This window comes from Varanus komodoensis, unplaced genomic scaffold (assembly GCF_004798865.1).
Source record: "Varanus komodoensis strain SLA01 unplaced genomic scaffold, ASM479886v1 scaffold75, whole genome shotgun sequence".
Lineage (NCBI taxonomy): Eukaryota > Metazoa > Chordata > Lepidosauria > Squamata > Varanidae > Varanus > Varanus komodoensis.
The window spans coordinates 2591125-2733670 of record NW_025336416.1 but is presented as its reverse complement, the minus strand read 5'-3'; the positions used below and the strand labels follow the sequence as shown (position 1 = coordinate 2733670).

At 44.5% G+C, this 142546-nt stretch overlaps 1 protein-coding gene across 3 annotated transcripts; it reads left to right on the top strand.

Annotated features, from left to right (window-relative positions):
- The first annotated feature begins 21438 nt into the window (after positions 1-21438).
- Positions 21439-129298, top strand: KHDRBS3 (KH RNA binding domain containing, signal transduction associated 3). Of its 3 annotated transcripts, XR_006416878.1 has the most exons (12): positions 21439-21844; positions 64795-64913; positions 75635-75751; positions 84966-85112; positions 91030-91169; positions 94998-95190; positions 102914-102996; positions 118909-118967; positions 123038-123187; positions 124104-124248; positions 124696-124755; positions 129064-129298. XR_006416878.1 is itself a non-coding variant. In XM_044452817.1 (9 exons), the coding sequence occupies exons 1-9, from the start codon at positions 21757-21759 to the stop codon at positions 123127-123129; spliced, it is 1038 nt and encodes a 345-aa protein (XP_044308752.1). In that variant the 5' UTR covers positions 21439-21756; the 3' UTR covers positions 123130-123243. The 3 variants fall into 3 exon arrangements, 1 of the variants encoding a protein (XP_044308752.1); XR_006416877.1 differs by lacking the exon at positions 124104-124248; XM_044452817.1 differs by lacking the exons at positions 124104-124248; positions 124696-124755; positions 129064-129298 and having other exon boundaries at positions 123038-123243.
- Positions 129299-142546: the final 13248 nt, after the last annotated feature.

Genomic DNA, 142546 nt, shown 5'->3' with positions numbered 1-142546 from the left:
TCTCTCTCTCTCTCTCTCTCTCTCTCTCTCTCTCTCTCTCCTTGCAGTAATCTAATGGTGTTGCAATGGCCCATTCCCGCAGCACGATTGTGCTGGGGTGAATCCCAGAATCTACTTATAAAGTCAGAACTTATGGCACATTTATGTGCATAATTTGGCTCCGTGTATAAGTATAGGAGGTGTTTTTGACTTGTCTAGTCTAATAACGCAGAAGTGCCTAGCTATGACCATGTGAGTGGGACTGGGTGAGCCCATGTGGTTTCTACCGTATTGAAAACTACTGATTGCATAGGAAAGATCCACCTCATTTGGCACACTTTGTATGTGTGAAAGGGGACTCACACAAATGGGGCTCGGTCACCCATTGAGGGTTGTGTGCCTGAAGGATGCCTATATCACAGAGGCATGGATACTGTAATTCCAAGTAAAGTTTACATATTCGGTGATACTGCACAGATTAAGCAACGCAAGGGTTGTACACCACCCCTACACACACACACACACACACACACACACACACACACACACACACACACATATGAGCAAGATGTTAATTATGAGAGAGGAATAGCCGCCGAAGAGTGGATCCACAGGGGCGGAGAGCTTTGAGGCATGTGCAGCTATTTCTCTTTAGCTTTTGGCTAGCCATTTTGGTAAGGAAGGCTAGCAAACTGAGCAGGGTGCAGGTCCCATTGGCCATTTGAATGGCTAGCTTGCTATCATGCAGATGGGAGGAGCGGTGATATTGTTCTGCTCTTTTCCATGTCTGCAAAAAACGGGGGAGAGAATCTTGAAGAAGCAAACGTTCTGAGCTGGCTGAAATGCAGTTGCTGCCGTGCAGATACAGGCAGGGGGCTATTTGTGAGTTCAGAGGATGGCATCCAGGATGCCAAGATTGTTCTCGATGTCTTTTTAGCAGCTGCTTGTTTTTGTACCTTCTCAATACATGCTGAACTGTATATAATGAAGTGCCTTTTGGGGGAGCAAAAGACTCCCCCAAAGTTAAGCTTACGGAGACCTCCTTTAATCCAGAAGGAGATGCCCTGCAATGACTTCTCTACACAAGATATTTATTGTACGGTCATGATCCCTCACTCACAGAAGTTTCTGGGATATTTGCATGATATCAACCTTCTCCAGGGTTTCTCCCAGCCATTTGTGTCCCAGACATTTTTGCAGAATTCTTTCAGTGAGGAAAGTCAGGTATTAGAGTTCAACCGGGAAGAAAAGCCTTGTGCATTGCAGCAATTCTGTTAAATGGCAGCTGTACCAAAGCTCCACCTTGTGGGTGGCCAGAGAAAGGTAGACACTCGTATCTTCAGCTTCACCAGCATCTTCTGCTGAGAGATGAGCTCTAGTACCATTTCACACACCCTCTTGTTTTGTTTGTTTTAGAAAGAGGCTTTTAATTCTTTGGGGCCTGTGGACAAATGCAATTTCTCATCTTTGTCTCCTATAATGCAGTGCACAGAGGTATCATTAACTTCCCTTCACAATAGGCTCTTACATTTTTTAAAAATGTAACAATATTTGGCTGGCCATCCAACTGATTTAGCTTTTCCAAACGGCCGTTAATTCTTCTGTTAGCTTTTCCCACAGTGCCTTGGTTTGGCTTTGACATTTATCAGAATTAAGAGTATTGTGGAACAATATGGCAATAGTCAACCTTAAGTAAAAAGTTGGCCGTCCACCTCTGCTTCCTGCTGACCGGAGCCGGTTTGATTAGATGATGCCAATCGTCCATAACATTATGTAGATGTTGAGTGCCATATTCTCAGTCCTTTATGAAACACAGCAGCAAACAAACAAGCAAGCTGTGGGCAGAAGCATTTTGTATTACAAAGGGAAAAGGGTTTTCTTTTGTATGATTTCATTTGCTTTTAATTTTGTGTCATTTTGTATGAGTGTTTTGGTGTATACACTGACGTTTCTTCATTTGCCCTTTATCCATCTGGAAGCACTGTTACCTGGAGAGCATCTGGGAGACAATGCAGGGAGAAAAAGGACTGATCTCATATCGGACGGCAGCTAACAATCCTAGAGACACATCCCAGGAGTGTGAGATCTTCCCACAAAGGTGTAGTTTCCACAGAGTTCGCGGCTTGTGTGAACAGAAGCCCTGCGTTGCCCTAGACCAAATTCTGCTCCAGGCCTGATCCTTCCTATACATCTGTCTGGCCCTAATCTTACATATGCCACTCATGAGATACAATAATCCATCCTCGACATTTTTATCCCGACTCCGCTTTTAAGCACATAGGTTATTTTTATCTTGTCTGATCCATAGTCACCCTCACCTGCCTACATGAGTGATAAGGATTAGCCAGTGCTTGTAAAGTGCTCCACATGCAAAGCACTGCAGAAGCACTTAAGTGTTTCGGATTTTTTTGAAACAAAAACTAAGCACATTGTTCAACACATTTACTGCTTTGGCAGGCCTCTCCTCTAATCAAATAATGACACATCTGTTAACTTTACAAGGTATGAAAGCCATTTATTGTCCAACCTGATCACAAAGCCAAACTGTGTGGAGAAAAATTAAATCAGCATGACTTGTTCCCAAGTAAGCATGCAGAGAATTGTGCTTGGAGGGTGCAGTCCCCACACTCCACTGATGGCAAAGCCTCATTAAAGGCCATTTCCAGTAGCACCATTCATAAGGAGAGCTTGCTGAAGGATATTTGGAAGAGTGGCTATCTGCAAATCAGAGGCACAAAGGAAGCAGGAAAAAACCCAGTGTCCTCCAAACCTAATCTGTTCACATACTTCGGCAATGAAACGATTTTTTAAAAATCATCATCGTGCTCTCTCTCTCTCTCTCTCTCTAAAAAAAAAAAAAAAAATCACATTATTGGATGCTACTCAAATGGAAAAGAAGAATGCCAATCCCATTAGGAAAGGAGCTGTAGACCAATATTTGGACAAGCTTCTAGCTGTGCATAAGTACTGAAATGCATTCAATGCAGAAGAGACACCACATTGTGTTTAATCCGTATCAGGTCGCACAACTTGTGACTGACGGAGCTGAGCACAGCCCCGCAGGGGACTGGGAAAACCCTGGTCCTGTGTTTGCAGCTTGTCTGGGGCTGCAGAGATGGAAAGGCTGTGGGGCTGCCTTGGCCCCGCCTTGCTGGAGCATACGTCGTGTGCGGGCTGCATTCCTATTCAATTTTTTGAAGAGGCATCGGAAGCCCAGCCGTAGGACATGTGTCGGAGAAAGCTGGCCCGTTCCATTTTCCGGCACACATGCATGCTGAGGCTGAGAGATGCTCACACACGTGGGCGTGCTGTCCACTTCCCGCATCTTGGCTGTGGAAACCTCAGAGCTGCCACAACAGCCAGTGCAAACAGGCCAGCGGTCTTCCCAGATCCCTTCTAGCACTGTTGCCACGGGCCCTAAACCCAGCAGTATGGCAGGCTGAAGCTAAGCGCCAGCAGTTCCTTCCGGGAAGGAACAAAGAACAATTACTGGGGGAATGGAATCGTCCCAGGTGGAGTCCTAAAACTCTCCTTTGTTATTCTTCAGCCTACAAATGCAGGGAGAAACCAGCTCCCTTTAACACAGCAGACTCAAAGCAGGTGGCAATGTTTCTGTTTTTCAGGAATCCTACCTATTCAGAATGCAAGCTGTGGGGAGCTGGCTTACTTGGTTCTCCACTGGCAAAATTTCCTGGGCAAGCAGGTCAGAAAGAAAGTTCAGAACCCAGCCAACCTCCTGACCTGCTAGTTTTCTAAATGCTGGGTGATGCTTCTTTTAAATGTGGGACATTTTCATTTATGGAATTCCCAATTTATATTCCATGTGGGTAGAGTCTCAAGAAAGCATAACACTAAGAAGAGCGACAGCAGAATATGAGTTATTCCAAGACCTTTCCAGGCAAAGCCCTTCCTAGCACAAAGAATGAATCAGCATTGTGTAGCTATTTCATCTTTTCTTTCATAACAGACCTTATTTTATTTTTCTGGTAAGGCAGAAGACAGAAGCAGTGGGGAAAAAACATGGGAGCACTAAAAATGAAAGGAGATGATGTCTGGAGCCCAGGAAAATCTTGCGATGATTTACTGTGTATCAGTGCACACTAAAAGCACCCCCAGAGTCCACAGGGGATTGATCAAACTTTTATCGTGTTTTTGCTGCTTGTCTGGGGCTGCAAAAACAGAGGGTTGTTGCAGGACTGTGCGCCTGTCTTTGGTCTAGTGGATCACACAGTTTGTGCAGGCCAGAATTTTATTATTATACATGCTTAAGTTTTAAAAGGGGCGTGGGGACTCCAGCAGATAGGAGTGAGGGAAGCTGTACTTCCAATTTTTCCAGAAAACACTACAGCAAACGGGTCTCGTGTGAAAGGTCTGGTCACTACGGGGCACTGGGACAATACACTGATTGTTCTCCTCCTCTCTGCTGGAACTTCTGCTGCATCAGACAGCCACAGCATTTTCTTGGGTGCCGAACTTGATGTATTCTCGGTGCACCCACTTTTGCAAAGGGAATGAGGAAGGTGGGGCAGCGGGGTCCTCCGGGGTAAGAGGGACAGAAAGGGAGGAATCCTTGCAGAGAAGGGTGCCAACCCTACCCAAGTGTTCCTCTGCCTCCGAAAGAGGGTTTTTTTTAAATGCCCCATTGTCACCTTCTATGGTTCTAGTGCATTTGATTAGTTTGTATGCTGTTCAGCTTTGAGTTGCGGCTATAAAATTATATTTGTGCTGTTTGGGTAATACAAAACAGCTAAATAAATAGCGCCAAAATGGTATTTTTAGGCATTTGCTAGGAATTGTTTCATAATCCACTGCGGAAATCGCTCTTCTAATACAGAGCATTAGAAAAGTGAATTGAATGACTATAAAATTATGATTCTCACTTCATTTCCAAGGGACTTTCTCAAGTAATAAGAGCAGAAAACTACCATTAAAACAGCGTAATGGGACATGTCATTTATGGAGTCCTTATTGGTTTTACAGTATTGTTGGATCAGGCTGGATCAGTGTGACACTGATGAGGGGCAGGAGGGGAGATGCGTGTGGGGAAATGTTAAGTGTAGCGTTTTATCATGTGAGCAGAGCGTTTATGGCAAAACACCAGACAGGAGTCCTTGTAATGAATGCAAAAAGGAGCTGCGAGAAAGCTGGCAGCCTGGGACCCATTTCTTTTCTTGGGATTGTTATGCTAATTTTGGAGACTTGCAGCAACAGCAAAATCGAGATTTAGGGGGAATGCATCAACTACTAACTACTGATGCTATAAAGATATCCTTAGCTCCTTCAGCTAATTTAAAAGGCTCATTTATATCCTATTTTTCAAGCGCTGCACTTCTACCAGGCATTATGTAAAAGGTAAACTGCACGAAAGTCAATGCAACTGACCAGTTCGGCAAGGAAGCCTGCAGTGTTTCCTTTGGAAAGTTGCATTTTCTCATTCCTACTAACCCTGCGAACGGGTGACTAACGGTTTATTGACCCAAAGATTTAGGGCATTAACTTATTTCCTTAGCATCAAGGTGAGAAACGATCACTTGGCCAGACTTCATAAAGCAAAATGCTTAGAATTTCATGGCCATTATTTTGTTATTTCCTTTATTACATTTCTTTACTAGCCAATACCTAAAACTGTATATGAAGTGCTGGTGGCAGGTTGATTCCCCACACTAGATTGGGATTTCAGAACCTCTGGTCTAAAGTTTGCTAGTCTGCGATTTATACCAGACTGCAGGGCAAGGACGCGAGGAAGGAACGCTGAAATATAGTACTCCTCTCCTAAGTTTTTTGTGAAATCAGATTCTTTCTTTCAAAGATTCCTAGGCACAAAAACATTATTATTAATACATTGCATCTATATTCCAACTTTTTTTCCTCTTGAGAGGAACCCAAGCCAGGATGCATATTCCTCTGCTCCATTTTATCCTCATAACAACAACCCTGTGAGGTAGGATAGGCTGAGAGTAAGTGACTGGCTGGCTCCAAGTGAGCCAATGAGACAATAAACTTCCTAGTTCAATTGGGACTAGATCAAATTCAAGCAGCAGGCAGAGCCCATCCCATGCCATTAAACCCCTGGGAACAGAGGACGGTTTTGACCTGACACCAAAAAGATGACAATGTTGGCACCATGCAAGCCTCAATGAGGAGATAGTTTCACAATTGGGGGCCACCACTGAAAAGGCCCTCCTCCTCCTTCCCTCTGTTTGGGAGGCCCCAGATGCAGAACTTAAGGTCCAGGTAGATCGAGGCTGGGAGAGGCATTCCACCAGGTATTGAGGTCCCAAGCTGTGCAGGGCTTTACAGGTTAAAACCAGCACTTAAATTGTGCTTGGAAGTGTCTAGGCTGCCAGTGTGAGCAGGCCAGAGCTGGTGCTACATTCCTGTGCCACCTAATGATCCCAGGGACCAATGTAGCATCCCTCGGCGTGCAAAACACGTGCTCTGACAGTGGGCCATGGCCACTCCAAATATTGCCTGATCCCGGTGGAAGGCTGATCAGGCAGTATTGATCCAGTCAGATGGGTTGGCATGCTCTAAGGAAGTTTCCAGGGTGGCTGGTCACATAAGCAGACACCTATGGGTGACTGAGTTGAAGGAAGATAGGTATGCAGTGCTCCTTCACTCCCAAAGATCTACAGAGACTGGGTTTTTATCCCATACTGGCATTTTCTTAATCTCCCCCCTGCCTGCTTGTGTTTAGTGCTGGTGGGAAGGAATATGAAGACACCACCAGCTGGGTGTCCTGGTACAGAAACAGCGAATCCTTCTAGAATTTGCAGATAGGAAACTGAAAGGAACTCAGACCAGAAATAGACAACTTCCATAATGGCCTGCATCCTGAATATCATTTGTTGTTGTCACTGTTAGTCGTGAAGCCGTGTCTGACCCATCACGACCCCATGGACAACATTCCTCCAGGCCTTCCTGTCCTCCACCATCCCCCGGAGTCCACCCACGCTCACACCAACTGCTTCAGTGACTCCATCCAGCCACCTCATCCTCTGCCATCCCCTTCTTCTTTTGCCATCTATTGTTCCCAGCATCAGGGTCTTCTCCAGGGAGTCCTTCCTTCTCATTAGGTGGCCAAAGTACTTGAGTTTCGTCTTCAGGATCTGGCCTTCTAAAGAGCAGTCCGGGTTGATCTCCTCTAGGACTGACGGGTTTGATCGCCTTGCAGTCCAGGGGACTCGCAAGAGTCTCCTCCAGCACCACAATTCAAAGGCCTCAATTCTTCGGCGCTCAGCCTTCCTTGTGGTCCAGTAAGCAGAAAAGAAAGGTGACCTTTTTGTATCATTAGAACAGAATGAAGCTTCACCTGCTCCAGAATCGCTTTACCCAAATTGGCCAGCCAGGCTGGCCTAAGAAATTCACAGGTAGGACATGAGGGTCCTACTTGGGTCCATGATGTTTCTACAAGAAGATTCTCCTTTAGTTCCCAGCATCTGACATACAGAGACACGCTGCCCATGGACTCAGAGGTCCCAATTAATTGGCAACTGATTAATAGATTTATCCTGAACGTGAGTTTGCGTAACCCTTTTTAAAGGCATCTAAGCTGCTGGTGGCAGGGAGTTGTATGCATTAATTGTACACAGCATAAGAGAGTGCTTCCTTTTATCTGTACTGCACCTACCACCAATCAATTTCACTGGTATGGACCGCTTCAAAGGCTAAGTAGTATACATTATTTATGACTGAAAACATCTTTTCAGATGCTCTCCGTTAGCATCCAAGTATGGAGACCCCAACTGTTTCGGCAGATCCCCCAAGAGCCCACATCAGAACCAAGGAAGCGGAGTTGCAAAAGCAGAGCCGAGAGAAGCTGCTCGGAAGCAGTTTATTAACAAAATCTGGATCCAAGCTGAGAAGCACATCCAAAAGAGACAAGAACCAAGATGCAGCCAAGCAGACAGGCACTTCTAGGTAGACAAGGACGTTGAAAGACTGTGAGGAAATGAGGCGGAGACTGAGCCTACAGTGTAGGCAGGTGGTCCGTCAAGCAGGAATTAAGAAGCCTGGCAGGTCTAGCTCTTTTTACCAATGTGGTAACCATGTGTCTGGACAGCAGCAGTTCCTGCTGCAGGTTGGCGCTCATGTAGCTTGGATGCTCTTTTATAGAAAAATAAAATGCACCTGCCCAGAAAAACAGCTATTGGGGGAAAGTTCCAGCCTTGACTTGGAGCTGGCATTGATACTTTTAAGATGCAGCGGGTGGGTTTTTGTGTGCACATCCGACCCGTCACTCGCAATGTGAAGGGGTGCAAGCCAGATTCGGGTTTTTGAGCTGCAGAGAGCAGGAGGCCAAAATGCAAAGCTCAAATCAGATTGCTGCCAGGCAAAGACCTACGCGTGTAGTGTTCTACCTGACTTCACCTGGACCCGTGCAGGTGCTTGGATGGATGATTCTCTCTGCTCGTCATCTGTTCTGTAGGTTCATCGTGTGGGGCATACAGTTGCAAACCAGTGGACCCCAATGCCAATCCTTGTATCTGCCTTTGCACCAACACATTTCGCTGGTTTTTTTTAATTTTTTTTATTTATTAAAACATTTTTATGCCGCCCCATTCGCCGAAGTTTTGTGCATAGCCTGACGAGGCTCAATGGGCTTCTAACTTGGCTAGCCCCACACAAAGTGCAGAGGGAAAAAAATCTGGGGCAGAAAGCTAGAGGATTTTCAAAAATTATTTTTTTTTAAAGTGTAGCAGTCATTGTGGAATTCAAAATGGGAAGGTGAAGATTAAAAGCCAAAGAAGGTCAGGGGAAGGCAATGCGTACTTCAATGCCCAGAAGGGAGCCAGAAGAAAGAAAAGTCAGGTCCTCATATGAAAAGTAAGCAGTAGAGATAAGATGCTTCCTTTGTGTAGTCCTGACCTGATTTAAGTTTTAAATTTAGAGCCCTGGGATTCAGGGCTTGCAATATTCATTTCCCAGGTCTTCCTGTATCGTCAAAAATAAAACTATTTCTTGTCTGTGAAATCTCTCCATGGGATCAGCATGAGTTTTAAAAAAAGGAACTGTTAAATCATGGAACAGAAGCAGCAGGAATCTGTATGTCTAGAGGAACTGAAGGAAGGACAGCGCTAGGTTGTCAGCTGACAAGAGGGCAATGCAGATTTCGCTCTTCTAAGTCTGACCTTTTTAAGCTGCACATTTCAAATTAAGGCACCTCTTGCACTGGGATCCCTCAAGTACAGCCCTGGACTTGTCCAGATTGGTTTAACCTGCCTAGCTCCACTCTTAGCTCCACCAGAACTTTAGGTCCTCTTTTCTAGAAATGGCAACCCTAGACACAGCTTCCCTTGTCTTTTGATCTTCGGGGCACATTCTCCTCCCGAAGAGATAGACCATTAAATAAGACATGCATCCTTCACTGAAAATGAGTGCCACTAATACTGCTATTATTTATTACTGAAATAGCGAATGAAGCCCCAGGGACAGAACGTGGGCTCGTGTGGTTCTGACAAAGAGATCAGAGAGCCGAAACCTAGGCACAGTCCAAGTCATGTGGTTAACATGCACTGGAACCTCTGATCAAGAACTGAATGTGGGAGATCTCCAGCTGTTTTCCTTATCTTCATACTTTCAAACAGCCAAACTCGTATTCATCCTGGGCAATTTGATCCTTTCTTCTGCATTATTCCCCTGGTTTTCACACAGACAAAGGATCCGCCCCCTTACAGGAAGCAATTAGCTTTTCAGGGAGAAATGTAAGCATGCTACAGGTGCCTGCATTTTCTTTTTCATCAAAGGGCTGATGCCCGCTTTGGACAGATTATGTGGATTGGACTGGGAAATGGCACAGGGATAATTAAAAAAAAATATGTACAACTCCTAGTGTTCCGATTCTCCTCTCTCTCTGTGTGTGTGTGTTTAAACAGCATGGAAAACCAATCAAGGATTTTCCACAGTCAGCTCTGTTTCTGCCCTGAGCTGGCCCCTTTTGTGCCAAATTGCTCCACTTTGCTCTCCATCCAGAAAGTCAGGATCCTTCCAGATGCTCAGCTGCTAGATCTACCAAGCGACACTGTGCTGCTCTTTCATCTTAATGCGCCCCCATGCATTTTCTGGGGTACGAATATGAAGGAAGACATGGTCATAACACATGGATGAGTTTGCACAACACTACAAGCCACAGTGGTTTCTTGAGCAGGATGATCTGTTGTGTAGTCCAAACCTGTGAGAGTATTCCAGTGAGGTACACTTGGTTTTTAGAAACCACAGAAAGAAACAACAGTCTGTTCTATGGTTTCCGTGCTTCATAATGGTTTTTCTCTAGTCATCTGAATCCAGCATGCTGGTTCCCATGAAGTCGGGTTCCTGGCATGCTGGGTTCTGGGTAGGCAACTACCACAGAGCCCGCCCCCCCCCCCGAAAAGAGCAACAGCTGCAGGGGCTGCTCTGGTCATCTAGTGTGGGTTTGAATGTCAGGTGCAATGGCTGATGGGATACATGCCAACAGCAGGAGGACTGAGTGAGGAGAGTGGAAACCACACCAGTGTAGAAACTGTTTGGTTGTCTGTCAGGCACATCAAGGCAAAAAACCCCCTGTGCACTTTGGAAACCATGCAGAGTTGTTTGCCATGTCATGTGAAGCCAGCCCATGTGTAGGTTCCAAATGGAATAGATCTCTGGGGATACAGGCACAGCCTGTGAAATCCTATGGCTGAGGCAGGACAGATGAAAAATAAAAGCACCATCATGCAAGTCAGAGGGCAAAAGTACTACCTCTAATTTCCATGCAGATAGAGATGTTGAAAAAAAAAAGTAGAAACAACTTGCAAGAACATTTGTTGCAGTTACTTCTTTCTTACCTCACTGTAAAGTGCTTTAAGGAATTGCCTCATGTGATCGGCAACATGAAGCAGAACTGCTACCCACCTGGGCAAGAAACTAACTGGAATTTCTGCTCTTTGTTCCTTTACAGCAACAAGACATAAATTAGAGGCAATGTTTCCTGACCAACTGCCGCAAGTTTCCTACTGTTTGTTTTATTTCAAAATACCTGCCTGCTTTTCTTTGTTCTCTTATTACATTCTGCAATAAATACTTATCTTTCAAGTGGGACCTGGGGTTTTCATGACTGAGCGAGCAGCAAGGAACTCTAAACATTATTTGGGAGTTGTGTATGAAATAAGAACAACTGATAAAGTGACACTTTCGAAATGTGCTGGGAACCATTAACATAAACACTGGAGCAGCTGTCTTTTTTCTCCTGTTAGCTATGGAACAGGCCGTTCTCGGGAAGAATTTGCAAATTCTTCCCACATCACAGAAGCCCAAACCAGCCTTTGACTTGTGCTGCAAGGGAACCAGAACTCAGGTGCAAGGAGACTGGCTGACAGTGCAGGGAAGAAACGTGTCAACTTTGGGCAATTCTTAGCATAGGTAACAGGTGGGAATCTGTTGTTCTCCAGATGTTTAGAGATGCCCCCCTACAGCTGGAGATCCAAATCATTTGCTCAGAGTCTCAAATCTCTGGGAAGTCATCAGTCCATGGCCACTTGCTGAAGAAAAGGTTCAGGGGTTCTGAAGAGATCTACTTCCTCTGGGCCCTTTGGATTAGTTGGCTTTTTGCCCAGGGATGGATTGAAGCTTCAGGGAACCCATCCCTCTGGTGTCTGTGGACTTTCTCTTGTGCTCAGCCCTTGATTAGAAAGTGAGCCAAGCAGAGAGGAAGACCATGAACTGGCGATCTTCTTCCATGTCGTATGCAGCAGAACAGGCAAACAGCCATGCGGGGCTTAGTTTCTGGCAAGCGCTGCATGAGTGTCGGGCATGTTCACCAGGGACTTGGTCTCATGGCTGCAATAAAGTGGACCTGAGTCCAGGGAGCCAAATCCATGAAATCCAACAGATACCCAGTCCTAAAACAGATCCCTCACACATCTCTATTTTTGCCCACATGTGCTGCACACTGTGCTGCCCCCCTTTGGATCTTACTACTTGTGGGTGTTCTCGTTTTTATTTTACATCAGATACCCACATTTCCCCCATCCATCCATCCATCCATCCATCCATCCATCCATCCCTTTTTTACAAATAGGTGTTTCCTTGGGAGACAGGGTCTTCTAAACACGCACACTTTAGAGCATATTTAACTTAGCTTGTATCTGAGCCCTAGATCTTATCAGTGCTGGCATAACCTCTTCAGCCATGGTTGGATTCCATTTCCCATCAACTCCAGCCAACATGGCCAATCCAGTGGGAGTTCTTGCTCAACAGGATCTGGCAAGCCGCAAGTTCCCCAGCCTGGATATAGCTGTATAGCCGACTATCAGGGTGTTCTGTATCACAACATAAAGGAGTGACTGGGTGTGGCCCGATGGGGTTGTCCTAACCAGGAGGAACCAGGAAGAGGTTGAGGGCAGTCCTCAGTGGAGAAAAAAGTGGCCACAGCTTGAGCAAGCTCTGTAGAAAAGTCTCTTGTTTAAATAAAACTTAAATGCTTATTGAGAAAGCAGAGTGTGACTAATTCTACCAGATGCATTCCACTAACTTGAAACATTCACTGCAACAGGGATTTTCATAAACTATAAATGTGGCAGATGAACAAAAAAGGAACAGATTTCAGCACATTAAATACTTTCTAATGGAAGACTTTGCTGGAGTTTCTTTTTCTTCAGTCTTCTAAAGATGGTTGCATTTCAGCTAGTACACATAAATTCGTAATAACCTCTCAGGTGATAAAACACATACTCATAAGCACCCCCCCCCGCCATAACTTGCTTTGGATGTTTATTCTTGGCATCAGACCATTTAAACTTCATTCTGCAAAAACACCCTTACCCTCACTTTGACATCAAAAGGGGTCATTTTTTACCCCAGATAAAAGCGCCTCTGGCAAGGCAAATGCTGCAGATAAAAGGCCTTTGACTGAATGTTTCCCTCAGGAGATTGGAATCAGCATAAGAATGCCTTTCAGTTTCAGCAAGTACAGATAATTGAAGATTTAATCTTTCCTGAGGCCATATATAACAATAAAATCTGTTTGGTCTACTGACCTTCAATCTGCATAGCACTAGTTTGGCCTACAGACTTAAAGCCAGCATTAAAAAGGGTTTCCTTCAATAGATTTTGATACTTTTTGTTGCATGTTTTACTTCAGATGCTTGGCTGTGAAAAAAGACTAAGATGTCCTGTAGTTAACCTTCCTTTGTGCCTTCATTTGGAGTACAAGAGCACCCCACAGAACTATTATTATGCAAATTTGGGGGCATTTTGTTTTGGTTTATAGAAAGAAAACTGTAGAAAGCAGGAGGCTGAAATCAAGGGACACATTTTAGTAGGCAGGCTTTGACATACTCCTAGATGGACTATGCTTAGGTCTACTTATGTGTAAATTACACAACATAACAGGAGCCTGGGGAAGGCTAAATACACCAACATGCAGGAGGATGGTAATCTTACTGGAGCAGCTAAGAATTAGGCTCTTAGTTTGGCTGATATAAGCAGCACTTGATGTCAGGAAAACTGTTTATTTCACACCATGAAAGAGATATTAAACAACATATACTGGGCAAAATGTTAGCCTGAGCACTTTTCGCAGGATAGAAATATCTTTGATAGCAAGAAATAGTGAGGAACAGTTTGATCGTGACTGAGGAACTTTAAGATGCAATCTATTAAATGTTCCAACTGTTTGCTCTTTATCAAAGCAACTTATTCTTCCCCCAGATGTGGACTACAAAGGCAGAGGCCAATCCACCAATTAGTTCTACTGTGCCACTCAGCTGCAACACATACAAGGACTATGTTTGGGAGCAGGTGGCAAGTTTGGGGAGCTAAGAAGTGTGTCAGATCTGTAGCCGGTTGGGACAAATAAACAGGAAACCAGTTAAATGTACCACACTTATTTATTTATATTTATTTAAATATTTACAAGCTGCCTTTGCGGACCAAGTCCAAGTTCAAATTAAGTGTCAGCGTGGATGTTCAGCATACATCTCCCTGGTATTGTAGGGTCGGTTCAGGTATTCAAAATATTCTCCATGCAAAGTCCTCTTCACTATTCCTGTAGATTTATTCACATGGAATACAATTCTGCATCTTTCAGGAACAGGTCTGAATGTCCCATCTACAGACATCATAATTGCACAACACTAAACAATCAACTTATGCTGGGGGTGGCGTCAGGAATCTTTGGGGAAAATGCATGCTTTTGCAGGGCTCTGCGTGTATGTGTGTGGGGGGGAATATAAATAACAAATTAGTGCTTCTTCACTCCTCTACTGCTTGGGTCTCAGAACAGCTGAGACAAACTATTATTGCATACAACTATTATATTAGCAATAAAAGAGCAAACTAGCTATCAACTGAGGAATGCTTATGTGCGATATCAGAAGCTTGTGCATGGCATTTGAAAGATCTGGAGGGGGAATCAAGTGCAATATGTTTCTTTTTTTCTGTAGGGCCACTCTGATATTGAAACCCTAAAAGCTTTTTAGGGTTAGGGTGAAAGACTCATTGGAATGGAGTAATTTTGGCACCAAGCTACTGAGCTGTTGCACACAGATTTGGCATGGTGGGAGCATGCCTCCATCAGACTGAAGTACAAGAGCCTCAGAAAATCCTGGGAACAGAATGTTTTGCTGGATCTTCCAGGCTCAGCATGTGCATCGAGCAAGCTGGAATAATGGGCCGATCGGGCCTGAACTCCCTCCTCTGCTTCCGTGATTAATTGACAGGAAGGACTGGAGTAACCTTTCCATGCAAGTAGAGAGGAGGAGGTACAGTTAAAGCAAAAATATCCACCTGTCCCCTTGGGGCACTGGTGCTACAAGTCCCAAGAATTCCTTCCTGTGCTGATAGCCATTTCCTGGCTTTGAGCACAGATCGCAGAAAGCGGATTCCCCTTTTTCAGGAAGAATTAATTGACTTGCATGTATTCTGTGCACTTGAGATGAAAAGCACAGTTTGTTCTACTAGGACATTACAGATGGCATTACCGTTAGCATATTGTGACAAGTTTGTTCTTCTGCCTTTGGCTGAAGATTATCCTCTGATTGTGCTGTTTTTTTTGTGATATTTCTCTGGTGAGCAGTTGTAATAGATGGCTAATTGCGGGGGGTGGGGTGTTGACTGTTTTCAAGCATATGTATTAATTGCATTTGTTAGCTATTGGCAACACATGCACACACATCTACCAATACAGTACTTATTTTATTTAAAATTTGTGTATCTCATGCTTTCTTTCACAGGATATTCAGAGGCTAAGGAAAACCATTCTAAAGAAAGCAGACATTATATTAAAATGCTATAGCAACAAAGTAATCGGTCTCAGGTCCAAACCCAGTGCATTAATAGGTCTGAAGTTCATACCAGAAAGCAAAGATTAGAGATGGCTGGATGTGCCCTGGGAGGGTATTTTTCAACCTGGATGCCATAAATGAAAAGACTTCCTGCTATACCAGTTGCTTCTCTAAAGCTGATGGGACATGAAGTAAGGCCTCCAAGAGCAAGAAGGGAAAGGGTTTTTATTGTGATGATTCAAGTATGGAAAGCCTTTTCCTTGCTGATTTGATCAGCGGCCTACTTAATGACCTCTAGGTGTAGCTTTAAAAATACAAAGGCACTACTATTTATCATAACTGAGATGAAGATTCCTTGATACTGGCTTTTAATATGTTTTACTATTGTTGATGTCTATTTTAATTAAGTTACCTTGAGAATTTGAGAGTGCAGTATAAATATTTAAAGGAAACACATTTTTATGAAGCCGTATTTGGCACTGACAATTCCTCTGAAAAAGGATTATACAAGCTGAAATACGCTAAGAGAATAGACCTTGATTATTTTTTTAATATTTATTTGCATATCTTTTGCAGCATTCTCTGCTTGTATCACTGCTTCTCATGGTTCAGTGTTCAATACTGATTTTGAAAACGGGCTCGAAGGTTGGTTCTCAGTTAAGTGTGATTTCCAGTGAACTGCACAAGAGTGAAATGTGGAATGATCAGTGAGAGAGAGTGCAGGAAAGAAACTATTACCAAACTTTACAGGATGCAGAGGGAAATTAAACCAGTCAAGCAGACAAACTGTGTGCAGGTGTTGCTGTTTGAAGAAGTGTGATAAATCAAAAACTAAAAGAGTTTATACCTATATCTGTTTTCACTTGAAGATGCTTGTTCAAAGTTCCAGAGTCTGGATGGGAACATTGTTTAGAATAAGTAATAGAGATGCACATCCAACTCTCTTTCCTGATATTTGCACAAGTGATAAAAATGTGGGTTAAAGCTAACTTTGCAGAACAGTCCTCAATGGACTACAGGCTGTTCTTAGGATTTGCCAAAGAGATGCTAAGTAGCAATCAATCAAACAATCCTCTTGCATTATTCACAGAATTTTACAGAGGTTCTCAGGACTGGTGCAAAACATTTTGCTAACTTAGACAAGAACAAGATGGTGCCTTCTCCCATGCACAAAAGCCTTTCTTCAAGACTGAACATTTTTCTCCAAAAACAATGGTGGGCCACCATGCCTGAATTCAGCAGGCTAGCTTAGGGATTGTGGGGAAGGCCAAGGGGCACACACTTCTCTCTTCCAACATGTTCCTGCCACCTCTTATCATTTGCCACCTGAGGTAACTCCCAAGGTGCCTAATGGGAGGACCAGCTTGGAGGTTCCAGATGCCACCCCATGTTTTCCTACCCTGTTTTCTGACTCCCCCTCCATATCCTTCCAAGTTACTGTTTTGATTAGCAGTGCTAGGAGGCACCCATCTGGAAGTACTCTAAGAGGCTGGTGTTTCCATGTGAAAATATAACCAGGTTACTCCATTCTATAAGCTATAAGCATAAGCATACCTTTTATCTAATGGAGGATTTATAAATCTTTTTTCTGGTCAGTGACACACACAATGCCATGTTTACTTTGCAAAACTATTTGTTGTGAAAGTAAGAATTATCATAAACAATCCACCTTTTTCTTGCTCAGTTATTGAAAAGAAAGAAAAAAGAAATGAAATAACTGTACTCAAAAGTACTTTTAAGATTCATGAGTAGTGTGACAATTGATGGGAAAGTGTTGACAGCAGATCATATTTATTTTAAAGAAAGGTTCATGTTAAGAGTTGATTTGTTCTCAGCATTTCTAGAGATTAGGTGCAATATCAGGGGTCATTTGGGTTGCTAATTAAATTACACATTGGAAAGTCTTTGGATGCAAACAGGGTTCACAAAAGGTGAAGTGTGTTGTAAGCAGAGAAGCAAGTTTCATTTTGGGACTTTTTTGTTTGTGTGTTTGTCTCGCATGAGGATATTCATGATCCAGACTAGTAGTGATTTCATTATGTTTTAAACCTGGCCTGATTTGCTCTGTTGCTCTGTAATTCTGGCTGCTAGGCAGGGGATCATTTATGTAGGATGTGGTAATGTTTCCCAAGCCTATTTCCTTATTCAGGGCACAAGTGTCTGGATGCTGGTAGCTGCCTGGACAGCCACAGGAAAGGTAGGAATGCCATCACTTTGTCATTGTAGCCAGTTCTTTCCATCCTGGCTGTGCTTCCAAGGTAACATATAGAATATTTGGATGAGCACTCAATGGGGAGAGGTCTGGACGACTGGAAGGAGCAAGGCTCTTCTGGAATACCAGGAATCCTGGTGGTGCCTCTGTTTTTTCCTCCTCATGTGCAAGGATGAAAGTCATGAATGGCTGAAACTGGCTATCTAGATATTTGCAAAACAAGAGAAGCATGGCAATACTTGATTGGTTGCCCATAATGCTCTGAGTTCAGAGGGTTACAGGCAACCAAATTGGATGGTGCCCTTAGTATGCTTTCTTCAGCCACTTTGGCTGACATGGGAGAAGTATACACATGGAAGAGGCTGTGCAAAGTTGTATGAATGATTTCTGCATTCCCAGCACACCCTCTCCATAGAAGTTTCCAGCATTTTTTCCAGTGTTAATGAGGCTCATGCATGTACAGAGTTGACACAAATTGTTGATCTTTCCGAATCAGGGTCAGTTCAAATTGTATGTATCTGCTCTTACAGTTTCCTCAATCTTCCATTGAATGTAATTGACAATTTGCATTCCTGCTTCAGCAATGTTACTGGCAAAGTCATTTGCTTTTACCTCTTTCTCTCTTCTGAGTACAGCAAACAGTGATTCATGGATGGAACTCATGAAGGCCAAGGAGGAAACTCTTCAAGGTCTTACAGTTACAGGCTGAAGTAAAAATAGTGCTGTAATAGATCAAGTTCTTGGATGGGCTTAGTGGAGACAGGACAGTGGGGAGAAGAGGTCATTCCAGCCACAGAAGTGTCCTCGACATCAAATTGCATACCCGATAATGGCAGTGTCTCGCTTTGCTATTACTCTGACAGCTCACTTTTCTGAACAGGAGCTCAGTATGGCTTGTGTGGAAGCACCATCTCATTTTGGCTCTCCAGGGACTTCCTTTTGCTGCTCCTAGAAAGCACAAACCCTACTTCTTAGGGCAAAGCTGAGCCTTCAAGCAGATGGCTTGCAGCAGGATACAGATGGCTTTTTAACCCCACCCACCCAACACGTGGAAGATGTGCAATCTGGAGTGTGAATGTTGAAGTATCCCTTTCCCTGTACCACTGATGTAATCGAATTGGCAGCCTCTCTGAGTGGCTTTCATTTACGATTCCCTCCCACCATCCAATTTTTTTTTCTATTAAACCTTGTGATGTCTAGTTTGGTTCTTAGTTCCTGTACAATTGTATGTATCGTATGCTGCTGCTTTGATCCTGTTTTTGTGAAAACATCAGCCTGGACTGTTTGTAGAATGTAAACTCAGTTTACTAGAATTCAATAACTCTGCTGGTACAACCGAGCTATGATTTTCATTTCTTAAGGCTGAAAATGTAATATTTGGGAATACATTTTGAGTGATATGCTGCAAAATTTGTACAGTAGTGTTTGCTAACATCCCAGTACTACTGCTTTTTGTAGTAAATAGGCTTCTGCTGCAACAAGATTTGAACTGCTGAAAACAATTTGTGTATCTTGGGCATCCTGCTACCTTATGTTTGAAATTAAGTGGCTCTTGGTGTTTGATCTGGCACTTACATTTTTGCTTTCATTATTGCAATGTGGGGTGGGGGAAGGCTCCTGATTTTGCCAAAGTGGACAGCACTGATCACAGGACTGGCGCACTGTGACTCCAACCATATTTTGCTTGTTTCAAGACCTCGTGTTGTACAAAAAGAAACTGGCAGTGCAACCACCCTTCAAATACTCTGTGCCATTTGGTCAAATGCACCTAAAAAGGGCATTGTGGAATTGGAAAAAGAACCCAGAGGTGTGACTGAAATCATGAAAGAGTGGGATAACTCCCCCATCAGGAAATATTGCAATTGCTGTGATTGTTTCTCTTGGTAAAAGGGTGGGTAAGACAAGCCAGGAGGGAGGTGTACAAAACAGAACATAGTATGGAGACATTGGATGGAGGGACATTTTTCTTTTGCTCTTGTATAGAACCTAGTGGGGCTGTCTCATGAAACAACTGCTAGAGAGTCAGAACAGATAAAAGGAAGTTTTTCATGGAGCGGATTGTTAAAGCAGCAAATTCACTTGCACAAAATATAGTGATAGCCACCAATTTGGAGGGCTTTAAAAGGGGGTAAAAGGGAATAAAGCTGTCAGTGCCTACCCTTCCTGATGGGTATATGCAGGCATCTGAAATTAGAGGTAGTCTGCTTATGTATACCATTTCCTGTAGTACTCGTGCTGTGCTTGTGAGTATTCTGCAGGCAGCACTTTGGAACAGTGTGAACAGAATGCTGGATTACAGGGCTCTTTGGTTTGATGCAGAATGGCTCTTCTTTTGTACAACGGGATGATGATGGTGATCTATGAAAACTGCACAGTCCTACATGCAGTAGTGCAATATCCTGAGTTGCACTCCTGCCTACAACTTGTAAAGGACAGCTGCCTCATCCTCTCTAACATGTAATGGATTTTTGGTACATTCTGCTCTGGTGCATAGAGAGTATGGATCTTTAGGTCTTCACTTTTAAAGGTATGCATTTCAAACCACTTGATGATACTGACTGCATATTAACTTGCATTGTGCCTTTCAACCAGTTTAGTGATATTCACCTTGATTGGGCTAAATCCACTTATTTAAACTCTCCAGTTTAGCAAGTTTTGCTAATTTAGCTAAAATGGCTTATATCAGCTGCACCTTAAAAGCAAAATAACAGGCAGAATATATGAATGCAAAATATATACAGGAATCCCCCCCTGCCCCTGCAGAAAGAAGCATGACAACCCATTCATAGAGACTCTTGTTTAATTTCTGCTCATCTCACAATATTTTTTTAAAAGATGGCTTTGTAAATGCTAAATTGCTCTGTCCTATGTTGCAGTCCAGGAATAGATTTGTGCTTCTTGTCAGCTGTCACTCTATTCATTGTTTGCAATTGATTCTTTTTGCAATTTCACTTTCTAATCTGTTCACAGGTTCATTTCAGTTTGCTATCATTCCCAGCTCAATGTGGTTATTTGATTTGTTAAGGTCAAATGACCTATATTCACTGAAGACCTCCTTTTATACTCCTGAGATGCACTTTGTTAAGACCACATCTATGCCAGTTAAGACATTAAAAAAAGCCTACAACTCCCAGCATGCCCCAGTCAGCCACACTGGAGGTTGCATGTCGTTTATTCTGTCAAATTCGCACAGGATGGCACCTTTATTCACTGAAGGCCTCCTTCTCTGTCTCCTGAATGGTGATTTTCCTTAAAGTGTATCCTATTCCAGTTCAGAGAGCAACAAAGGCCTACAACTTCCAGCATGCCCTTTTTAATTTGCCCTCTTACTTTTCACAGGATTGCGCGGCTACTCGGCTGGGGGCGACCTGGTGGACATTTAAGCAAACTTTCCGTTTCAGTGCGGGGTCCGTGCATGCGCCGCTGGCTGGGGTTCTCTGGCGGGGGGAGCGCTTTGTTTTGACTCAGTCCTCCGAAGGCTTTCTCTGCGTCTTCGTGGCCGGTAGGGGTTGTAATCTGCCACAGCCGCTTCCCCGGGGAAGGCCTGGCAAGACGCGCGGCGAGCGGCCGCAGCCCTCCCGACGGACCGCGAGCGCCTCGCGCCACGCCCGTTAAGGCCCCCTCCCCAGGGCGCATGCGCAGGAGAGGTGCGCGCACGCCCCCTTCTTTTTCCCGCCCTTTCCCGTTGCCTTCGGGGCGCGCGGCTCAAACACTCCCCGCTGGAGGGGAGGGAGGGCCTTCTTCCTGCTCCCTCCCCCTCCCACACACGAACACACACCAGAACGGAGCGGACCAGCCAATCAGGCAATAAGGAGCGCGCGCTCCCTTACCCAATAGGTAACAAAGGTAGGCGGGCTTGGGTGGGGAGAGAGACGAGGCGGCGACGCCTTGCTAACAGAGGCGTTCGTGAGAGGGGGCGTGGCTCGGGGCGGCGTGGGCGTGGCTCGGGGCGGCCGCCTATTTAAAGCGTGCCGCTGTGCCGCTGGGGTGCTCAGTCGCGGCTGCGGGCTGGCGCGCCGGTTGTTTTGTTGGGAGTGCGGCTGGTCTTGCTCCTGCGCTTGCTTGGATTGGGGACGCGGGCGCGAGGCTTGGAGGGCGTGACACGGGTGGGTCGCTCCGTGTCTGCGCCGCTTGACCTGTCCCCCCCCCCCCGCGTGAGTCCGCCGCCTGCGCCCCGCTTTCCGTGCCCGCGGGGCTGCTCCTGGCCAGCGAGGATTTATCCATCGGCTCCGCCGGCGGTCGCTGCCGCGCGGCTCCCTCGACTCCGTGCCTGCGTTTCGCGGCGTCTCGTCCGGTCCCCCCCGGGCAGGCGGGCGGGCCATGGAGGAGAAGTACCTGCCGGAGCTGATGGCGGAGAAGGATTCCCTGGATCCGTCCTTTACCCACGCGCTGCGCCTGGTCAACCAAGGTGGGCACGCGCGGCGCGGCTAGCAGAGGCGGCGACTTGCGCGGCGGGTGGGGGGGGGGCTGCGATGCGCCTATCCCCCCTCCATGGATCGGGGCGCAAGCCCCCTACTCTGGGCAGCGGGCTTGCAGCATGCGTGCGAGGCGATCATAGGTCCCCGGAGACAAGGGCGAGTTGGGCTCCGCGGAGGTGCCCGGCAGCCCTTTCGAGCGCGGGAGATCGGGACGCCCCGTGGAGTTGCATGCACTGTTTTGCTCGCCCCGTGTCGTCCTATGTTTCTTTTCCGCCCCTCCTGCATGGCACTTAAGGCGGCTGGCCCCCCTTCTCTCCGTTGTTCACATCGCAACAACCCTGCTGGGTAGGTCAGGCGGAAAGTCGGGGACTGGCCCCACGTCACCCGGTGGGCTTTCTGGCCAAAGAGCATTCCCGAGCCTGGATCCTTTGAACCCGTAACCCAGCGCCCCCTCCACCACGCCACGCAGGCTGGGAAAGCACGGCGGCGCGGGCGGTCCTGCCCCGCGTGTTCTCCTCAAACAGTCCTGCGAGGTAGATCAGGCCGAGCGGCTACAACTGCCCCGAAGACAGTCCATCAGACTTAGAGCCGAGAGGGACGAAGCCTGCTAGGAGTCCTTTGTCGGTCAAGCGAATAGCCTATGGAGCTGGTGGAAGGTTTATCACTTGAAAACCGCCCGTATGGAGGCATGCCTGGAGGTGTTTACTTCTGAGTAAGGCACCATTTGGATCACGTGTGGATGATGGCTTTCACTGAGGCATCTCTCCGTAGCATCCTAGCAGGCTTAGGAGAATTTCACTCCAGCCTTGCTAATCTTGCAGCACCGCGACTGTCTGGACCGGGTCTCCTGGTTCCCCGCCAGACTGCAAATCTGAATGGCTTTCTGTCTAGGGCATTTGTGAGAGGTCGGCTTCTAATTGGAGATCTGGCTGTGTCTCTGTGGTCCCCTGATGGTGCACCCCTCCTGTTTCGGGGTTGGGTACAACTGTGCCGAGCGATCTAACAACAGCGGTTAGCAACAAAGAGTGGAGACAAAAGAGAGGGGTGTTTGTCTGCCTCTCCTGAGAGGTTCCTGGAGGCATCTCGCTGGCCACAGCGGACCATTAATCAATTACAATAGAAGCCGCAAAATGCCACATCTATGAGAACAGGAACGTTTAATCTGAATAGACATATAAATCAGAAAATGCAAACCAGCAAAATTTAAGAATGCATCTCTTTAGTCAGTTTTCTCCCCAGCAGTTAGCAGTGTTGTGGTTCAGGAAACCAGCTGTCAACTTCCTTGCTGCCAGTGCCTGTTGGACTAGACGGACCTTCCGATAGGATTGGGCAAGATTGTTTCCATTATCCTCCAAGACTTGAAAGAATGTTTAGCAGTGTATTCCAGTCAAAACGAGCTAGAGTCCCTAAAACGAGAAGCCTTTAAAGTACTCGGCCACTTCGGAATGCATCAAAAGGGGAGCTGTTTTGTGTGTCAGCCGCACTGCTTCCCCTGGTTGTTTGCATTGTGGTAGCTGAAGAGCCCTGGAGATTGTCCCTGTACTGCTTGCGTGATGGACAGTCTTGCTGAAGATTTGAGGGCGAATTTGGGAAAGACTGCATGGGTGTTGGGGAGAATGGATCCTTTTCATATTGAAGGTGGGTAGGACCTTCAGAAATGGAGGTCAAAAGCATGTGGGGCCCTGTAACACAGCAGCACCCGTCCTGTTCACAAGTATTTTTGTGGGTGGCGGAGCTCCCTGGGTGAGTGTGGAGAGTCCTTCAAGCAAAAGTTCCCTCTGTGGGATTCCCCTTATGGGCTTTCAGCAGAAAGATCTTGCCAGAAAAATGAGGCAAACAAAATGGCACAGAAAGCATTCTAGAAATGGCTTTTGCAAGGGGTAAGCTCCGTGCAGGTAGTTAATCAAAGGCGAGTCCTTTCGATTAATCAGTTCCTACCAGTTGTGGAGTAGATACTGTGCATTTAGGGGAAGCGGGAAAGTAGAGGATTTCTGGAAGTGAGAATGGATAATGGCGAACTGCAGGAGCCAAACTTTATGTATAGGTCTGCCCTTACTCTTGCTCCGGCATGTTTGTTCTGAGTGGACTCCAGCCAAGGGGTGTTTTCTCAGGGGGGAAGGCAGTGAGAAGAGTGCAGAGCCTCAACTGCCATGGGGGGATGGAGGGAGCTTGTGGTGCGGTAGGTGGGGGGGGCACATACGCATTTGGCTGTGGAAAAGCTTTTTTGCTTATTTCCCTGAAGGAGTAGCTTCTGTATAGCTCGGAGGTGATGGGAGTGGAGAACAGGGATGTCGAAGTGTTAGCTGGAGAGAGGCTGATCTCTGGAGACTTGGGATCTAGTGCGCACGGAGGACGACAGGTGCAAGAATTCCCTGGCATTCCTGGTGATGTGGCGATGGCGTCCTCGGGAGCAATCTGAAAGGATGCAGTCAGGGCTATGCACACGAGCTTTATCCGGTCGCTTCAGGCAGTGCTTCATCGTGCTTGCTTCTGATGCTGCGGCTACTTAGCAGAATTTCTCACCATATGAATCAAGTGACAGTCTCTGCAATCTGTTATTCTTTCAGTTCTGGCTAGCCCTCTGGTGGGCAACCAGCTGATGTTTTCCATCACTGGTTGCTGATGCTTTTCATCCCCAGTGGGCCTGATAACAGGAAGACACACCTGCTGCCTTAGGAATCCTTCCTTCTCGTCAGACAGTTGTCTGGGATAGATGCAACCGTCCCTCTCTCTCTGCTTCCCATAGCAGCTCAGAAGATGGGGTGTTGTCCTGGAGTGCTTACATGTCGTACATGGACATCTCTCTTTCCATGCTCTGTTGCTGCTCCATTAGAAGAAACTTGGCTTATCCTCTGGCTTATAACTGGGGAAGAGCTCTTCACTTCTGCTCATCTTGGCCAAGAGGGCATTTAAAGAGTGTACAGAACCAGTGTACTTAAACTGCTGGAGTAAAAAAGCTTTTCAGTGTTTGTTCCATAGCTAAAGGTGGCAGACAAACTCTGTAAGTCTCAATTACCACTTCTTAGAGATTAGAGGAGCTTATATTTAAATTTCTATCTTGTGAGGGACTTGCTTTTTCTAAAATAATAGAATTCCCAGTTCACTCTTTTTTGGGTCAGCTCACAAATCTTGTTTGATTCCCCCCCCCCCTGACCTTGATGCTTCATGTTACATAGACAGTGGCTTTTGTTAGCCGGGAAACCAAGAGCAGCAGATGGGACTACATAGGTATGTTAGCACCTGCCAGAGTGATGTTTTCCTGGTGCTATAGTGTCCATATTAAAACTAATTTGGCAAACTGAGTCAGCAAATGATTCTACTTCTGCAGCTCCTGCTTTAAGGCAGGGCTCAAGGAATCCTCAATAATTGCCTGTTTTAACATTAACAAAAAGCTTTAGTAACCAAGTTTGTGCTCCCCGCAGAAATCTTATGATTGTGCCTTGAAAAGCACCTGCAGCCCTGTTGAACTCAATGGGAATGGCTAGCTAGCTAGTGTGGGATTGCACAATGAAGGACAGGCTTGCATATTAAAAAACTGAAAATCCATGTATAATGACAATATATTTTAGTGGCTCACAAAACTGAATATTTGCATATTTTTTCTAACACCTTTTCAGTAGGAGTTGTCAAAGTTTTCCAGAACAGTACTTTTCCAGTGTGTGTGTGTGTGTGTGAGAGAGAGAGAGAGAGAGAGAGAGAGAGAGAGATTGAACGAACGAACAAGGTCATACTGGGGACTGACCACTAGGTATTTTAATTTTTTAATGTGTGTGGACTTTCTTTCATACAATGAGCTCTGACCACTGCTTGAATATTCAAAATACAGTTCACCATGGCTTACTGAAGCTGTGGTAGTCTGTTTGATCCTACAAACCGGCTGACTGTTTAGCTGTTATGACAGTGTTGCCAGATAGCTTGGTCTTGCCATTTTGTTGGTTGTGACTTATTTAGTTGTAGGCTGTGGTGCAAGCAGCCATTTTGAATATTCAAGCAATGACTGCAGCTTTTTCCGCTGTCGAAATCCAATGGGGGTGGCTTGTGTGAGGCTTAAACTACCCTTCTTAACCCCAGCGCAGGCCATCAGTCATATGAAGGCTGTTTAACCATCATACAACCTACTTCTCTGAGTTGGGATAAAATGACAAGCTGCATTTGAATATTGAAGTTCAGCTTCATCGCATGATCCACAACTCTCTCAGACCATAACTGAACTTAAATAATCAGGTGAACTTGTCAATATCGCCAGAAAGAACGTGTGTGCAGCTCATGTGGCACTGAACTCTGTTTAGTGGGAGCAACAGTGGGGAGAGGGCTATGCCCTTCTCAGAGGCATCTGAGAAGGGTCGGAAGCAGGTGCTGGATTAGAGAAATCTGTGCTAGTCCAGCCCCCTGTGATGTGGGCTGCTGAAACTGCAGAAGGCTATACTTGCCGATCATATTTCTTCCTGAACGGTGGTGGAGCCTCGTTTGAGGGGAGGCTTGAAGGAAGCCTTGGTATGAACTTCTTTACAGGGGGCTGGGATCAGATGTAAGCTGCTCTGGAATTCAAGCACAGGTCTCCTGATTATCTTTGCAAGAGTGCATTCTCATCCTCCTTCCCCAAATATTGAACAGGAAGTATCTTACAGCTCTGAAAACAATATCTGATGTGTAACTCAGACCTGTACATCTTTACTTGTCAGGACACGTGGAGCTTAATAGGACCTAATAATGGGTGAAGACTAATTTGTTTCTACTGGAATCTAACTGCCTTTAAAGGAGTCTACCCTTGAAGGTAGCCTAAATAATTCCAAATAACAAAGTTACAAGGCATGTCTGGAAACAAGATTGCATTAAGAAAAAGGAGCGTTTAGGAATTTCTGAAACTTTTCTCAACAAAAATGGAAGTGTACAGGTTCCAGCTTCGATAAAGATAAGGCATTCGTTCATACACAACACACAACTTAGGGAATTCTTTGCTACAGGAAATGGTAACAGGTAGTCTGCATGGTTTTATTAGATACATCTACATAATAATAGGAAGGATGTGGCCCCATGTCTTCAGAATGATTCATTCATGTCTTAGTTACATTTGTATCCGGTGGTTGGTGGATTATATGGCCTCCATTGTATCCTCTCAGCAACCCTGTAGCCGAAGCTGGGAATCCATAGACCTGTGAGCTTTATGGCTGAGTTGGGACTCAAACCTGGGTTTTTCCAGTAGAGCATTTCCCCCCAGTTTCTGCCCAATATTCACCCTGGTAGGTGTATATACCAAATATTGGAATCAAGCAGCAGGGAAAGCTGATCAATCTATACGCCCTCCGCTTCTATATTTCTTGGAGGCACTTGCTGGCTTGCTTGCTTCTGGAAAGAGAACGCTGAATTGCTGTGATTAAGCCAGACTCCTAAAATTATATACTATCACTTGGTTTTTAAAAAGTAAATGGTGGAACAGGAAGAACTTAGCTAACCACATTTGTTAAGATTACACATAAGACATGCCCAATCTTTTCTAATTGAAGCTTAACATAAAGGCAAACAAAAACTGAATGAAGCCTGTTTCCCAAATGCAGGTTGGTGCAATTCCTCATTGACATTGCATTTACTTGCTGTAAAGTATAAATTGTGCAGATCAATACAGCTTCAAAAGGATTGGTTTGGTACTGAGGATGCTAGGAAGCTAAGAATGGGATGCCCATATTGGATTTTGCAATAGTTGGTTACATTGTGGGGGGGATTTAAATCTGAAAAGTTTAATTTTTCTTAACATTGGACCAGGCATTAGTACACAAGCTAGTAAGAAGGATCGTGTGCACTTGCACCTCTAAGCTCAGAAGGAAATTCTTAATGCCCTTCAGTGGGGTTTGAGGTACATGGAGAACTCTGGCAGTGCTGGGCTTAATGCATCTGGAGGAGCAATTTTGCAGTAATGAGTTGCTTGAAGAGTTTCCCTGAATATGTACAGAAACAAAGAACTACACCCAGAAATGCCCTCCCCCAGTTAAAAGTCAGACTTATGTAACCTTTAAAACTGCCTGCCTGGGAGCTGACCCTTAGTGAATCTTTCCTATTTAAGAGTGTGAAGTGGCCACTGAGTGAAAAGAAATGACAGGCAAGCTGGGTGTGTGAGTTTTTGCAAGAAAGATGTTGGATTAGAACTTGACAGCAATAATCACTATGGCAGTGAGCTGGGACAACAGGATGGCATTTAAGGCAGATAAGTGCAAGGTCTTGCACTTGGGGCATAGGAGTGGGTGTCATAAGTGGGTGCTGGAGAGCAGCACTTGTGAAAAGGATCTTGGGGTGCTAGTCAACAACAGGTTAAACATGAGCCAGCCGCGTGACACGGTGCCCAAGAGTGAACGCCACCTTTGGATGCATAGCCAGAAGCTTTGGATGCACAGCCAGAAGCATGGCTTCTAGATCGAGAGAGGTATTACTGCCACTCTGTATGGCTCTGGTGTGCCTGCAGCTGGAATATTGTGTCAGTTCTGGGCCAGTCATTACAAGAGGGATATAGCAAGGTTGGAATTGGAGCAGCGAAGGGCCACTAGGATGGTGGCTGGGTTGCAGGGTAAGCCATACATGGAGAGACAGATCTGGGTCTTTTCAACCTGAGGGGGAGGAGACTCAGAGGGGACCTGATAGAGACATACAGGTATGTGAAGGGGTGTCACACAGAGGTGGATCATGGCCTTTTTCCCTCTGCAGTGGAGGGCAGGATGCATTCCAATGGAGTAAAGCTCAGGGAACCAAGACTTAAGCTGGATGCCAGGAAGTACTTGCTGATGGTCAGGACCTCTAGGGCATGGAATGTGCTTCCGCAGGGGGTGGTTGAAACCCCATCTGTGAGGGTGTTCAAGGACAGGCTGGACATGCACATGGTAGGCATGTCATGAGCAGTGCCAGCTGGAGCCGGGGGGTCAGACTAGATGGCCCAGGAGACTCCATCTGACTCCCTCTGCTTCTATGTTTCTATGTCTTCATTCTGAAGATTGTTGGAATATTCAGGTTATAGGTATTGGCACCCTGGGGGCAGGGGTTTATCTCCTTTGAAAGAGGATATACTTTCCCCAAAGTATGAAGTTTGCTGATTGAGTTCTGCATCGAACTTTGACTGTACTTGCCGAAGTGACTGTCTTAATTAGAAGGGCATTTTAATCCTCTCTAAACGGACGCCCAGCCAGTTCACGGAGATCTGATCTGGGAAGTCCTGCAGCGTCACTTGTGGGAAAGCCTCAAGCATGCAAGAGCTGGATTGGCCAGGGCAACATGCAGAATAGCGCCTTGGGTGAAGTTGGAGGCAAAGCAAATTAGTTACCTTCTGCTCTTTGCGTTACCTGAAGATCAGAGATTCTAGCAGACTAATTTTGAGTGGGGACAAAAGCATTTTGCTTCGCAATTGGGACAGCATATTTGTTTGTCCGTTTGCAAATAATTCATTCCAGCATCTTGCTGGGGATTTACTTCTTGGCCTGCTGTTGGTCTGTTTGTGCTGCCATGGAAGTTAACTCACTTTTAGCCAGCATTGACCTTAGGGGGCCCATTACACCAGTATTACCAGGGTTGCCCTGGCTGCCCCTGCCTTTTAGGTTCAGCTTTAAGGTGCCTGCTTTAACCTCTGTTCACTAAAAGGGTTGGTCAGTGTGCATTGTATGGAAATATATGTGTTCTCATTCAGCTTCTGAGGTCATCGATCTGTGTGCTTTCACCATGGGAGATCAGGCCGATGATGTTAGAAACCAGGTCTGTTCCTGGTGTCATTTTTGGAGTTAAGTCCATGCAGAAGCTGGCCAAGCGCTCTACTTGCTTTCCTAAAAATAGCCAATGAACCAATTACTGTTTTGTCAGGCCTGTGGTAGACAGTGATAATGTTAACTATGATCTGGTTTTAACTTCTGACAGAAGCTATTTGCTTTGTGGTGGTATGGATAGCTTGCATTAGGGATGAATAACTTGGTCTGCATCCAGCCCATGCCAGTTCTGCATTCACCGTTAAGCCCATTGGGTTGGAGCCAATCCTGACTTATCTATCAGCAGGGGTGGGAGGGACTGCTGGTGGAATCTCTTTTCCCTTTCCCACCTCCTAATCTGCTTTGTAGGGTTGGGAGAATTAAAAGGGGAGGAAAGTACAGGAAGTTGCACTGCTTGAGTGGAAGACTGCTCATGTACTGTTGGATTTAAGCGTTTCTGTCCCATTTTGACGTTAATCCAGTGTGGTTTTTTTTAATCCACATGAATGTTTGCCCTTGGTTATAAATATACTTTAGAACTGTTTTCCCCCTCAGAATATGCATTCATAAACATTTTGAGTGGAGGCTTGTTGGGCTATATGGAAGGTATGATAGGGTAATCTAAGCTCCAGCTGTGTTATGTGAAATGCAGATTGGTTCCGTTTACACTGGAATTTGCAAATCTTAAAGTTCCTAATGGGCATGCTGGATGCTTTAGCTTGAGTCATGGCATCTCAATAAAAGGGCTGGATAGCCAGTAATAAAAGAAACCTGCATGTGGCTTTGGGAAGCCACTGTCAATCAGGCAGGATAATACTGAGCTGTGGATGATTAGCCAGATCTGGTAGAAGGCTTCCTGACTGTTCTGCACTGGAAATTCGGTGAGTCCTTGAAGTTTATCTTAAAGATCTCCTGACTTTCAGTTCAAAGAACAGGTTGAATGACATCTCAAATTTCTACCTCATGCCATCTCCCCTTGTTGGATGTATTGTTGGAATGGAAGCAAGAATATTAGGCTGCTATCTGATTAGGAATACTGGATTAGTTCTTGAACTGCTGCTACTGCACAACCTCTTTTCCTTATACAAGTTTCCTTATACAAGCAGCTTGTGGTCCTCCAGAAGTTTTGGCCTGCAACTCCCACAGTTGGCTAAGCTGGCTTAGGCTGATGGAAATTGTGGACAAAAACTTTCTGCCAACAGTTGGTCTTGCATTGAATTTGGGTCTGGAATTAGCACAACTTAAGCAGGATGAACTGCCAAAAATTTACTGGAAAAGTTGTCTCTTTTTTGTAGTGCGTTCAGCAGGTAACTTCTAACAACTCAGGAGCTTCTGCGCTGTTGTGAGACGACAAAATTAAAAAGGAATTTACTGAATAGTGTAAATTACAGTAGGTCAAGATTTCCAGCATGCGTGATTACGACTTGGACGATTCACAGTTAAACACTCTGTAAATTGGATGGCTGCTCGAACATAAGAAACGACTGCGTCATTTGATAGCATTGAATGGTTTCATGGCTGTTTCCTATTGTAACTTTTTCACAATTCCGTATCTACTTTCAGATTCTGTATCTTGTTTTAAATTATGTTTTGGAATGTTTGTAAACTTCTCAAATTTCTTTGGCTGTTGGGCAGTGCAGAAATGTAAGATGAACAGGGAAAAAGAATTACATTCCTGTAGCTGCAGAATTAAAAGCATGAGGAGAGCATAAACCGGAACCTCCAGAACGAGTGCACAGTTGTTTTAAAGCAGTGATTCAGGGCAGGCAGTTTTCCAGAATGGAATGCTCTCTGCTGCCTTTCCATTTAATAGTAACACTTGAAATACTTGTGCCTTAGACTACAATGGGGACTTATAGTAATGGTGAAACTGAATGTGCTCAAACTTATTCAAAGAGTTGAAAAAGATTAGTGGTTGTCAGCATATCAGGCAAAGTTCCTTGGGTGGCAAAAATTAGTATGTCAGTAAGCTAATTCCAGTAGCTTAATTTAAAAATGTAAACATGCTATTATCTTTACAGTTTTAAAAATATTTCAGCACAACATTTCTACATAATAGAACTTCTAAATGACATTTAATGTTTTCCCTCAGATGTTTGAGCTTAAATGCTTCTGGGAAAAAAAAAAAGACATGGGATACTTTTTAAAAGCTTTCCTGTTTGATGAATACCTTAGAATAAACATGTTAAATTACATTTCCCTAGGACATTGGAAAAATGTTCCACTGCAAATGAATCTATGGAAATTAAAGTAATTTTTCCTTTTAAGTAAAAAGTTTAAACAAATTAATTTGCATTGGAAAAAGATCCCGTTCAAAAATTTTCTGAAAAACTGACATGGCTTTTAAGTAGGTGGAATAAAGGGATTTGTCAAAAGAAGTTCTGCCTCCATACTGAAAATAAGCTATGTCTGCTATCCTGGAAAGAAAGCTGCTAGGGCCATGGGCTCTGACCACTTCTGCACTGATTTAGTGTAAATCAAGCTCTTAAGTGCAGCCACTTTTTACCTGTCTGGGGTGTGAGATCTCAAAGCCAGCTTAACAGTTATAATCTCAAGCACCTGATGGTTGAGTGTGGCATATGCGTTGTTTGCTTTGTAAACACCTGGGCTACAAGATGGGGTGGGTGGGAGCAAAGCTGGCCTTCAGTTTCAGCTTATTGTGGAGCCCGAATCATTTCGAACACCATATGGTATCTGTACATAATTCATGCATCTGCTCTGTGATAATCAGCAGGCCCAGGTCTGGAAATTCAGATAAAAAAATGCAATAGTAATAGGGAATGTTCTACTTCAAGTCACAATGGGCTATTACAGGCAACCAGAGCGGTGTTTGCTGCGTACTTAGGCTTGCTTATTGGGCAAAGGGGATAATGTTCTGTAGAAGTCATGTTACAAAGTGACTTTAGGACATGTTCTAAGCAAATTAATGCAGGTGAACCGAAGACTCTAACAGGTTAAGGGGGGAAAGCAGCATTATCTGCAGAAAAAGTAGAAGAAACCCCAGGTGATTGAGACCTGCAGCTAATGTTTCTGCTGGTAAGGAAACCCTCTGGTACAGAAGAGGGACTTTAGGGGACAGCTGGAGGTCAAAGTAGCAGGTGGTAGAAGATTAGAGCCTCTGCTGTGGGAAGGTGAGAAACAGAAAGCAACAAGGACAGATGGGGAAAGAATAAATATCTCTACACTGCAGAAGTGGTACAAGAGGCACTTAAGCCAGGGATGCTGATCTGCCCTAGATTTCTCCAATGGTCTTCCTTTTGTGCAGTTTTTTTTAATCTACTCAGAATGTTGAAATACCTCTCCTAAGGCTTAGTTAATGGTAGCAAGAACCTCAAGCAGGAAACATGCAGCTATTCTTGGCTCTGCCTCCGTGCTTTTGGGTTGTGTCCACTTTTCTCCATCTACCCTTCTGCCCTGATCCAAAATGGAATTTGGCCCTCAAGCTACAAGATCTTCAGAGGTCTAATAAAATCCCCTGCCAGGCTGCGAGGAATTATGTGGAACAGTGTGGCTAAGCTTGTTCAAGGCAGTAGGTGCCCTTTCCACAAACGGCTGTACCTGAAGGCGCTTTGTTGTTAGCCTGCCTTTTATTAGATTTATATCTTGCCTTTATTTTTTAAAAAAAGTCAAAGCAGCTTGCATAATTCTCTTCCTCCTGCACTCAGTCTTATCCTCGTGACAACCTGGTGAGGTAGGCTGGGCTGAGAGTCTGGCTGCCCAGAAGTCACCCAGTGAACAAGCAGGGACCAGCATCTCCTGTGTCCCACTCTCTCTCTCTCAACCGCTACACTACACCAGCCTCATGCATGACTAGAGAAAAGGGCAACGGCTGAAAACTCTTAAATATGAGAAGAAAAGAAGAGATGGCTGTGAGTGCCGTGCTTATGGAATCTGCAGCCCACCTTTCAACAATAAACTGCTCACGCTGCCTGCAAGGAGATTTACATTTGTTTTGGAGATTTTGAGAATACTTGATTTTGAGAATAGTATTCCAAGCATTTCCCCACAGTTAAACTGAAACTTCTGCTTGCACCATGGCAACCTACTTCAGGAGGTCTTGGTGTAATATCACCCAGAACTTCCTGATTTCAGCAACTGGGCAAGCTGTTGTCCGAGGCTCTAGCATCTCCTTGAAGGGTTCGGAACATCTTGGTATCATTACCATTTTTCATTGGCATCGTCCTCTGTTGGCAAACTCAGGTGGGGAAAAAGGGCCCAAATGGAGGCCCTCGAAACACCACTAGGAGATGCTGTCAAGCTTGAGGAGGCACCACGAGGGTTGCAGAAGCAACGAAGTCTTTAAAAATGGAACCCGCCCAGCAGCCATAGGATGGAGATCAATCATTATCAACAGTATTCTTATTAATTTCATTTCTGTAACGCTCCATAGCCAAAGCGCTCTGGGCGGTTTTCAACAGTCCATTAAGCAAAGACAAGAAAATACAATAAAAGTGTCATAAAATCAGGGAAACACTAAAAGTTTTTAAAGTTAAAGCAAAGAATGAGGATGCAGTGGTGCCCTCTAAGTGCATTGCCTAGCACATACATAATCAGCTGTTTGGTGCCAGTCAACACCCTGGTATTTTAGGGACTGTTCTATGAGCTTAAATCTTTTCATCTCCCACCCCCTCGGTTTTACTTTGGGTTCTATTAGGGTTTGTGGCATTAGCTTGCTTTTATTTTGTGCTGTTTTGCTGCTTGTCTTACTGTTTATCTGTGCTGAGCCACAGAGAATTTCTGATAGATAGTTTATGATTGTAATGAGTAGAAAATGAGGCTGTGGGGTAGAAGAGAGAGACGAGACTAGCTAGAACGGGTCATCCGTTGCTGGGCTCTGAATCCTTGTTGCAGTGTATCCTGTGCCCTTTAAGAACCCGGAGATGATTTTGTGAGTTGGAACTGGGCTGGAGCCCTTAACAAGAAGTGCCTTCATCCTAGGACCTGGGAAAATGCCGGCGTTTTGATTTCCAGCATTAGTTGAATGGTTTCATTGCAACCCATATGGAAAGGATGTCTTCTGGGGAGAAGTTTGACCTGCAAGATGCAGCAAAACCCTGCTCTGTCTAAGTATGTGATTTCTGTACGAAGTAGGTCCTTCTCCCCTTTTTATAGGCAGAATCATGTTCAAGGCCATGCACCCCCCTCCCCAAGGCTAACTACCTGTGTGTAGATAATGCACACTTGAGATTCATTTGGTAAGCTTATGCACATGTACTCAGATTATTCGGGCTGTGTATTTAGATGTTTTTTTCTTGAGAACAAGGCTTTAATCTTAAGCCTATGAGTCATCTAAGCTGTCCTGCATTGGAGTGCTAGAATACCTGTCTATATGCATTTCATAATGGAGCTGTTTTGAAATGAAATAATTTTGGCAAAAGACTGTGTGTCCTCTTAAGAGCTTTATGTAAGCGGTCTAACACTGAGCAGATGTTATAGGGTAAAGTTTAATAGAGCTCATCAATGGTAGAGTTGACTTTCCAATGCCCAGGTTGCTGAATTTCTATTGGAAGTAAATGCATGGACCCATTTCTCCCCTGTAGACTGCAAAAGCACACCAGTGATAGTGATGAAAAAATAAATACCTCACTTTAAACTAGCGTCAGTGCTTGGCATGACCCTGTGCAGCTTAGTTTTCCATCACTGGTTTTCAAGTCTCCTGCTTCCAGAGAGCTCATTATATATAGATCTCTCTGCTTGGGCTTTTTAGTATACCTTCCAAACCGCCTCTGCAGTGCAGAAAATTTGGGGTTAATCTGGATGAAACTACATATAAGGAGGACATTTCTGTGAGTCGAGCTATGGATTTCCCTCCCATGCCTAATAAGGGCGAAAGGGCTAATATTGGTATTGGTGATACATGCCCATTTGATAGCCTGTTGGATTGACTGCTGATCAGAGAGACTAAAAGCATGTAGCTCCTTCCTGGACCACCAGAGGAATCTTCCTGTAAGTAATCTGGCTTGTTTGTGATATTGTGCAACCTGATTGCTGGTCTCAGGGCACATCTGTTGAAGCATTAGTCTTAGCTTCCAGTTTCCTCCCTCTGGAATAGCAAGTATCCTTGATTTTTTTTTCCCTTAAAGAAACATTATTTGTGTTCTGAACAAAACAAAGACAAATTAAAGAATAGTAGGGTGCTTTGGTTATTAGGTGGGACAGGACTTGCATTAATATAACAAAGCTACATTTTTATCCTGTGCTTTCTCCTCTCGCGAGGAAGTAAAGGAAACTTAAATAGTCTTCCTTTTCGTGTTATCCTCACAGTGAGCCTATGAGGTAGGTTAGGCTGAGAATGAGTCTGTCTCAAAGTTACCTAGTGAGCTTCATGGCCAGGTGGACTTGGACCAAATCTCGCAAGTCTGACTCCAAACTCTCGTACTGGTGTGCAGGTCATTAACTGACCAAAGGTATACATAAGCAAAGTGATGCCCTTGTATGTTCAGAAAGACCAGCTTCTGGGTGAACTTCCAAGGGATCCCAGCTTACCATTTCCCACTGCATTTCATCCGTGATCTGTTGCTAGGTGTGATTTCCTCAGCTTTCAAAATTAGCCTCATTCTGAATTCAGCATGATGCACCTTAAGTTAAAGGGCACACTCTTGCCTGTTTCATGCATGTTTCCTCTGTCCCTCATTTAGATTTCCCAGACCAAACACTTCTTGAAATGAGGGTATGGAAGAATGGGGGATATAGTACCTTGTGGAATTATTCACCCCCTTTGACTTTATTATAACTTGTTGCATTGCAACCTGGAATCAAAATTGTTATAATTGCAGATTCCAAGATGTTCAACAATGTGAAGGAGCAACATTTCTTTTTTTTTTCTTTTTCTGATAAGTAAGTAAGTAAATAAATGCTGGCACTTGTTCAGAGCGCAGACATTCCTGGAGTCGAATACTTGGCAGAAGCACCTTTAGCAGCAATTAAAGCTGTGCAACTTCTTGGGCGGCACAAGTCTTCGCCCATTTCTCCTGACAAAAGGGCTCTGGTCTCTCAGCCTGGAAGGGCACCATCATTGAACAGCAACATCTCGCCATAGATTCTCACCTGGATGGAGATCGTAACTTTGGCTAAGACATTAAGGTTCTTGTTTTGAGACCCTTCCAGTGTTACTCTGGTTGCACGTTTAGGGTCAGTGTCCTGCCGACAGGAGAACCTCCATCCCAGTCCCCCTGGTTCACTGAAGACAAGGCTTTCCCTTGAATTGCCCTGTATTTGACTCAGCCCACCTTGCCCTCAGTCTTACTTCTTTCCTGGCCCTGCACAGGAAAAGCATTCCCCACGGCATGATGCAGCCACCAAACCCCCCATGCTACCAAATGGGCCTGAGGCTTCCAGGGCGGTAGTCACACACAACATCTTGCAGCAGGGCCAAAAAATCCAATTTTATGATCATTAGACCATAGAACCCTTCCCTGCATTTCTGCTGCGCCCTTTTACTACATTAGAAAGGAATGTTACTGATAAGAGTTGGTTACAGCAGGAGCATCCAGGTGATAATTGTCCCATGGACAGTTTCTCTCCTCTCTGCTGTCGATCTCTCCAGCTGCTTCAGAGTGCCAGTGGGTTGCTTCTGTGGCCGATGCCCTCTTTGCCCAGTCGCCGAATTTTGGTGAACAGCCTTTGCCGGGCACAGTCATGGTTGAGCCACATCACTTCCATTTTGTAACTCTGGAACAAGGGATCTAACAATGCCTGGGGTATGTCTAGATGGTTTTGAAATAACCAAACCCCGATTTGTATTTCTGTGCTACTTTATTCCGGAGTTGTTCTAATGGCTGCTTCGTCGTCATAATTCTGCTTGTTAGCTATGCTCTCCGGCAAACTTTGGTCCTTTCAGAAGCCCATGCAGTGAATCTGAGGTCATGCGGCACTGAAACAGCACCCAGGTGGACTAAGCTCCATTCAGCCACATCTAGTATGTGACTTCTGGAAACAAAGGATTGCCCTGCAGCTTATTTTGGCACATCACAGTGAAGTAGGTGAAGGCATAGGCAACCAAGAAATGCCAGTTTGTTTTTGTTAACTTTTGTGCCACATTAGAAATACTTTTGATCTGATGGATCAGAAGCAGGCGGTGAGGGCTGTTTATTTTTTGTTTTGGTCTTCCGTCTAAGATGAACTAAGATTGGCGTTAAAACAAATCAAGGGGCTTTGCAAAAGTTAGGCTAGGGAAACAAATGCTTTTGATAGGACTTGCCCAAGGCATGCATATTTTGGAAGGAAGGGGGGGGGATCACACACTTGAAAATTGCATTGCTCAGATTTGCACAGATCCCACCACCTCATGCTTTTCTCTGGTGCTGTTTTGTGCAAGAAGGGGACGTCTTGCATGAAACTGCAGCAGGAGAAACCATGTGACTCAGGAAATTTGTGCAAATCATTCAAGTTCCGTTGAATACTTTTCTAGTGTCTCTTTCTGCAACTTCTTTTGGCAGTTCAAACAAAAAATCTGCCGCAGCAAGTTGAAGCCAGTGTGTGGACAGTGAACCGGAGTGCAGACAGAACCATGGAGATAAGATAGATGTCCACCCCCAAACATTCTTCTCATTTCCTTAATCATGAGATGGCCAAGGAGGGCTAGAAATGTTTTCTTTAAACTGCACACAGCTTTTGTTTAGTAATCTCCTTTTATCACAAGGAGAACTGTTTCACTTCTGCCTGTTCAACTTAGGCTTCTGTTTCTAGATTTCTGTTGTATTCTTCCTAGTTAGGCATTCCACTCAAACTGGAAGAATAAAATCCTGGCTCTTTCTTTTTTCATTCAATGACCTGGCTGCCTTTTCTTCAGGGGAATCCCAGCAGAAAGCAACTGGTAAAGTAGAAGTAGCAGTGCAGAGTAAGCCCTCCTCCCATCAGTGGAGCAAGGGAATGTCTGGACTGGATTGCTTGAGGCAGGGAGTCCCAGAGGTTACATGCCACAATGTTTTCCAAACAGCCGTTAATTAGCGAGGGAATTCCAATCATGTCATCCCCTCGTAGGAGGCATGGGGCAACATGTGGAGGCCAGCTCTGGCTGCCCGTTGCCCTGATTGAGTGAGATACAGTCTTTTAAGTTGCTCGAAGGTTTAGCAGCTGGTCGCAAGAAGTAAAGCTGTGGGCTAGGAGCAAAAGTCCATCTGAACATTTTCTGTGAATGTATACGGACAATCCATCCACTTTGTGTCATGCTCTTTCATGGATGACTTGTTCCATTGACTGGCAGTATTTATAGAAGCTGGTACTAGTGCAGAATGGGTCATTGTACGAGTTGTAAATTTACCAGCGCTTGAGGGTGTGTACTGCTGCTTGTTGCTTCCAACCGTAATTCAAGTTGAATATTGTTCCAATGAACCCTAAGGGGTTTAATTTGAAGGGCTAACTTGGAGGTTCCAGCCTGTGACTTTGGAAAAATGCCACGAGGGTCTGCCTTTGGTGTAAGGTAATGGCATATACTGCTGTTCGATAACAGATTTAATATTTCTGGTTTTCTGCGTTCCAGGGATAAGCATTGCGTGGTCAGAATTGTGGCTAACTTGACTCTGAAATCAGCAGGTTCTTCTTGCAGATCATATGAAGCATTAGCCACATAAGCATGTGATGCTAAACCGTGGTCTAGCACTAGGTAGATAAGCAGAAAGGAGCCTACAGAAAGCCTCAGGCGAATAGTCTCCTGCTCTCCTCCTGTGGGACCAGAAATCAGAATACACCAGAACTCACTATCACTTTAGTAGGTACTTGGTATACTCCAGCAAGGAACTGTGCTTTAAAATTCTACCCAGATGCTAAGCGAGCCAACAACAAATGTTGCATCGTTGCACTGCCTTGTTTAACAAACCAAAGTGATTTTTTAAAACCACAGTTCCTGAATTGCACATATGCAGGCACCTGTTGTCCCCCCGCCCCAGTTAAGTGAGGCAACAATGGGATGGTAGAAACTGAACCTCTTTCCACTGAAATTATTTTTCCAAAGACTTTCACATTCTCCAGACATTTAAGTTTTTTAGGGTTAAATCAAATCCAGTGCTTTAACTCCACAACAAATTAGGGGTTGATTGTTAACCATAGATAACTCAGTTGCATGCATTTACAAACAACCGATGGTCTGTTTCCTGCATTTCCTTTATTTCATTTCTATACCGCCCACAGTGAACCAGGCTACATTCTTGTGCATGTGTGTGTGTGTGTGTGTGTGTGTGTGTGTGTTCTTCTGTGAACCACCCCTCTTCTCTCATAACTGTCAGGACTATCATGGAATTTGCCTGTGTAACCTCAGAGCGCAGCCCAAGTCTCTGACTTGGCACTCCACAAAGTACTGTACTGCAATGTCCGTCATTCCCAGAATGGCTGATGGCTTGCATGGATTGGAGTTGCCCTCTGCAGATGTGTCCGACTGCCAGGAAGCTGGCGTGGAAGTTTATCTGTTCACACGGCGTGGCGTTTGAAAAAGCCGATCGCATGGTGTTGTAACGGATGTTGGAATGTACTGCATAGTAATGCTTAGAGGATGTTTCAGTTTTATTGAAAACTAATAGGTTACTTGGACTTCAGGAAGACTTACTGCACCAGGTTGCAGTAGTAAAGTTTGAATTTGCATTAGTCTAGGCAACGATTTTATGATGTAGGACAACTTCATTATAGAGAGAAGCACATATTCTCTTTAGAAAAGAGAGCAGATGCTCCTGGCTGGCTGTTAGAACTACCTTTTGCTTGTGGTTAGACGACATGATAACGTACATAAAAACAATGTGTATAAACCTCCTGTGCTTCCCCATGTCCTTGTGGTTCCTAAATTTAAGGTGTCCTTAAAATGAGGAAAAATTATCAACATAAAGCAAACAACAGCCTATAAAATAGCTTTTCTGGAGAGATGGGACAAAAGGCATTTGATTTTGCAGGCAGCAAGCAATCAGAATAGACCTGGGGATACAGCTTTAAATGTACAGTAATGGAGAATCCCTTTTTTAAAGATGCCACTTATGTTAATAGCTTGTACAGCAAACATTCAACTTTAGTCTCTTTGGGGAGTCTTTATTTGCTGTAATTATGGAGTGATTTTTTTGAAGACCGTGGCTGCTGGCCAAAATGAATTTCCTCAGTCTGTAACCTTCCAAAGAATTCTGGGTAAGGTTGTTCTCAGAGCAAGTGCATTGTGCTGTTTAGGAACAAAGAGTGGGCATTTAAGGAAAGGGTATAAGCTAGGACAAGGACAAGATAACTGGGCCATCCATTAACCAATGTATCTCTCGCATGCTGTGAGCCCCTTCTCCTGAGTCTACATTTTTTAGCAATCTTACTGGCCAGTCAAAACCTCCGAGTGACAGTGACCCTTTTCCTACCTTTGTTGTGAGGGGAGTTCTTGCTGCACACTGTGCTTTTGCACAGACATAAATTGTGCAAGCAGGTGCTGCCTAGTGCAAAGTTCTGTGTGAAGTGGGGCTTCATCTGCGGCTCTTGGTCACAGGTCATTTCCTTGGTGAGCAGATGCAGAGACTTGTTAAATTAGCTTTATTTCTACAGTGCTAATAGTTCTCTTCATATTCTTGCCATGGTGCTTTGAGAAGTACCCTGTTACCTTGTTGATTCTTGATGGACACTGGAACATTTTGCCTCACTTATGGGCAAACAATGAGTAGCTCAGTCTCATTTGCAAATGCATATTCTGAACTGGACATCTCATGGGAATAATTAGCTGAAACTTGGTGAAGTGTAAACCTGATGTTTTGGCTCTAGCATTTCATGCTACCTATAGGCAGGGTGGATCTGTTTTCTCAGTTATTTGTTTTAAAGTGCAGTGCTTTATTTCTTTGTATATATGAAATAGTTCCTATTTGCGTCTGCATGAAAACATAATACAACCTCTAGTATGTGTTTTCTAGAAGCAAGGGGAATTCAGCTGTTGAAGCATCAACACAGCTGAACCATGGAAGACAAACTGCTGAATAATCATCCTATCAGGTCAATATCCCCATTTTGCAGTTATTGAGCAGTGAATCCCAAAGGCTACCAGTGAATCCAGGGGCAAGACTCAAATGCAGTAGATTTAGATCCAGATCTTTGCATTAGTGGGGCGCAAACACTCATCCTTTAAGTTTCTCATTAAGGACTTCATTTTCCTGGTGAGATAGAGAACATTAGGCATTCAAGTCTCAATCCCATCTCATAATGTGGAAATGATCGCACATAATGAATTCATTGTATGAACCAGTGTGTTATAACCACACAGAAGGTACTACCAAGCGTCTTCAACAAAGATTCTTAATATCTCTGCACAGGTATGATTCAGATTGAAAATGAGCTTTGAACTCATGTTAAAAGAACACAGTTCAGAGTAATCTGCGATGGGCTGTTTAACTAACAGCTGTGCCCTCATGCCCTTAAACAGCTAATATGTTCTCTGCTGTGGTTTTCTGTCTTAATAAAGAGGTCATGTGTAGAAGACTTCTTCTATCCTCAGCAGGCATGACAAGGATGAAATGACCACTGAATGTGCTGACAGGACATGATCAGCAAACTAAGAACATCCATGAGCAAGAGGTCAAACTTAATTAAAGGTATTGTGAGAAAGCTGCTGGCAAGGACTTGACGTATGGATAAAATTAACCTTTTATGCACTTGGAAGCAGTAAACAACTTCAGAGGTTGTGTATACTTGCAATTTTGTATTGTATAGCAAAGATGGATCAAGCTTAGTTGCAGTTTAGGGCAGACAGCTTGGGAATCAACAAAGTCATGGGTGCCATAGGATTTGTGCTGCTTGAGGATAACATATAAAGTGTTTTTCTTTCACAGTAGTGGTCATCTGGGTGGAAAAGAATTAAGGCAGGAGTCTGTCTCCCCTAAAGTTGAAAGGCAGTGCCCCCCCCCTCCCCTTTCTATCTTGGTCCTGTGTCCCTCTGGGGAATTCTGGATTGGCATCTTGCTTGCTTTTATAGCACCAACTCCAGTATTAGCTTTAAGGAAATCAGTCCTTTTGTGTTGCTTACCAAGCCCTTGTAGGCAAGAAAAGTTTGTTATGCAAAAAGCTGGGAAAATACTTCTCCTCAAGTCAAATAACCAAGACTACCAACAGAGTGAGGCTATCCCTTCGTTTATTGCAATAGACGGGGAGAGCCCCTCTATCAGAATCTCTCCCAAGTACAAACACACAAAACAGCTCCTTTTACCCCTCAACCCATCCGCCACAGTCCTCCCCTTTTCCCTCATTGGGTAAGGTACTAGGGGGTCACACTCTTTCCATCTGCCTACTTCATATCTCCCACCTCATCCCACTACGTACATCTACATGCATCACGTGTGCATTAAAATTAGCCCATTGTCTGTTCAAAGTGTGTGAGTTAATATTCATCAACCTATAACGCCTGCGTGCTTATAAGTACAGGTCCACTAGTTCACCCTTCTCATACTTCACCTTGCCCTATGACCCCCTGTCTCATAAAACTACTGGGAGGATGAGATAGGAAGCAGCAAACTTTCTGTCAAGCCAATTATCTTTCTCTCCCCTCCGCATTCCTTCGGACAGGCTCCATGGCTCGGTTGTTTGGCTCTCTGTTTCGCAGTCAGTGAGTTACTTCCTTCGGGTTGGACAAGCATCTACAGATAACCTTTCCACATGTGTTCAATATGTTTGTGATACCAGTAAACTGCTGGGCTGGACAGCAGCTGTTAACAAGGACCCTCCTGGCCCCCCACTGCACCCATCTTCACTAGCAGCAATTACGGATGCGGGACTGGGAATGACAGGACCTCATGAATACATGGAAGAAGGAAAGTGATGTGAAAGTGGAACGTTCTGAGCCACGCCATGCTTATTTTTTTTAAATAACGGCTTGCCTTTGAGGGCCAACCTAGACCGGAGGTGGGCAGTGTCTCCAAATGGTCTTTGTTTCCCCCATCCCAGCACTAAAGCGGCCTGGGAAGTTCCTGATGAAGCACTCTCACTATGTACTTCTGGCTAATGGCTAAAGACTGATCTCCCTAAGTTAAATACAAATTGTCTCTTCTGACCTGTTTGTCTTCCTCTGGGGGAGGGGGGTCTGCTGTTTCTTCCCTCCCTAAATGCAAAACCAGGGTGGACTGCAAGAGTGATGTGGTTGGGGAAATAAAAGATCTGTTGGGAAAAGTTAAGTATCACTGCTGTAAAATTGAGCATCCCTTGTGACTTTGCTACAGTTCTTCTCCTAATCTGCTCCCACCTTAAAGTTGTACCTGGATTGACTCTGATGGATCTTTTGCAGTCTCAAACGCCCATCCTATGCTTGTGTCCTTAGCACTGATTAACGCATGCATGGAAATATGTCGGGGTCACAGGGTAAATTCATTTCAGTGTTGCAAATTTGTAATAAGGTATGTGCTTTGGTAAAACATGCAAAGACGACAGCGTTAAGGTTAGGTAAAATTTCAGACTGCATGTTTTTGTCATCATCTCTATCTACTTATTCCCACTTCACCAGAAAGCTGTATGCTACACTAACATAAAACAAAGTGCATTGTGAGTTGCTCTTGGGAAGGAGTAATCAGGAGTATTTTCCCTCGGTAAAGATAATGTTGAGATGTGTGGAAATTTTCCTGTCCTTGTAGCTGTCTCGTGATGTTGTATCTTGCAACTGGTTCTCGTTAAATTACCTGTTTATAAGGTACCTCCCATGCTGTTTACGTACCTGTATATTGCACAGGCTCACGGTCTCATATATGAATGGCTCTACACTGAAAGTGCGCAATGTGTAAAAGGGTCACCTTCGTTTCTCATGGATCCATTACTTTCCTGTCGGTGAAGGACCACAGCGGACAAGCGTGTTGGCATTTAAGCAACATTGACACGTAGTTTGAGTCTCAGTTGAACTGACTGGCAGGCCAACCCTTTCCACTATTCTGAAGGGAGTCCCACTGGCCTCAGTCTAGGATTGCTGCAATAGATTGACACCCCTGCAGTAGAACCTTTTGCACAGTAACCTTTTCTGCTGGCACACAAACATCTCCTCTTAATAGCAATAGGTGTAAAAACAATTTACCAGTGCAGCCTGTCATGTTTTGAGCTCTAACATATGCTTGACATTCAGGAATATTGTGTTCTGAGAGCTTCCAGTCTTGAAAGTGACTGCCCAGAGAGCAGGTGATACGTTTTCTTACAGATACTTTCTTGAAGATAAATATTCCCGAAGCACAGGTGAAACCTAGTTCTTTTCAAGCTTTATCGAACTCTCCTTCTGTGTGCACTTCCGTTGCATCTCGGTTGGTTACAGGATAACCTCTGAGCATGTATAGCATCGATGCAGCTAAAATGTATTTGCATATATCACTCGCAGACAAGATGTAGATGAGATGCCCGTGTACCTCAGGACTAGTGAATTTTGTGAAGAGGCACTTCCAACCCTGCCTGGGTCCTGGTAAGATGCTCTTCCGAAGCATGTGGTGCTTGCAGGCGAGGGTTTCTGAGCCGCCTAAGTCTGCCTCTTTGCCCTCCCTTCCTGAACCTGAAAGCGTTCAGTGGGAGCCTGGACGGTTGCGCTGCTTTTAAAAGGACACTGGCTACTCTTTCACCATGGCTTAGGTGGGAAATGTGGGAACAGTCTTACAGTTTGTATAGTAAGAAAGTTAGGCCTTGCAAAGAGAGCCTTCATCAGACATTGTAGCTAATCCAAACAACTGCAGAAGTGAAACTTAATATCACTGATGGTTTTGTGTATTCATTCCTGAAAGTGTCTGGAAGAAAGTTGTTACAAAATGTAGGAAACCAACTTCTGAACAATCACAAGAAGCTGGCTAGTGAGGCCCTGCTTCTAATCTGGAGGGTTGGTTAAGTGCCTGATCCTGCCTCATCTCGGAAGCTAAGCAGGATCAGGCCTGACTGAAATCTGGATGGGTGACTTAAAATGTTGGGAACTGCTCGGAGAGCTTTGTCTATGGGTGGTATAGAAATGTAATATAATAATATTGGGTGTAGATTGCAATGGCCTGTTTGCTAGGGGTAAGGATATAATTAGGTCTGCTGTCTAAATAAAGAACATCATATTCTCCCTTCCTTGTTAGAGAGTGAAAAACACTGGAGAGCCAGTGAGATATAGCAATCAAGAGATTTGCACTAGGATTCAAGACACCTAGCTCCTAGTGCTCATACATTTCACAGGGCGACCTTGGACTGGTCACTCACTTAGAGCCAAATGAACCTTACAGGCATGTTCTGAGGACAAAGTAGGGAGGAGGAGACTCTTGTAAGCTGCCTCGGGTTCCTTGCAAGAAGAAGAAAAGAGGGATATAAATGCAATAATAGTCCAAGCTATAGTTTGTAGGTTGTGTTGTGTGCTTGCTAGGCTTCTCCAGGTCACTGCCTACTGCCTTTTTCAAAAGGAGAGGTGCTGTTTGTAAAACTGTGCTGCTCAGCTGTTCCGTGTAATTATTAGACCCAGTGGAACAGGACCCTGAAGTGCAGAGTCAGTGCTAGGGCCGATGTACTGGTCCCCAGCCCTGAATCTGTTACTCCAGTCCTGAGTGTCCATGGACCATTCCCCTTCCGTTTTGTACTGAAGATAATTTTCCAATAAGGTTACCATTGGGTTATATTTCCCTGCCTGCTTCAGCAACTGAAGTGTCACCTTGGGGTTTCATGTGTTGGGACGGGGGTGAACCCTTCATGACACTGATGGAAGGGCTTTTCCTTCCCCAAGCTGAAGCGCATGGGGGTGAACGAGAGGGATCCTAAAGAATTAATCAGCCATTCTCAGTTGTGCATTTTCTCACACCAGTCACTGCAAGTTCATTGAGTTTGGGGATGCAAATTGACAAATTTTATTAGCTAAGATTTGGATGTGAAATTGGCTAGCTCTGTTTTCTGTGAAATGTAAATAAACCCTAATACTGTCTAAACTTGCATATATTGATATCAATTAGCATATGCAAATTCTATACAGATTTGTGACTCATGGCCTGAAGCCCAGATCTTTTAAGTGTCTAGCAGTGTGCCTAAGTGATGCTGTCTGACTGAAACCTCCTTGAGAGTAAGCTACATTAATATAGTAACTCTTACTTTGGTGTAAACATGCACCAGGATCATGCTTGTCAGTCACCCAGCAGCTTAGCAGTAATTCTCTTCTGTCTCATTATAATCCCCTTCTGTGATCTTTGCAGAAGCAGTTTTACTTTCCCCTGAGTTTGAAAGGGGGACTTAATTTGCAGCTCTGCAAGCATCAGATGGATTCGAACTTCTAAATGCAGGGAGGGCACTGCAAAGCAGCCACAGACATTGGCTTTAGACAGTTTCCCCTAGGCTCTTAGATGAGCAAATCCTGCTAAGTGGCCAGGAGAGGAAAAGGAAAATTTTGAGTGAAAAGAGCAGGAAAGATGTGAAATGGAAGAGGAAGCTAATAAGATGGAATTGATGCAGAGGAGAAGGGATGGAGATGTGAGAAGCAGCATGATCGTTGAAACAGTCCAAGGAGGCTGCCTCTCAGAAACAATAGTCTTCTGTCATCTCGGCCATGTCAGAGCTCCCGGCAATCCTGTGAGGTGATACCTCACAGTGACCTGAATCATAAGACATGATTCAGGAAAAGATAGAACCTGAGCTTGGGTCTCCTGGGTCTGAGCCTATTCTGTCAACAGCACTTCATGCGGATCTCCTCCGGATCAGGAGGCAATGACGTCTCCCATCAGTGCTGCATTCCTTTCATTTGGGTGCTTGTCCCAATTTCTGCCTCTGCACATGCGTCAGTTTCTCTGAGTTGATCATCTTCTGGAAGAAGAGCCCATAGGATGTGACACTTGAAGCAGATCACAGTAATGTGTAGATATTAGAGCAAAAGATGATCAGAAATTAATCCTGACAGGGCACTGGCCCCACCCATTTACCATCTGCCACAGGACGGGCTTTGCTGGCACTCAGGCTTGGGTTTAAAAGTAGCATTTTTCTGGGATGTTGGCCGCTGTGCTGCATTTTACCATGCTTTTTCTACCTTGGGAAATGTCAGGGTTTTACATTCTCACAAATGTCAGGGATAGAGAAATCCACATGTATCCCTTTGCCCGCACGGTGCACCATTCAGCCTGGCTTGCAACATACTAAAAGGAAATACTAAAACCCAGAGCAGCCCAGTAGCTGAATTTTATGAGGTTATTGATAATTCTCTTCAGGAATGAATGGAGTGGACCCTATGGAACTTCCCCCACCTCACTTTCTGCTTGGGGCATTCAGGACTTCGGGCTGTATCTGACGTGACTTCGCCCTGCCCTCAGCTGGTGGATGATGTTGGGCAGCAGAAGGAGGAAAGGGCTTGATTTTCAAGCAATTTCCTCTCCCTGTGCAGGCGCAAATATGACCAAACTCGGGGAGAAGGAGAGAGTGCTGAGAATGCCAATCCGCTGGCAGATGGCTTCTGCAAACGGGATGGCCAGCATTGGATAAAGTCCAGTTAATATCCCGGCAAACACTGGAAAGAGAGCGCCACGACTAGCTCCCCCGGGCTTTTGTTAACTCCTCCAGAGCCCTCACCTTTGCCTCTTGGCTTGTTTGATAGCTTATCTACTTAGCATGAATTTTTGGAAAGTGTTCTTTGCCTAGGGGAGCTCTCTGAATTTTTGGAAGGTGTTCTTTGCCTAGGGGAGCTCTCCTCACGGGTCTTCACTCTGAGATAAATGAGTGCCCCCTCCTTTGCCAAGTGGCACAGCAAAGCGCAAAGACGGTATGTGCGCAGGGTGGGAAGACTTGTAGGGTTTTCCATGCCCCCAGTCATCCTGCGTCCCTGGGTAGAGAGGAGGGGTGAGAGTTGGAGGACTTCTGGCATCCTGCGAGATCGAAATGCACTCCTCCGCTACATCTGGGCAATCCGACTTCTGTCCCGTGGTGTGATAACGCCAGGAGGATAAACGAGACATTGAATCTTCACACAAAGGAAATGGTTTTTATAATGAGTGTGGGCTGAACAGAAGTAATCTCTTCTGTGGATCATTACTTCACCTAATCGCAAAGCCTTCTTTTTAATTCAGATCTTTGCAGGGTTCTAATTGGTGACCTCTGGAGTCTGATAATTGTAGAAGATAGCTAGTCTCCAACAGTATACCTAAATGGGCTGTGCAATTAAAAGTGAGAAATGTAGCTTTAACCCTTACCCTGATTTTGCTTGGAGGAGTCAAGTCAACTTGGGTCAAATGGTTCAGCATTAATCTTCTGTATGCCAGCACTCAAATCATTGTTAACCTCCCAGAGAGCCTTGGCTATAGGGCAGTATAAATCAATAAATATTAAACTGCTTAATGAATAAATATTTTTGCATAGTTCTTGAATCTGAAAACTTGGAGGGCCGATCACTTCACAAGGTTTTCAAATAATTTATGGCTGGAGAAGGTACAAGAAGGTCTTGGGATTTGCCCTGTCTGATCAAATTGTGTGTGGGCACACATGCAAGAGAATGCATCTCTATTTTCATATGTAAATAATTTTTATATTATGCACAATATTGTATTTTTGAGGTTTTTAATCTTTGGAACCCATTGAGGGAGCTGTGACTATTGGGCAGTCCAGAATGAATGAAGTGCAGGAACGCTTGCACTGTTTTCCACTTCCTGCGCACTCGCATCACGGTTGAGCTGCTTGCTTGGGCCTACGTGTACATCTGAAGCTGCCTCATCAGTGTTTGGTGTTTTAGTCATGGAAGATGAATGAGGGGAATTACTACCGTGGTAGGGAAAACATTTTCTGTCTGCTGCACTGTTAGAAGACAGACTACTATTCGTCCAGTTGGTTTGGGCTAGAAACTAGCACAGTTACCAAATCCAGAGAAGTATAACAGTTACTCGGGGAATTTGGTTTAGAATTTAATGCAGTACCCTCACTGTTCCCAGGGAGGGCATTCCAGAAGACGGGAGAGAGAGTGTATGCCAGGAAGACTGTTATGGAATTCTGTTGCCCATGGGATTTGGAAGAATCTCACTGAGTTCAGAGGGCTGCTCTTAAAGATGCAAAAATTAAGGTGGTACACAGACGTCTCTGCATGCGCATCACTTGGTGCACTAGGCCGGGATGCCATGCCTTTGGACAACTCCATTTTGACATAGGCATGCAGTCATCCGTAATGATGGGGTCTCCACCATGATGCTCCAGCTATCCACACCTCCCTGGGGTGTGTGAGACCCCTTGGTTTTTTAGATAATAATTATATATGTGTAGTTGGGGGGCATCTCAGAGCCAAGTGCTGGATGTCTCTGGGTTGCGTGTGGAAGCTACAAGAAGGGGCACATCCTTGCTACTGCCTGCGAAGCTTGGGGGTCATTAGGAGAGAAGCGGTGTGTGTGCGGAGGAGGGATCCTCAGGATGGAAAGGTGGTGGTTCAACAGCAGTGGTGAGGCTGACGGGGAAGTTGGGTAGTGTAGTCACTGGGGGAAATTTGGAGTAGGAATATGGGCTTTCTTTGTGTGAAGCATGATTTAAGGCGTGCTTTTTGTACTTGTGTTTTTGTGCGGAATAGCTTTGAGGGTGATCCTGTTCCTCTGGGTTCAGAATACTGTTTTGGCGTTTTGGGGCTGTGATCCCACCCACACCTTCTGCTTAGATCATTGGAGTAATCTTTTATTTATACATTTATTTACATGTACTTAAAGGCAACCTATAATTGCCGAGGCCTTCCTAGGCGGCTTACAATGCTCTTGGCCACACAAGCTTCCTTCTGTGAGATGTGTGTTTTGTGACTGGCCACACTCACTCCCACAACCATGGGTGCTGCACATGTGTACACACACACACACACACACACACACACACAGGGAAGCTTGCAAAACTTCCTTAAAATTTCAAGCATGCCCAGTGGCCTCAAAAGGGTGGCCTGGGGATAACACATGACAAAGTATGAAATCTGAAGGACAGAGCCCTGGATATGTGTAGCTAGGGGGAGGCTTCCAGCGCATTTCTGGTGCAAAAGACTACTTCCCCCTGATAAGGAAGGTTCCCTTGTCCTGGAAGAATCCCTTTCCCACTTGTAAGTCTGTTGCACATAACCTCAAGCAGCAGTTCCTACCCTTAGCTCTGGTTTGGCCCAGTGATTCCTTGAAGCTGGTGACCTCTAACAGGGATCGAAGGCAATGTTAACTCTGCTTTACTCTGAATGTTACTTTGGTTCGGAAGGACTGGCTGCAGATTTCTCTAAATGCACCTGTGGGCGTTGATGGTATGGAGTTGTCTTCAGATGCTAAGGTAGCAGACCACAGCCTATCAAAACCCTAGCGCAGGGTTCCTGCATAGATGCTATAAAATTTGCATTGTGTCTGCACTGCTTTTTATTGTGCTAATCGGAGCACTGGAATGGAAGAAAATAGGTTGCTTGCTTTTACAAACATTTAGACTGCTACTGTTGTTGTTAGTCGTGGAGTCGTGTCCGACCCATCGCGACCCCATGGACAACATTCCTCCAGGCCTTCCTGTTCTCCACCATCCCCCGGAGTCCACTCAAGCTCACACCAACTGCCCCAGTGACTCCATCCAGCCACCTCATCCTCTGCCGTCCCCTCCTTCTTTTGCCATCTATTGTTCCCAGCATCAGGGTCTTCTCCAGGGAGTCCTTCCTTCTCATTAGGTGTCCAAAGTCTTTGAGTTTCATCTTCAGGATCTGGCCTTCTAAGGAGCAGTCAGAGTTGATCTCCTCTAGGACTGACCGGTTTGATCGCCTTGCGGTCCAAGGGACTCGCAGGAGTCTCCTCCAGCATCACAATTCAAAGGCCTCAATTCTTTGGCACTTAGCCTTCCTTATGGTGCAGCTTAGACCCTATTAAGTAGTTAAATATTTTAAATATTAATATTATTAGGTATTTAGACCATGCCTGCCATTTTTTGTTGATTATTGGAAGTTCTGACTTGGGGAAAAAAAAGCTCTGCAGCCTATTTGACTGGTGGAGGTGGGTGGATACTCATTCTCTGTTATTCCATGAAGTATTTCCGGGAAGCGTGTTATCTTCAGTTTACCACAGTGTAGTTGCACTGATATAGGCAAGGTTTACTCAATTTTATGTATATCCATTTGAACCCTGGGTGCACCGCCCAAACCTCCTCTCTTCCTCATCTTCCTGCTCTTGACAAATTATGAAGCATTTAACTTTTGGGAATGCTTGTATTATTTTCCATTTCAAAATATCATTTATTTTTACTGTGTGAAACGTGCTGCAAAATATGGCACCCGCCATAGTATCGAAAGCAACTAAGAAGAAAACTTTCTTTTTATTGTTTCTTTAGCAATGTCCCCTCATTTACCAGTGGAATTCTGGCACCAGGGTAGGGACGGCAATTAAATTTCTTAAAGATGGACTAAAATGGCTATTTTGCATGCTACAAAATGAGTACCTGGTGGGAAGTGTGGGAGGCAGGAATTGTAAGAATGGATGTACAAGGAAATGGGCAGTGCGATCCTATGCATTCCTTATTTGGAATTTAGTCCCATAATCCTGTGAATGAAAATGTCCTATCCATGACAGCTCTGATCAGCTCTTGTAAATTCAGGGCTGTAGCCTTCTTTATGGAGCCAATTCATCTTGTGTTTGATTTTCTTTTTCTTCTGCCTTCAGCTTTCCCTAGCAAACCACTGCATAGGGGTGGCTAATTCATGCAGGCACTGTGTAAACCCCTTTCAGAATACCAGTTCCTAACTTCTCAATTAAATAATTATAGAACTTGGTGACCGGGCAAGAGATGTTTGCACAGTTTACCTATATTATGTAAGAAAGTATGCCGGGCTTCCTGCTGCTTAATGACCTTGGGTCCTTGTCAGACCAGAAGTGTGTTGGGGGCTTAGGAGGGACAATGGGCAAGCTCTGTTCTGGTTGAAGACACAGCTGCCTTGGTTTGAACACAAGACTAAAATCTACACTACTTGAGTCTTAAGAGAATTGTCTTGCCTCTTAATGATGGATCCAGCTCCCTGACATGTCACCAGTTGGAAAAACATAGTGCTTCGGAGAATAGGGACAGATAGGGGAAGAATTTTAAGATAAATTTATCCCCTCCCCTCAATTTCTCCTGAAAATGTTTTCTTCTTTTTCACTCAGTTGCCTGCAGCTGGTTTCCTCCTGTCTTACCTAGATCTGCACTCAAATACTTGGTGCTTAGAAGGATGTAGTGCTGGGATTTTGGGGAGGAAGGCATGGAAGAAACAGGGGTCAGGTATACCTACAGGGGTCCACTAGCCTGGGAGACCCCCTTCTAACTTTTCCAAAGTCATTTGAGAATGGCAGCCATACAGGCTACAGAGTGCCCTGATTTAACTGGTCAAAATGGAATTTCACCTTCCTGGTGCTCTGTTATTGCAACGGATGCTTATCTCTTCCGAAGGCATGCTACTTTTTAAAAGCGAAGTTCAGCACAGCAGTGTGGTCCATATGCTGTGCAAAGGATGCATGCTGTGCCGTGTCCCTGAAGTTGATACCTCTGATGGGCATCCAAACTTCAAAGGGGTCAAACCTCAAGCAGCCACTAATGAAGCAAAGCAGATCTTGCACTTGCCTAGAAACTGCAGCAGATACAAAGAGAGAAATTCAAAGAGAAATGGTCCTATTCATACACTTCAGAGATTCAAGCCTTAATTTTTGGAGGCATAAAATAGCCTTTTTGGTGTCATCAGTGGAGTGAGAACTTTTTTTTAGCTTAAAAGTAAAAAGTCGGGGGAGATCCCTCTTATATATGTACTCTAGCTTGGCTGCTGAAGTGGTTCACGAGTAAAACCCCTCAAAATGTTCAATACAAATGGAAAGGAAGTCACCCATCAACCATTTCTAGCAAATGTCCTAGTCCAGGCGCCCACTTCTTGCCTCTTGAAACAGCAGGGAACTCAGGTGCTGTCCAGTACAGTAAGAGGTGGAAGAGCCTGCTGAGTGGACACTAACCCAGGCAATTCGATGCTTACATTGGGAAGGCAAAGATTGTCATGTTCTGCATCACCCCATTTCCCATATTGCCAAAAGAAAACGCTGCACTGTGAATTAGAGTGTCTCTGTTCAATTGCTGCAGGTAATACTGGAGCTGTAGCCACAATCTTCAGTGTGTGCAAAGCACCCTGAACTTACAAAATTAATCTTGGGTTTAAACATATGCGAAGTGTTCTTAATTTGAAGGGTAGCAACCTCCGTTGCTCTTCTTATTTTCCCTTCCCCTGAACAAAAGCAACGAGTAGGATAGTAGGCCCTTCAGGTGCTAAGACATATTGGTGTACATCTGCAAGCTTGCTGGCTGATTCTTGCAATTACAGTGTTAACCTGCTAAAACTCATTCCTCTTCTGAGACTTTACCCCGTTTTCTCTGTCATCTCATTACAAGGCTAAATATTTGACTCTGACTTATTATTTGATTCATTTTATCCTGCCCATTCCTAGTGATTAGGACTCAAGGCAACTCACAGCATTAAATACATGTAATTAAAACATTTTAAAATATATGCAGAAGTGAAAATGGAGTGAAATCAATTAAACCTCAAAATTGAACAACTACCCAGAACTAAAACACTACAGAAAAAGAGAAACATTTAGACAGTGCAAACCCGCAGGCCATTTCCAAATGTTTGCTGGAACAAAAAAGTTTCTGCCTGCTTTCGGAAGCCTATTTGGGAAGGCACCAACACGGCCTTCCTAGGAAGGGAATTCCAGAGCCTTGGGGCAGCCATGGAGGCCCTCTCCTGATCATGCTTGTGAAGGTGATGGGGGCAGAAGAAGGACCTCCCCAGAAGGTTTGAAAGCCAGGGCGGGTTCATATGGCAGGACACGGTCTTTCCAATAGCCTGCATCCAAGCTGTGCAGGGCTTTGAAAGTCATCAGCAGCACTTTGAATAGTGCCTGGAATTCTTTCAGTGAAATAGTCTCAACAGAGAGGGGATTTGTGCTCCCTCTAGCCAGCCCCAGTCAGTAGACTGGAAGCAGACCCAGCTGAAATTTCTGAATGCTCTTCAGAGGCAGCCACGTGAAAAGTGTCTTACAATATTCTAAATGGGATGTAAGGCATATGTCACCATGGCCAAGTCAGGAAGAGGTGCTGCTTGCCCTCCAGTTTTAACCCTGCAGATGCATTTCTGGCCACTGCCAAACCTGGGCATTCAACGCATGTTTGAATCCAGAAGGGCACCAAAGTTGCGAGCCTGTGACTTCAAGGGGCATGTAACCCCAGTGTGGTGTAGTGCTTAAGATCGTGGAACTAGGACTTGGGCAATCTGGGATCTAGTCTCCGCTCAGCCATGGAGCCAACAGGGAGACTTTGGGCCCATTGCAGACTCTCAGCCCAACCATCTCGCAGGGTGCTTCTTGTGGGCATAAGATTGAGAGCAGCAGGAGGAGAAAGATGCAAGCTGCTTTGAGTTTGTTGGAGAAGATGTGGAATGTAAATCAAATAAAGTCCATGCAGCACTGGCAGAGTCTCTACAGGTTGTCCACATTCCAGGAGCACCCAGCCTTGTCTGGATCAAGCTTCAATCTGTTTACTATCATCCAGTCCATTGCTGCTGGAAGATGCCGATTTCGGACTGGCACAACTTCCTCGGAGTGAAGTGAAAAGGAGAACTAGAGTTGGGTGTCATCAACATACTGATTGACACTGAACCCCAAAACTCCAGACATCCTTTCCCAAGGAAGCTGCCTTTGAGTTGCCCCATCTGTATTTAAACAGAAATAAGATGGCAAATGGAGCATGGTGCTCCAAGGAATTTCTTGTGCTTTAGAAGTTCCTTATGCTTACTGGAAATGCCAGGCCAAATTTGACTGATCTTAGTTGGCTTTGGATGTGCCATCTTTTTCAAAGGTTTCATACTATTAGTCAATATGGGGCGGCATAAAAATGTTTTAATAAATAAAATAAATAAAATATTAACTAACACCAGTCATACTAGACTAAATATAGGGTTAAGTTCTGCTGCACAATTTAATTGCGTTTGACACTTGCTAGTACAAACAATTTTCAGTTCTTATTTCCATTAATAAAGGCTGTGTCATTCATGACTTTTCAGGTTTTAGATTTAGCAGCTATTGGCGCAGAATTGACTGGTTGGGGGAAAAGTGCTTTCTTTTTGATAAGACTATACCTGCAAAGTGTTGGATTGGTGTGATAGGGGCATCTCAAACCGTAGCTCCTAGATACCTGCCCATGTTTCTGAAATCCTTGGGATTATCTAGATTTGTTCTCAGTGCTGCCTTTTCATGCAGAACCTGCTATATATTTGTGAATTAGGTATGTTCATCTTTCAGCTTGACTTGAAGCAAATCTTGTCCAGTAACATCAAAATATCTAATTCTATATTGGGCTTATTCTATTGCCTGTAGTTGAATTTTGCTGAGCGTCTTTCAGTGTAGTACAGCCTGGAGTCATTTAGCAGGTTATGAAATGTTTTTAGCAAAGAAATTAATGGCTTTCCATCAAAATAATTCTTCCCAGGAAGGTAGAATTAAAAACAGTTTGGGGCTGGAGAGAAGCAGTTTTGGAGGAATTGGGAGAATGGTTACATGAGCTCATTGAAAAGTGGCTTTGTATGTTACCTTCTTTTGATACTTTTTATCTCAGCATTTTATGGGACGTTTTTATCCCTGATATGTTTGACAAGGGAAAATTAGGTGATTCTGGCTGTCATAATAAGAGAAACAGCTGAAAGTCACACACTTAGAATACAATTCTGCCTCTGTTCTTTTACATGTCTGTGATTCCTTTTTAGGGTTGTTGATAGAAATACACAAAACATCAGAGCTAGGCAGAAGGTATTGGCCACATTTGTCTGATCTGTCTCAGTTTACTAAGCTGGGAGATATGCGCTAGACTTTTCCTGCACATTGCAGATGCTTCTCTTCTCCTTTTGCAGGAGCCCTGATTAAATAAACCTTTTCAGTTTCCTATTTTGTCCAAACAAGGAAGGTGTGACCATCATCCTTAGAACAAGCCATTAGCAAAATTGTTCAGTTCAGCACTGTATAAACATGCAGAAACCCAGCCATGCTAACCAGAGGAGTCTCTGAGCAACATGGTCATAAAATACAATTTAGTTACATCTGCTAAGAGATCCTGAGCACATAATTTAAGCATTGTCAGTTTAAAGACAGAGTGTAAGCACTGGAAGGGGCCCCTGAAATGAATATGGCTTAAATTAGGCTGTTGATGTATATCCATTTTAATGCAGGCATTTTGCTACCTTAAAAAAATGAATGAAGCTCGCACACCCCTGGCCTTTGTTCAGGCTTGATCAAGCACATAGGGAAGCCTGTGTAAGTAGGGAGGAAATTGATTGTAGATATCCACTGGTGTCAAAATGCTGCTTATTGCTCCCTTGGTTGTGCTTATTATCTTTACTTTTCATCTGATCATGTCAAGTAATTGGTGATCCTTGTTTCAAAGTAGTAGAGACATAAAAAAAAAAAAAAAGCAAAAGCAAGTCAGAGCAGTAGTAGAGACGTAAAAATATAGCAAGGAGTCTCCTGGGCCATCATCTAGTCAGATCCCTGTCTCTGTTCAGTACTTATCAGGTGTCCCTAAGCTGTTTGTAATAAGGTTTGCTCAGTAATTGAAATTCAAAAGGTAGAAGAAAATTATCCAGTGCCTTTTAAAAATAAAATATATTTCTTATGTGCATTACTTTAAACTATCCCAATGTGCTTGGAGTTTTAGTCTGCCTTTGAAAGGTTAAGTTTAGGTACTGGAGCATATGTGTTGTCAGACTTTCCATGCACAGTCTCAAGGCTAAGAAATATCTGGATTTTTAAAAACATTCTTCTAACCTACTGACTTCCCCATTGGCATTTTGGAGGCAACAAGTATGACATGTTTTAGATGCCAAATAATGACCCATTTCTTTAAACTGCCCTTCATGAGTGAGTTGCTCAGCTTGGCTGATCTAATTATGATACAATATTTATTTTAAGGGTTTTATTAATTTTATATAAATATTCTAGCAAGAATCGTGTATTTTAATGTGTATATTAATGGATTTAATTTTCTTGTAAATTTAACAATATTTAAATATAGTCAAGTGCTATATAAATCTATTAAATAACAAGTCTGATGACTTCAAGGTTTCACATATCTTAGGCTGCCATGTAGGTATGGGGGGGGGGGTAGTTAGAAATACTCAGACCTGAGTAATAAAGAGAGAAATGTGGGGTCACATAATTTCCTTTGGGGGCAGTATGAGCAGTCTTGCCACTGGAAATCTTCCAGTTCAAGCCGGAATTGGAATTCCACAGCCTGCTTTCCATTCTTGACCTTGGCTTGCTCCATGTTAGACCATTGCCTGTTACATTTCAGAACATGCCCAAGGCTTTGGGGAAGAGATAAACAACGTCTTCATGCAATCAGAGTCCACTGGACTTTTATAGCCAGCTTTAGTATTTCTGTTAAGTCAGTGAGGTCCAACCAAGCATACCTATTTCCATTATCCTCCACATTTATGTTTGGTATATGAATAAATATCATTGTTGACTGATCTACCATGGAGGGTCTTGAGATACTGCAGCTTGAGAATTTATTAGGTAAGAGCATATTTTCAAAGCATTGTATGCTATCCACTTGAAAAGGTCAGAGGACAGCATATATAAGACCAATAAAAACAAGGCGGTCCCTGACGGGCAGAACTAGACTCTAAAATAGCTGACATACAAGAAGAAAGCAATGAAGGAAGAAGAAAGTAAAGTTACACCATTGTTTTTATCATTACAACCAGCTGGAATGGGAATAATTAAGAGAGAAGACAAGCCAATGGAGCTGTGGAAAAGGTCCCTGAATTATTACATTTGGCCTATGGTGTCTAAAACAAATGAATTCTGACAAGCACACCAAAGAACAACTTGGATGGTTCCGAGGAAATGAGAAAGCATTGAAAGAATGCTGAAAAAGCCGAGTATATTTAGCCTGTAAAAGCAAAGAAACCCAAGCCGAAAGAAATTTACCGCAAATCTCCATAGAACGAGACAAACAATAATGCAGGAGAACAGCCAGAGGGAACCTATTGTAAAAATTTAGTATTTCAGAAGTGTACCAGCTATTTTAATCTGCCCTGAATACTGTATATCTTTTCCAGAGTGTAACAACTCCAACAGGAGATGGAATTCTGCTGAGTGATGAGAACCCAGCTAGCTATTTATAGTCTCCATGGATAACACCAGTTTCTGAACTAGAGAAGTCCCTGATGTATGAGTCCTTTGAAAACAAGCGAGCAAACAAACTCATACCAAAGGACATCCCCCCCCCCCACAGCTCTTTGCAAATTTTGGTGTTGGGGATTCCAATTCTGAAAATACTTCCCTGTCCTGCCGCTATGCTTGGTGTCTAAGGGGTCATTATACTGGGGCTTGGAAATGTCACAGTCTGTCTTCTCCCATTGCTGTGCTCAGCTGTGACTGTCTAACTCTCTAAGTTTTTAGCCTTTTCCTATCGTGTTTGATAAACCCCAGGCAAGTTAAGTTTGAATGTAATTGCATTAAGGGAACTTGCTTTTGATCTCTCCTTGTGGCCCAGTTCCCACATCAGTTACATGGCCTATCACGGCTTTCCACAGCCTGGCATCCTCCAGATGTTTTGAACTTTACGCAACTATAAGGGTTTGAGATGATAAGAGTTGTTGTATAAAACACAAAGACCTTAACCAGGAAAAACATTTTAGTTTAGAATCTAGGGTAAAGACAGAAGCATCAAACAATTTGGGTTGTTCATAGGAATAAAAGGGTAATAATGAGCAACAACAAGTACACTTAATTGACAAACAACAGGAATAAATTTTACCTCACAGGATGTGACCCCTTTTTAATGGAACACATGTCAATCCAACTTGTTAATAGGCACTTGTCTGGTCACTGGTGAGTACCAAGTGAATGTTGGTAAACAGATCCCGTTTTTTACAGGGAGGGAGGGAGAGGAAAAGGAAAAAAGAAAAATCAGTTCTGTTTTTACATTGAAAACGTGCATGGGTTATGGCTCTGATGTATGCAAGCTTACTCAGAAATAGATCCATTTGGGTTTGTGGGAGCTTGCTTCCATGTAAGTGGGTATTAAATTGAACCTTACTAACATGTACTTACTCATGCTTGGGAACTAATCTTCAAGGCTGCTTTAAATGTTTAACTACTTAGTAAAAGAATCAACCAAGTGTAATGCCAACCTCTGTTTATTGTTTTCTCCAGCACTACTATATATATCAAAATAGGTCTGGCCTTGGGCTACTTTTCCCACAGCTTTAATGAGAGGTCTAGAAAATCATAGGCATCTGGTTGCATTTGTGCCTAGGTTCAGGCTAGATATCAGGAAAGTTTCCTCACTGTCGGAGCAATATGACAGTGGAACCAGTTACCTAGACAGGTGGTGGGTCTCCCACACTAGAGATATCCAAGGTGAACCTGGACATTTCGTCTGAGTGGAAAGGTGTAACAGCAGGGGGTTGGATTTGATGGTTCCTTCGGTCGCTACTATTTTATGATTCTGTGTTTGTGGAAGTCAAGCCCACATAGGCTGTGTCAGTAAGAGACCATGAAAGAACCAGATTCGTATAGCCACTTTCACAGCTGTGTGGAGGAACTTAATAGATGACTCTGCCATAATCAGGATGCTGAATTGCATCCGAGAGACTCTGCAGTTCTAGATTGCAAGGTTCAAATTGACTTAACAGTTCAGTCAGTTTTCACGCAAGGCACCAGACATGAAGCTGATTCCTGCTTCTGCAGACACAGGGGCCACAATCCATAGACCCATGAAACTTAGGTCCAGGAGCCCACTGACTTGGTGAAGACTTATTCTACCCCCTTCCTAAAAGTCTCCCACTTCAAACCAAACACTCTGAAACAGATTAGAGTGTTCAGAAACCACTGGATTTGTGCAAACCTTAAATAATTCTGAAACAGCTCTTTGAATCTCGTTGAGTAAAGGGCCATCAATTACCATTTTTTTACAGGGGAGATGTATAAAACTTTTTTTTTTCTATCAGGTATGGCTTTCTGCTGTCATCCTGAGTTATAGTTCTTGGAGCTAGCTTGTGGGTAGAACCTAGCATGCCAAGTTTACAATTAATGTATTCTTTTATGATTTAATGATCCTAAAAGTTTATTTTTTGATAATGACTTTGAAAATAGCACAGTTAATGTTCTAAGCAAAACTTGAATTGTTCCTTGGGACAGCATTCTCTCAAGATTAAGAGACAACCTTTAACATTTTCTTTTTGTATTTGAGAAGAGCCGCAAAATGTTTGCTGTTGTGGATAATTACTCTACAGTATTTCAAATGCAGGGCTTTGTTCTGTGCAAGATGTATTCTTGATAAAGCTAACCGTATAAAGACTTGTAACTTGCACAGCAGTGCTATTGGACTTTAAATTTTCTGGCTAGCCTTGGATATTGATAAAAATAACTATAGTGGGTGGTAGGGGGATAAAATCTTAAAGAGCATCACTTACATATGGCCTAAAGTTTTGTTGCATGCAGCAATATAGCTGACAATAATGGTCCTCTCACAGAAAGATTAATTCTTTGAGATTAAACTGAAATAAGTCTACTTTATCTAATGCACTCAGCGATATTGTGGTCTGTCATGTGGGTTCAGTGGGAAACAATCCTTGCTTAGCCTACTGTGCTCTGAATAAAATACAATAATTCCTCCACTGACATGCATTTCTGGGCTTCTATAAGCATTGTGTCCATGGTCTGGGAACATGGGATTTTAATCCTTAGCATTATCAAAAACCTTAATCACATGTTCATCTATTATTTCTGAGCTAGGAGACTACATCAGCACACAAAGCCTACAAGTAGTACAGAATGTAATCTATGGATTAAGGGGAGACAAATCCTCCTACTCATTCGACCTTGGAAATGTGATTGGATTTCCTTATTGGTCTGGCTTGGTTATCCCCAATTAATTTAGCATGCTGTATACTTGAAACAGTCCTCCAGAGGTATTTTGATAACATCTGGGAATTATAGTTCCTTAAAATGAATTAGAATAGGAGCACTTAACTTTCTGGTAATGAGAACTTGAACTATGGCTTGAGTTCACATACCATGACATTCCAGACCGAAGTTTGGATTGAATGTAGGTTGTTGTCGAACTGTGAACCCAGCAGCATCAACACACTGTGTTAGCCACACATAAATGAATCCGCATGTTCTTTTCATGGGATGTTCATAGTTAACAAGCTAATGGTTAGTTAGCATGGCTGAGTTTATGCAACCAGCCACCTGTGGTTTAACCACCCACATTCAGCCAGTGTGTGAACTCAGCCCACGTCTCTGGGCTCTTCAGTCAGAGTAAGTGTGGGCAGCTTGCAAACCTTGGGTCACGCATGAGGCTTATTGTGTTCACTTTTCTTCTTTTTTAGAATTCAGGCGCCATCTACCTTAAATTCATAAAAAAAGCTGTCCCTGTAGTCGCATCTTGTGCTGCTAAATCTGCAGGAAAGAGACGGAGCAGTGGGGAAGTTCCATCAAAAGTTAGTCTGTCCACCTGTTAACATGCAGCATCTCTTCACAAAAACCGTGGGGGCAGTTTGAAACGTCAGTGTTAGTAGCGTTGGTTTTTGTCCTGGTATCAGGCAGAGTCTTCAAACAGGACCAGCTCCTCCAGTATTTCCTCATGTCAGCTGATAGTTAGCAGAGCAATCCCTTCTCTTGTCACCTATCCTAAGACACAGAACACAGTAAAACAACAAACTTTTTGCTGGTGCTGCATAGAGTAAGTGATTGGCCGTCTTCGTCAGCTCTTGGGTTCCTTTGGGGAGGAAATGATGCATTGCTGATGTGATATTGGGCCTGCTGAATTCAAAACACTTGTCCCATATGAACCCAGCTTTTTTTCCTGCTGGGGTCAACAATGTGACTGAAATCTCTGAACTGCACTTCTTGACCAAGTGCAGATGGAATGAAGCACTTGGATGCTTGTGCACCAGCGGTGCAACGTTTTGTCCATGTGTCTTGGGTTTTACAATTGGTCAGCATGTGTTTGGACCCAAAGCCAACTGTGTTAAAAAAACATACATTTCTTCTTGGCAGTCTGTGTCTGCTTAAGTCCACTTTTGAGCTCTAGAATGGAACTCACACTACCAGTTCTTGGAATTGCCAAGGATCCATGGTTTGGAAATAAGAGTAAAATAAGAGTAAAATACCCCTGCCACAAATAAAGGTCCACACAGCGGCCAAAAGGGTGCAAGGCAGGTCTTGGTTGTGTGTTTTTAAAGGTGGAAGAAGCACTTTTTATTTATTTTATTTAGGAGACTTCTATGCCGCCCCATTCGCCGAAGCCTTGGGGCGGCTCACAACCATAAATAAACTTCAACACAGAATAATATAAATTAACAATATAAATTAAGTCGCCCTGGCCAAAAGAATAAAATGAATAAATAATATTAACAATTAAAATAACATTTGAATAAAAAGGTCTTTTCCATTTCAGTTCTTGTCAACCCACCACATTAACGTCTAGACACACATTCCCCATGGTCTTAACAGAGTTTCTGAATACAGGTGGGCCATAATCTGTGCAAGACTAGAAGGTGCTTGGTTACCTACTATAAAAGTGGCTGGGAACAACCTCTTCTCAAGAACAGGAAGAGCTGATCCCAGAATTCACATCAAGGCAGGATAAATCTTTAGCCTAGCAAATAAATATGCTTGTCTTCACAGTTAGGGACTGTTTCAAGTTGCACGGAAGCAATTGAATTTGCTTGATCATTAACTTTTAAGAATTGGAATCATTTTGAGAAACAATGCTTGCAACAACCACAAAAAATAGCTAGATAATGAACTGAACAGAGGCACCCACGCTTTTGCTCGCTTTATCGTTCATGGCAATTTTTACTCTTCTTTCCAAACCGTGGCTGTTTGGCAAATATAGTTGTATTGGCAATTGCAAGAAATGGCAGTGGGAGTTAATTTCAGGGGGGCAGTCTGGCCACTAGTTTGATGATTAAATGCTGGGCTCGTTAGGAGGCCAATAAAATCTATGTGGGCACCTCCCCCCCCACAACTGATTGGGGAGGAAATGTCATATATGTGTGAGCCTTTCAGGTCTGTACTTTAGTGGCCTCAGTAAAGGGCATCCATCCTTTCTTAGTGCAGGGGCTCAACCCCAGTCTTTTGTGGGGGGGTGATAATACCCATCTGTCTTGCCGACTTGTTACAAGGATTACTGAGCTAATGCTCGTCTAATGCTTTGAACATGGCAATGTGCCGTAGAAGTTGTATGTATTGTGAACCTATCTCCACGGGTGCAGAATGATTTATTTTAAGTGTGCCCTTTTCACAAGCAGCATTGTGTGTTCTAGGTAAGATATCAAAGCCTAAAAAGAGGCATTTTTGAATTTCATGAAGAGGTGGGGGAAAGCGGAACAAATGATGGCTAAATATACTTTCTGTGGTAATGAATATTCATTGTATCAGTGTCGTTGATGAGGTTCTTAGCAGTACTGTGCTCAAGTTTAGGTCTTGATAAATGAGTGAAAAATCTATTTGTGAATAATTGAAGAGTTGCATAGGACTTGAGAAAGAAAGGAATTGATCCTTCTAGTTCTAATTTGGAAGACTTAACTTTAGAACATGTGGATTTCTTTTCCTTGTTCAGTGTGCATGAAACACTGAATATCATCTGGCAATATGTAATTGTGGTCCAGGAGCAGTTAAAAAGCAAACAAAAGGAAGTGCTTTGCATTGCATGTAATTTAAGCAGATAACATTCACTACTTGAGGCTTTTTTTTTTTTTTAATTGGGCTTAATGTAAACATTGTCTTCCTGTAATGGAAGCTTCCCTTTTGTTGGATCCAAGGAATCACTCCCTCTAATCACAAATTTGGATGGTGAATGTGGACAAATAAATTCATGATAGGTCACTTTCTAGAGTGCATGAATTCTGAATTCTGTTAGACGGTTATAATGCTTTGAGGTAATTCTACACTATCATTAAATCGATAAAATGGCCAAACTATATATTCTGCTTGTGATGCACCAAATAAGGCAGAGTTATAAAACTATTATTTATGCAGATCCATTTGAGAGAGAGATCTGTTCTTCCTGGCAGTACTTTTTGATCCCCTTTCCCTACTTACAAGCTTGTAAAAACTGGGTGGAGGATAAAAATAACAGTAACTGCTATGAGGGCTGCATGTAATCTAGACATCGCTGGGCTTGTAAGTACGAATTGTCCTAATATTAAGGAGCTTTCCTAAAAGACGTTCCGAAGTGCCTTAATGAAACAACTTCCCACCGTTCTGTCAATGCAAATTGTGTTTTTCAAAATGCTTTTGGAAAACTGATGCCTTAAACAAATTCTCTATGTTTTGTTACAGAAATCGATAAATTCCAAAAAGGGGAAGGCAAAGAAGAAGAAAAGTATATTGATGTAGTGATTAACAAAAATATGAAACTGGGACAGAAAGTATTAATTCCAGTAAAACAGTTTCCCAAGGTAAGTTCAGTGTGACTTACTCTGGATACAAAGAAGGCGCATTCAATGCACATTCTTCTTGATTCGCCACTGTTTCTGGATCATCATCAGTTTTGCTGCTTCGCAGTATGATTTCCCCCCACCCCCCGAACTGTGTTGTATTTTTAGATTTCTCTGTACTTTAAGAAAAATACCAACGAGCTTTTGTAGACATCAGGAAAAAATAATTTGCTTATATGAAAATCCAGGCTGAATTTACCAGTTATTGTGACTGTACTGTTATATGACCTCCTGATATTTTGGACCTCAGCTCCATGCATTCCTGATGGTTAGCTGTGCTTGCAGAGGTATCTGGGAGTTGAAGTCAAAACGTCTTGCGATTTGCCTTCTGTCAAACAGATCTAAAGTATAAGTAAGAAATTGGTACACAGTGCTGCGTATTCTTAGAGAACTTGAGGGCAGAGTATGAACATTGTGCTTTTTAGAGGAAATTTGTTCAACACACTACATTTAATGCCAATTTCTTTTGTTCATGTATTCTCTCAATGTTACCTAGCTTTGTAAAGAACAAAAGGAGGAGTGGAATTGTCAGCAGCCTCTTGGATCCCTGCATGTTGTGGAACTTCTTTGGAAATCAGGCAATTTCTATGGCAACTCTCATTTTAAGATCATTACGTTTCTGTGTAGGCAAGTAAATATTGTTACAGAATTAGTAAATTTAGCTCTTCAAATTATTTTAGCTTAATACAGTTCTGCTTGTATTGACCAAGGGGACAGTTTGGCTGCTGCTCTTAAATTTATGCTGAAGAGGTTGAAGGATCATTGGGTTGTAGGTAACCTCTTGGACTCTTTCTGGACATAGCAGTTGGAGAGGAGCAGGTAAGAGGGTGATTTGTTATTGAGTGAGCAATTAAGTTGTTGGGTTAACTCCTCAGTTGATCCAGGTACATGTGCTGCTCAGAGCAACCTTCTGAGGAGCCAATTGTGGGTTGCTTGAATAAAAACAGAAGTGGCAGGTGTGCATCAGGCAGTGAGTCTGCTCACTCATGTTGTTCTCCAACGGTACAACTGCAGTTCAAGGCGTGAATCTCTCCAGAGTGTCATTGTTAGGTAACCGCACAAGAACACTCCACACGGCATTTTTTGTACCAGGTTCCACTTCTCGTGTGTTACATTGAGAGGCACCAGAGAAATGGAAGCCTATGCTAGAACTTTTCCTACTGTCCAGTGAAATGCCACATTTTGAATTGTGGCCTTGGAGAATCTCCTGGTTTTCTCTCCCTGCAGTAAAGGCTGGGTGAGAGATAGATGGAGCATGTGAGCCCTGCTCTTGAACTCTCCCTTGAAATGGAATGAGAAATAAGACTGCAAGAGGCTTCACATAATAAGTGTTCAGTACCTTTTGACTGGGTGCAAGAATTATTCAAGAATAACCTTCCATTCTCTTGTGGTTCCTTGAATTTCCTGTGGACTTTCCCATCTTGTGTTCTAGATATAGGCACTCCTGCTTTAATGCTGAGCTACAGCTATTGTCTCCCCGAACTCTGAACGAAATGGACTGTGATTATTATACATGAAAAGCAAAACAGTTGGGTGTCCCATTGATCTGTACTGTATTTTTTTATAAAGTGAAGGTGGGACATGTATTTAATATTTTTCTGAGTTGCAGTGCTAGTCTTGCAGTAAAAATAATCACCATCTTTACCTGTATTTCATGAGAGCTATGCCAGATCAAGTTTGCTAGTTTTTAAGGTGCCACCAGACTCTTTATTGTTCTTCCCTTAATACTGGAACTGGGGAGAGTTGCTATATAACAATGATTATACAAGATACAGAGGCAGGGCAGTAATATGATGTAACGGTACAACTTTTTCCATACTAGTTCAGCTGCTAAAGAATCCTGGGACTTGTTATTTGGTAGGGGAAATCTCTAACCACCGCCACAAAACTACTTCTCCAGATGACTGGAGAGAAGGCCTAATGTTGTCCTTATCTTGAAGAAAGGAAAAGACAAAGAAGACGAACTACCTGTGAATTACAGACCAGTCAGTCTGACATCAGTCCGTGGGAAAATTCTATAGCAGATTATAAAGCAGCCAGTCTGCAAACACCTTGAGAGCAATGCAGTGATTGCTAGAAGCCAACATGGATTCCTCAAGAACAAATCCTGCCAGACTAATCTGATATCATTTTTTTGATGGATTACCTCCCTGGTAGACTGTGGGAATGGTGTGGACATAACATACCTTGAGTTCAGCAAAGCTTTTGACAAAGTGCCCCATCATATTTTGATCAGCAAGCTGGCTAGGTGGAACAACTCTCAGGTGGATCCACACTTGACTATGGAATCGGACTCCGGGTTCATCCATGGCACCTTCTCAAACTGGAGAGAGGTCACAAGTGGGGTAATGAGTGGTTCAGTCCTGGACACGGTGCTGTTCAACATCGTTGTTAATGAGTTGGATGAATGATAATCCAATTTGCCGGATGATACAAAACTGAGTGGAATAGTGAACGCCCTCGAAGACAGAATGAAGATCCGGGGCGACCTTGATAAACTTGAGTGTGGGGCTGAAAGCCACAGAATGAAATTCAGCCAGGATAAATGCCAAGTTCTGCACCTGGGAAAAAGAAACCAAATCTATTGTTGACAAGGTGGGGGATACTTGGCTCAACTATACTGCAAAAGAGAAGAATCTTGGTATTGTTGATCGCAAGCTGAATATGAGTCAAATGTGATGCTGCTGCAAAAGGTCAAATGCTCTTCTAGGCTGCATTAATAGAAGTATCACTTCCGAAGCATGTGAAGTACTAGTTCCCCTACATTCAGTACTAGTTGGGGGGTCATCTGTGTTCAGTTCTGGGCATCAAATTTTAAGAAAGATGCAGACAAACTGGAAAGAGTTCAGAGGAGGTTGACCAGGATGAGCTTGGACCGGAGACAAAGCCCTGTGAGGAGGGACTGACAGAACTGGGCATGTTTAGAAAAGACTGAGGAGAGAGATGATAGCACTCTACGAGTGCGTGAAAGGCTGTCACAAAGTAGTAGGGCAGGATCTCTTCTCAATCATTCCAGAGTGTAGGACACAGAATAACAGGCTGAAGTTACAGGAAGCCAGATTTCAGCCAAATATCAAGAAAAATTCCCTGACTGTACAACAGTGGAACCCAGGAACCTAGGGAGGTTGTGGGCTCTCCCACACTAGAGGCCTTCAAGATGCAGCTGGATAGCCATCTGAGAAAGATGGCTGAACTTGGTGTCTTGCACTGAGCAGGGGGTTGTACCCAGTGGCCTTCTTGCCCTTCCCAACACTGTTATGATTCTGTTCCCAGCATTTTTCGATGGTATAGAAGGAGCTCCCCTGTGAATTGATACCCATGTGGTTGGTAATTAACTCACACCTTTAATCATGCCATTGAGCAACATCAGCTACTATTTTTGGTCTTCCTAGTCTCAGTTATTCCTTGAAAGTTGGCTGACGCCTGAAGAGATATATATATACACAAAGTGAATGTTGCCCCTTGTTTTAGAGCAACAGTACTGAATGGCTTTCTTTGGCTTTGCAAGGAAGAGCTTTAGTTTCTCTTGCATCTGATGCCTTTTTGTAATAAAAATCAAGTGAGCAAAGTGAACGGGATATCTTTATTGATAGCAAATAGAAGACAAGTTCAACAACTCCAATTAATTATGCATTGAAATCTATATTTTAGATTGTAAACACTATTCACAATGCTGCAGCTATATTGGAAGAGCAGCAGTATTATTGCTGGATATCTACTAAAAATGAAAAAAAAATTCTCTAAATTGCTTACATCAAGTAACAGAACTAAAGCTTAATCTTTCCTAATTGATATTTTGGATCTGCATGAATGTTCTGTCTTCAGATTTATATCTTAAAGTAGCTACTTGACATTGCGAAATAGATTTCTTGCATGGTTTACTGTAAAGGAATAATTCCTCATTTAGGAATGCACTGAAGATTTATTTATATTGCTTTCCCTTAATAGCATACCTGGCTGTGTATTTCAGGCTGCTCTATTACTGCAAAAGAAGCCTTGTAATCATTAAATCATGACAAGGATTGAAATATATTGACCACTGTTCCATTAAACTGAAAAGTAGATCTTTATATATGTTAACTATGAAGCACCATTTTAAGCAATGATTGTTTCTAATAAAACAGAATTGTTGACAAGGCATTACTGATGTCTGGAGGGTTTTTAAGTGTGCTTGCTAATTGTCTGAGGCTATATCTACAAAACAGAAGCACCACACAAAACCTAAGAACTGCCCAATCTTAATTGTGATGCGTTTCCCCAGTTAAAGTTGGAAATGAAAGTTTCAGATGTTGCTGCATTGTTGAGCTCTCCTGTAATTCCCAGAGTTCTGTAGAGGAGTGATGATAGCTAAAGGTCTCTACAGATATAATACTATGTTCTAAACTAGGGTTAGATGCCCATAATGTCTTAATATTAAATTGCATTGGCCCAATGCAGAAATTTGCAGGTTACCACCGCTTACTTTCCTCCACTGTGAAGCCTGTTTATCCCTGTCTTCCTTTCTTAACCAGTTGGAAATCAATGGGAGTTGTGGCTGGTGATGAAGAGAAGGGCCCAGTGAGGAGTCCTTTGGAAATGCTTTGCTTAAAATGGAGCGTGAGGTAGAGATGGGCAGGGAACAAAGGAGGGCTCCATTGAATAACCCAAGGGAATCTTTGTGCTAGGCTTCTTTCTAGGGAAATACCTTTTCACAGATGGCTGTAGCTCTTTCAACAAGCATCCTATTGGGAATGCACCTTTGGGTATTGGAGAAGGTATTGTGTCTTCAGGTAATTGGAGTGGAGAACCTGTGGCCCATGGGCCAGCTGGACCTGCTAGGCTAGTCTGTCCATCCATGGGGTGAGGCCCCTCTCCATACCTGTGCCTTCTGAGGACTAGTGGGAAGGTGGAGCTCCTCTGTTATTTCTGATCCAAGTTAACAGTTAAGGTTCCCGTTGCATACAGACTTCCCTGCCATGTCCCCAGTACCATTTTACCCTGAAGGGGCCAGTGGAGTGGGATCATCCACCCTCTGCCAAAATAGCTCTGGACCCCTGTACAAATCTGTTGCCTTTTGCTTGTTGGCATCCTCTGAGAGCTTATGAGGAGCCTATTTTGACGTGGACATTGTATCACAATATCTCTGCCTCCTTGTAACCATGTTTATTTTTTCAGGTTGCTGAGAAGTGCTGGGTATGGTTCCAAGAGACATGTGGTCTTGACTCCAGTTCTGTCTTACCTAGGTATGCTCAGAAAGTGGTGGTGAAGGGATTATTTTTCATCCAGTTAGCTATGGGTCTACAGAATTTCTTAGGGCTCCACCCTTTGCTATGTAGTATTTAACTTGTTCAGATAATGCCTGGAAGTATTCATCCAGAGTTTTGTAATGGAATGCTATTAATATGCTGATGTTGCCCAACTGTGTTGCCTTTTCAGTTGGTTTTAAGGAAGGCATGAAGCACTTGGAACTGTTTCTGCTTTCAGTAAAGACCTGGATGTCAGATAACAAGATGAGGCTTAATCCAGATAACTTAATCTAGAAATAAAAGCACAACTTGTTCTGAACAGGATGTAACCTTTCTGAAGGCCCAGATTTACACCCTGGGGATACTTTGGATCCTGCACAGGTCCTGGGTATCCAGCTGGCAGGTGTGGTTAGGAGTGTGTCTTTACCCATCTTTTACTGCGTGTGTGAGCTGTGCCCCTTTATGAAGAAGGTGTGTCTGGACACACTGTATGTGGGGCTGCCCTTGAAGAATTTTGAGAAATTGTATCTGATGGAAAAGACAGTAGTCAGGCTGCTTTTGGGTGTCCAGTCTTTGGATCATAGTACATCAGTTCTTTCTTCCTGCACTGACTTAGTATTCATTTCCAGGCCCAATTCAAGCTTCTTGTTATTCCTTGGAAAGTCCTAAATGACTTGTGATCAAGTTAACATGAAAGACTGCTTCATCATGCATGAACTGCCCATCAGTCACGGTCTCATCAGAGGCCCAGCTTTGTGTTCTGTCACCAAAGGAGATCTGATTTGTGATAATATGGGACAGGGAGGTTTTAGAGGTAGACTTCCAGTGGAGAAACACTCTTCCAAGTGAGATCGGAGAGCACGCTCTGATGTCTTGGACATCCACCCCAAAAACATTTCTCAAAGTATATGTCACTAATGGTCAACCAAAAACTCTCCTCAAAAGAAAAAGCTGTGCAAACCTTGGAGATCACCAAATCTCTTCCTTCAAGCAAGAAGTTCTAGAAGGTTGGAGGTAGTCCTGAAGAAAATGGGAAGGGAAAAGGTGATTTCATGTCAGGATTGTGCTTCATTGTTGTGACCTGTCTTGAGGTCCCTTACGGGGTGAGATTGCAGAAATAATTTGATAGAGAAGTATTACTTTCTTTTCCTTCTTTGCGCCTTTTCCAACTTGATGATAATCCTTTCAGAGATGCTGGAAACAGAACCAAACACACTGCTTGAAGGGTAGATGCACTGTAGATTTACATAAAGATGTTATATTGGCAGTTCTAATTTCGATCCATTTTCTAATTATCTCTGGCATGAAATTCACCCTTTTTCACTGCAGCTGCACGGTGGGTTGATATTTTCATTGATCTATCCACTGCAACCCCAAGATCCTTTTATTGGTCAGTCACTGCCACTTCTGCTCCCATGAGTATCAATGGATTTTTTGCTGTAATATCAATCAGTTTACACTTCCATAAAATAGCTTTTGCAATCCTATTGCCCATTTACCCTATTAGATTCTTTAAAGCTCTTTACAACCCATCTTCATTTTTGCCCCTCTAAATAATTTGGTGTCTGTTGCAGACTTGGTCACCTCACTCCTAACTTCAGATAAGCAAGTTAAAAAGCAAGGGCATAGTATGGAACTTGGGGGGACCTATTGTTCAGACCTCCACATCCTGAAAACTGATCATGTATTCCTGCTGTCTAGAAAGAGTATTGTTATGACTTCAAAGTCAGGTCAAGAGCATATTGTAAAGGACTTCATCAAAAGCATCTTGAAACTCAAGTACGCAATGACTACTGGATCATTCCTCCTCACATATTTGTTTATTGTCATGAGAACTCAAGAAGGTTAGTAAGACAGGACTCAACTTTCTAAGCACCAAGACTGGTTTTTCTCATGTTTAGTACTCTTTCCCTCCATAGGTTGTGTCAGAGATGGGTTATGTTTTCATTGTTTTCTCTTGCATGGTGGAAAAAAAAAATCACTGCTTAAATCAAGGGTAGACAACCTGGTGTCCTACAGACACTTTGACCTCTGCTACAAAAAGCCTCAATCAGCATGATGAAAGTTTAGGGACACCATGTTGTCTCTCTCTGGTTTAAATGCGTTCATTGTGGTGGGAAAGTCACCTGCTCTGAAGATGATGCTCTTGTGTGGGAGGAGCTAATGTGGGAAAATGTCAAGTTTATGGAGGATATCTCTCAGGGTTAAAACAGCATTGTCAGAGAAGGCCTGGGCAGCATGGGAAGTTGTCCCCAGCTTGGTCACTGCACGATGGAGACCTGCCCCTGCAACTGGCGGGCAACATGGATTGGCTGTGATCTGCCTTAATTGTTTATGAACTTCTTTTAAAACATTAAGTTACGCTTTGCACACTGATCTGGCTATTAACATTAATATCAACTGTTTGGTGTAGTCTTTTGTTCTGCAAACAGTTTTTCCTTTATTTTGCTTGCCCAAATTGGGAGTATGCGTTAAGGAAGCAGTTCTGACAGCATACTTCCCTGAGCTAACTTAAACACAGAATAGTACCCTCACAGATCTGACTGGTAGAATCTAGAGGCGTCTTTCCATTACAGATGTTGAGATAGGTTGAATTTGGTCAACACTTTTCAAGGTTAGGAATACAAAACAGTGCAGTAGCTTCCCTGCAAGATAACGCTTAATCTTTTAAACTGAATGTATTCTTGCTATAGCTACCGGCAATGTGATTAGCTGGTACTAATCCTGTATCAGTTTTTAGGATGTTTCAGGGTTGGCTTTCTTACCAAGCCCAAGGGATGAAGACCAACACTAAAATTACCTTGATCTATTCAGTTGTAAAAAAAAAAAAAAAATACTAGATGAAGTATTGAAAAAGGAAAGGCTGTGACGATTTGGGTTTATTCCTTTATACTGATGGCACCAAACGTCAAAGTACGTTTGTGTATTCTGTGTGTGCATGTGATAAATCAAACTTATGGGGACGTGCAATTGTGTCTCTGTTTAGGAGACTGTCATGAGCATGTGTAACAACATTGCTGGTTGCCAGGGTAGCCTGGACAACCAGTTCGCATAGGTTTTGGCACTGCAGATCTCAGGAACTTTGGAAACATAGTCCAGAAATCATAGGAAGACCGATCAGGGCTCATTGCTAAGCAGTGCAGGACAATTAGCCAGAGGTCTCTGTTCAGACTGCAGGGATATGGCTAGAGGAACGAGAATAGCAAATCCGCATCGAGTATGTTGACATTGTAAGCAAATGGTATCTGGGAATTTTGCAGCACTGTCAAAGCAGAATCTCGCTGATGATCTTCCACTTGAGCAAACAGCCTGGTTTCTCTTCATATTCGACCTTTAGCTAAGCTTGAATTATCTCATGCCATGCTAATGGCAGCGTCTATCCTTTTCCCTAATTGCAGTCGATGTAGTGGTAGTTTAATGCAAAATGATTGCACCCGGGGTCTGAATTAGCTTCTTCTAGCTGTAGAGATTATTGGTACCACTGCAGGACACACAGAAAAATGTATCAGGTTTTTATTATGGAATTTGCGCAAGTTGGAAGTCCCAAACCAAGGCTAAAGAGAGTGCTTTAACACGTTGCCACCTCAACTGCTGCCTTAGGTCCTCTGCGTTTTTGCCTGCCCTCCCCAGCCTGCTTTTGATCCGTGGGCCTGTCCAGTGTGGTTTGGCATCAAAGTCAATGACTTCTTTTGGTCGTCTGGGTACAGGATTCCCTTGTGCAAACTGGGTGATATGCAGTCATATGCAGCAACTTCTAAGGTGTTGTGATGGAACCGTTTCTACCAGTGCTAGTCCTCATCCTGGATGTACTTCCCACATCAGGATGCTTATATGGCTCTTTCAGGCCAAAGGTGGAATTGGATGAGTCTCGGAAGATCCACACGCAGCATCTCCTGCAGTTTTAAAAAGGAAAACAAGTTAATATTTCAGTCCAAGCCTACCCAGGTGGCTAGCAGTATACAGTTACATAAAGTAAAATTAAAAGATCGAGGGTGCCTTCATATGCATACTTTAGAAAAGACATTCTGTGACTGGCTGGCTGTAGAATGCTCTGAGTGGCAGGGCTGCTTTCTGTCTGGGCATGCATAGGATTGCACTCTAAGGAAACAAGTAATAGAACAGAGCAGGGGGGGAAAGCACATATATTAGTTTCCACCAGGCTCAATGCTATCCAAAGCAAGTGTATCTTCCCTATACCGAAAAGCAAACAGGAATGAACTCAGGTGAGCCCTCACGTGGGAGATACTTGCAAGAACCAGCTGCCACAACTAAAGGAGACTGTCCCATCTGGCCATCTGCCACCCCTCAAATTTCATTCTGCAAAGTGGTGTTGAAGTCAAGAAATCCTTCTGTTGAAGACCATTTGTGGGCCCACGTTGTGATGCCAGCTCCTTGTGCTTCTCCCTAATTCCAAGGATAGCTCTGCAGCACTGTTTCAGCATCTTGCAGGGGGTTGATTTATTAAATAAAAAAAGTAAGGTGACTTCACCAAAAAGGTACATGCTGCTTGTTTTTAAAACATGTGAATAATTGCAGGAGCTCTTGGGTGGGTGGTGGGGGGAAGAGTTTTGTTCCAAGTGAGCGACACCTTGCTACCACTTAGGGCACCGAATATTGTGTGTGTTCGTAGTGGCTATGGAATGCAGAAAGTGCGAAAATGTGCTCTCGGCCAAATTCATTTTGACTCGTAAGTCCTCACCCACCCTTGTTTTAAAATTGCAACAACAGCAAATCCCCATTGGCAACGTTCTTTAAACATAACCTGTTTCTAGCTGGGTTGTTTCAATGTTTTGTCATGAAAATGGCAAAGAACACAATAGACCGGATCCTAAGAACCGCAAGTAGAAGAGAGCTCCTGGGAAGAGGAGTTTTCTCCAAGGTTGAGTAGGGGCATCTTGCACAAGCTCAGTCTTCCATTCCATTAACAGCCTATTTACCTCATCCCTTAACTTCCAAAGAAATTTTTCTGGGAGCTGCATGGTTGGTGGATGGAACGGGAAACCTTTCTCTCCCTCACAGTTTTTAAGGTCTAAGCCTTGGTCTGTTTACCTTCCATACTAATGCAAGAAGCAAATGGGTGTGAGATGATTAAGTTTTCTGAATTGCAGCTACAGTCTTCTGTGGATATTATTTCTTTCAGGTTCCTACATATTTTTTCCTTCTATCAACTCTTCTCCTATGTACCTTTTTACTGTCCCAAAACCTTTTAATGCAGTTGTTTGCTGTGGAATAACCACAGAAAATGTGGTAACTTATTTTCCATGTCTGTTCTCCCACCTTCTTTTCAGTGGCTGTAAAATTTATAACCCAATACGCTTCTTTCTTTTGCAGAAACAGCCAAATGCTGTTTTCAGCAACATTTTTCATACCTGGCAAGACTCTCAAGTCCCTCTTACAGCTCCTCAGCACTATGGGTAGTTTTTTATTGCTTTTTTTGTTGCTTATTTTGTCTTTCAGTTCAACTTTGTGGGGAAACTTTTGGGCCCACGTGGCAATTCTCTGAAGCGCTTGCAAGAAGAGACATTGACAAAAATGTCAATATTGGGAAAAGGATCCATGAGGGACAAAGCAAAGGTAAAATTGCTAGCTGGAGATCATTAGTGTGCTCTGTGCTGCAGTGTGTGTGTGTGTGTGTGTGTGTGTCTTTCTTTGCTGATCCTAGTGTAGTCTGGGGAGAATCAAAGCAAACACGAATTGAGCTGTGTGGTGCCTCCATCTTTTGTATTCTGCATGCTTACCGGTCCTCCTCCCGTAGCGTGGTCCTGTCTGCCAGGAAATCCCCAGTGATTATATTTGCTTGATGGACACAGACGAGTGCATCCCTGGCTGGAACGTAATGGGGGTGGGGAATGTTGGAGCCCCTCATTGGCAGCCACCCTTCTACGTAGAAAGTGTGCAGTGCGAGCTCACCGTCCTGTGGCTTTTCCCACCTCCATTGCACTTCAGTGTCTACTGCTTTTGTGGGACTGGGCAATGGGGAGGCCGAGAGAATTGCAACATGGCCGTGCCATATCACACAGCACCTAGGTGGGCTTTTTCTGGAGACGTGGCAAGCCGCCTTCCCCTCATGGCCATTCTGAGCCGGTGAAGTGGAAGGCACAGGCTGTTGCTTATGGTGGTTATTCCCATCCAGGCCTGTGGAGTTGCAGGGGGCCTTGCACGCCATCCGAGCCCTGCCTGTTGCAGGAAAGTGATCCCAGCAGTTGGCTGTCCCACAGATTCCAAGGCACTGCTGCAGCCGTAGCACTGCTTGCTACGAAGCACCACATCCTCCTTGCTGCTTTTTTTAGGTATCTCACGGTCAGGCAAGGCTGCTCTCTACCACCCCAGGCGGCACTCATTGCTTCCGACACTGTCCAGTCTCTCCCCGAGGCTGGCTCGCTCACCCCCATTTCTCACACACTCTGTTCCTTCATTTAAATGCAGTATTTCTGCCCCACCATTGTTCCCCACTAGGAACCCAAGGCTGACACGGTCCTCATCTTGGCCATTTTATCCTCACAACAGCCTTGTGCTGCAGCTTTGGTGGAGAATAAGTGGCTGGCCCAAAGTCATCCAGTGAGCTTGGTGGCTGAGAGGAGACCAGCTTCTGGATCTCCCAGGGCTCAGTCCAGTACTCTAAGCATTGTATGATGCTGCCTCTCCTTGACTTCCCAGTGGCCTGCTTTGTACTGGCTTGTGAAGCAGGTGTAAAAGATCCCTAACATTTCTCAAAATCCTGGATGTTATGACTAGTACCCACAACTATTTTATATCCCATCTTAATAGTTGATTATATTAGTGGGAAACACTGCAATGGCATTTTTTCTGTTTAGACCACCATCAGCTTAGACTTCATCTGGAGATGTAGGTAAATCACATGATTTTAAGAGTCAACAACAGCAACTGTTTTTCATTTTAATTAAATATGCAGTGTATATGGACATATACTTGTTTATACTTTTATTATTGATAATATATAAATACTATGGTGAGTAATGCATATCTCTTGAATATACATGTGTGCAAGGAGAAGAAAATGTTCAAAAGGCATGGAGATAACCACCCAAAGGCTGAAACGATGAAACTGGTTTAGCTTGTTCTCTCTGTGGGGGTTTTCCTGGCTACCATGTTCTCAGGAACTCTAAGATGAAGTAACATTCTGAATCCTGACACAAGATGTTCACTTTCCCCAGTACAAGATGACCATCATGGTCATTACGGAGGGACGTGCAGATAGAGCGAAGATCAAGTAAAACAATTGGTTGACCTTGATTCAAGCCGACTTGTGCATGAGAGGGAGGAAACAGAGACCTCTGACACCTGGCGCCGTCGTTATTTGTTTTTTGGCGCCAGGCGAAGACCTTTTTATTCAAATGTAATTTTAATTGTTGATAGTATTTATTAATTTTATTCTTTGGCCAGGGCGACTTAATTTATACAGTTAATTTATATTATTTTATGGAAGTTTATTTATGGATATGAGCCGCCCCGAGGCTTCGGCGAATGAGGCGGCATAGAAGTCTCCTAAATAAATAAATACCCATAAGCATTTCAAGTACCAGCTTTTCTGTTTGCTGATGTGATGCTCTCTCTTCTTCTGAGGCAAGGTGATGAAACTTAGTCACAGGACTGTGATCCCTGGATTGAAATCAAGCAATTTTCATTGACTTGAAGTCGAATAAAAGTATGAATGTGATATCAATCATTAAGTCAGGCCAGCTTGCAAAGCCCGTAGGGCAGCAGATGTTCAGATGGGATAACTCTTACCATCTCAAGGTCTTAGAGTGAGTAAAACCTGCAAACATGTTCCTTCATTAAATCAGTAAAATTTGGTGGCTTGAGTGGGAATTGTTCTAACTCGAATTCAGACACTGTGCATTCAGAGCATTTCCGCCACCTCATTTCTCCTCTTCCTGCAGCAACATCCTGAAAAGTCTCCATCCCTTAAAAGATGGGAACTTTCTGGAGCAGGAAAACATTAAACTGGTGTCACCACCTTGCACCGCTGTTGGGATAAAGGAAGCACCTTGGAATGGAGTGCGTTTGCAGCCACACGCATATCCCGTCTCTCCCCCGAGGCTGATGTGCTGGGAGAAGGTCTGGAGCTCATCAGGGGTTCCGTTGTGCTTCCACCGGCTTGGAGGTACTAGGGAGAGTGCGGCACAATTGTGGGGATGGTCCTCAGCCGCTTTCCCCAGCTTCAAACTCTTGAGTGCCTCATTGGTTATGATGCTGTGCCATTGATTCAACAGTCGCACATGTTACTCTTGCCTTGTGAGGAATCATTCATGCTTACCAGTGATGGTGAGGTCTCACTAGGAATCTACATTTAGGTATCCTGCATTCAGGCCCAGCCCTGTGATGTCTCTGTTACCACAGTTATCTTGGTCTAGGTAAAAGGTTTTTGAAAACCTAATGCGAACTGTAGCAATTGCACCTACTGTCTATCTAGTAGAACAATATGAATAAATATTTTCAGGACAGTGGTGATAGCCAATGTATAGATAAATTCAAGAGGGGATGTCCGCTAAATCTCATTGACCCTGAAAGGCTTCGCAGAACTTGGTGGTCACGGCATCTATAGACTGATGGCTTCTCATCCACCCTAGAAACCAGTTTTGTAGGACTACAAAACATTAACGCAGGATTTCTAGGCTGTGTCAATGGAAAATCCCATTTCCAAGCCTAGTTCCAACTGAAGTCGGGGACAGCTGCTTCCGAAGGCTGAGAACCATTGTCACTGGGCACGGTCTACCAAAGGTTTTGAATACTCCTTTCTTGTTGTTTCAGAGGAAAACAAAGATCAGAAAGCCATGCCCTGAGTGATTATCTAACTTGTTATCTTTAAAAAATAGGTATATCTGCTCTCAGTTACAGGGAACTAGAAGGTCTGCCCCTTCCTGAAAGTCCTTCCCCAGACTTTGAAAATCTGTCTTAAGTGCAGTCTATTATGTCTGTACAATTTTAAGGGCTAAGAACATGTTCTTCACAAAAGAAAAGAGATACTCAGAATTCTGGATTTTGTACATTTGTTGAATAGGCACAGCTTCATGTATGTCTCCGACTCCTAAATCCCTCTTTGTTGGTGGGGTTGCTGGCTAGGGCTGAATGGAGTTGTGGGCCAAAAGACCCAGAAGGTCACGAGTTGCCCACCCCTGCTTCTAGTGGGGTCATACTGGCCTAAGTAAAGACGTCATGAGTTGCCCTGCAAATGATTATTGGTTGAGCAGGACCTAAACTCTTGATTGTGTTAAACCCTACTGCCATATGCATTTGAAAGAAGAGCCTCTCACTGAATGGATTGAAAATCCCAAGCCATTTTACACTGGTTTGTCACAAGTACAGGCAGGGCTCTCTAAGTCCCTCTTCATCTGCCAGGCATTTCCCCAGTAATGTATTTCCACGATCTTTATGCTTCTCTTTTCCTTGCAATGCTCCTTTGCAGTTTACTTGGCCGTCGCATATTTGCAAGACTTTATTACATTTTTGTCTTTGAATCCTGGCGACTGCCTTTAAATAATCTTGGGCCTTTCAGGATTGTTCAGTAGAGTATTTTTTACAGTGCTTTGTTTAGTGTTCAATTATTCAGTAGACTGGGGTTTCTTCTGCTTCCCAAGGGAGATTATTAGTGTCTAACAGATCTCACTGTTAAGAATTATTTTGTGATAGCTGGCTTAGATTTCTCTATTGTAGATTTCATTTTTTTTTTCTTTTTGGTGAGGCCAAACTGTTCTGCCTCTGGTCTTCCTTACATTGCTCATATGTTAAAAAAAATTACCCTCATTTTTCAAAATCCTACTTCATTATATGCAAGTAAGACAACCTGCTGCTAAAACTTTTGAATACAAATCTTGATCCCGAAGGTTTTACAGCTTAATGTCACAAATAGGGAAATAAAGATAAAAAAACAACAGCTAGAAGGGTAATATAGAGGGAGGTTTTAATTTATATATATTTCACTGTTTCTATTACCAGCTTTGACAAGTTTCAGACAGCTAATTATGGTGTGTTAATTCCCCTGCTCTGAATTTGCTAATCAACTAATCAGATTGCTTTGCTTTTCCATCCAATTTAGGCAGTCTGAATGCTCTAAATTTTACAACAAAAAGATTAGCAGCAATAAGCTGTTACTGATTGTCATTCCTAAGTAACTCATAATTACGACACACCAAGAACAAACAGGAGAGCTTTTCAAAAGTCAGTCAAACTTCTATTTGTAGCCCTATTTGGAAGGAAAGGTGCTAACACAAGAGTATTTTTAACACTTGTTAAATCGAGCAAGAAACATTGTTAAAGGATCTCAACATGACACAGGAGTAGTTCAGAACAATCCATGTATTTTCTGAGGTTAGGAGAAGCCAGAGAGCTACTCCACAGGGTGGGATTTGTTCTTTCCAGGGTGTCTTAAACCAACCATCCATGGTCCTGTGCACAGGGCTGCAACTGGGGAAGGACACACCAGCCCTTGGCACCCTCTAAAATGTACTGGACCCTGTCTCCTTTTTTTCTCTTCCTCTTCCCGCTCTGTAACCACCTCTCTTAGTGCAGTGGAAACATACAGCCAGTATTTGATCTAATTTCCAGTAAGAAGCAAACCCATTCCTGCCTGCCAGTGAATGCAAAGGGATGATTGATATAACTCTTAATTAAGTGAACAGGCCCATCCAGCTGCAGTGACCTGGCAGTGTTTTCCATAATCACAAGAGCGTAGCTTTCCCCCAGGTTCTGGGGTGTTTTGTTTCCTCTCCCTTTCTTTCTGCAAAGGACGAGAAAATCAGTCGGGAATAAGGGGCGCTAATATACTTGCTGAGATCAATCCCACCCCCAGCCACCCTCTTGCAGTCTTCACGATTCATTGGTCTTACCTGTAAGCCTTCTGTGAGGGTCAATAGCATCTGCTAAGTATCTCTGTATTGCAGTTGCCAAGCAACTGAGGCAAGGAAGAAGGCCAAGAAAGAGGATCCAGAGTGGAAGTAACAGTACTTGGCAAATGAAAAGAGCTATGATGAAAGTGAAAAGTTGGAGCAAAAGGGGAAGCTGCTGGTTGGAGAAGAGACAGCAGTTTAGAAGAAAAATAACACAGGTCTTCCCAGGCCCTTCGAGTAGACAGTGGGGTTGCTACCTTCTATTTTTAAACATACTAGTCCCTTGAAAGAGACTAGAGGCAAAACCTGATAGGTTGAGGGTGAAGCCTGGAGGAACTGGCAGGTGAGGAGAGGAGCCAGGGCAGAGTCTGGCAGATCACCTAGCTTTGCTGCTTCGAGCAGCAAAATGCTTAGCTTGTTGGCAAGTGTAGGTGGGCAGTGAAGAAGATGATAGACTCTTTGCACCTTCTAGCTTATGCCATGGAAACAGAAATAATTAGTTTGAGCTGAAATTTAAGAATGCAGGTTGGGTTTGATTTTATTTTTTCACCCAATCGGCATTTTCCTGTGCATTTTCCATGATTATGGCAGCTTCTGGCCTATTTTCCATCAGCGCTCAGCCTAATATGGGTTCAGCATGCAGTTCCTCATCTAGCAACCTTGCAGCTAACATATTTCTAGAGATCCTTGAACATCGGTCTCTAGAGACATGAAGGGTTATCCCTTGGAGTGAAGTAGAATTGCCCACCCTTGGGAACATGCTCAGAGTTAACAATCCACTTTGCATGCCTCTAAAAACATAATCCAGATGTTTTTGACTGCAACTCCCATCATTTTGACCATTGCCTCTTAGTTGGGGCTGAAAAGGAGTTGCAGTCCAAAACATCTGCAGTCCACACTGTCTCCCTTAGAAGAAATGGATCCAGGTACACTCCCAGCTATGAAGGCAGTCGTGGAGAAAGAGCCCAGCGTTCCTCCTCTGATAGAGAGGTGTGGCTTGGCAGGTAGATGGAGCGCCAGAGGCCTTAAGACTTGCCTCCTGTGACCTCTTAATTAGCAGGTATAATGGTGGACTTGCTTGTCCTGGTGAAGAGCAAGGCAGCAATACCTCTTGAACTCCTGTTCATTCTCCCCTGAAGAGTCATGCAGCACGGTGGTCAGGAGAACCGCTTTCCTGAATCAGGCTGCCTTGAACCTAGACCAGTCCTGTGCCTCTGGCACCAGGTTGCCAAATGCCTAGAGGTCCTCACAAGTATGACAGGGAGCTAGTGGGCACAGCTTGCTACTGCTTTGTTAGCATTTTGGCCTCACTCTTCATCCCCATGAGTAGGAGGCTCCCAGAGCCCCTTACAGAACAGCCCAAAATGTATTTATAAATAAAGATAAAGACCGTCCCTGTTTCAGAGGCATGCTGTGACTGCATATGGAGGCTCCATGAATCCAGTGAGTGAGTTACATCAGGTGATTCTGAGCTCAGAATTTTTCTGGGATAAAAATCCCCCCGCCCATCATGCGGATTTTTTTTTAATAGCTGCAAAAAATAAAAAAGCTGAGAACATCTTTGCTGTCTGATATTGAGAATCTTTTGCCTAAGGACCATTCCAGCATTCCCAAAGCCACTGCTCTCCAGGTGTTTGAAGCTCCACCTGCCATCAGCCCCCCTGCATGGCCACTGGTTGGCGATTAGAGGGGCTGCGGCACAGAACATGCGGCGAAGAGGCTGGGAAGGAGCGCTTGTTTCTCGCATGCACAGGCAGCTGAAGTTCCAGGATGAAAGGTGGATCAGTCTAACTGGAGGCTCACACACACATCCGTTTCCTGGGCCTTTGTTTTGACACAGTCAAGACTCAAGAAGAAGATCAGGGAGCATTCAGAGGAAGTTAAGCGTGGCGCTCTCTCCCTCCACACTGGCGTGTGTAAGCGTGTGCACCATGACGCACAGCTCTGATCTCTCTGAATCAAATGGGCTGCAGTTGTGTTGAAACTGAAAAACGTTTCCCTGAGAGCAGTGTGCGGCCAAGGAAGTTCATAGCTTTGGATCTAAACCCATGTGCGTTTATGGAAGTGTGTGATTCAGTCTGTTTAGCAGTCTGTGCTAATGTTATTTTATATCTTGCCTTTTAGAGGAAGTCCTTGAGTGCAGCTTAGAGGGGTTTGTTTGTGTGTTTGTTTTTTAAGAAGAAATAAAAGATAGGGATATCAGACGCTGCCTTATATACTAAATCCAGTGTTTAGTGTCCTAGCCCAGTATTTTCAGTGCCGTCTGGCAACACCTGTTCAGCGTTTCAGACTGGAGCTTTTCCAGCTGTACCCATAGAGGGCAGGGGTTGCATTTAGGACCGTCCGCATGCAGAGGAGGAGTTCTCTGGTTCAGCCACGCTCCGCTTTCACAGGGTACAGTCTCTCCCCATTTAATGAAAAAGGAATATCACTGGTATAGACAGCACTCTTCATCCGTATCTTCCAATGCAGGATTCACTGAGTTCTATAATAAGCAGTGGATGTTGCTCCTAAATGGGAATTCTCATGCTTTGTGTTTCATCCATAGTGGCCCGTCCATGCCACAGAAACTGCTTGAAGATTGGTAAAGGTTGGTAGCCCCATTGCTTATAATCATCAGGCTCTGCAAATGTGGGAGCTTCCAGATGCTTTAGGCTGCACTTCCCATCCCCTCGGAACATTGCCAGGCTAACTGGGGATGATGGGGACTCGTGGCTCCCTCCAGATAATTTAACTACTTTCAGGGAATAAATGAAAATATTTATGGTACAATAAAACAATGTAAGCTTACATGGGGTTTTAGTCATTCCATTTCAAGAAAAATGCACGATTCTGATTGGCTGGGGCCCACTTCTGTTTTCCTTTAGATCTAAAGAGTAAACTTCACATACCTAATAACTGTTGATCAAGAGTCATTGTGGGCACTTACTCACTCTTGAATGTCTGATTTGAGAGACTGGTCACACATCGTTGCTTCAGGTATTATGGATTAGATTCTCGCACATTTCAAATGCCAGTGTGCCCCCTTCCCCTCCCAATTTCAAACTAGTCCGCTGGCTGTGGTTCTCACTCCATCACAGGCAAAACCCAGCTTTATTCAGGCGAGGCTTTTGGTGTGCAAGCAGATCTTTTGGGCTGACTGTTTTTACTCTGTGCTTTTAATGGTTCTGAGTTTGGGTTCAGTATATTCACTTCTTGCTTTTATCAGCGGGTGCCACGTTTGGAAGTAAAGCAGGATACGGATCATTGAGTGTATGGGCAGCCCATGCCTGTGATGATCCTGATAAATACAGTTGCTTTAGATATAAGTATACGTCACGTGTACCTTTGCACACTTGTGATGTGGGAAATGGCCCTGGTGTGACTTCCTTCATCCATCCCTGTGGCAACATCCTTCAGTTAAATTGCCAGGGGGTGGAATGGGAAGGGCTCCGATGCACGGTTAAGGTGGGGCATGCGCTGCACTTTTGAAATGCTGCTGCTGCTAACAGAAGGCGTCGTGCTACCATCAAACAGCTCATCTGGACGTGAAGGTCTGTGGGCATGCTAGAGACAGCAGACGCTGCCTTATGTGCTAGGCCATAAGGACCGGGTCCATCCCGCTCTCTTTGCCTACTAGAATGACTGGAAGCAGCTCTTGATGGTTTCGGAGCGGAGTCTTTCCCAGCTTTAGCAGGAGGAGCCGGAAGTTTTGCATGCAGAACGTGTTCCCTTCTATTCCCTTGTCTCATCTAGAATAATTTAGGAGACAATTTAGCAGGCCCCGAAACAGTATCTTGCAATGCTTTGATTTAAATCATGAGGCGTCAACTCACCCTGTAAGTTTGTTCCAGACTCATTTTGATTGAGGACTTTAAAAAAAAAAGTCTAAAATGACAACATTGCTTTTGTTTTTCTACCCCAAACAGTGATTCTCTCTGTGTTGCTTTTTGTCTTTCCAGGAAGAAGAGTTGAGGAAAAGTGGAGAAGCAAAATATTTTCACCTAAATGACGACCTGCATGTGCTAATTGAGGTATTTGCTCCACCAGCAGAAGCATATGCCAGGATGGGACATGCACTGGAAGAAATTAAGAAGTTCCTCATCCCTGTTAGTACATATTCTGTTCTTTCTTATTTCAGCTGCTCTGCATGAAAAACATCCCTCTTTTTATGGGAGAACATTTTGGAGGGCAGAATATAAATATAATCTTGAAGATTAACTTTGTCAACACTGTGGTCAGAAAGGTGTTGTATTCTAGTAAGTTGCTTCTGCTAGGCATGGCTTCCTTTCCTTAGAAGAACACCATAAAGCCTTAAGCTGGCATTACCATGATTTCTACCCTGTTTGTTTTATGTCTCGCCAGTGACTAAAAATTCAGTTGCATTCCAGACCAACTGGCCACCAGGAAGGCCAAAAAGCAGAAGTTAATCCCCTCTCGAGTGGAGATTAAGCAACCACAAATAGATGTAGCCCTGTTTCAGTCCTCTGTCCACAGTGTCTTCCATGTCGGCTAAGGAAGAATATTCCTGAAGTACAGTGTATTAAATAGTTTGTCAGACAAGAGTCGACTCTTGCTAATCATTGGGGCTGAATCAGCCACGAGCAGCATAAGTCCAGTTGCTTTCAGCAGGTCTGTCTAACGTATGACTAAGTGTGGAACCTACTCATGGTGTCCTGTTGACCAAGTCATGAAAGAAAGATGCACCTCTCCGTTAGAGAAGCTATATAGCATGTACCTTCTGAATACCAAGTGTTAAGCTAAAAAAATAATAAGGGAAGGCCGACTGCTCTTGGAAATAGAGTGCTGGAGTAGATGGAAGTTTTGTTTGGTGTAGCAAGCCAGTTCTTAACAGTCTGCAAAGTCAGCTGGGGCTTAATGTATAATCTAGGTGATCAATGAAGAATGTCAATAGATGGACATAAAAGTATGCATAAAGAATATAGATTGGCTCCAGACCAAGTCATATTTAGCATAAGCCCATTGAAAATCTGCATTTTTAAATCTGACACAACTAATTTGATGTAACTAGTTGTAACTGCATTAACTATGAAGACCCTTATTTTTCTAGGTTTAATATCAGAGGTGCAGGTTTCCAACTTAAATCAGGAACCAACCGTGGTCTTAAATTCTGCACCTACTACTTTGCTGTATAGACAGTGTCTCCCACTCCCATCCCATCCCATCCCATCCCATCAAAACGGCTCTGCCTTCACAAGCATTTTGCATTACTGTGGCTGGTGTTGTAGCATAACGATAATGTGGGAACAATGAGCTCAGGGTGAATTGATGTCCAGTGTGCTTGGTGGGAAGCCCCACTGGTAAAAAGGGGTTTCAGCATCCCTACAGGTGCGCATATAGATCACCATTCAGATGCGAGATCTCCCAGCCCCATTGCTTATGCATAGTATGGCCACCCACTGGCCTTAGCCTTGTGGGAGCTGCCGCCTTTGTTAGAGCAATCAGCCCTCCTCAAATCCCTGCAGTGACTGTGCACTTGTGCCTTCAGACAGTGTGAATGTATTACTTCCCCTGCCCTGCTGGATAACTTTGCAGTGAAATTCCCAATGTGGCTTATATCATAAAACAACCTCCCCGTAACATATAATAATTAAAACTAGGGAAAAAAATCATTTCAAAAAGCATGGCAATCAGCTTCAATTTAAACACTTAAAATCCCCAGGTAAATAAAGGTGAAGAGGGGAAAGTAAGATTTGGCACCAATTGAACTTCTTAAGGTTGTGAATGCTGTATTTTTTATGGCTAAATATAAATAAATATAAGAAATTTACGTACAATCAAACAAGAGTTCTACACAGTCCAATATGCCCTGGAAGAGAACGGACATTTGCTGGAAAGTGGTAAATGTGTACCACCTCACTCATCTGAAACAGGTGCTTCTTTAGAGTTTCTGTCATGGCGTGGCACATGGAACACGTGAGCAGGTCACACATCTCCAACAGCAAGGCACTACAACCTGTAAAGTAGTCTTGCATTGACAGGTTGTTTGTAAATAAACGTAATATGACATTCTCACCGCATACCACGTGCTTTTCTAAGACGATTGCACCATAGCAGAGTTACAGAGGAAGGCTAGATAACCCAGCTTTGCCCCGCAAGAGCCTCCGGCCTTAGAAATCGGTGAGTTTCCCTGCTGAGGATCTATGTTTTCCTATAATATGCATGGTTGGTGTGTTTAAATTTTCAGCATTTAAATCTGTGTTCTATTAAGAGCTTTTATACTGCTTTGATGAATAGCTTGGAGAAACAGGTATTCCATTTAAAAAAAGAGGAACCAAAAGAGTGTGAGAATCAACTCCCAACCTGCTCCAAAATGACTAGTCAAATCATGTAGCTTGATGCAGAAGCTCAAAAATCCAATTCATTTGGATTTTCTGTAATCTAAATGCCTTAAGAGCTTTGCCTCTGTTTTCAGAAAATAAACACATAAAGAGACCTGAATAACTGCTCTCCTATAACAGCCGCAATATTTGATGGTGTACTGATACCTTCAGATGCCCAAGTGGAACCCACTGCACTTCACTCCCCATAGTAGTGAGTTTTTATGGTTTTGAGAACTTTCACACCTGGTGACCATGTGGAAGCCAGGCTATGGCCAAACCCAATCTCCCTCTGCTCCCAGAACCTTCAGCGAATGCAGTATCAAAGGCATGAAAACTAATCTTTGTTAGCTTATAGATCCATAGAGTTGCAAGGTCGGAAGGGGCATTGGGTCCAATTCCCTGCTGTTGCAGGACACCACGTTACACCATCCCAATCAGATGGCTGTCCAGTTTCTTCTTGAATGTCTCTAGTGTGGGAGAGCCCACCTCCTCTCTAGGCAGCTGGTTCCACTGTCATATTGCTCTGACAGTGAGGAAGCTTTCCCTGATGTCCAGCCTGAATCTAGTATGCTGTAGTTTTAAGATCATTGTTCTACGTCTTATATTCAAGGATGAGCAGGTCTTTTCTTTCCTCTTTGTGGCAGTCTTTGAAGTACTTGCAGAGTTCTATCATATCCCATGATAGTTGTCTTGAAGCTGAACATGCCCAGTTCTCCCATCGTAGGGCTTAGTTTCCAGACCCTGGATCATCTTTGTTGCCCTCCTCTGAATCCTTTCTAGTTTTTTGCAGCTTTTAAAAACCTGGCTGCCCAGAACTGAGCACAGTATTCCAGGTGAGATTTGACCAGTGCAGAGTAAAGGGGAACTAATACCTCTCTTGTTGTGGAAATGAAGCTCCTATTTATGCATCCCAAAATAGCATTTTCCTTTTTTGGAGGTGCACTGCATTCATAGAAGAGTTGAGTTGGAAGGGGCCATGAAGGCCATCAGGTCCAGTCCTCTGCTTTTGCAGGTCACCAGTTTATACCATCTCACTCAGAGGGCTGTCCAGTTTCTCCTTGAATGTCTCCAGTGTGGGAGAGCCCACCACTTCTCTAGGCATTTGGTTCCACTGTCGTGTTGCTCTGACAGTGAGGAAGCTTTTCCTGATCTCTAGCCTGAATCTGTGTCGTCACAACTTGAATTGATTATTCCGTGTCCTATTAATGCATCCCAAAATAGCATTTGCCCTTTTTGCAGCTGCATTGTATTGCTGGCTCATATTTAGCTTGTTATTTACAACAACTTCAAGGTCTTTTTTTTTCTTTTTCAGTGCTTAGGAAGCCCCAGTTAATTGGATCATGAGAGCTTAATGCAAGGTCATGAACCAGTTACTAGCATTCTTGGCAATCCTCTGTGGAGCCTTGTGCAGCCTTTCACCTGGTAGCAAGTAAAAGACTGGCTTGCCCAGCCATGTTCTTGCTCATTTGGTGTTTGTCTAAAATCTAAATGTATGGTGCTGCCATTGAAAAGCCAGGTAATTGTTTGGCAGTCTGTGCTGCTCAATTTACAAGAGCTGAGCAGGGCTGTGAAGGGCAGGGCGCTTCTGAGGGCATTTGTCCATGGGCCGTCATAGGTCAGATATGACTTAATAGCATGTAACAAGAATATGCTATCTCCACCTCCCCCTGTCACGACCCCAATAGTCTTTGAAGACATTTGTCTAGAAAAAGCCAGGCTCTTCTTCCAGTTTGGTTAATGAACTGTTTAAAATCATGAAATCCTGTCAGGACTGTTAGTAGTTTCAATAAAATCTCTTCGGTGGGAAAGGAAACCCACACAGAGAAAGGTTTGGAGTAAGATGAAAGAAGCTATATTGGACTCTGTCATCCCTTTTACTCTTTTATACAGCACTATCTAACTCAATTATAGAATCCCCTAGAATACAAATTGAACTCTGAAGTGCTAACATTAGCTCACTTATCTATTTTTGTGTCCTGGATGAGGAAAAGCACATCTTCTTTGAACGTGTAGGAGTATTCTTAGCTTTGAACTCTTCTATACATTTGAGAACCACTCTGCAAACTGCAAAAGAATTTTGTACTACCCTTGAAGGAACTCCGTGGAGAGTAGAAAAGTTTACTGCCTGCATCTTATTTATGATTTGGAGCTTCTGTCTGGACATCTTCCCAGTATTTTTAAATCAAGCCATTTTCAAAACATCAGCTCAGAAGCTGAATACAAATGAAGATTTCAATTCTCCTGCCAGATACCAACATCTCATCCTACGTGCACAGGCTGCATTTTGGGACTTTTTTCTAACTAGATCCATGTTTATTTGAATTGTTGACAGTCACCAGATCAACCCAAAAGATTCACAGTAAACCAGATTCTGTTCTGATTGCTGCAGTCTCGCCCTCCCCTGCCTCCAGCATTTCCCTATACACAATATCATGGTGAACTAACTTTAGAGCAAATTCATTAACGTGGATAGTCTCTGTCCACTGAGGTGCTGATAGGAGAAGCTTCAGCCAGCTGGTAGAACCAGCTGCAGGTGCGTCCGTGATCTCTCTTCCAACCATGGCTCAACTTAGCCACCGAACAGTGTTCGGCCTGTCCTGGCCTCATCGCATTTCATGTCCTGTTGGATTTATGTATCTGCCGTGCCGGCTTTTGCTAGAAGTCTGGCCTTCACTGTGTCTCACTATTTTCTGAGAAACTCTGGGACAGGAGGGGAAAAAGTGTGTGTTTTCAAGCTTCCTGCACTATGGAAGAATTTAGGAGCGGGATGGAAGTCTCCTTAATCTGCAGCTCACAGAACATTTAAAAAGGAGATCTTTGTGCTAGTATATGAAGTAGGAGCGCTTGCTCAGGTAATGGGAGGAGGGTGTCCTCGTGCTTTCATGGAAGCTAATCACCACCACCACCACCATTCAAGACCAGACTAGCACATATTATTCTGCAAAGCAGATGGATGCTTGGGCCTCGACTCTGCTAAGCACTCTTAGGCTGGAATGCCTGAACATCACCAGGCTCGGCTTCATTCAGGACGGCTGTGCTAAAGGCAAACAGGTGTGCAATGCCTTTTATGCACTCATGCACACATGCCCAGCTATTTTGCCTGGCTTTGCACTGTTGAACTCAGCAGTCCTTGCTTCAACTTATTAAAAAGGGCTTAGAAGTATGTCCTTAAGGATCTGACAGACTGAAAGAAAGATAGGCCGTGGCAATGAAATGGAACATCTTGATACCAGCGCTAGGGACAAACAGGAGAATGCCACGGTCACCCAGTCTTGTTGTGAATGGCCAAAGGTATATGGATGACTGTTGCTGAAAATACTAGCCTGGAGAAGATAGACCTGATCTGTCAAGGCAGTTCCTGCCCTAGCTCAGTGGTGTAAAAGAAGAGAAGGGGTGTCAGTCTTTGGAAGCAGTTTAATGAGGTTTGAAAAACAAGGATGTAAGTGATTTCTTGTATCCCATGAGAACATCCTTGTTTCAGATCTTTTCAGTGCATCTTTTAAAAAACAACATCCAGTAGCTAGCAAAAAGGAGTCTCTACTGGTTCTGTGCCTCCCTCTTTCAACTGTTTGCCATATATTTGCATCAAGAAGAAATACAGAACGGCTTTAAATATTTGACCACTGTCTTCAGAGAAAAATGAAGACATGTCTTTTTTCTCTCCCCCCCCTCCCCCGGCTAGGACTACAATGATGAAATCCGACAGGCGCAGTTGCAAGAACTAACTTACTTGAATGGTGGTTCTGAAAATGCGGAAGTCCCAGTAATCCGTGGAAAGCTACCTCTACGGGCACGGGGAGCACCAGCCCCTGCTTTGGCAAGGTAGGTGCTGCTCAGTTCTCTACCTTCTTCATGGTCTCCTGCATATACGTAAGCTGTTTGGACTCCACATCAGTGCAGAGCCCCATTCGGGAAGCGTCGATAGCTGAAGTTGATCAGACTTGAACTCAAACATCATGTATGCACCTTAACAGATACTGCTTGAACCAATGTAGCTTGGTGGAAGAATTTTGCTTTTTGTCTTAAGCAACAACAAATATATTTTAAAATATGGCATGCTGGTATAATAGGAAGCCACGTTCAATGCACTAGAGATGTAAGATAAAGCATGCAGGTCATCTGTACCCCAAGAAGGCCTGCAGAATTCCACAAGTCTCTAGATTTGAGAAGGGAAGTCTTCTGAGATAAGGGGAGGTGAGACGATGATTTTTGCAGGGAAAATTGATTTTCTGTGCATGTCTTGTGGTCAGTGGTGCTCATGTGGTTTGTGCATTATGGGTGTTAATGGACCAGTAGCTGAAAAACAGAACAGGAAGCCAATGGGCAGTCCTCACAGTGGGGGCATAGAAGAAGGTGGGTCCACCAAGGATCTGTGTCAGGGTCAGTGCTTTTTAAGTTGTATATGAACGACCTGTGGCTGGCTCACACACCCTAGGAATAAGCCACAAAGTGTGAGTTATTCACTGAGCAACACATGGTGTGCCCAGCAAATGCTTGGGTTCACACAGTATATTTTAACCTTTCTGGTGTTCAAATTAGTTGCAAAAAAAATTGCAGCTAAGTATGTTTTGTCGTGGGAAACACAAATCAGTTAATATGCTCCTCCTGGCTTTGCCTTTATTAGAACTTCCCATGCTGAAATCTCTATCTCCTCCAGCTTCCAGCAGCAAACAGCCTGACAATTGGACAATTGCACGATGAAATATATCTGAAATAGTCATGCAGTCGGGCACATGAGGTTGGAAGCATATCAATGCGCACAGAAAATCTATGGCTCCATCGTGTGTCTGATTAGACCTACTCTGGTGTCAACAGTCCTCCCTTGTTTTTGTTTTGCTTGGAATTCTGGAGGAGATTGCAGTTCAAAAGATCTAAAAAGATCTACTACCAATGCTACATGGTACCTGAATCACACAAACCATATGGGTAAGGTCGCAAATGACCACCTGAAAAACCATAGTTACAAGTAAGCAATCTGCCAAGAAATGCATGACTAAGACTGATTTTCTGGTGCCTGAGATAAGCTTGCTTTCCCCATCCTCTTCAGAACATGTGCAGCAGTTCCACCGATCCCTTCCTCAGGCATGATGAATAGATCTGTTTGCTCCCCGGACTTTGTGAGGAAATCTAGCTGTATCATGTTTGAAGTATTAAATATTCCTTTTCTTACGTTCTTTATTCCAGTCTCTGTCTTTAGGTCGTAGTTGTGGAATTGATTGATTAATAGGACATACTTTTGTGTTGCATCAGCCAATAGTTTCTTGATATAAGCACACATTCGCTGGTTTCTTAAAAAGCAGCTGCAGCATGAATTCCAGTACATCAATCCATCTTGGTTGCCTGAGCACTAGCAACCCAAGCTACTAAGATCCTGGCTACAAACCACTGGAAATTAATGGCTGCTTCTCAAAAGCTTGTGCAGAGAATCCTTTGCAGCGGGGGCTGGGGATTTAGTACCCCCTAAATGTCTTGTCCTACAGTGCCCATAAACCCCAGCCAGTATAGCCGAGTCACATCCAGAGCATCGCGCTTGTCCTCTCTGCTGAAGTGCAGATCATGATAGGTTTTAACCGAAGTAGCAGGGATCTCAAGGGATTCCAAACACGTAGCCAAGATGCTCATGCAGCACGGAAGGGATATATGTAGCTGAAGCTCACACCTCATGTCAGAAGGGCCCTTAGTGTTTGTCATGTGGGATGCCTACCATTTGGAACCGGGTGAGGGCTATGCAGGAGGTGTGTCCAGCATAGAACTGCTGGCACCAAACGGCTCTCCAGGTTTCAGGCATGTTCTCCTCCTAACTCTATGAGGCAGTGTCGAGGATTAAACCCGGTAACTTCCACATGCAAAGGAGATGCTGTGCCACTGAATTGTGGCCCAGACTGGATGCTTACTATTCATTCTCTACCACAGCCCACTTCTGGAATCATCGCATAGCACACGGTTCTCAAACGTGGTCCGTAGTCAGGTGGTTCTTGATGTTAGAGGTTTTTAATATAACAAATGTAATATAAGAGACCACATGCTGACAAGCAGAAGAGTTTCCCATGTTTTATGGCTCGTCAGCAACAGTGTGGACTTCGCCAACTCAAAGTCCTTGACAGTCCTGGGGCTTTGCCTCCTCCTAGCTGAAATAAGCTGAAATGGTTCAATCCTGTCCTGAAATTAAAACAGGCCCTTGGTCATCTTGATCATGGCTCTCTAGTGCGAGGGTGCCATATGGCTGCAAGTGGTGCACACATTAAATACTATTTGAAATCTGAAACATCTTGTGTTTATGTTGATGTGTGTTACATGCTTGAGGGCGGATGCAGCTAGGGGATTTCGACTCCCCAAAAGGTTTTTTGATAATAATTGTTTACTGAGATTAGGGGAACATTTCATAAGTCCATCAGCAGCATATTTGCATACTAATTCATAGCAGTGTCTCATTATAATGTGGCTGATTTATCTCCTGGACGCTTATGGCTGTTTTATAAATGAGGTTGCCAATTAAATAGTGGAACCACCATACAAACAAGAATTTCCCCTGTTTTACATCCTTGTTAGAATGCATTTGCTATTATGATATTTGAAATGTAAGCACACATGACGTTAGGAACTGATGGAACATATTTTGGGAGTGAAGTGGGCATGCCGTTTCGGGGCCCGAGGGTTGATTTGCTACCACTGTATGCTTCTACTTGCTGATCAGTTGCATTGAGATGCTGCTTGTGTAATTTCTCGGTTACATCAATGCACATGCTGTTTCTGAATATACTTGCCATTTCTTTGCATTTTGAATTCTGCACTTCAGGTGAGATTATGTCCAAAATAAAATATGGATTGCTGCTGATCTGTGCATGGCACAACTGAGGGTGGCTTGTGTGTGCTGGTGATTGTGTAAGTTGGTAGCCCACAAAACAAGAAGTACTTAAAGAGGCTCGAGAACTTTCTATAGATGGGGGGAAACTTGTATTTCAGAGGTAGAGAATGTTATTTCAGAGGTAGAGAAATATCTAAATAAACTGCTTTAATTAGATATCTACCATTTCGTGATCCGTCTGTTCTCACTGTTGTCTCCCCTAGTAGTGATCTTGAAACAGCCTGTAAGGAATGCTTCATAAAGATAGCTGTTCCTTCTCAAAGAGGTACTTGAAATCAGTCTCATTCACCATTTCTCTAGTGCAGGAACAGGGGAGGTGGGGCCTCCCAGGTGCTGGGCTTCATTTCCCACAATCCACCTCTTGGCTGTGCTGCCTAGTGCTACAGTCCAATACCATCTGGAAAGCACTTGTTCCCTGTGCTTCTCTAATGCCTTTTCTTTTTCTGTCTCACAAGCTTGTCCACCAAGACTGCTGATCATTCACTTAGTTCTTCAGATAGGTGTTCTATGTATAAGTTTGTGTGACTCTGTCTGATCGCTTCGTTATGATGGGCACTTATGCATTTTTATTCCATAGTAATCCTAATTAGGTGTGATATTCTGTGGAAGCTCTCAGGAAACATAGAAATTTGAAAAATTAAGATACTTTTGGTTAAATTGGTACTATCCAGGATTGTTCCCGCCCAGTCACTGTGTTGATCCATGCTTCACCGTTTGCAATGGAGACCCTTGTGGAGGATCAGCAGAATTTTTCTGTGGAAATTCAACTACTCTTTTGTTCTTAGAGCCCGTGGAGGTGTGCCACCTCCACCCGCAGGTGTTCCAAGAGGGGCACCTGCACCAAGAGGAATACCACCGGGCCGAGGACCTGTCAGTCGTGGCAGAGGTCTTCTAACTCCAAGGACAAGAGGAGTTCCTCCATCTGCAAGCTACCGGCCTCTTCCACCACCTCCAGCACAGGATACCTATGGAGACTATGTAAGTACTAGCACCTAAATCTGAGCTGTTCTATTGTACAGAATGCTCCAGAAATCAGTAGACTTGAAGAACGATACACATGGATGTACCAGTGTTAAGGAAAACAAATGACTTCTGAGTCGTGGAATAGCAGTCACTGCACTTAGCCTCATCCTTATGCAAGAGCATAGATCTTCCACTGGGCCAAGGCCCAGCTAGTGCATCCTTGTGTTCACATGGTGGCTCACTCAGTAGCTATTGGAGGCCCACCAGCAGGACGCAGATGCTGTAGCACCCCCTGCTCCTATTCCCTACTGATTGTTGTTGAGAGACCTGATGCTGGAGTTCATATGGAGCCTTCATGACTTAATAGTAGCATTAATAGCCTTTTCCAGGAGTATGTACAATCCCCTTCTAAGTCCATCCCAAATTGCTGCCTATTAATACAGCCAAATCCATGATTTTAATAGGTATGTGAAACGTTACTTCCCTTTGTCTTTCCTTAGTCTCCCACTACTCAGCCTCATGGGATGACCTCAGGTTCTAGTGTTACAAGAGAAGCTTATCCACATTTTCTACATCATACTTAATGGTTTGCATCCCTATAATATTCTTCCTTAATTCAGATTGATTTACAATTAGTGTACCAAACCAAATTTAGGTACCATACTATAACCTGAAACAGATACATTGCCCTGTGACCTAGGATAATTGACTCTGCAAATTAAACAAAACTGGGTGGAATAGCCAATACCTGGTAGGCAGAAAAAAATCCAGAGTAATCTTGATAGGTTATATGCTGGGCTGAGAATAATAGCAAATTGAAATTCAGTAGGGGCAAATGTCAAGAAACTAAACGCATTGGTACAAGATGGGCAATACTTGACTCGGCAATCCTGCTGAAGGATTTCAGAGTTGTTGCAGGTCACAAGCTAAATATGAGTCAACAATGTGATATGGCTGCAAAAAGGGCGAATGCTCTTTTAGGCTGCATTAATAGAAGTCTCACTTCCAAATCAGGTGAAGTACTAATTCCCCTATACTCAGCTCTAGTCAGACCTCATCTAGAGTACTTTGTCCAGTTCTGGGCACCAGAGTTTGAAAAGATGCAGAAAACCTGGAAAGGGTTCTGAGGAAGACAACAAGGATGATCCAGAGACTGGAGGCAAAGCCCTATGAGGAACGATTGAGAGAAGTGGGCATGTTCTGCCTCAAGAAGAGAAAACTGAGAGGAGAAATGGTAGCACTCTACAAGTATTTGAAAGGCTGTCACAAAGGGGAAGGACGGGACCTTTTCTCAGTCGTCCTGGAGTGCAGGACACGGAATAATGGGCTCCAGTTACAGGAAGCCAGATTCGGGCTAGATATCAAGGGAAACTTCCTGACGGTTAGGGCAGCATGACAATGGAACCAATGACCTATGGAGGTTGTGAGTTAGAGTGAGGGAGGCTCTCCCACACTAAAGGCATTCAAGATGCAGCTGGAGAGCCATGCGAGAGGAATGGTCAGTTTGGTGCCTGACCTGAGCAGAGGCCTCCTTGGCCCCTTCCAACTCTCCTACTCTGTGACCATGTCCTGTGTTCTCAAGTTGCTGTAATATACTAAAGTACAGTCCAAATTTTCATCCTTATATCTGCTCTTAAATATATACCCTGTGAAAAGTACTTTGGATTTCACACCTTTCCCTTCATTTCTCTTTGGACAACCACCAGCTCTCTTGCATGTCCAGCGGAGAAGTATTGAAAGGCTACTGTGAGGAATGCTTTAGGGCAGGGCTGAGGAAACTGTGGCCTTCCAGATGCTGCTGGGTACAACTCCAGTCTTCCTTGACTTTTGGGGATGATGGCTGGGGTTGATGGGAGATGGGAATGCAGTAGCATCTTGGACGGCCATTGCTTCCTTCCCCAGAACATCCAGTCATGTAATGCCAGGTAATGCCAGGACTTGTTCCGTGGTATCATTATCACCTGTGAGCTCAGTGTGTGTCCCACACTCTCCCCCAGCCAAACACACACTCATTTGTGTTGCAGGGGACAGTCAGGAGCAGTGGACAAGATTGTCCATCGGTATTAATGGTCTGCTGAAAAAAAAACCCCGATTTGACTTTCTGAGAACCCCATCCTTGCCCTAGGATGCAGTTCTAGGGCATTGATTTTCAGAGTGTATCCCCATATCATACCTTCGATCTATGTTATATCATGTGCAAAGGTGATCGATGAGTGTGTTTATTAATGCTTTCCATGCCAACTGTTTCTCTTAGGTCCATCTTTACAAAATGCTCCCATGGCATGCTCTGCCTTGCTGGTAGCAGCATCTGTTGGAAAAGGAATATTTTAGGATTTAAGCAGTAAAGCTATACATGCACCCTGTTGCACTAATTGCACAATTAAAACTGTCCTAGTTGCCTATAAGATATATTCTAACACTGTAAAGCAGAGCAAAAGGGCAGCCACAGCTTGATCTTAAAGATTCGGATGGGCTCACTTTCAGAGTCTTAAACATGTTTCTTCAAACTCTGCTCTTGAAATAGCCCTGGTTAAAAACATGGCTTCAGGATTATCCTGCCCATCGCTTGGCCAGTACTTGTGTCCTAGAGTTAGTCAGGGGCACTGGTTTTCTTATGATTGTAAGCCATCCTGAGATGCTCTGCATATAGGGACAGCATATAAAAATTTTACACAAATACATAAAGTTACAGAAGAAATAGCTAAGCTAGAAATACAGGTGATAGAAAGTGCTATGATCTTTCTTAAAAGGCTCAGCATGATGGAGGGGAATGCAAATCACATCCTGCAGGTTGCAATTGAATTACCAATTTGGTGGCTGCATTTTGCAATTGTAGATTCCAAGCAATTAAGGAACTCAGTATCATATATTGGAGAGACTTACTGCACTCTGCAGGAATAGCAAACCATGTGTTACGTTTTTATACAGATGCACTTCCTTCATAGGCCTGTCATTTTAAAAAGGAAAGATTGGTTACAAGAGGTTTTGCCCATCTCTGAAATTAGCAAAAGAAATTTAATTAGACACTTCTGTGTTTTATTGATGCTGCTTTGTGTTGGCATTCACAAGTTTCATTGATGTCAGACTTCTCCGTGCCAGGACTGCTTGCATAATTTCTGACAATAAACTAATCTTTAGTAGCGTCAACTGGGTTGACTTTTCATGTAATGGGAAGCTTAATTAAAAGGGAGAGTACACTGCTTCAGAAATAGGAGTTGGTTCTTCTTTTTTGCTTTGTGCAAGTCATATTTTGTTACTACAAATAGTTTTAAGTCTTCACCAAGAATGTAAGGGACCTTAATCCTTCATAGATTTACTAGCAAGTAAGTTCCACATCATTCAAAGTGGAATTCATACCCCTTATTAATCCATACTCCCCAGTAAGTATGGATAGGATTACAGTGTGAGTTTAGGCAGTAGTTCATGGTGATCACATCTTTTGACCCAAGCCATGGTTGAGTTATGGCCAAGCCAGCTGCAAACACTGCCTGATCTCCAGTCACAGGGAAGCAGATGGCTGCTACCACTCTCCTTTTCTTTCTTGTCTTCTTCCCAGCATGCCTGGGGATTGTGGGCCAGTCCTCTGGCCATTCACTTTCAGACACTGGTCATGCTATTCATCCTAATCTTCAGACCAGTAGTAGGCAAGGGATGTAGCAATACATTCCATTCACTTCAGCGGCCGGAGCTGCTGGAGTAGCCCAGACTCATCATCCTCAGTGGCTCCAGGATGGCCACCCTTGCATGTGCGGGGTGTCCTCAGACCCTCTGGCAAGGCTGCTCTCTCACAAAGCGAGCAACCGACACAGGACTCTTTATTCTAGAGGCAGCCCAAAGAAGTGAGATTTGGCATAGCTTTGAAGAGACACTGAAGCACAGGATGACATCAGTTATATGACCTCACTCAGTGAGTTGGAGGCAGGACTACCCTGGTTTCTTGCTGCCTACCAAGCAAATGTTGCATGTTTGTGATACATGCATTCACATACCCTGGATTAGGTCTCACACTTGAGGGCTAATTTAGACGGTGCAAGACAAGGGGAGAAGGTTGAGATACAGACTCTCAGTAAACTGAAGAAGTGGAGCTCGATCAATGAACGGTATCACTAAATAGATGCACAGAAGAGTTTTACCATAGTTAAGTAGTAACCAATCGACCAAGTAGCTGGTTGTACACAATAGGGCGGGCATGTGCACGTGAGCGAAAGGTAGCTTGGGATATCCCTGTCCTTTAAACAGATCTGCTCCTGCCAGTCCAGGAACAGAGAAATTGATGGGAGCTTTGTCAGCTACCCTGATTCATAGAGGGCTAACAGGGGGTCTTGCAGCTAAGCAGCTAATGTTCTTCGATTCTCGCGGGAGTACTTGGAATTGTATGAGGTGCTGTTTGAAGCTCCTTTATAAATGGAGATCTGATGCAAAGCTACTGCATAGCTCTAGCGGTGCGAGGCAATTGTTGCTAATTATCATTGATAAAGCACCTAACATGTTCTAAGTGGTCTGCAGCAGAACTGAGCAGAAAGTGGATCTCCAGATGTGTGGGACTTCAGCTCCCAGCAGTGTGCTAGCAGAGGCTTTGGGGCATCGAAGTCCATAGCATCAGAAGATCTGTCCCTCTGTCCATCCCTGGAGATATTAAAAGAGAAGATAGCCCTGTCCGTGTGATCACAAATCTGCTAGATTTGATAAAAGTGGGTAGATGAGGCAGGAAAGCAGCCCCTGCAAGGGTCCTTTTTGGCAAGGAGAGGCCGAGGAAGGTCCCTGTAACCACTGCTGCCACTCTTGCGGTAGAGGGGGCCAGGCATAATACTCTTTGCCATGGTGCTCTTCCTGAGAGGCAGGGGAAGCAGCCTCCAAGTGACCCTGTGTCTCCCGGCTGGTGGCAGGGGCCAGAGAACACTTTCCATAAGTCCACGGACCCAGGGCAGCCATTAGTGCAATGTTGCCGGAGCCTCGTTCTCGTGGCTGCTGCCACACAAAGCAGAGCAACAAACCCAAGCTCAGCACTGTACGGAGAAGTGTGCCGTACACATATCTGAACTTAGGTTAGGCGTTCCCACAGCCATGGTTTATGTTGTGAAATGCACACAGAAGAATGCAGTGTGTCAATTGACATTCCTTCTGAAGGCTGGCTAATGAGCCAGGAAGCCTATCTGAGAAAGCTTCCCACTGTTCAGGTCCCTGGGAAGCTGCTGTTCTCAGCAGCTGAAGTTTTTACTTGAGCGGCGTAATGATTTCAAGGGTTACGAGACTGTGTTCCTTTAAAGTTTGGGGGGAGAGAGGGATGAGTGACTGTGTGGGAGGAGTTTGGAAGTGTGGGAGGAGAGAGAAGTAGATGGCTTCCATCAGACAGCAGTGACCAGTCGGAGTTGTGGTCAGCCAGCAATTTTCAGGATCTGGAAGAGCAGCCTTCTCATTAGACTCTCAGAAGGCTTTTCCCAGCACTGTAAGAGATGCTAAAGAAAAAAGAAGTAGAAAGCTGGGAGGACATCTTAGCAACTCAGGAGAGTCAAAACCCAGTATGCTCAGTATTATAGGGGTGTGGGAGATGGAAGCTGAGTGCAGAGGGGAAAGAGTGAACAGAGATCATAAAGAGAATAAAGACTGGTCAAAGCACTTTCAGAAGGTGGAACTGAGAGTGAGGAGTGACTGGGAAGGAAAAGAGTGCAATAGCTCAGTCAGATGTTATGTTATATGCTGTTTTATTGACTAAAGAAATAAGTTACAGAACATCTTGAAACTAATGTGCTTAATGTGCAAATAAAGTTTTATTTTGTTTATTGTTAAGTCAATGTCAACAAAGGCAGTTTCAATATCAGCATCTCATCCTTGGGACCACATAGTCCAAGAAAGGAATCTTACAGTGTTGAAGGAGAGGTTAATTAATAAGATTGGAATTCAATTCCTGGTGGCTGCATTACATACCCAGAGGGAGGGAAATATCAAGAAGTCAAGACACACCATATCCAAACATTATAGGAGTGCATTCTTGACAAGCAAATATTGGAGCAATATGCCCTTTGGAGAAAGAGGGGAGGGTTAAGATTCGTGGGCATTAGGTGGGCTGTCATAGAGCACTTTTATAATCTTGCCAAACATTTTCATTAGCATTTCTCTAAGGCATCAAAGGATCAAGGCTAAAGGACACTTATCACCCCCCGACCCCAAAAGATGCTCAATAGAAATGTATATAACATGACCAGACAGAGCTGTCCATTGTAAAAACCAGTGGTGGGCCTAATTCGTTTGAAATTCATAACTCTGAGATTTGTTTACAATTCAGAGAATATCAATTTATATGCAGAACTGGCCAAATTAGAATAAATGTGCAGCACTTGAAACCTCAAATACAGAAAACATTAACATGAAGATGTCAAACCTAATTAAGGGCAAGCTTTAAAGCATTCTTGAGCTCCACTTGATGATTACTATTTAAAGGAAATCTGTGGGTTGCAGGAGAATTTGAGATGAGTCTCTTACCTACATTTTTGGTGCTGTAGTTCAAGTGTGCCATTAAGTCAGATCATCCTCTTATATAGATGATTACTCCGAGTTTTTTCTTTTGCTGTGTAAACGTTACTTGCACACTTGTGCTGTAAGTCCTATAAGACAGGTAATTTTGCCATCAGTCACGCAGTAGAAAAGCTGTACATAGAAATGCATGTGGAGAATCAGGAAGGTGTCATGTTACAAATTAAAGCAGCTCCTGGGCATAGAGGAATTGCATAATCACTGCGAGATGATATGCATGGGAAAGAGGGAAAAGGTCCCCTGCTAATCATTGACCCTAAGTTTGGTATAAGCATCACAGTCTTGGCCCTTTCTTCTGAAAGGCTGAGCAGAACAGTTTTCCGCCCTTGACTGAGATCAGCTGTAGTGCCCTGTGTGTATCTGTTACAGACGGGATGCTATCTTTAGTGCCATTCTAAGCTGTAAGACCAGAATACTGGTGAGATCAGAGTATTGTCTGTCACCTTTTCCTGGATGAGTCACCGGAGCTGCCGAGGATGCTCTAGGGCAGCTGGAGCGTGTTCCAACATTCTTGTTGGCATTGGCAGGGCCGTGGGGCCATCGGGACAGACGCTGCTTCCTTTGCTAGCTTGGGCAGGAGGGGACATGCAGGTCTGGTTGCAGAGACCACTATGTTTCCACATTCCGGCAGCATCTGGGAAGCTCTTGGGGATTCAGGCAATGGGGGAAACGCCTGGTGATTCTCTCATGGACCCCAGGTGAGCAGAATTGAGGATGGGAGAAAGGGATGGATGGCTGATGGCAGCAGCTCTTTCCCATCTGCTCTGAAACTCCAGCAGATAACCCTTGGCCAAGATGTAGGTACATGCCAGATTAAAAGAGCAGGGGTCAACCCTAACCTTTGCGGTTCATTGAGTATTGCACTAACAGTGCAGCTTTGTCTTCCATTGCCGAGTCATGATCCAACGAACTATCCAGTGGACTCAGTGGAGTTTGCCATTTTTCCTTGAGCAGTTCCACGAACTGATCCTGAAACTTCTCTGTAGCAATAGGACCACTGTCCAAGAAACACTCGTCCAAAGCTACTTTGGTTGCTCAGAATTAGTTCCTCTATATCCAAAACCTGGAGGTCGAGTGGCCGCTGCACCATGAATACATTGAGATTTCAGAAGGGGGCACCATTTCTGCTGAACAATCAGAATTCTCAGAGCTGATGCAGTTGTCTTTTGAATTGTAACATTGCCTTTGCACTGGATTGTTTCTCCAGGAATATGACGACGGATATGGCACTTCGTATGATGAGCAGAGTTATGATTCCTACGATAACAGCTATAGTACTTCAGCGCAAAGGTAAGGGAGGGTGCTTTGTGCAAATGCATGTAGGATGCAGTGTGTTAATAGAGTGAGAAGCTTTAATTTTGAGTGACTCCCTTGAAATCTGCAGCCCTTGTTAAGGGGCAGAGGATCCCTGATAAGGGCGTGGAACAGAGGAAGCTGCTCATTTAGTGTTGCATGCTAGCCCGGCGTGGTCTCCTGGCTGGCAGAAGCCCTCCAGGGTCTCCAGTCCTTTTTCATCACTTGCTACTGGTCCTTTCCCCTGGGCCCTTTTGCGTGCATAGTGTTGTCATCCTGAGTTGTGGTCTTTCCCTGAGACTGAAGCGCTTCATCTGGCAGTCACTTTGGGACATAGCTCGTGACACGCTTTGTTCATCTCTGCCAGCTCTGGGTGAAATTGTGTTTTTAGCATAGTCGTGTCTCATGGCATGAACCAGGAGTCAGTCCTGCCTCACCAAGAGGCAGTCATCTTCTCTTCTGTCAATTCATCCCCTGGAAAACCCCTAGGTCATGGGAAAAGGTCATACCTTCCTGCCGTGCCGTAATGCATTAGTAGGTATCTGATTATACAAATACATTGACCTACTTACGATATTTTTGGCAAAAGCTAGCTTAACAAGGTAGCACTGTTTTAAAGTGCACTAGATAATTAGACTTGAATGCTCACTTAATAGAGTCTTCAGCCTTGTGTAGCTATTGTGTGAGCAGGTAAATATTAAATTCAAAGCAATCTGTAGGCTTTCTTTGAAAACCAAATATTTTCATAAACTATTGATGAAATTTCTTATACAACTCAGTCGAAATATATTTTTTTAAAAATGCATTCATGTTGTTTAGGACTAGCGATCGCCATCTGTTAGGTGGTGGGGGCCTAGGACAATGGCATCATTTTGATTCCCGTGGTCTAGCCATAAGTACACATTCTCATTAGTCCTAAGAAAATCCATTCCCAGCAACATAACTCATGGACATTTTAATGGCCATCTACTTCTGGTAGCTGGTTAGAATGTATATCGCGTATCCTTGGACGTGTGCTGGCTTTTAGTCACTTGGCTCTATTGTCTAAAGAGAGAAAGATGATGCAACTCTTTAATGTTGAGTGATAATGTTCAGCACAAATTAGCCACCCCGATTTACATATGTTTAATGAGACAAGCCAAGGCTAAGCCAGTCCAGTGTTCCACAGTGAACACAGAGGACAACAATATTGTGTAGATTTTGAAGGCTGTACATTGCTGAACACTTGTTTATATTGTACTCTGGTGATTTGGGACAAGCTGTTGGAATATCAAGCTGTCAGAAGCTAGGTTTTCGACACAAAGTTAAGAAAGCGAAATGGTCAGATGGCGATACAGGAGACGGCCAAGCGGGTCTGGCACGTTGAGCAGTCTTCTTTTGAAAGCCACCCTAAAGCAGTAGGTGGCTTGGTTTTCAGTAATTCTTCATCTAGCTGGGCTTTGAATTGCTGAAGTATAAACGCCTTGTAAACACCACCCTCCACATGTCTGTTCCTGTATTAATGTGTATGCTATCCGTGCATTATTTATACTTCTAATCACTTAACTCTGGCCACAATGTATTCATGGAATGCCGTTGAATTATTCTCCTTAAGCTCTACCCAGTAATCTTTCTCAGATTTAGAGACTCAAGAAATCCTTGAGTTCTTTGAATAGTCTAATGCTAGAATAATTTCATAAAAAAAACGCCCTCTGATTAGAGTCTAATGGAAAGACAGAATTTTAACAGGCACATTTGTAAAGCTCGGCAAATTGCAGTTTGGACATGTTTTGTGAAGACAAATTGTGCTGAAATTCAGATTCTGTTTAAAGGCGTTGCAGTACCCAATGCACACAGCCAGTGGCCTGTGCGCTTTGAAGGTTTCCAATGTCTTCCACACCAGTATTTGCAAAGATTGTAATGGGCAAATGCAAACCTTTGCTAATACATCAATTGCCGATGTCAGCTCACTATTTAATGTTCTCTAGGATGCATAAGATTTATCTCAGAGGAATTGTGGCATAATGGTAGGGTATGGAAACAAAGTCCACCAGGGAGATGTACTACATCATTTGGATTTAGCGCTGCCATCTGCTTAATAGCACTGAGATGACTACAGAGGTACTTATGATCAACCATTCATGGCAGTGACAGATGCCGCAGAGAGTTAACATGGCAGAGAATGAGGTTTGTCGCGAAAACTTGGATTATGTGACAAGGTTGCAGAAAATAGGGGAGGGGAAGCGGTTTGTCGGCTGCCCAGTTGTACTCCTTCTGTCTTTGGACCTGAGCATTGCCTGCCTCTGAGTTGAATCTGATTGGCTCTGAGGAGATACTGAGCAGATTTTATAGAACTGTTTGATATTAATCTGGCTTGGCCACCTGACAGAAGTCTGTAAGCCTTTGGAAGTGTAGCTGGGTAACTTTGAGGAAAATGTTGCTTGCTCTCCATTCACTCTAGCTGCCTAATATAAATTCAGCCAGGTACGTTATGCTCCCGCACAGTAGCTTCAGTATTAATGCTTTGCCAACTCATCACAGCCCTTTTGTACAATGCAGCTTCTTTATCCTGTAGGATCCAGTGCCTAAATTCCTGCCACACGTGCCCCTGTGCAGGTGTCCTATTCTTGGCTTTCCCAGTGTCCCAGCTGGCATGGAGTGCCTTCCATGGATATGGGTGCACAGACTTGGGCCCCACACAGGTGGAGCGATGGAAAGGCATGGCAGGAACGGGGCTTGGCTGCAGCTCTCCCCATACGCTCAGTGAGGCCAACCAGGAATTAGGATGCTCGAACTGAGCTGCAGACTAAACTAGTTCCAGATCCACTTCCGAACTGCTCAGATCCTCCGTGTTTGTGGACTGAATCAAATGAGGTGGGCGACCACTTGAAATGTGGCTTATGGCACACAGGAATGAGTGTACGCAGTTGATCTGGAAGGTTATGGTATGATTAGCATTGATATGAGAGCGTGAACAGCTGTACTTCAGTTGCTGTTTCTCAGTAATAGATGGTACAAACTTTGGCCTTTTGTGGGGTGTGTGTGTGTGTGTTTTAAATCGCTCTCTACCTTTGTTATTATGTTCATATACCACCCATCAACTGAGGCTCTCTGAGTGGTTCCCAAAACAAACTTAAAAGCTGTAACTTACGATAATGTATTTTATTTTTTTTGTACCTTGTTGATAACTACCCAGAGAATTTTGGCTATTGTCAGTAAAGGAATGAACAACGCCATCACCACCAACAGCTTAGTAAAGCACCATATAAAAACCATACATTTAAAACAGAATAAAACCAAAGCTAAGAACCAAGATAAAAGTTAGGAGCAGTATAAAGCTCTAAAAACACACTAATACCATTAAAGTGGAAAGAGTTCAGAATCCTAGGGAAATAGAGAGATGGTGCTGAAATGACCACTGTGCAGGTGCAAAGAGCACTCCGTAGCCAGGGTGCCACCACTGAAAAGGCCTCTCCTTGGGAAGTACCTGCCTCTCCCCATTCAACAGGCACGTTCTTACCCTGTTTGTATTGTTTTATTTGTTTGCTTTTTATCTCCCCTCATGGATTGTTCGGCACCATCTGGTCCATGCACCAGAGCGTATCAGCCTATTCTTTACCACTACCCTGGCTTTTAAAACGGTGTGTTGGGTTTTACTCATTTGTTTGTGACGGGGGAGCCACTTAAAGGAAGCCTCGTTGGCTGTTTTTCTGCAAACACTCCTATGAGCAAGTGCTGTAGTTCTAGAAATGTTCTGAAACGGCAGTGGCTCATACAGTGGAGGTCTAAATTAAGCACCTGGGACCGATAAGGAATGGCAGTAGGCGAAAGCGAAGCAAGTTATTGTAGAGAAAAGGGTTCATCCATGAAAGCCACAGTGCCTGTCTGAGAGCACCAGAGCTATGGGGTATGACCCTGCAGATAATATCAACCTCCAGCGAATGGTGTTACCTCGCAACAGAGGCAACTGGTAGCATTCCTCTTGGTTTTTGTTTTTAGCCTGCGCTTAATTAGAAAATCCAATTTTGGAGCTGCTTATTGGAGGCAGATGTTTAGAAGTGGTAGTGTTGAGATTTAAAAGTTGCACTAAAATTTAATTGCTAGCATCGTGCTTCCAGTGCGCTGAATTATATTTAAGTCAGCGTTGTGCCTGCAGGGCATGCCCAAATACGGCTTGGGCGCAGAACATGGAGGCTGCCGTCTTCTGTGCGGTTGCAGGTCCTGCTGGATTTCTGCCAGAGCTTGGTAACCAGGATGGGAGGGGCCGAGGCTCACTTGTCAGAACAGCAGAGTCCTCTGGCCCAGAGAACCTGCTCTCTACTCCCAGATCTGTGTAAGGATGAAAGGGCCCCCTGCACATGCCCAGAGGCACTGTTTTCATTGCAAGGTTGAGCCCTGGCTCTGGCCTCAGTGCGACTTGAACCACGTGCATTCAAGCTTACAGGCTTACATGACATACTGGCTTTCAAAGTTGCATCATATAGTACATCTCTGTATAGTCTGAAGCCCTGTGACTGAGTGACCTGGGTGTGCCTTGCTCACTGTCTTGTTGATGTGCAGCTTTAGGCTGGAATCTCTTCTTCTGATGCTTATATTTAAATTGAATGTAGCTCGGACAGCCCTTCAGATAGAAGCTGGCCACAAAATATTTGTTATTTGTTTTTCGGCACCAGGCTAAGACCTTTTTATTTAAAACTTATTTTAATTTTTAATTATGTAGGTTTTTTTAACAAAAAAATTTTTAAGCCAAGATGCACCGGGTTTTAATATTTTTATTGTATAATTTTTATATGTGTGTGTTTGTTTTTGTTGTGAGCTGCCCCAAGGCTTTGTTGCGATGGGGGTGGCATAGAAATGTTTTAAGTAAGTAAATAAATAAATAAATAAATAAATAAAATGACCTAAACTTGCACATTTGCATGATACTTCTCTAAATTTGTCTGTACAAATTGCCTGCTTTTTAATTACTGCTTTTTAAGGATATGTATTAGTCGCACTGCCTTTCTGCATTTTGTTCTATTAAAACCTGGAACTGAATTTGTGCGCTGCCCAAAGAGCCCAGTAAGGTGGTATAAAAATGTAACGACCACTACAGCAACAACAGAAATTGATTTAATTGGCATTGTTATACTATATGCAAAAAACTCAACACAATGAAAGTTGGTTTTATTGCGGCACAAAAGCTATGCAAAGAAAAACAAACTGACACTTTTTGGTTGCATATGTATCTCTCCTCCCCCCACTCCTGCCACCCACTGAGGAATATCTCAATAAGATCTGGTGCAACTCCCTTCTTCCAGAGTTAAGTCTACCTGTGTGCAGTTGCAGTGCCATCACATGTCAAAATAAATGTGCACACTTTTCTAAATTCCATGAAAATGAAGGATCTGTCAAAGCAATGCTATTAAATCTGCTATTACTAAATGGAAAGGATATTCCTTAAATGTGTTTGTGCCTAGAGAAAGTCACCCACCAAACCCCAGTAATTGGGTAAGGAAGGCATTAGTTAGAGAAGCAACAAAGAGGCCGCTGGTAACTCTGAAGGAGCAGGAGAGACCTTGATGAGTGAAACTGTCCACGGGACAGTAGCTTTTATAGCGTGTGGCAAGAAATTACTTTTACTGTTAATAGCAAAAGGCCTGTAGGAGACACAGCAAACACATTGAAGTAAATTCTCTGGTCTGATGAGACTGGAATCGAACATTTTGGCCATGGTGCAAGACACCACCTGTGGCACAAGGCCAACAGTACACCCTGCCCTGCCCTGCCCTGCAAACATCATCCCCACCTGGAAGCATGGTGCTCGGCAGCTTCATGTTGTGGGGACCCTTTTCCTTATCAGGGCCTGGGAACGGAGGGCAAGGTGGATGGCACCAATTTTAGGGCAACCCTAGAGGAAAGCCTGGGTAAATTTGGGAACAGGGCTGGAGTTCCACCTTGCAGAAGGACAATGACCTTGAATACACAGCCAAGGTAACATTGGAGTGGCTTCAAACAAGGACTCGCATGCCGTAGAATGACCCAGTCAACACTCAGAGCTTAGGATGATGGTTTCTTGACTTCATACATTCAGATGGGGCAGGGCGGACATCAATTGAGTTATGTTAAGGGGCTGAACTCTTAAGGCACTTCCCCCTTCCTGTACCTTTTGCATTTTAGGTTCCTCTGAGCACACGGTTTACACCTTCCAGCCTGATTCCAAATTCATGCATATATATCTGCCAGTTTGAGGTTAATACTTGGTGCATCTGATGAAACAGCGTCCACAAAAGCTTCTGCGCAATGCATTTGCTTGTCTTTAAGGTGCCACAAGGCTGTTGCTTTAAGAATTCTATACGCCTGTGGGTATCTGTCACAGAGCGGGTCACAAGATTTCTTGACATCTGTTTGATGTGAGTCAAAGTCTAGACATACCCTTAAAATCTGTTTCTTGGCAGTATGTTATTGGTTGCCTTTTGCCAGAAAAGTTAAGTAATGTAGGTACACGCTGGCCTTAATAAACCATCTGCCTTCCCTTTCCTTTTAAAATATGTTGTTCCCAATAAAGCAGTGATATATGAAAAGTAAAATGAGTATTTCGACTTTCGGAGTGCCACATGGCAGTTGCCGCCCGCTGGACAAAGCTGATTTGGGAAGGCGTGTTCATTTTAGTCACAAGTCATGCCTTTGAATTTCTGGCAAGCATTTTGAATTTCCGGCAAGCACAGAGGACTCGTGGGTATTAGGACCTGGGCTGCTCTGGTGGCTAGAGCCTGAACAGCTGCCACTGTCTGCACAGGCCCTGCTGAAGCTCTCATTCTGCGGAGGAACGCCAGCTGGGGGTCCTGGGGACGAGCTATGGAAGAGCCAGCTCTTCCCTCCAGAACCGCCTCAGCAACACAGGTCTTCCTGTAGCTGCAGGGCCTCCACCTTGCCTGGCTGCTCTTGCCCCTTGCCCTGCTTCCTGCCTCCCCCCTTGCCATGTCCCTCAGCAGCACAGGTCCTCCTGCTGGCTGGCTGCTGTGCCTGCATCCTACCTGCCCGTTCCTGCCCCTGGTTCCCACTGTGTCTCCTGCCTTGCCGTGTTGCCTTGCTGCTGTGCCTGCCTCTTGCCTGACCTCTGTCCTGCCTCACCATGTCGCCTCAGCGGCACAGGGCTTCCTGCGGGCTGCAGCCCAGCTCCTGCCTCGTGCTGCCCCTGCTTCCTGTTGTCCCCTGCTTCTTGGCGTGTATGTTGCCCTGTCGTGTGCGATGCTGTGCTGTGTCTCCCGCCCTTCTTACCCTTTCCAAGGTACCTGCACTTCGGTTGGTCCTCCCGGCTCCCGGCCCCTGACTTGCCCCCAACCACGTCCTTGTTCTGCCCTCATGCCGTCTTCTGGTTCCTGACCTCAGCCTGTGCCCTGACTGTGATTTGGACTGACCAGTAAGCCCTGCCTTTGGACTCTGTCTTGCCTGCAGTTGCATCGCGCTGTTCCTGGCGCCTCAGTTGCGCTTGTCCTGCCTCTGGTCGCCCACGTCTCAGCCGTGGACCCTGGCGATGGGAAGCACCGTAAGCGTCCACTTGTCCTCATCAGGACTCCCCTTCTGACAGTCCAGGGCTCATGCACAGGATGTAACATGCAAGTGAAATGGTTTCTCTGGAGGAAAGATTTTGGGAGCTTTTCTCTCTCTCTCTCTCTATTTTATTTTATTTACTTATTTTTCAATTTATATCCTGCCTTTTTCCTACAAAGGGCCCAAGGCAGCTTACATCATTCTCCTTCCCCATCTTATCCCCACAACAACACCCCTGCGAGGTAGGTTGGGCTGAGAGTCTGACTGGCCCAGAGTCACCCAGCTGGCTCCATGACTGAGCGGGGACTAGAACCCGCATCGTCTGAGTCCCAGTCCCAGGCTCTTCACCACTACGCCACACTGGCTCTCTCTCTCTTTGGCATGCACAACTCTTAACTTAGTTGCTAGAGTAAGAAAGTGGGGGAGGCGTTTTGCGTTGGCCATCAGGTTTGTGGGCTTCCTTCAGTAAGACGCTGTTTGTTACTCCAGCCTTGTCCCCCTCACTCAGTTTAACATGGTCTGCCTTGCTTGGTTTTTGTACCAGTTCTTGAAATAGTGTACATGAAATTTACACACTGTGCGAACACTCTTACCTTGTGTACATGCAGGCATCGCTGTTTATTTCAGTAGAGCAAGGGATGGGGAACCTGTGGCCCTCTGCCTGTGCTGGACTGCAACTCCCATCAGTCCTAACCAGTGCAGGTGGCACTGGGAATGGTGGCCCTCCAGATGCCTTTGCCCATCTTCAGAAGAGGAGGCACACTTGGCTGCCCATTGTGCTCGATGGGACAGTCGTTCCAGATGGGAGAGCTTTGTGTAAGAGCCTGAGATGGAGGAGAAAAAAGCTCATGTCTTCTGTTGCTCCGTCTCACAGCCCATCACATTGTCCCACCCGAGCTGCACCTCTCCCCATATTTTGGCTTCCCCCCTCCACCTTACTAATTATTAAAAATAAAGTCAACAACTGCAGCTGTAAGCAAAGTGTAGCTTATTTTTGTGTTATATAAGAGCTGCAGAAACTGGACAGTTTTTGCCAGAAAATGGGACTACTTCCTTGATGCCGTGGAGGCTTCCACTCCGCATTGACTCCATTATGCACATAAAAACAATACTTTCAACTATTGTCATTTTGTCGTTTCATTGTTTCATTCAGTCCTCAAGTTCAAGTCTTGAACAGCATGTTTAAGTCCAGGGTCTCCAAATCAAAGTATCCTGAGTGTATTTGGTGTCGTGCTAAAATAAGCAGATTTCAAACAGATAATCCGAAGATTATCCTGTGTAGTTCAAACAATGTTTTGTAACAGCTTCATGAAGGAAGACATGGCATATTATTCTTAGGGATGAGAAAACACGAGAGCAAAACCTTTATGAACATACAGTCAGTGGTTATCCTAATCCCGTTCGTTTTTGTAGCTCATGGAAGAACCAGTAGCTCCAAGGAGCATCGGCTTGCTAGAACCGCCACCATGGAGACGGAATCGGGGATCAAATTTGACATTCATTGATGCTGCTTCTGGTGCCAGGCAGCAGCATCACTAATATACAGACTCTCAGAGTGTAAACGCGATGGGGTGAATTAATGGGGAAATTGCTGTGGCTGCTTATCAGATGGTCACGGCTGTGTTAATCGCAGAGGACAGGAGAGACAGTTTACTTGCAAAATCTAGACTGCCGCACACATTGTCGTTATATAGGCACGCGTCCTAAGTGTGTATGGTGTTTACCAGTGAGGACAAAATTGTCCTGAAAAAACCTGGTAATCATGCATACGTAGTCACTGGGGGAGCAGAACTGCTTGTAGCTTTCTTGGCATTGGTGTTGGGTCTTGGATGAAAGGGGCTCTTAGTTTACATAGGAGAAGGAAGACTTTTCCACAGAATCCCGCCGGGCAGCCAAGCTTCTTCAGTACTTTGCCTAGCTGTAACTCCATGGCTGTTGATTTAATGTGATTCGGCAGTTCTCTTTCTGTTTGACTGGATGCTTTGAACCTGAGGCTCTGCTTAGCCAGAATACTAAAGATTCTACCTTGACTGTTCCAGTTATTGCATGCAAGTGATCCATGTTAAGCATTGCATTGGAGGCCTTTGCAAAGATCATCCTGTCAGCAGATCTCCAGTAGTTCAGTGGCCAGAACAGATGACCCAGGAAACTTCCTGCGGTATAATAGCAACGCAGTCGCAGGAACTCCCAATGCTTCTGGCTTACCAGCTTGTCTGTTGCATTTCTCTACTGGCAGCTGGAGCTCTGGGCAGGCTGTAATGGGCAGGACATTTTGGAGAGTTTTCATTCATACAGTCTGCATACGTCAGAGACAGCTTGGTGGCACGCAGCGGCAGCTCAAGCTTCCCGGGTGGTTCAGCACAATTAAAACCATAAAATACTGTTAAATTAAGCATTTAATAAAACTTTTAAAAAGCATAAAATCTAAGTAAAACTCAGCATCTCTGTAAAGATTTAAGCATGCAATAATAGATGTAAAAACGAGAAAAACTGAAGTATAAAAAGCTTTAACGGAATACATAAATAGTCGTCTTTTGATCACTCCTAAGCAAAATCTCATTAACTGCGTGACCCTTTAGAGATCTCATATAGGAAGTCTTCTGTTTCTCTTCTTTTTCCTGTGCGTTGTGGAAAGAAGACGTTGTTTCACATTGTTATTGTTGTTTTCCCCTGGAGAAATGTCATTGCTTCAGGGAGAGCCCGTGTGGTGTGTTCAGAGCACCAGACTTGCCCTGGAGTGGGCAGGCCCATGTCCCCACTCGGCCACGATGCTCATTGAATGGCTCTGGATGACTCACAGCCTCATCTATTTATTTTTATTTCTTTGATTTGTTTCATTGTTATACCACCCAGTTGCCAAGACTCTCCGCTTCGCAGAGTTAAGGATAAAATGGCGAGGAGTGTTATAGGCATTGCCTTGGCTCCTTGGAGGAAAGGTGGAATTTAGCGGCAACAGGTAAATGCGCAAGTGAACTCTTCCTCCTCTGGGAAGCGGGAGACCTCTTGGCCCATTCCTCTGGGTTTTGGGGGCATCCTTCTTTGGATTGGTACGAGCTGCTGTTGGGGAAAGTGTTGGAACTGAAAGTGCAGCATACTGGATCAGAACCATTGTAGTCCTTCCGCAGTTAGAGTAATCCAGTTTATACTGCTAGCTTTTCTCCCCTCTCAAATGTTTGTCCCTTCTTTCTGCCTGCCGGATTAGTTGAAGAGTGAGAAATAGTGTGGACTGATTGATGGAGAAATCTGCATTGGAACAGCCAAATGAACTTCTAATACTCGGCTTCGTTGAAGCCTGGCAATGCTTCCTATGTAGAGGTATCTTTGTTTGTGTTGGTTGGTGCCCCTCGAGTCTTTTGCTGGAAGACAGTACAGAACAAACATAGATCTCCTCTCTCTCTCCAGCTTTTTCTAAACTGATTTTGGCGCATATTTATTCTTCATACAATAACTTCTCATTAGGATGAAAATGGCTTGCGATCCCATACCGCAGAGTAACTTCCGTTCAGTTACTTTGCTTGAGGGCATCGCTGGGAAAGGGAAAGGGTGGAGTTGTGTGTTGCTGCACACTACAGTGTGGCCTCTTCTGTCCTCCCCAGGCAGACACAAGACCCACCAGTCCTCTTACAGCCCACCGGGGTCTCCATAAACTATTTTTGTCACATTCCAGAGATGAAAAATGGGCACCAGCCAAGGCCAGAAAGCAACCTAGTTTTTGGTGGTTTCTTTGCACTGCAGAGCAATGCCTCCTTCCCTGTCGTCTTTAGTGTGCCCAGGTAATGGGCCTCCAGGGGTGTCACATGTGGCCTTTGGGATGCATAAAACTTGGTGTATCACTAGTTTTGTAGTCCAGCTGCAAAGTCCTTACCTGGGTGCTGCTCCCCCTCGTGAGCTCCTGGGTGTTTGGGGATTTTGTCTTCCTCTGCCCCTACCTTGCCCTACATAGACTCCCTGTGCCTTTCATGTTCTTTGCTGCTTTTCTTGCTGTCAAGATTGTTTTCCACTGGGCCTAGGTAGATAGTAGGCAATCCATAGAATATTTTCCTGTTCGTTCAAGTACCCTCGGAGGAAGTGTCCTTTCTAAGAGCCCCCTAATCGAAGTGGGCCTCAGGTTAGCTTCATGACTGCAGAGGTTACTGGTATTCAGAAAAAGAGGTTGAGAATGAGTTGGCGCTCACCCAACAGGGGCCCCTTCTTCAAGGCGGGATGAAGCTATGCAGCATCCCAAGTCTTTTGCCTGGCTTGCATCTCTGCTGGCTCGCATCTCAGTAAAGCATGGGCCATGTTCTCCATGGAGCGCTGTTGTAGGCCTAAGCAGGCAGGCGTTCCAGGGGGCAGACTTCACGGGGAGACATGCCAGGCAAAAGACAACTGGATGCTTCTGTGGATCCTTTTGTTTTCCCTGCAGAGCGGTGTGGGCTCCCTTGTGTGCAGGTGCTGGACATCTTTTCCCTAGTGCCACAGAGTAATGCATCTACAGGGGTCCCTTACATAAAGGAGAAGAGGGAGGGGGGATAGCAAAAACACCAGGGACAGGGGTTAGTTCCCTCATTCTGCACCAAGGAAAGTGTGCCCAGGCACAAATCTTTGAGAGGGACAGCAGATCTTCAGTTCTCTTTCCCCTCTTGAAGGCTGCCTTGGATCCTTCCCAGTGGATGGCGAGAAGCACCAGATTTGGGGTTTGGTTGTGTCCTGCAAGGCTGCCACCTCCCATGTACCAGCTCTTCCGCTTGTCTCCTTTGCCTCCAACAAGATGCGGAGACCAAATTCTTGATGGATGCGGAAGGCAGCACCCTCCTTCCTGGGCCTGCTCGCATCCTTCTCTCAGTGGCATTCAGCTTCTCACCTTGCTTCTGTGGGGCAGCTGAATGCTTCCTGCAAGGGAGAAGCTCATTTCGTCTGCCTGAAGGACATATTTCCCCTTTCTTCTGCCAGGATGGGGCTGACCATGTCAAGGAAAAGCAACTGGCCACTGTTCAGTCCCCCCTTCTCTCCCTCGATCTGTAGCCTCTGGCAGGTCTCTTAAGCCCATTTTAGGCTCCACCCCTGTACAAAGAGCAAAACGTACAAAGCACAAAACACTTTTTTAAGGTGAGAACACTGGTGGGCATGTGCAGAGTGTTGTCTTTCAGACAGAAAGCTTCTAAAAATTATTTATTTTCAGTTGGTTGGACATTGATGACCAATGCCTTGGACATGATGCAGCTTGTATTCCCCTTTGACAGCTCGCACCTCAGAAGCAAATCTTACACAAAACAGGGAAAAACAGCCCCAAACTTTTTCCTCCTTCATCCCTCTAGCTAGGAAGACAACATTTGGGCCAGGGCCAGTGAAAGGCTGGCCAGGGCACCCCTCTGAACCCGCTCAGCCTTCCAGGTATCTATTCCTGCTTTCTGCGGCTATCTTCCGTGACCATTTCATATTTAATAAGCAGCTTGGAGCATTTCAGCCTGACTGTCAAGGAAAGGCTGCGGGAGCGTCATTCAATTACATGTAGGACGGGCTGGGCAGGCCCACAGAATGGCAGGCCGCACTCTGGCAAACATCTCCAGTCATCTCACATTGTAACTTTTTGATGTGATTATTGGTGCTGAAGGCTTCGCCAGCTAATAACATTTGAGGGGTTTTCATATACCTTCAATGTAAATAAGTGACTTTTCCTCCCGACCAAGGATTATTGGTTTTGCTGCTTACACGCCATGAAAGGCAAGTCATTTTTGGTTTAACAGGCTCTTAGGTTTGTAAAATGAAGCCCAGACAAAGTAATTCTGACAGGATTGACAGGTGGGGGAAAGGGGGCTCAGCTGCTTTAGGCCTGCAGCCTTGATGAGTCCTGCAATAAGTAATCAGATACTGTACGGAATGATGACAAATGTCAGTTTGGGATTCTCTATCTCAGGATGAGTGTTTTTCTGTGCGTTTTTCCGGGGGGCCTGTGCTGGTCAGAAGAGCTACTGCTGGTGCGGCTACTGAGGGGATGTTTGGCGCAGAGTGCAGATCGCTTGGGGAAATGCTGCTTCAGATTCTTCTGGGAAACTGACTAGGGGTTCTTCACTCAGAAGACCCAGAATGGTGGACACAGCCAGCCTCTCCTTCCACGATTAGTGTCAGCTGAGAGCGCTTCCCCAGGCAGGATTACTGTGAAGCTCAGCATCCCATGTTAGGCAAACCGCATGACGCAGCGCAACACACTGTGGTAGATGAATCTTACATGGAAAGAGTTTTCTGGCAGGAGACTTGGACTTTCTGCAGAGTGAGACATCATGTGAGAACCCTGCATGGTCTTAGCCTAGTTGTCTCCACAGTGAGTTAGAGGGAGCACCTGGGGCTCTGTGGCAGCGATAGGAAGTTTAAGGTGTGATTCCTGCATCTCTTAGTTCATTAGAAGGGTTTAGCTGGTCAGTGACCAATGAGAACCCCTTCATTCTTTAGCCCCTTCATGTTTGCACCATTCTGAAAGGCACACCATCATTAAACTGGTTGATTCACTGATGGGGGGAAAGGATACAGAGCTGCCATGTACTTCTTAGGCATGATCCACACAACAACCAAAGAGGGGGCCATTTTGGCCATGGTGCCATGTCCATGTCCTCCCCAGGAAGGTTCACCTGGCACCAACATTGCTTTCCTTCAGAGGCTAGGAGAAAATCTTTAATCCCCTGGGCTTTCAGAGCATAATTCACATTTTAAGATATTGCAGATTTTCTGGTGGTTTTGTTGATGTCGGCTTATCTTTTGGTAGTTTTAATTTGGAAGCCTTTCTGGAATCAAAACTGGTTAGAGTTTGGGACCTGGATACCTAAAGGAACGCCTGCTTCCATATTTGCCCTCCCACCCCTTGAGATCGGCAGCAGAGGCCCTCCTCCGGGAGCCCTCCGGGAGAGTCATCGGGAAGCAAAGTACCCGGAGGAGGGCTTTCTCTGCAGTGGCACCCCATCTGTGGAATGCGCTCCCCAGAGAGGTCCGCCTGGCACTGTCGTTATTTATTTTTCGGCGCCAGACCAAGACCTTTTTATTCAAAAAGTATTTTAGCAATGTCAAATATTTATAGGTTTTATTTGTGCAGTCAGGGTGTTTCCGGGTTTTAACAGTATTTGTTAAATTTATTTATTTGTGTGAGCCATCCCGAGGCTATATACCAAGGGGATGGCATACAAAAACTTTAATAAATAAATAAATAATAGAGTATCTAAATATTTTAAATGACTCTACTTTACATGACTGTGATATATCCAGTTCTCTTATGAATGTTTATAGCTGCCTGGTTATTAACCCAAGAAATGTCTGCTCCAACTGGGAGTGGCTCTTGAAAGATTCCCAGCCCTATTCCTAAGTCCCTGCTCGGACTGGAGATGCTAAAGAGTTTGGGATCTTCTGCATTCAAGATGTGTGCCCCACCTTTGAGTGGTTACCCTTAGGGAAAAACTATCCTTCCAGCATTCAAGCTTTGGAATCATGATTGCCAGCCACAAAATATACCCAGTGTTGATGAAAGCCAGGTTCACATGGTCACTGAGAAAAAGAAACCATGGTGCATGGAGGGGGAATCAGAACCCTGTTCTCCCCTGCAAAGGAGGGCAGGATGTGCTCCAACGGAGCAAAGCTCAGGGAACCCAGGTTCCATTTGGATGCCAGGAAGCACTTCCTGACAATCAGGACCCCGAGGGTGTGGAAGGGGCTCCCACGGGAGGTGGCTGAGGCCCCATCGGTGCGGGTGTTCAAGGATAGGCTGGACATGCACATGGTGGGCATGTCGTGAGCGGAGCCTGCTGGTGCCGGAGGTCAGACTAGATGGCCCGGGGGGTCCCTTCTGACTCGCTCTGTTTCTATGTTTCTATGCATCCTTTTCCCCATTCACACAGCCTGTCATTGGCCTGCTTTCCCTCATGGTCCATGGGGTGGCGTACTGTCTGAATCTGGCAATGTTCATGATGGGGAATGGCTTTGAAACCACTGCAAAGCTCTACAGCAAGCCATGGGATTGGGGTGGGGGGGCGAGGGGGCACCCTTGCCACATGCCTCAAAGTTAGGATGGCAGGCAACCTGCAACCTGCATCCTGCAAGAGAAATCAGGCAAATGGTGGCACACACGGCTGGCATGCAGCCCCCTTTCCTCAGCGATCATGTGACCCTGGCCGGTGTGTGCGAACTTGCAAACGGTTCACGATTGATAGAAAGATTATCCTCAGGTGCTCGACTTGTAGTGCACAATAAGTGGGACCGGGGGGGGGGGGGATTCTGTATGGCTCAAACTCAGCAGTAGCTCCTCTCTGTTTCTGACGGAACGGGGAGAATGAAGCTGCAGGAGACAAGTTATTCTTCTCTCGAGCCATTAGGGAGAGGGGGAGCTGTAACTTAACCTTTTCTTACAGCTGGATTCTGTTTGCTCTTTCCAAACAGCGGGGCCGATTACTACGATTACGCCCATGGGCTGAGTGAGGAGACATACGATTCTTACAGTGAGTAACTATAATGTGCTGGAAGTTCCTTTAAGTACAGAAAGAGGCTCTCAAGCATTTTGGATGTGCAGCCTTTTACCAAAGCCTTGCTTTCACACACTTCGAGAGTGGCCTCGGATGATCAGCCCTGGAGTGGTTGATTAAATTTTGTATGGCATGAACGAAGTGGATGGGGAGAAGTTTCGCTCCCTGTCTCATAGTCCTCAAACTGGGCGTTATCCCTCAAAGCTGAATGGTGGGAGAAAGCTGGCCAGACAAACCCAAGAAATGCTTTCACACACAGGGCGCTGCTACACTATGGAATTGGTGGTGGCCACCATTAGTCAGTTCTAAAGGGGGTCAGACGGGTGTATGAAGGAGGAGGAGACTCTCAAGAGCCGCCGGTCATGAGGGCCACCAACTACCTCCAAGCCAAGGGCAGATGCCTCTGGATGCTTGCTATCCCTGCTGGAGAAGGCTGCTTGTTGTGATGCTGTACTGTATCTCCCGCATCGGAGGCAGCGTGTGACTTGGGGAACAGGAGCTGGAGGCGATGTGGCCCTTGTGTCCTGCTTGTGGGATTCTCCCGGGCATCTGCTGGCCACGTGCGAAACAGAATCATGCTCTGCTAAGGCCCCAGACCGTAGGAAGAGCCCCGCTGGGTCAGACCAAGCCCTTCTGCAAGTGCTTCTCCTTCTGTCAATCCTGCCACTTACCACCTTGTGGCAACCGGACTTTGCAGCCGAAAGAATGCTGTGCTGTGCCTGTGAAGGGCCAAGGCTGCTCTGGCCTCGACACGCTGGAACCGGCTGGGCTCGAAGTGGCCAGCCATCTCGTCTTTTGAATACCGATGCAACACGGCTGCATGGCTCTCTTTGAGGCTCGACAGGCAGAGCAGAGCAGCTTTCAAACAGACTTACCTGCAGCAGGGAGAAGGGCATCCCATGAGACGCATGGATGTGAGACACACTCCACTTGTTGCTGTGGAGCTGAGTGGGTAAACAGTAGCACAGTCGCCAGCAGCCAGCACCCCTTGCCCTGATCGCTCATGCAGCGCTTCCTTCTGTGCACGGTGCTGAGCCAGGTCAGGTCTCCTCAAGGGCCCCAGCAAGCAGTCTGCTCAAATTCAAAACAGCCTTTCTGGTTTTTCTCTTGTCAACGAATCATTTTCCTACCTGCACTCACCTGCCTTTGATCTCCCTGGCATAGTACTCCCTGTGCTAATGGGAATAATGCAATCATTATACAGGCCATTTGCAAAGTAACCTAAATTCAGAAGAGTGGTCTCGAAGTCTACCGTCCAAATTTTGACAGAGGGGAGAGTAAAAGAGGGAAGAGACCCAAGTAGGAAGGGATTAATAGATGCAAATACATTTCCCACATAATTAGGCTTGGTTTCGGTTGAGAGAGGATGGCCAGTGGTAAAGAAGAAGATTGCCCAGAAAGGGAGTTGGGCTTGATGTAGGCACTGATGGGAGTAGCAATGTTGGCCCCACATACGACTGGGAAGAGCAGCCCCTTGGAGGAAAGGGCTCCGGCTGAGTTCTTCGCAGCTGTGGAATGAGGTGGCCACGCGTGTAGAACAGCAGAGCTGTGGTGTGTTGTTTGAGAGGTCGTGTGGGAAGCTCCTGCCGGCTTTTAGCATGCCCGGCTGCCGCCTACGTCTCCTTGGGCTCATGTCAGGAGCTGTGCAGCTACCCTCGGCCTCGTTCTGAATTCAACTTCTCCGTTGAATCAGAACCCAGCTTTGAACAGTTTTGGCTTGGCCTACAGGCATTTTCAGCACCGTAGGTTTGCTTCTCTGTGCCACTTCGACAGATTCAAGCAGGAAGTCATCACACATAGATTATGAAAGGCGTTTTAAATGGGCAGGAGACAGTGGAAGAGCGAGGGCAGTTGATAAAGCTTAACTCGCAGAGCTGAAACGACACGCTAATCACGAGGACTAATTTTAAAAAATTAAAAGCACGCAAGTGTAGTGGTGACAGGTTTAATTAAAGAAATCTGTTATGGATTAGTCACACAACGCATGTTGAGAGACACCTTTGCTTTGGGGATAAAAGCCAAACCTTTGGCTAGAGATCAGCGGGACTCAGACTTCGATCAGGCATGATGCTGAATGCCTGCATGCGCGCACACACAAACACACCACGACTTGCTTGTTGTCAGGGCGAGTGACTCATAATTTTCTCGCTAATGGATATAGTAACATTTTTCGGGGACATGACGGATAAGCATTTTCTGGGGACTCTTTGAAGTGCAGTGGATTTAAAAAGAGAGCGAGAGAGAGAGAGAGACGCATCTCTTCCCTCAAGCAGCTGTGCCCCTCGACTTGGGTTTGTTTGTCATATTAAATGGTTCCCCCACGCAGGACCGTCTGCGTGTCATGAGCAGAACGGTGCACCATTCACCTTGAAGGGAAGCAGCTGATTACACAGTTGTATCAAAAGGGAAAGGTCGCCCCGAGCCTCCTTTTGGCCCCTCGCAACAGGCTAAATTGGTCTCTGTGGGCTTGCGTGGCTTTGATCCTTTTATGCTTCGGCTTGAAGCGGAGCTGCCTGGCAGCAGGGGCCGGCTTCGGCTTTCCTCGGCACAGCAGACGCTTCCACACGGAGGCCTGCAATGTGCTTGGCGCAGACACATCAAGCGAGGCACCCAGAGGTTGCCGGACCCTTCCTTCCAGACCGACTGTGTTCCACTCTTCCCGGCCCACTGCGGCCACCAGTGCTGTGATGCGTCGCCTGGGGAAGCGCCCCATTAAAAATGCGGATGAGAGTGCCGGTCGGGCATTTCCACTGCTCTGTAATACGGGTGTGTGGCTCTGATGGTGCTCCTTTGCCACAGTGTGTGGCCCTCCAGATAGCCTGGCTTTCCAGCCAGCATAGCCAATGGGGGAGGGATGATGGGAGGTGAAGGCCGAAATATTGGCGGTCTGCAAATTGCCCACCCCTCCTCCACCAGCTTCACTGGTCATCCGTGTCTTTCTGGGCTCGGCTCTCAAACCACTGGTGGTCTGGACCCTTTGGTGGCCTGCACCTGCGTGTCGCCTTGGCCGCTCCTCCTCCTGCCTTCATAATAGCCCTCCTGAGAGCTTCATTCAGTTTCCAAGGTAGCTCTCTAGATACATGACAGCCGGGAACTAAGAAAAGGCCTTTTAATGGTGCCCTGGATCTGACTTTCTCCCAAAGGAAGCATTCCTCTTGCCATCACTGCTTGCCTGTGGAAAAGTTTTAAAGAAGGTTTTATCTCCATGAGCTTTCTTGAGGTACTACTTCTTTTAAAGGGTGTTAATGCTACAGTTGTTTTTAAACTTCTGTGAGCTATTATAGATTAATTTGTTTTACTCTTGTTGGCCGTTGCTTTTTCTGCAAACAGCTTTCATTAGAAAAAAATGTGTTATTTCTCTGAACTCTTGTCCCTTTTTGTTTGTTCGCTTGTTTTGTTGTTGATGAACCAAACTACTAACTTGCAGTTAAGGAGATTTTGAATCGCACATTTGTATACTATTTGTACAAATAGAACAACTACAAATAGTACAAATGCAAATTTGTACAAATACAAATAATTTGTATACTATTTTTTCTCTAGCAAAAGTCACATAAACCATTCTTCTTTGCTTTGTCATTCCATTCTGTACTTTCCTTCTTTTTTCCTTCTATTAAAATATTTTATAGACTACCCTGCAGCCATAAAATTGTTCTTAAAAGGGGAAAGATTGAAACTGGGTATATAAGTGCATCTGGAGAAAATAGGAAGCTTCAAAAGGTTACTTGGAAGAAATCAGTTTCCTTGAAGTCTCAGGCTTACTTTTTACTCAGGAGATAGACTTGTGCCTGGATTTTACCAGGGGGCTCAGATAGTCGAATGCTTTTCCACCCAAAAGTTAGAGGAGCATTCCATGGAAGCCTCCACTTGCAACCTGAGATGGCATGGTCTGGAAGCTCAGGCCTCTGGGAGAAACCAGCTAGACCTTTTCTGTCATGCAAGATGGCTTGCAAGCCTTCTCCTCCAGTACCAAATTGTTGTGAAACTATGTCACAGCGGTTTGTAGGAAAACCACTACTGAACTGTGTTTGCGCTTCTTATTTCAGGACAGGAAGACTGGACCAACTCAAGACACAAGGCACCTCCGGCGAGAACAGCAAAGGGAGCCTACAGAGAGCAGCCATATGCCAGATACTGATTATACTGTCTGATGTTGTGAAATACCCAATCTCCACCAGTCCTGTATACTGTTCAAAGTAATTTTTTTCTATGAACAATCCCTTTTTATTAAAATCAAAGTGCTTAATCTGAATGGACGGACTGAGCTTAATCTATTTTTTGCCGAATGAAAAACCTGGACAGGAAGACATGAAACGAGGAGCTTTGTTATTTCCAGATTGTATTTGGAAAAAAAAAAAAAAATAGGCGATCAAAACACACAAAAAAGAGAAAAAAAAATAACCTTTGATTAACTAGTGTTAAAAACAGCTAGGTTTACTAAATATGTTAATCCATTATTTTAACCTAAGCGTAACCTTTTATTTTAAAGGTTTTCAACAATTTAGTTCTTATAGTTTTATCTTTCAACCATTTTGCTAGTTTTTCTCTTGCAAACATGCGTAAAAAGAGAAGCAGATCACAAATGCAAATAATGTGGTATTTTGTAACTCGAGTCTTGAAATGTTCTGTAGTGTTAAGCAAAGTTTAATCTTGCTTGATACTAAATAAACTTTTGAAAGAAAAATCAGTGTGTGTGAGAGTATGCATTATTTATTTAAAAACCTTCATAAATAGTAGTAAACAGAGAGGGAGTGATTAACCATGATCAACATAAAATGGCTCCTACTAAAACATTGTGCTACTTCTTTTTTTTTTTTTAATAAAATGGTATAAACCTAAAGGTTCATTTCATTATATATATATATTTATACTTCCACCTATACACACAATATAGTCTTAAAGGCTTTTTTAAAGGAAATATCCAAATGGTATTGATCTGCTGGAATGCCACATTTTAAAAACAAATTCTTGGTTTAAAATAGTTAATGCATTTTCTGAAACAAAACAAAACAAAGATAAAAAGAGACAAACACCTGTGACCTAGTTTTCATCTTGTTGAGCATTTCTTCACTAGTGCAACATTGGATTTTTTATTTTCTTTTGTTTTTTGAGAATTTTGGTACCTTAATGACAACCTCGCTCCGTGCTGGAAGCAATAAACACAAAGCTTTTAAAGACTTTCTGACTTGACTAATTGCGGTCGCTTTCGTCAGAGGCAGAGGATGTGTAACCCTTAAAACGGTCTTCATTTGCAAAGGTAAATAAATCAAATAAGATTTTAATCTCACTTAATTTATCTTAATATAACCAATAAAAGCAGGGAAGAGTACCAATTAGCAAGTTCTATTTTAGATTATAGGGAGAGGTTTTAAGATAACCACCTAAAATTTCATATTAAAAAGTTTAATTTGTTCTAGTCATCTAAAAAGCCTTAGCTTGGTCAGTTTAATTCGAGCAAATTATTCCCTATTAAACAAATGTAAAACCTCATAACTAGTAACTTGTAATCCTAGCATTTATGGACAAATAATGTAACTAAGAACTTAAAACATTACAAATGCTTTTTTTTTCTTCTAAAGCTTTTTTAATGGTTGGTTTTATGTCTTTTAGTTGTGATATTATGAATTGCTTTCTCTTTTATCTGCTTTAGATTTTAGAGTCTAGAGTTTTTTGGTTAGTAAATAGATTTTTTTTCTCTTATCAGGAAACATGGAATGCCATGGAAAGCCAAGAGGATGCAAAACCTGTTTCTGTTGATATTTCGGTAGGTACCCATCCTGATTTTAAGGTGTGGTTATTGAAGTAGCTGGGGTGTACTATCCAAAACTGTCACAGCTGTGCTGGAATTAATGTTGCCCAAGCATAAGGCAACATTAGAGCAACCTCATTAGGGCCTGCCAGGCAAAAGCAAAAAGCAGCCGCTTGCCACCAAATTTTAACAGCTAATTGCTGCTTTTCCTAACAAGCCCTAATGAGAATGTGGCAGTTTATACTGGTGTTGTGGTAGCATTGGATATGGCCCAGGGAAGCAGTCTGTAATTTGTGCACTGCATTTCCGTTCATATTGTGTCTTTCTCCCCACCCTTGGAATGGGTGTGCAGGCGAATCTGCAAACAGAAATCAACGTAAATCAACAAGCTGTAATTTATCCTTCAGGGCTCCTCCATGATGCTCCATTAGTGACTGAATTCAGACGTCATGCCAAGACTTTGATTTACATCTCAACCTGCATCAGCTCTTGAACCGTTATTTGCAAGGGAATGCCAGAGTGCACCTTGGCAGCGTGGTTCGAAGCTGGTTTGCCAAACACAGTTTGTTCTGTTCTTGCACTTAATGTATGGTTTCCCAGGCCATAGTTAAGGTGATCCTTCTTGCTCAGAAGGCTTACCATGTACCATGGAAGTGAAACTGAGTTTAACAGGTCCAGCATAGAGTAGGTGGGAAACAAAAGCAGACAAGGAGATGTTGTGTTGTTTCACCGATAGGCATTTGAATGTCCAAACTGTGCTTTGGATTTTTATGGTGGCTTTCATGGTTTGGAACAATGTCTGAATTGAGCCAGTCTGTTGCATCTTTCCTCCAAAAATGGATGTCATGAGAGGTTGTGTAGCTTCAGACTGCATTCTGGACCTGAAGCCTAGGATGGTGCTTGAAACACACACCTCCCTTCTAGTTCTCTTGGCCCCATGTCCAGAAACATTCCTTTTTAACAAAAAAGGAAGTGAACACTGCTTTGCATGACCAATGAGCGAGCACAGAAGAACATGTATGAAGGTTATCGCTGCGCTGTCACTCCCTTGCCCAGAATTTCTGGCAGCAGCACAACAGTTTCAGGCAGCCGCTTTAGCCAGTCCTATTTTGTGGAAAAGTTCACAAAATAGGAGCATCTCACTGGGATGGGATGTGTGTGTTGCATTAAAAAAGGGATCTGACCCAAGGAAAGCTCAGTTCGGTTACCTGCATATATTACGATTTAGCGTGACTGCTTTTATCTTGCACATTATTTTTCTCACTGTTCTTGGGTGGCCATGAGAACAGTCTAGGTGCTGCAGGAGGAATGCTTAGCTGAGGTTCAGCAGGCATGTTGTGCACCTTTTAAAGGCAGGATACGGAGCCTGAACTCTGCTGGCTAAATCTCACTGCAGCCCTTTCTCTAGATGATGGTTCCTTTGGTAACTTCCCACCTTTTGCACAGTCTTTTCTCTCTTCTGAAAAGCTGAAATGCTGCTCTTCAGTCTTAGTGGCTGGAAGTAAAATTCACTGATATTTCTGGCTCTGCCCTTTTGCTTTTGGCCCTGGGAAGCAATTCCTACAGGCTTCTGCGAAATGCAATTAGTTCCTTGGGCTGAAAAAAGATTCAGCACCTTCACTTTGAGGCAGAGCTTTACACTCCTTTAGTACTATAAACTGTTTTTTAATCTAAAAAGCGGCATTTGTTTATTAATCCAGTGAGGCAGCCTTGTTGACATGCTTAGCAAACAAGCCACAACCCTCTGCGCACCATGGTTTCCAGTGGTTTCTCAACCAAGCTGACAACCCAGCCGTGCCCAGCTTGGATGGCGCAGCAAGCCAGGGTGGCCACACCCCAAGCTGGAATATTCTAAATGGCCCCTGACCCAGGCCATGGTGCAACGCAGTGGGCATGTGAGCCAGCCCATTCAGTGTCCTCCAGCAGCAGAGCAAGCCCAGAAGAGATTCCAAGCAGGCCTCAGGTAACACTCCTTAAACCCAGTAATAATAGAGGTGTTTTGTCACATAGTTCCCTTTTCATTTGCAAGGAGCTGTGGGCAGTGTAGGTGGCCCGTAGCCCAGCTGCCAGTTTTGGGGTCTTCTTAACAACCCTGTGAAGTAGGTTAGGTCCAAGGCCCACAGCTCTCCCCAGTCACGGTCAAGCACTGGTCCCCTCGGATTCTTCGGGAGTGAGGGAGTGGCAGCAACTCAGCAAGTGTGTGCCATCTTTCTTTTGACAATTGCCTGTTAGCCTGTGGAAGAAATTGCACACTGAAAGGCAGGCCTGTAATAGCTGCTCAACAGGTGAGAATTGCCTTCAAGTTACCGCTTAGTGCGGAAAGTACCCGTTCTTTCGTGCCTTCGGTACGCCAGGAGAGCTGACAATCGGTGCAAGCTGACATCACCAGCCAGCGAGCGTTAAGCGGGTGTTACGAACAGGGACCGGGCCTGAGTCAAGCCTCCATCTGGCCTTCCGTTCAGTGCCTTGTGAAGGGCTACAAGATTGCACTGGCTTGAAGCCAGAGCTGCAGGTGCAACTTGGAAGGTGTTGCTGCTGCATTTTGGGCAGGCGGTCGCTGCCCCCGCCAGTACACCGTGGGTGTCCAGAATGCGGAGCCTCTGTCTTCTTCAAAAGCAGCCCAGCTTCCAGGGAACATGGAAACCTCCTGGGGGTGGGGGGGGCCACCACCCAACAATTAGTTTGCAAAGCATTGTGGGTGGTTCGCATGTTCTCCTGCGCTCGCTCATTGGTCGTGCAAAGCAGTCTCCTCTTCCATTAGAACTGCAGTATGGGCACTGCCTGCACTCGGGAGCCAGAGTTTTAGAGGTGAAATGACTTGACCTAGAGTGGCTGTTTGCGCACAAACCATCGCTTGATGTCAAAGGCACGGGATGATGCATGCATGTGTATTTGTTCTACCGTTGCTCTCTTACAGTACAGTAAGATAAGCGCTTGTTGGGTTTGGTCAGAGGTTTCACAACTTTCCAAAAGATAAAAGTTAATTTCAGAAATACAAAATCTCAGAAATTACAAAGTCAGAACCTAGAAAAATAAAACTTGGGAGCAATGAATACGGTTTACTAAAATACATGGATAAATTCTGCAAATCGAAGCATCATTACAAACTGCTAGTTCTGAAGTAATTCTTGAGATTGGCAAACCGGCAAACCCTATGGGTCATTTATATGAATATACGTCATATACTTTGCTTAGAGAGCCCCATCAGGTTTTTCAGTGGTCAATAAATTTATAAATTAAAAAAATACATTCATCCGTATCAGACAATAGATGACTTTCAGAAATGAGCCTCGCATGGAAGTGGGCCCAAATGGAGACAAGGTATTTCCTCAGTCATGGTCCAGGTCTGACCACTGAGCCGTGGCCCTGTCTGGCCTTCCCCAGCAGGCCTGGTCTTGCCCACCCCCAGCCTCTGGCTGTTCGGCAGTTTTCAGCTTTCCGGTTTTTCTGTATTCCATGAAGTTGAAACACCTCTCCTGAGGCTTAGTGCCTGGTAGCAAGGACTTTAAGCTTATATATGTTGTTGATGTTTGAATTTTTGGCTCACCCTCCACTAGAATGCAGCCTGTGAGAGCTCATCCAAAACTGCATCTGACAGAGGTTCCCTAAGCTTGGCTTAAGAGATCAGGCCGCTTGCCCCACTGGACAGTTTTTCCTTCTCTTCATCCCAGAGTTGCTTCCTTCTCCCTCCCTCTGCTTGGCCCAGGCCCAGCCGCTCAAAAAGGAGCCAAACAGAGAATGCCCATGATGCCCGGTGGACAGAAGGTCCGATCGCTACTGTGCTGACCAGAACAGGTTAAACTTGTTTAACTTTCAGGAAGTTTATTTAAAGTGGGGAAGCACTGAAGCCTGACCTGCTGCTGCAGCATTGTCCCCTCCTGCTTCTTTCTCCTACCTGTGCAGGTGAGGTCTCCATGGCATTTCCCCAGCAATGCTGGCTGCAATACACTGGGAGTCCGAGGTCTTTTTTCTGTGTAAACATGCAGGGCATAAGCAAGTGATTACGGCACAGCTGATCTTATGCCCACTAGCATAAAGTCGGGCCTACTGATGGGGTACCTCCTTTCTTTTTCATCTCCCATGAAGGAGATGTTAAAGGGTGAGACTCACATGCCTTTTGCCGACTTTAAACCATTGGTCAACAGTACCGTGGCTCTGCTGTTTTCCTTCGGAAGTACTTGCAGCAGGTTTCCCCAAATAAATAAGTCACATTTCTAATTGTTGCTTTCAACCACCTACAATGAGATCATCCCCATAGGGTCACCCGTAATTGCTGGGTCCAAGAATATATACATCTGTGTCTTTTGTTCTGCTGTTTTCCAGGGACTCGGCTCGCTCTCGTGGACAGATTCAAAGTACAACCCTCACCGACGTGCCTCAGAAGCATTTGCCAGCAGCTATTTCAAACTCCAGTTTGATTTCCTTTTTATGCTACCTGCTGTAATTCTGTAACTTGTGCAGCTTTTCAGACCTCAGTTTTAACTCTCGCATGTTTATTCATTTAAGTCGTGTAACTTTGTGAAGGTGTTAATAAAAGAGTTTTCCATTTCTTTGTGCAAAGAAATATTGATTCTTCACCAGACTCCTGTAGTTTTTGCACTGCCAGAGGAACCAGCAAGGGGGTGGGGGTTCTGCTTCCAACTTGCCCGTTACTGGAAGGGGCTTATCTATTGTGTATGCAGCTAAGGCAAGTAAACAGAGGAATGTGTGGCAGCAAATACTTTGGCTCAAGGTAAACAGATACGCCTGGAGCATGAGGCAACATAGGGAGAAGGGTGTTTGAAGGGGAAAAACCACTGCATAATTCCCTGCTGTTGGAAACATCACGTGACCTTTCCTATCACGATTTGTGAAGCATCCCTGCCCCATAGCAAGCCTGCCAGCATAGCGTTACGACACGATTCCTCCTCCTCGGCTCCGCAAACAGGCAGCATTTGGCTATCCAGAGGTTTTGCCCCGCAGCTCCCACCAGCCCTGGCTTAGCATGGCCAACACCAAGGCATGGTGGGAGTTGCAAGCCAAGATATCCGAGTGTCCACGGCTTTTGTTACACCCCCTTGTTCCCGTTTGGTGCAAATCCTCGTGTGTGTTCTGTGCGTTGCGCCTGCTGTGCTCGGCCTCCTGGAGAATGGTGAGCAAGCACTTCCATTCATCAAGCCTCTTCTCCTTCTTGACGTTCCAAGGGAGCTACTTCAGTTTTCGTTTCTCCATAGCTCCTCTACTGCTTACCCCCTGAATCCCAGTTTCCTCCTCCGTTCATTCCTTTTAATGCAGACCTTCCTGGCAGGGCTTTGGGTCCTTGCTCCTTTCTGTGCAATAGATAGTATAGGCATGGTAAAGTCTTCAAGAATTGTAGCATATTAGAAGTCTGTGCTGCAGTGCCACTTTTATTTCCTGAAGCCCATTTTCGTTCTTGAGAGCTCACATCAGGTCCCAAGCAATCCTCCTTAGTGGATCTCTAAGCCATGTTGACAATGTTCAGTCCTCCGTGAGAAAAGGAGGATTTTCCAGCTCCCTTTGGTAGCATAGTGGAGCAGCCAGAATTGAACCACACCAGGACCGTAAGGAACAAGAAGCATGACCACATCAACCCAAGTGGTGCAACTTGGATGCTCCAGATAAAGACCCTGAGTTTGCAACAGGAAAACCAGCACCCAAAGGCATGCAAGTCGCTGGGCAGGGCTCAGAGGGACCCTACTGGATGTGGGCACACCTTCTGCTCTCATGGTGCAGGCGTGAGCTATTTCCATCACCACCTCTTCCCAGTGGAGCTCTCCTACACAACAGGACCATTCCAGAAGGACCCTGTTTCTCAGGAGCAGCTTTTCTCATGAGAAAGGCTACAATGGAGAAGAGGATGTGGAAAAGCATCACCCCACAGCTGGAGTTCTCCTTGCTGATTTAGGCTGGAATTCCCCCCTTGGGGGATGTTTCAACAGTGCCACAGGCATGCCTGCAAGTGCAGAGAAACACTCAGGTGTGTGTTGTTGCCTTTCCCTTACGCACTGCATCCTTCATTCATTTTGATCCCAGGTTTCTTCCCATTATCCCTGGTCACCCCCATGCTTGGTTTTTCGGTGTAAGCACCCAAGACTTCTGTTGCTGCTCTGTAAAACAGTTGTACACACTGAAGGCACCATTTAAAGGAATAATTTATCAGGCTGTAACATTTAATTGATTAAAAAAAGAAAACTACTTTCTGAATGACCCTAATTAATCAGCCAGTAATATATGTCTGTCTGTCTGTCTGTTGTGCATTCCTAGAGTAGTTTACATAGGTTAATAATGGACAGATCTTACTCCTAGATTTACAATCTAAAAGACACAGTGCTAAAGAAGATTGAGAGGGAGGAGAAAACATATAAAACTTGGAAACCGTTTTTTCTTCTTTAATGCAAGTACAAAAAGGAGGATGGCACGCATGCTGTTATGATGTGCTCAAATTTCCTCCCATGGAGGGATCCCCTTTCTTAAGATGTTTACTACAGCGAGCATGCATCTTCCATGTTCAAAGGAAATAAGCGCATCACTTCAGAACGATTGTTACTTGATAAATGGATGCCACTTTACAATTTTAGATTTTATTTGCATACAGAAAAGTTTTGATGATGATTGTGACAGTCTTAAAAAAAACCCAAAAAACGAGATATCCAGTGCAATTATTTTCCTTACTCAGAATTTTCGATTTCATGGCAACATTAGGTATGTGTGCTTCGTGGCAAAAGAAGGTTTCATAAATCCCTGGAATGGAGAATCTCTCAAATATTTTAATGCCCATACAAATCTAAAAAGTAGTCAATGCCATTGACTTCATTGGGGTTTACTCTCAGGTAAGCAGGCATAGGGTTGCAGTTTCTTCTACATGGGTCAGTCTAACACCATAGGGCTTTAGTATGCTAAAAGTGATGCACAACCTCAGTCAATGCAGTGTGAGTGACTGGATGTCCCACATGTCTAGACCAGTGCTTGGCCTGCTCTGGTAACTCTCTTAGGCCCGGAGTAGAAAGCAGTATCTAAATCAGCCCTGATTCTTTCTGAGGAACTCGACTCCCCAGTGTTTATACAGAGATTGGGTTTTCCATAGCCTTGCACCCCATGACGTGTAAATCGGATGTGCATCCTTAAAGACTCAACAAAACCCATAAAAGTGGATATTTTCAGATGGCTCGTCTGCCATACACCTCTGCTGTTCAACCCCAGAGGTTATTGTCGTCCATCGCTTTGGTGTGCAAGGTGTGGTTTCTCTGAATGCATCCACCAGTTAGATTGACACCCACAAATGGAGTTGGACTTGTGCATTTGCCCCAAAACCCACTCTAGGCATTTGGCTTAGCCGTGAGTGTGAGGAAACACTGCGGTACATAAATAGCTTGGAGAAGATTTCATTTCCCACATTGCTTGTTTTGACCTTTCCTTGGATGCACATAATGGTGATGGAGAAAAGCTGACACAGCCTGAGAAACTTTCATTCCAGATTGAGGATTTATTTAGGGGGCTGCAAAAGGTGCTCTCCCCCCCCCCCCCACTTCAGTTTTCCTGTTCTCAAAAGATCCTTTTTTTCTCTCAAATCACACCTGCTGGTTAGGGACAATGTGAAAGTGCACTTGAGCTCTTGAAGAAGAGGCCAATTCAAAGGCAGCATCTCTTAGCATCTTTGAAATGCCGTTCTCTTTTGACCGGTTGAGCAATACTGGCTTAGCTGAAGGTCTTCCAGGGGAGAGGATCCATGTGGAGGAGGAGTGATCCCTCAGAAAGTGCAGTTCCTTTATCAGCCTTTCCTTCTGCTCTTCTACATCCCAGACAGTATCTTGCTTGCTTTGAGTCTAACCCCAGCCAGTATTTGAAAGCACTCTGAGAGCCAGATCACTCGTGCTCAATGAAGTTTGCAAGACTGCCTGCACAACTTCACTGCCAGACAAGGTGGCAGTCGGGTTCTGTTACGATCAAGAGAGCTGCACCCACCAAAGCAACCCAACCCCAACCCTCCCCCCGTATCCAGGCACAAGAGTCTCCTTGATCTCTTTCTCCCTCGGTGTTTGCACCATGCTTAAACAATTTCCTAGCAGTGGTCTGAAGAACCTGCACGCATTAAAAATATATCTTGGATCAGGGCAAGTAACTTCCAGCCCTCTAGAGGTCTTGGAACTCCCTTCAGCTCTAGCTGGAGTAGCCACGGGGGAGGCACGATGGATCGTGCAGAAGCAGCGTTGAGCAGATTCTTGGATTATACATGGCGTGGCCAGTTTGGGTTGATGTGAGTAATAGGGTCTCTCATAACACAGCTAGGCATGATCCAACTAGCCCCACTCCAGCCAAGCCTCACCAAGAGGTTTGTCCAAGCTAGGTTTTTAATTACAGTATAAAGTGTATTAGCCAATGTCAGTTAATCCCTTTCCATTCCTGCTAACAAAATTCTCTATCAAGGCCTGTTTTGTGAGCTTATGAATGGAACAGGAACAGGCAGCTTCAGTTAAGAAGAGCTGTTTTAAAGGTCTTGATGCCTCCAGTAGGGTGCCCTCTATTTTTCCCATGTCACATTCCTAACTCAGCATCTCTTTTACTCTCTGTGCAATTTCAAAGTCCTTTTCTAACCCACAGAATTCATGCAAATATTTATTTTCCTACCCTAAGTGATGGGGAAGTGTATGATAAGCCAGGAACTTGCTTGCTTGCTTTTTAATGCATCGCTCAGAGATCCTTTGAGAAAAATTCACTGCAAACAAGCATCGCTGACTAATTTATAATTGAAGCCTGAGGGAACTGAATTTGCGTCTGGACCAGCAAATCTGGCCTTCCCCCAACATCTGGCCTTCCGCCAACCGCATCAAGGTCCTGCATTCTGGTCCAAGATGCTGCTGCTTCCTGATTGGTGGAACTCACCTGGTGCCCTGGGGAACGATCTCATCCCCTTCCTGGCCCTCCTTTGCATTGCATTCCAAGCTGCTGCTGGCTTGTTTTTGACATTTGTACCCCATGTTTCTATAAAATATTCAAGACAGCTTTAAAATTAAAAAAATAAAATCCAGAGTGATACAGACAAGCTTTCACTAAGTCAGAAACTATCTTAAAGTGCCCCAAAAGGATGTAGAATTTTCCTCCTGGATTCTGGGCCTGGGTTAATCCTTCCCTTGCTTCTGCCTAGTATCACTGGATCGGTTCCTTTTTTAAAAAAATAAGTTTTATTTGAAATTGAAATTATAATCCTAAAAAACAAAGAAAAAACTAAAAACAACATCAATCATCAAGCATATCAGACCTGCTGGGTCAGCCCCCACACCCTTCTTTTTCCATTTATGATAACTTGAAAACATATTTAAATCTATGTGAAGTCCCGTTTCTCTAGCCAATAATAAAAAGAGTCCCACGTTTGATAGAAGTCAGTATCTTCCTTCTCCTTCAGTGATAAAGTCAATCTATCCATTTCTGCACAGTCCAATATCTTTCTTAAAATCAATTCCTTGGTGGGTAATTGTATCACTGGATTGGTTCCTGATCATGACTCCATCTTCCATCACCCAACACCACAAACTGCAGGCGTTGTGATTTGGGTATTTGTCTGAAAGCATCCACACCAAGCTCCTTCCTAGCTCCACAGGCACAACTAATCTGCCTTCATTCTTAAATAATTGAATACTTTTCTTCTGCATTAATAAAAACAATGGGAGAAGCAGTAAGAAAACACTAGGGTATAACCAGTGGAAGCGATGAATCGCCCAGACCCTCCTTCCCCTACCTCACCCCCACTGTGGTGTTGCGGTGTTGTGACAATAATGCAGGGTGACAGTGTTACGAAAGCCACATCTGCTCCCAGCAACACTTACGGGCGCATTCCTTAAAATTCCTTCCCTACCTCTTTGCACATTCATGGAATTTTGGGGCAGCAAGCGGCCTTCCCAAACGGAACCCAAGGAGGCAGCATGAGAATGGGAAGCCCATGGCTGGCCGGCTGTGCTGGACTCCGAGTCTGATCAGCCAGTATGACCAACAGGGCAGATGGATAGAGTCCCAACAGGTTTGCTATTCCTGATATAATGCACTCAAGAAAGGAAAAGGGAAAAAAGGAGGAAATGCCCAGAATAACGGGAAAACGCTGTGAACATCCGCCGTTTGATCTGTGAAAAAGCTTTCCTCCCCAGATTGTGCATGAACAGACACACACACACACTGAGTCGAATAACCCCCATGGGAACCCAAGAAGGGCCCTTGTGGATCAGCCTGAGGGTGCAGCTATACCAGTTTTCTATCGCCAATCGGCTGCCCAGAGAAACCCACAAGCACCACCCCACCAATTCATGCCCAGCAACTGGTGCACATAGGCATACCACCTCTGATCTTGCAGGAGGGATTCCGTGAGGATTAGTAACCATGCTGGGTTCTAGAATTCAGAGAGAGGGAGAAAAATGCCTCCCTCCTCGTTTTTTCTGCACCATGCAGAATTTTGAACAACTAGATCATGTTACTCCTTCATAGAATCATAGAACTGGAGAGTTGGAAGGGGCCATTGAGTCCAACGCCCTTCTGTTGCAGGACACCGTGTTACACCTTCCCACTTGGATGGCTGTCCATTTTCTTTCTGAATGTCTCTCGTGTGGGAGAGCCCACCTCCTCTCCAGGCAGCTGCTCCCACTGTCCTGTTGCTCTGACAGTGAGGAAGCTTTCCCTGCTCTCTAGCCTGAATTTGGCTTGTCGCAGCTTGAACTGATTGTGCCGTATCCTACACTCCGCTATGAGCAAATAGAGATCTTGTCCTTCCTCTTTGTGACAGCCTTTCAGGTACTTATAGAGGGATATCTTGCCCCCCTCAGTCTTCCCAAGGCTGAACATGCCCAGTTTTCTTACGCCTTACTTACTTGTTTCCTTAAGCTAATGGAGGGAAATATTTTGGGGGTCAGTACACATTGGAAAGAGCCCTTCCTTCCTTCCTTCCTTCCTTCCTTCCTTCCTTCCTTCCTTCCTCTCTCTCCAGGCTGTCAGCAGCAGCTCATAAAAGCAAGAAAACACAATACAGACACAGTAAAAACAGCATGACATTCAAAAAACAGAACTGAAAAGCCAGTTGAGGAATTAAACAGATCCAGTATGTTCAGGAAGCCAGACCACTGCAACAGACACAAGTCCTGCCTTCCTGCCTGCCCCATGTCAGGAAAACCATTGGGAATGAACCAGTCTTAGCCTGGTGCTGGAAGGAGAACCAGGCTGGCTGTTGGTGGGCTTCAGTGCTTGCTTGTATCTGTGTAACGGACTTTCTTCTGCTTAACGTCTTGGGCTGAACTTTAACTCCAGGGCTATTCAGTCCAACCTGCTTTGCTTGTCCATTGCCTAATGGAGCTCAGCATCATGGGTATGGGTGCTGCAGAGCCCAGAGTGGCCCACAGAAATTCAGACCACCTGGAGAAACTCCAGGACAGCCTTCTCCAACCTAAGGCCCTCAAATGCATTGGAGAACAATCTCCATCACCTCCATGGATTATGAGAACTGCACTCCAACACTTATGACATGAGGCTGGAGAAGGCAGTACTTTATTTATTTATATTTTTATTATTTTTGTTAAATATGTGAGATGCTGCAGTGTTTTCCTTCTGCTGTCAGGATAGTTCAATACCCTTTTGGACAAACAGTAGTTCTGCCAGGACAACCATTAAAAGGGCCTTCCGTGTTAATAGCCTCTGGGGATGTTAAATCAGCCTGACCAGCATCCCAAGTCATCTTGCAAGGTGTGATCTTTGGGCTGGAACGGATTAAGTTCGTGAGCCAAGGTACCCCTGTACTACAAAACCGGTCAAAAACAGAGCGTACCCATTGTAAAGTTCTCTTCTTGTGGGCAGAGTTTGAAAAGTTTTCTGGGGAGTGAGGGATGAGGAAGCCACACTCAGCTTCGAGAGGTTAAGTTTTCAGAAGATGCTTCAGAAGAAAAACTCAGAACAAGGTCTCTAAGCTCCTCACTCTGAAGCGTCCAGGTGCTGTCCACTTTCCAGATCATCCTTCCCCAACCCAGTGCCCCTCCATGTTTTGGACTATAATCCCATCAGCTCCAGCCAGCACAGGAAATGGTTTGGGATGATGGAAGATGTTGCCCAACATATGGATGGTACTACGCTGGGAAAGGTTGCTCCAGGGTTTCGTGCAGAGGTCATTCCCAGTCCTGCTACCTGGCATGGATTTACCTGAGGATGCTAACCCTGCTGGACCCAGAAATCAGCCAATGATGCAACAGGTTCTTCCCACTATGCCTTGAGGGACAACTTTTTATATACTTTGTTGTAAACCATGCAGAGAACTTTGGCTTCAGGCTGTTTAGAAATGTAAGAAATAATAACAACTCCTTTCAGCACCCAGTTGTGATTTCTAGGGTTCCTTGGGAAGGGGTGGAGTGAAATCTGCCCCAGTACTGTTGACCAGAGAGGCAGTGTCACATAATGGTTAGAGTGATTGTTGGGACTCGGGAGATCTGATTTCTAGTCCCCACTTAGCCATGGAGGTACTGGCTGCCTTCAGGCCAGTCAGCCTGTCCTACCTCACAGGGTTCTTTTGAAAATTAAATGGGGGGATGAGGACTATGGAAGTGGCTTTGCCTTCCTTGCAAAAGGAAGAAGGCACGATATCCATAGAATAAATGAGCAAACAAACCAGGATGTTGAGCATGCATTAAACCACCCAAGAGTCCTGGGAGCAGTGAGCAGAAACTGTTACGATCCTTGTCACATTCCATTGCCCCTTCGTGCAACAACCCCAAGGCAGCTTAATACAGTTCGCCACCTCTCTATTTCACCCTGACAGCAACAACCCTGTGAGGTAGGTTAGCCTGAGGTTAGCCCAATGTCGCCCAGTGATGTTGAGAAAAAGCTGTGGCCACTGGGGAAAGCTTGTGGGGCTGGACTTGGCCTTCAAATCCCCAAACAAAAGTTTCCATCTCTACGAAGGGGCGTGGTTTGTGCATTAAAGCTAAAGACATTACTGCAAATGGTATTATTTATGTCATTAGCACAACTTTACACAATTTGCATAACTTGATGTAAATTGAGTAAATTGTGGTATTTTGCTTGTTTTGCTCATCCAAAGATCACATGGCTCTGGTTAATCCAGTTTGGCCTGTTGTGTGCAATGGCTTTTTTTGTGCTGATTTGTGTAAAACATGCACAATAATGTGATTTCTGCAGTTTGTGTACAGTTATGTGAATTATCCAAAGTTACATAAATTGCTCAATGTCTCCGATCTGCCCAATTTTCCTTAGGAACCCCTGACACTGCACAGTTCTGAAGATTTGGACTGAAAGTGTGCAGGAAGCCCGCCCAACTCAAACAAGTCAGACTTCCATGTTGTTGGTTTTTTTAATAAAGATTTTATTAAGATTTTAAACTAAAAACTAAAAAACATCAATCATCAAATACATTGGACGTAGTGGGTCAGCCCTCTATAACATACCTTTTTAACATTCTGTAATCATATTCAAGTCGATTTATAAAAATTTAAAAACATCTTTAAATCTAAGCCAAGTTCCATTTCTCCAGCCACTCGTAAAAAAGGTCCCAAGTTTGATAGAAGTCAGTATCTTCTTTCTCCTTCAGTAATAGAGTCAATCTGTCCATTTCTGCGCAGTCCAGAATCTTTTTTAAAATCAGTTCCTCTGTGGGTAGTTCCTCACTCTTCCAGTGTTGAGCAAGCGCAATCCTCACCACCGTGATTAAACGGAGCATGTGATCAGACTTCCATGTTTCAGCAGATACCTGGACTGTTACCTAAGCTTTTACTAGTTGGCTTGGGGTATTGTGCTCAAGCAGGGGTCCTCAAACTTTTTTTCAATAGGGGGCCAGTTGAAAGGCGGTGGCTGCACGTGTGGGCCGGGGTGGAGGGGGGACTGGGCACGCGGGCTGGTGAGGCATCACCGGGTGTGCGCGAGGTGGCGTTGGGCGTGTGCGGCAGCGGCGGCTCGCTCGGAGATCTCCCAGCGAGTCCAAAACCATCTCCGAGTGAGCAAGCCACCACCTCCCGCCTGCACAGCAAGCAAGGAATGGCGGGCTGGATCCGTCCCGCGGGCAGTAGTTTGAGGACCCATGCGCTAAAGTTTCTATATACCAAATGGCTTGTTTATTTCCTTTTGCCTCCTTCTTTCCCCCCTTTCCTTGTAAATTCTCTTAATCAATTTGCCTTTTAGCTGTTCAAATGGTATATATTTCTTCCAGGTAAACTCAGTGCTAAGTTGGATGGTTCAGGACTGCTTTGTCTTGCTGCCAGATGTTGTTCCAGGTCAGGAAGTGGAATCTAGGGGGGTAGCTTGCACCTTTGCTGTATCCCACCTCTGAAAGCACTGCAAGCTTGTCCCCCCCCCCCCCCCGAGCTGTAGTGGAAAACTTTGAGGGCAGAGCAACTTACTGGTTACTTCACAGGAAACGTGCAACAAGTCCCACTTTTCTTCACAAGCAGCCATTAGTCCATTTCGAGACAGTCCTCCAGGGGAACAAAGTGCTCGCACATCCAGCATGGCACGTGTGCATTTTTGGATGTTCATGGCAGACAACGGCATCACAAAAATCATGGTGGAAAACCTGGGAGCAGGAATGGCTTGGGCTTTTCTCCTCTTCTTTCATGAAGGAGGCATGCCTTGTTCGCAGACTGCTCTCCTTAACCAAGAAAATGCAACACATAAAAGTGAGAAACGGCCCTTGGGGTGAACAGATCAGAATGGGGCTTAAAACCACTCCGCATAATTTGTTAAGCTGAAGTAACTGTTCCCAGGAGCAGAGTCTTTGAGGAGTCTATGGAGGCACCCAAATAAGGCCATCTCTTTTGATCTTCAATGGGCTTGTGATACCCTGGAATGAAGGAGATTTTAAAAGGCTGCTTGTCATTCCTGGGAGCTCTTCCCCAGCTTGGCCTCCCCATGCCCCGATAGAGGCTAGTTAAAGCCCCCGGGCCATCTTTCTTCTGGCAAATCTCCTAGCCCAGCTCAGAGAAGACATATAACCCCATGCCCCTCCTTTCTCATATCTATCTGGGGCTCCTTGAAACTCAAGCATCAACTCTGTGCAAGCTGGAACCAGGAAGGGGGCAATATTCCCTGGCCCCAGCCTGTCTGCTTCAGAAGGACTCACTTTGCTTGCTGCTGCCTTACCATCAAACTCTTCTATGAAGGTCTTTAATTAAGGGATTTATACAGATCCATACCAATTCAGGAAGCTTGCCCTAGTTTGCTTGCTGCTTCCATAGTGGGGGTCAGCTCTTGACAGGCCCAAGACAACCCACCCCCCAAGTGCACCTGGGCATCTCTCTTTCCCCAGCCTCTCTTCAGATCCATGGCATCACTGCCTTGACTTCAATCGACATGGAGAGAAGGGAGCCCTGTAGAAAAACGGCTTGAGGCAACCAAGGAACTGAGGACAATTGGGATGGGCTTCCCCCACCATTTCTGTTTTGTCTTGTCTTGGAGGCAGCCTATTCTGCACTTCTGTTGAAGTGCAGAATGGGCAGAACCTCTTTCTGCAGAGCTGGAGACAAAGTCTCTGGCCAGGAACCAGCTGAAGTGGAGGAAACACGCAGGGCAACACGGACGCTGATGGTGGATGAGTTCCCACCACCACAGGCCCTTTGGGGCAGGCAATCCTCAGTTGAAGTCTGTGGCACAACACTTCTTTCTATCACTATAAATAAAGCTGCAGGTCAGTGGCCTGTCAAAAGCAACTTGAGGAAAGGAACGAGTGCAAATGGAGAGCCAGTGTGGTGCAGAGGTGAAGAGCATGGGACTGGGACTCCGGCGATCTGGGTTCGAGTCCCCGCTCAGCCATGGAGCCACCTGGGTGACTTTGGACCAGTCACAGACTCTCAGCCCAACCTACCTCGCAGGGCTGTTGCTGTGAGGGTTGAGAGCAGGAGGAGGAGAATGAGGTCAGCTGCTCTGAGTTCTCTAAAAAGAGAAAAAATCTGGAATGGACAGGTCGATATCTGATAAATAAGCTTGTAAGCTGCAGACTCTGGCTTCCTTTATCCACCCATCTCTTATTTGGTCTTCCTTGCCTTCTGCCTATGACCTTCTGCAGCTTGACGGTCTTCTCCAGGGAGTCCTGCCTTCTCATGATGTGCCCCAAGTAGGACGGCCTCACTATTGTCAGGTCTGCCTCTAGGGAAAGCCCTGCCTTGAGTTGATCCAGGACCCACTCGGTCCGGGGTATTCACAAGCTCTCCTCCAGCACCATGCCTCCAATGCATGGACTTTCTTCCGTCGGTTTTCTTCGCTGCCCAGCTTTCACACCCTTCCATGGCACTTGGGAATGCAATAGAACAGATGATTTTGGCCTTTGCGGCCAGTGAAATGTTCTTGCTCTTGGGGACCTTTTCTAGTTCCTTCATGCCTGCCTTCCAAATCAGCCATAGGTGCAAATGAATTAATTTGTCTTGGAACCAAACTCAAAAAAAGAAACACACACACACACACACACACACACACACACAGGGAAATTACTTCCTGGGAAAAATGTGTTTTCTTTGAAGAGATTAATGAAGAGGCATTTGCGTTTCCACTTGTGAGGCAAATTTATCAAGGCTAAAGATAGCCCTCTTTAGAAGCTGTAAAAGGAAATGGGGATCAGGCACCCATAAAAAAAGCCATAGCTTTGTTCTCTTTCATGTCCCCTTCACAATGATTTTGATAGGTGGAGGATTTCCAAAGCCTTTCATTCACTCATTCCCATCTTCTCTAAGCCCACACCGTAATGTGACAGGGCATTAACTTCTTATTTACATGGCCTTGTTTCGGGGGTATACAAGGAGCTGGTTTCAGTTCAGTGTTGATCGGGATTTTGCCCAGTTCTCAGCTTCAGGACTGCACAGGGACTTGGAAGCAATACATGGTCCAAGATCATCCATCCCCAGCTCGCAATGCGAGTTTTGGACCTGAAAGGAAACACGAGAATGCAACTGCCCAGTCCACCTACTGGGCACTCCTCTGAAACTTAATTTGGCCCTCGAGCTTAAAGAGGCTTGGTGCTTTTGATGTACGTGAAAGCATAAAGTCAAGATCCAAAGACCTGTGGAGGAAAAGGCATTTTTAGTCCCTAAACCCATTCCAAAAAGCAGTGCCTCCTAAACCTGGAATTCCCTCCATTTCAGGAGTGGCTTCTCATGTAACCCCATTGCTGGGACACCATGGGCCGAGCCCCTGTGTCTCCTCCTTGTCCGAAAGTGCCAGTGCCAGTGCCAGTGCCAGCTGGGGAGGGAAGCTGCAGAGTTATACTGGTCCCTGCCGGAACCCAGCCTTCTTCCCGCCCCTTCCCCATCCCATATTCCCCATATTCAAGTCACCAGAATAGCTGTCTAGACAAACTGCAGGGCACAAGGTGCGGACGGCCACGTGTATCTGCTGGCGCTCTGCAGGTGTCTCCAATGCAGCATCTTGCTCCAGCCACCAGATACATACGGCCCCCCACGTCTGGAGGCTGATGTGCATCTAGGGTATGGACCATGGATTGCACCCTAAAACAACCACACACACAATCACAGTAAAGGTCGTGATTGCGGAATAAAAACAGGACCTAACCGAAGATGAGGGATGTGGAGGAATCTGTCCTGGGGCTGGGAATCCAATGGATTCCCTGGGCTCAGCTCCCCAGGATCCCATCTGCTGTGTCTCAGCCTGGAGTCTCTAAGCTCACACACACCTGGGAAGTGTGCCCAGCACTTGTGGGGCGCTTGCCAGGAATGGAGCCCACTACACCTGTTCCCTGAGCAGTGTCCTTCATCCACACCACCTGCAGCAACCTTTGTACTACTGCACCTCGCTTGGAAGAAAGTTGCTGGTTGCACAACCTTCATTC

Bases quoted from the DNA above. Each gene is read 5' to 3' on its own strand.
- KHDRBS3 (XM_044452817.1), top strand. From the start codon at position 21,757: ATGGAGGAGAAGTACCTGCCGGAGCTGATGGCGGAGAAGGATTCCCTG. The intron at 64,914-75,634 runs GTAAGTTCAGTG...TTTGTCTTTCAG, and splicing joins CAGTAAAACAGTTTCCCAAG to TTCAACTTTGTGGGGAAACT. The intron at 95,191-102,913 runs GTAAGTACTAGC...TTGTTTCTCCAG, and splicing joins AGGATACCTATGGAGACTAT to GAATATGACGACGGATATGG.